Raw genomic sequence first — 144,179 nt, forward strand, 5'->3', positions numbered from 1 at the left:
GTCTAGTTCCTTGCACTCAGTATAATCGTTTTGAGATTCACCCATGGTGTCACATGTACCAATAGTTCATTCCTTTTTATTGCTTTTTGTGGATAGACCACGATTTGCTTCTCTATTTACCTATTGATGATTTTTTTAATGTTTCCAGTTTGGGGCTATTGCAAATAAAGCTATCATGGACATTCGTGTACAATTCTTTGTATGGACAAATGCTTTCATTTCTCTTAGATAAATACCTAGGAGAAGAATGACTGAGTGGTATGGGAGATGTATATTTAATTTTTTACAAACTCTCAAAACTTCTTGGCAAACTCTTTTGCAAAGTGGTTGTATCATTTTACATTTTTTAGTTCTAATTTTTTTGTAGATTTCTTTGGATTTTCTACGTGGTCGATAATGTCATCGTGAATAAAGATACTTGGGGCTCTTCCTTTCAAATCTGTATGCATGTTATTTCATTTCCTTCCCTTATTGCACTGGCTAGAACCTCCAAGAAATTGTAACAGCAGACACCCTCACCTTGACTCTTATCTTAGAGGGAAAGCATCTAGTCTTTCAGCATTAAGTGTGATGTTATCTATATGTTTTTCATAGTTGTACTTTATCATATTGGGAAGGTTTCTGTATAGTCCTAATTTGCTGAAAGTTTTTAAGAAGAATGGATGTTTTATTTTGTCAGAATCATTTACATTTTCTCATAAGCACTGTTTTATATGCATCTCACAAATTTTGATATCATGTTGTCACTTTTATTCAGCTCAAAATTCTTTCTAATTTCCCTTTCGGCTTTTTCTTTGACTCACTTTTTTTTTAGAAGTGTGCTATTTAGTTTCCAGGTATTTGGGGATTTTACAGATATCATTTTGTTACAGACTGCTAATTTAATTCCATTGTGATCAGAAAACATACTTTATAGGACTTGAAATTTTTATATTACCCAAGACTTATTTGATGATCCAAAATATGGTCTATCTTGGTAAATATTCTGTGTATTGTGTACTTGTTCAGTAAAGCATCTCTAAATATTATTTAGATCAAGAAGGTCGACAGTATTGTCAAGTATTCTATATCCATTCTTATTTTCTGTTTCCTGTTATATCAATGATTAAGAGTAAGGTATTGAATTTCTGACTATAATTGCAGATTTCTCCTTGCAGTTCTATTGGGTTTAAACAATGCATTTTGAAGCTCTGTTATTAGATATATAAGCATTTAGGATTGTTGTATCTTCTTGATTAATTGATTCCTTTATCATTATGGAATAACCCTCTTTAATCTTTGCTCTATCTACTTTGTCTAATATTAATATAGCTATTATAGATTTTTAAAAACTAGTATTAGAATAGTATATCTTTTTCTGTCCTTTTGCTTTTAACCTATTTGTATCTTTATACTTAAAGTGTTTAAAAAAAAAATTCATAGATACAGAGAACAGATTGGTGGTTGCCAGAAGGGAGGGGAGGTGCGCAAAATGGGTGAAAGGGGTCAAAAGATACAAACTTCCAATTATAAAATAAATAAGTCCTGGAAATATAATATACAACATGGTGACTATGGTTAATAATACTGTATTGTATATTTGAAATTGTCTAAGAAAGTAGATCTTAAAAGTTCTCAACACAAGAAAAAAAAATTTTGTAACTATGTGCGGTGAAGGATGTTAACTAGACTTATTGTGGTGATCATTTTGCAATATATACAAATATCAAATCATTATGCTGTATACCTGAAACTAATATAATGTTATATGTCAATTATCTCTCAATTAAAAAAATAAAATAAAGAAATGAAGTGTTTTTCTTATAGACCCAACATATAGTTGGATCTTGCTTTTCTTTATCCAATGTGACAATGTCTGCTTTTTAATTAATGTGTTTAGACTGTTACACTTAATGTGATTATATGGATGAGTTTATATTTGCCTTGTTGTTAGTTGATGTATAGTTGTCTCATCTGTTCTTTATTCTCTTTTTCCTCTTTCACTGCCTACTTTTCAATTAACTGAGTATTTTTAATTATCCTATTTTATTTCCTTTGTTGACTTATTAGCTAATCTTTGTTTTACTTTTAGTGGTTGCTTTAGGGTTTATAGTTATTTCTTTAACTTCAAGTTATACCTTCAAGTAACAATATTATACCGCTTCATATATTGAATACATCACTTACAACAATATACTTTCATTACCCCTCTCCTGGCCTTAGTGTTATTGATGTCATACTTTTTACTTCTCCATATGGTATAAAACCTACGATACTTTGTTATTCTTTTTGCTTTACATATCAATTATCTTTTAAAGAGAGTTAAAAAGAAAAAAGAAAAAATATTCATTTTCCATAGTACTCATTCATTCCTTTGTGTAGAGATGGATTTCTATTTGGTATCTTTTTTTTTCCTGAAGGACTTTTCCAAATATTTACATTTCCTGTAGTGATGAGTTCTTTTACCTTTTGTATATCTGAAAAAGTATTTTATCTTTGTTTTTGGACTGGGTATAGAATTTATACCCTGTATAGTTTTTAGGTTTTAGGGTATAGTTTTTTAGCTGGGTATAGAATTCTAGTTGGATGGGGTTTTTTCTTTCTGTACAATAAAGATATTGCTTCACTGTCTTCAGGACTACATGCTTCTCACAATAATTATGCTGTCATCCTTATCTTTGTTCATCTATATGTATGACATCTTTTTTCCTCTAGTTGCTTTTAAGAATTTCTCTCTATCGCTGGTTTTCAGCAATTTGATTATGATGTGCTTTAGTGTATTTTTCTTCATTTTTCTTCTGATCAGGGTTTGTTGCATTCATTAAACCTGTAGGTTTATAGTTTTCACCAGTTTTGGACAATTTTTGGTCCATATATCTTCAAATTTTTTATTTTGTCCCTCCCCTCTTCCTTTGGAGACTCTAAATATACATATATTTGTCTCCTTGAAGTTGTCCCACAGCTTACTGATGCTCTCTTAATTTTTTTTTCAGGACTTTATGTCTGTGCCAAACACTGTTAAGCACTTTATATATATTACTTCCTTTTGTCTCACAGCAAACATATAATTTTGGTAATATTATCACCTTATTTAGAATACTAAAAGTTAGGTAACTTGCCAAAGATTACATAGTTAGCATCTGGAAGGTCAGCATTCTAACCGAAGCCATCCACTTCCAGGGCTTGTAATTACTCTTATTTCTAGCAAAGAGAACACAGTAACATCTAGGGATATCTGTGGAAACCAACTGCCACTTTCCTTCTCTTGTTTGCCCCAGAGACATGTCACTCAACACATTGCAGAAGTGAAATCTGGCCACAATTTACAAGCACACTTTCCACAATTTACAAGTACTGCTCTTCCTAAAACATTCAAGATGCCTAATGCTGGATGGCGTAAACTATAAGCTCCAAGCCTTCCCTAGAACCCAGCCACAGGTGTCATCCTAGGTCCCAGGAAGAGCTGAAGGAAGAACTGGAGCTTGGCTCGGTCCATCAACCCATCAGCCAAATCAACCCTAGACCTTTCATCTAGTTCATTAAAACTAGACATTCAGTATTGAAAGATGTGAAGCTTATATATTACAATCCATATCCCCCTTCTCATTTCTTAAGAAGTATTTGACATTTGTCCCACTTTAAAAGTTCACAAAGGAGTTCCTGTCCAGAACAAAAAAGTAATAAGTACTAAAATAGTCTCAAGATGTATAGGAAAGAGTTAAATATGAGCCACTGCATCTGCTATATAAAAACTCATTAACATAATAGCTACACTTAAAATATGCTTCCAAAAGTGGGAATCTGGAGGAGGATATAAAAATTCTTAAAAGAATAGGAAAAAAGTTAGAAACATCAATGTTTCTAGGACTTCAGTCTTCTCAGGTGCATCTTGCCCAGAAGTTATCTCTTCCCACCCAATCAGGATAGGAACAGAATAAAAACATATAAGCCAAGGAAGACAATGGGGGCCATCAACCAAGGACGAATCTGGGTTATGGGAACCAGGAGGGCTCACCAAACCAGAGTGACAGGTTGAATAGAGGATTAATCAAGACAGGACAAGCTAGTTATGTCTACTCATTTCTTTAACAAATATTTATAAGGCAGTCTTCCAGGTTGTGCCTACTTGAAAAGGTATTCAAAGTGGCAGTACTAGGTCACAAAGGAAGGAAGTCCAAAGGAGGGCCAGAAGTTGGGAAGTGAGGCAAAATACAGTGTAACAGAGTTCAGAAGCCATTGTGTTGAAACAGTCAAGCTTTGCCTGAAATGACAGCCACAACTCGCCTCTCTTCAAGTGGCCAGGTTTTGTTATAGGCTTGGGAATGGCTGTCTGGTAAATAGCTTCTGCTGGATATTTTCCATTTCCGCCTCCAGTTCACGCACAATCTTCTCCACTTTGCTATGTGGTCCCAGGAAGTTGCCTAAATGTATTACATCAGTGGGATGCATTGCTCTCTGGCTTCCTATTGGGTTTCACTGAGCAGAAGCACCAGGGGATCAGAGTAAGTGATGGATTATTTACACCTCCACCTTCCTCACTGCAGGTTAGCCACAGGCTAACTGGGCCCCTGGGCTAAAGGTCTCTTATTCCAGAGGGCAGCCCTCTCCATGCTGCCTCTCTGCCTTCAGTTCTGGTAATGCTCCTTCCTTTGCTTCTTTAGACCTAGGGGTGGCAAAAGTGCCTGCTGTTTCCAGCCACTGATATTGCCCTCTCCTCTGTGGTTTTCTCAAGCCCTGCCTACACCTCTGTAAATAGTCTCTTTATGCAACTCAACTTGAGTTATCCTAATGTGAGTGCTTCCTGCTGGGGCGCTAACCATACAGTTGGCTTGGACCCAGCACATAATGACGAGAAAATAGAAATCCCTGATACACAAAGATAAATAAATAAGTAAAAGAAAAATGAGGTACTATATTGACAAAAAGAAAGAAAGAAAGAAATCCCTGAGATTTGAAGGGAAGAAAAGACAGCAAAGAAGCAGTGCCCATGATGGGGCTGGCACATGTGGTCAGACCAGATTATTCTGTATGGTTAGCCGTTTGTATAGCCATGCTAATCAGGAACCTAGAAAAATGTGACTGATGAGATCACTGTGGGGTCAGAGGGGATTTGAAATTCCTTAGACACCCAGAATAGTGTCCATTTCAAAAGATATTGTGATTAGAGTGGACAGGGCCCCTCATCAGAAATCCACTCTGGATCTATCCTTAGGTTCTTAGAAGCCATCAAAATAGAACAACATTCGAATGTGCATACCAGGAGGAATACTTAACTCCAGGAAAGAGACCATATTTTATGAATAAAAACACACGTGCAGAAGTTTGAGTGGATTAGTTTAATTAAACATATCTCTAGTGCCCCTAAGCTCTTGGAATTTACCAAATCTGAATTGCTATAGAATGTTACATTCCACAACCTCTGTTTCTCTTAGATGGATTTTGTTCTATTAGAGTTGATTTTATCTATAGGTATGTTTTTAATTTTATAGATATTTAACTGTGTAAATTTTTCAGGTGCGTTGTGGTGGAAAGAGTACTAGGCTGTGAATGAGGAGACTGGGTCAGGTTTGGGGTCACCTGTGTGACCTATGCACGACCTCCCCAAGCTCTGGGTTATTTATTGGTCAATTAGGGAGGAATGGTAGCAATCAATCTCATTTTGAGCATTCTTGCAATCGATGTCCTCCTGCTCTGCTTAAAATAGGATACTACATAAATATAAAGTCTAGTATTCTGATAAGGAGGAAGCGCCTTTGTAAATTTTATTAAAGTAGGTCAGATGTACGTTTCTATTGTCAACTAAAAATAATTCTTGAAAGTGAGTTTTATTTAATTCTCTGCTACCACTATTAGTTCAGTCTAACTAGTTTGAGCAAAATGTATTTGTTACAGTTAACCTTGTGCCTATTATACTGTAAGAATTTCAAAATGACTTGTGCAATTATGAATATTTCACAACAGGCCAAAATATTGGTCCTTCTATCTAGTTTTCTATGCCACCGTATTAGCAAGTGCTGTTTCTTCATGTTTGGCTTCATCTGACTCTTGAACTTTAATCTGATTTGTTAAACTTATGGCAAAAGACCAAATAACTTCAAAAGATCCAACACTGTCCTAGAATTCCATTTCAGAATCATGGGACATATTTCAGTAAATTCCAGAAGGTAAAAGGAAACCACATCTACACATACTAAACTTTTCTTTAAGTATCAGAAACCCGCAAAGTGTTTATCTTTAAATCTACTGTCACTTTTCCTCAATTTGACAACAAGAATTAGGTTTTATGTGTTTTATGGATGACATAAATCCTGATTAGCTCATTAATCAATTAATAAATAGCTATTGTATACCTATCATATGAAAAATGCTTCAGGATAACAAAGGGTATAAATCTTACTAGGAAGATATATTTTAGATGATCACTGATTACACTGCATTTTTCCTTTGTCACATATAATTGAAATGAAATATTTTTGCTCAATTAGTTGTTTTCTATTTGTCTTCCACTAAACTTCTAAAAAAAAATAATCCTTGGTGCTTTGTCATAGCTGTGCCCCGGGAGCCTCGCATACAGGTCTCAACAAAACAGGTATCTGAAAATATTTGTTGAATAAATGAATGGCTTGCACATTAGTTGGAAGACAATGCACATTTTTTATTTAGAGTTAATTACCAATACAAGGGAAAAATGATGGGATCAGACAATAATTCAGAAAAAGAGGTGTCACTGTGCACTGTATGGAGGAGACGGAATTGGAGCTGTGACTGGACAGAGGACTCCCATCCCAGGAGGTGGCCTGGGGGCAGGATGGAAGGGGGTGCTAGGGAGGGAATCTGGCCTGGGCCTCACATAACTAGGTCTTACATATATTCAGTCATACAAGTCCATTCAGGGTTCTGGAAGAAGATCATGCTCATTACAGGACACATCACCTGAACAGCACCATGAATTAATATTTTTTAAATAAATCCAGTAGTTGTGCCATTAGCAAAATTATACTTCAGTGTGTCTTCTGGGTTACAAATGTGACTCATTAAATGCAATTTTAAAGCCACACTTTTGGTTCAGGTATGAGATGGCACATGGACTTCACCCCAGTTGTCAAGTGTGATTAATACTTAGTGAGGGTTGACAAGGATCTGGACCATGTCAGGCTTCAGTACATACCAGACAGCATTATCTGTCACGGGTGTGGGATGGAGAACGGCTGCAAGTGATCCCTGATTTAGGTCAGAGGCGTGCCTTCACAGGACTGTTGGTAAATCATCCAATCTAATGGGAAAGCACAGAAGGCAGGAACAGGGCAAGAATGCCCACTATTACCAGTACTATTGAACATTGCTCTGAAGGCATCAGTCGATGCATTTGACAAGTCACAAGTATAAGGATTGAAAAGGAAGAGCTAAAACTACGCCCATTTACAGATGATATAAACGCAGGAACATCAACTGAAAAGCTACAGTCAGAAAATTCACTAAGATAATAGGACACAAAATTAATGCAGAGAAATTGACACCATAATATACATGTAAAGAACTAGTTAGAGGATATAAGTAAAAGAACACACTGCTCACCTAAATCTGTGGCTCACCTCTTTCCATGGCACACAGAACAACTCAACACCTAGCCCTCCCACGTGCAGGCAGGGCCATGTAACTAATACTAGTCAACTAACCGTGAGGTGAGCTTGCTGACGGTGGCGCCATAACTTGAAGCAGCTTGGACTGCTGAGTCGCCGCTCAGAGTCTCCAGACCCACAACAGTCATTGCATGAGCGAGAGATAAGCCTTAGCTGTATTTTGTGACTGAGCTGAAGGGCTTTATTTTTTACCATAGCGCAGCCTAATTTTTTACATGAGTAGTAAAAAAGGTTAAAATGTGAGAAATCTATACTAGGAAACTTACATATATTGCTAAGGGACACAAAATTAGACCTGAACATCAAAAAACAAGTAGCAGATTTCTGGATAAGAAGGTCTAACATCATCAGGTGCCCGTCCTTCCTCCTATGTTAATGTAAACATTTGATCACAATAAAAATATCAACAGTTTTTCTTCCTGGAACTAAACAAGTTGATTATAAATTTTGTAAGAAAATAGTGGAAAAGAAGAGCAAATATTGAGGAGTGGCCCTACCAGATAGTAAAACAAAAACATAAAGCCTCAACATTCAAAGCAGTGTGGCCCGTGAATAAATGGACAAACCAAGCAACATAATAGAAAGTTACAAACAGACACAAATACACATGACAATTTAGCATACAAGAAAGCATAGTTTCAACTCAGTGTGTTAAAAATGAACTTTTTAAAGAAATGATTTCAATATAACTGGTAATCATTTAAAAAGGTAAAATTGAACCCACAATTCACATCATAAATATCTAATTTGGAGATTGTTGAGTGAAAGGGAAAATGCATCTCTAGTAACGCTATCTCTAGATATTGCTGAGTTCTCTGCTATAGGGTTGATATCACTTGATCCAAATGATCAAAGATATAAAAGTCAAAAATAAAACTATACAAGTGTCAGAAAAAAATATGTGTGAATTCCTTTACTTTTAAGGTTGGACTGTGGTAGGTCTTTCTAACTATGACTCAAAATTCAGGAACCATAAAGAAAACATTGATAAATTCAATTACTTAAAAAAAATTTATGCATGGCAAAAAAAAACCCTAAAGAATCAAAAGACAAAAAACAGACTGAGAAAAAATATGTAGTACACTTGTCACAGTTGCAAAGTTAATATGACTAATATATATATAAGTGCTAATAGAAATCAAGAAGAAAAATCGATATCCTGTAGAAAAATAAGTGAAGAGTATAAATAACAATTCACAAAAAGAGAATTATAAATGGCCCTTAAACAAATGAAAAAATACCCAACTCATAATTAGAAAAAGGAAGATCAAAACTACTTTCGGACACTAGTTTTCATTCACCAGGTTGTTAAAAATCCAAAAAGTTAACATAGAGTGTTGGCAACACTGGGGAAGCAGCATCTTCACACATGGGCAAGAAGGAGTACAAACCCTAGAGGCAAGAGTTTGACAATAATGAACAATAATAAATGCATTTACCCCTTGACACACCAAGCCTACATCTAGTGATCTCTCCCACAGGTATGCCTGCCAAAGCACAGACTGAAATTGATTCAAAGCTATTGGTTCCAGCATTGTTTGAAACAGCAAAAGATTGGAAAGTAGCCGCCGGAATACCATGCAGATGTAAAAAAAAAAAAAAAAAAAAGAGCAAGGTCTCTGTGCACTAATATGTAAATATCACCAGGATATATTTCTAAGGGAAAAAAATCAAAGCACCCAACAATATATACAGTGCTATCTCTGTGTGAACAACAAGTGAGAACTAAGAATATGAATATATAAATACACACATGCAAACGCAAGTGTTTGTATTGTGAAAATAAGCACAAGAATGAGAAAGAAGAAAATACTAATAATTTTATGTATAGGTGTATATATGTGTGTGTATATATATGTATGTATATGTGTCTGTGTGTATGTGCGTGTGTGGAGGGGGAAGGGGAGCAGAAAAAAATGGGTGGGAATAGGTATGGCTTGAGTAGAAGGAGGACCTTTCTGCACATAGCTTTCTGTATAGTTTTGCCCTTTGAATAACGAAGATAAATTACCTATTCCAAAAAATAAGTAAAACCAAACTTTTTCAAAATGTTTTTACTTTTAAACAAGCTGAAACAAATGAACCGATCTGTATGTCAAATTGATAACACAAACCACACAGGAAAAGACTGATCTCAATTGACTTTAGAACATAGTACTTTACGTACTCATAGCAGAATAGTTTCTACAGATAAGAAGAAATTCAAAGATATTTTAAATTTCCTCATTCTCTTGCCTCCCTCTTCCACATTTAAGGACCCTTGTGATCACACTGGGCCCACCTAAGTAATGCAGAAAAATCTATTTTAAGGCCAGCTGATTAGCGCTCTTAATTCTATCTGCAACCTTAATTCCCCTTTGCCATATGACATGACATACTCAGAGGTTCTAGGAAAGAGTATGAACCCCTTCTGGGGCCATTCTTCTGCCTATCAGAGTTGCCTAGCTCCCTCTTTCAATTATCTATTTATATAAAATGTCATGTGGGTTTATCACAGGGAGACAAGGAGTTAACTACATACTTTGCTGTCTGTATATGAACTGAATAATAAACATATGGTGACCCATCAAGGACGACTATGAAAGAAGTGGCATGATTGGTCACAAATCACGATGCACATCTGTTATTTGTGTAATGATTTTCAGACTGAAGAGCTAGCAGCAAAGTTTGCACTTGATGCAATTACTCACAGTTAACATACCATGGTAACTGAAATTCGAACCATGTTTTTGGGGGACTGATGTGACAACTAAACTGTGGTGACTAAAATCCACATATATCAAAACCATACAAAGAGAGGACTGCCTGTATTTACCAGATTGACCACAGGTCAGGTTGTGGGGCAGCTGGACCTCTCATACACTGCTGGCAGATGTCTAAGTTGGTAAACTTTCTTTGTAAACTGTTTGGCGATATTTCCCAAAGTGCAATATACACATACTCTGTGATCCAGCAATTCCATTTCTAAGTTCTTACCCAACAGACATTCATATCTATGTGCAACTAAAGACATGTATAAGAAAGTTCACAGCATTATTTGTAGTAACTCAAACATTCATCAATAGCAGAATGGTACATCAAAACAATTGAATATTATACAGCAATGAAAATGAGCAAACTCCCGCTATGTGAAACAACATGAATCTCATGAACATAATGTTGAGCAAAAGAAAATAGGAACAACAAAAAAATATATGCTATAAAACTCCACTTACATCCAGTTCAAAAACAGCCAAAACTCATCTATGGTGTCAGGACAGTGGGGTGAGCGGGAATAGTGACTGGGAGGGGCATGAAAGGACTTTAGAGTGCTGGTAATTCTCTTTTTCTTGATCTTAACTTTGCATCTTTTTGAAAATCCATTGAGAGGAGAGAAGTCAAGATGGCAGCGTAAGCAGGCTCTGAACTCACCTCGTCCCACGGACACAGCCAATTTACAACTACTCGTGGAAAAATTACCCCTGAGAGAGAACTGAAAACTGGATAAGAGGAACTCCTGCAACAAATGACAATCCTAATTGAGATGGAAGACGCAGAAATTCCCTTCCGGAGAGAAAAAACACCACCTTCACAGGCCGCAGCACCTCACGGCCGGCCGGGGGGCAGCCCAAAGGTCTGCAGCACCCCCTGGAGGAGCCGGGCCCTGAGCCAGGGAGCGCCCCGCTGTGGGCATTTTTTGGACCCAGCACAATGGAGATGAGCAGCCTAATATCTGACTTTGCTCACTACTCAAACATTGGGGAGTACCCCCAGAAAAGCTGGTTCACAAAGAAATTAAAACCAGCTCTTAAAGGGCCCAAGCACAAATTCACCCATTTCAGAAAGCAACCTAAAATCACCAGAAAGAAAGGTGCACAGCCCTTTGGTGAAAAGAGACTCACCTGATAGGCTCTGAGTGCATCTTGGAGAGAGGTGAGACCTCTCCAGGGACTGGGACATTGACAGCGGCCATTGTTGAGGCCTGGTGTGGGCGTGCTGACACAGACACAGGCAGTTTATATCATCTGCAAATGGGTGTAGTTTTAGCTCTTCCTTTTCAATGCTTATACTTGTGACTTGTCAAATGCATCGACTGATGCCTCCAGGGCAATGTTCAATAGTACTGGTAATAGTGGGCATTCTTGCTCTGTTCCTGCCTTCTGTGCTTTCCCATTAGATTGGATGATTTACCCCCTATGTGGTTCTTTCAGAAGCACAAGTCTTTTGCAGCTGACAAGCTCCACTGCCCACAGGTCCACACACACAGTCAACACAGTTCTGCCCTGTGTGCATGCCCCGACCTCCTGAAATGGATCCAGTCTTTCCAAGACGGGAGCCCCACACACTCCACTACTGCCCTACACTCTCCACCTGCTCCTTGCACATGCCCTGCCCCAAAGAGGTGGGCCCAGTCACCAGGCTGCCGAGAATCCAGACAGCTCACTTAGCAGGCCCACAAGTTGCCCAAGGGCTTGTTGTTGGGTGGGGCCAGTCCCTAGGGTGGGCTGCCTACCCAGGCTGAGCTGGACTAAATCGGTGCTCTAGTGGGTGGGGCAGACTGTGGGCTAGCAGGCCCCAGGTATGCAGGGATGGTTCAACATCCGCAAATCAATCACATGATACACCACATTAATAAAATGAAGAATAAAAATCACATGATCATCTCAATAGATGCAGAGAAAGCATTTGGCAAGATACAGCATCCATTTATGATTAAAACTCTGAATAAAATATATATAGAAGGAAAGTACCTTCACATAATAAAGGCCATATACAACAAACCCACAGCTAATATCATCCTCAATGGTGAAAAACTGAAAGCTATCCCTCTAAGAACAGGAACCAGACAAGGATGCCTACTGTCACCACTCCTATTTAACATAGTATTGGAAGTCCTAGCCAGAGAAATCAGAGAAGAAAAAGAAATAAAACGGATCCAAACTGTAAAGGAAGAAGTGAAACTGTTATTATTTAAAGATGACATGATTTTATATATAGAAAACACTAAAGAATCCACCAACAAACTTTTAGAAGTAATAAACGAATACGGTAAAGTTGCAGGATACAAAATCAACATACAAAAATCAGTTACATTTCTATACACTAACAACAAAGTAGCAGAAAGAGAAATTAAGAATACAGTCCCATTTACAATTGCAACAAAAGGAATAAAATACCTAGGAATAAACTTAACCAAAGAGGTGAAAGATCTGTACGCTGAAAACTATAAAACATTGTTGAAAGAAATGGAAGAAGACACAAAGAAATGGAAAGATATTCCGTGCTCCTGAGTTGGAAGAACTAACATAGTTAAGATGTCCATACTTCCTAAAGCACTCTATAGATCCAATGCAATCCCTATCAAAGTTCCAACAACATTTTTCATAGAAATAGAACAAAGAATCCTAAAATTTATATGGAACAAAAAAGGAATCCTGAGAAAAAAGAACAAAGCTGGAGGTATCACTCTCCCTGATCTCAAAATATACTACAAAACTGTAGTAAAAAACCAGCATGGTACTGACACAAAAACATACACACAGATCAATGGAATAGAATCGAAAGCCCAGAAATAAACCCACACATCTATTGACAGCTAATCTTTGACAAAGGAGCCAAGAACATACAATGAGAAAGGAAAGTCTCTTCAACAAAAGGTATTGGGAAAACTGGACAGCCACATGCAAAAAAATGAAACTAGACCATTACCTTACACCACACACAAAAGTTAACTCAAAATGGATTAAAGACTTGAATGTAAGACCTGAAACCATGAAACTGTTAGAAGAAAACATAGGCGGTACGCTCTTTGACATTGGTCCTAGCAACGTATTTTCAAGCACCATGTCTGACTGGGCTAGAGAAACAATAGAAAAAATAAACAAATGGGACTACATCAAACTAAAAAGCTTCTGCACAGCAAAGGAAACCATCAACAAAACAAAAAGACAACCTAACAATTGGGAGAAGATATTTGCAAACCATACATCTGATAAGGGCTTAATCTCCAAAATATATAAAGAACTCATGCATCTCAACAACAAAAAAACTAACAACCCAATTAAAAAATGGGCAAAAGACCTGAACAGACATTTCTCCAAAGAAGATATACAGATGGCCAACAGGCATATGAAAAGATGTTCAACATCATTAACTATCAGGGAAATGCAAATCAAAACTACAGTGAGATATCACCTCACGCCCATCAGAATGGCTATAATTAACAAGAAAGGAAACAACAAGTGTTGGAGAGGATGTGGAGAGACGGCAACTCTCATACACTGCTGGTGGGAGTGCCAACTGGTGCAGCCACTATGGAAAACAGTATGGAGATTTCTCAAAAAATTAAAGCTAGAACTACCATATGATCCAGCTATTCCACTGCTGGGTATTTATCCAAAGAACTTGAAAACACCAATGCATAAAGATACATGCACCCCTGTGTTCATTGCAGCGTTATTCACAATAGCCAAGACTTGGAAGCAACTTAAGCGCCCATCAAGGGACGAATGGATAAAGAAGATGTGGTATATATACACAATGGAATACTACTCAGCCATAAGAAACGATGAAATCCAGCCATTTGTGACAACATGGATGGACATTGAGGGTACTATACAAAGTGAAATAAGTCAGAGGGAGAAGGTCAAATACCATATGATCTCACTCATTAAGTAGTAGATAATAACAACAACAAACAAACACATAGAGACAGAGATTGGATTGATGGTTACCAGAGGGGACGTGGGGAGGGAGGAGGGTGAAAAGGACAATTAGGCACATGTGTATGGTGATGGATTGTAATTAGTATTTGGGTGGTGAACATGAGAACATGATGTAATCCATGCAGAAATAAAAGTATAATGATGTACACCTGAAATTTATACAATGTGATAAACCAATGTTACCACAATAGACAAAAAATAAAAAAATAAAATAAAATAAAAAAATGAAAATCCATTGAGCTATACATTTATGACATGCACTTTTTGGTAACAGCATAATTCAATAAATATATTCATTGTTTTAAAATGATGGGGCCATATAAAAAATATTCAGACACCAGTTAGAAGGCGATCCCACATGTCAAAGTTGTGACAATTTCAGCATCAAAAATACTGAGTTTAATTGATATAAGTGCATTTAATCAATGAAAAATTATGAGTTTATAATAATCCCCCAAAATAAGATAATTTGAACTATTGATACATGAGACAACTTGGATGAATTGCTAGGGAATTATGCTAAGTGAAAAAAATGATAGTCCCAAAAGGTTACATATTGTGTGATTCCATTTATATAACATTTTTGAAATGATGACATTCTAGAAATAGAGAACAGATTACTGATTGTCAGGGGTTAGAGATGAGGAGGAGGTGATAGGGTGTGGGATTTTGGTGGATGTGGTTACAAAAGGGCAATTCAAGAGATCTTTGGAGTGATGGAACTATTCAGTATCTTGACTGTGGTGGTAAATACACATACCTACCCACGTGAGAAAATTGTGTAGAACTAAATACACACACACACAAATGAGTACAAGTAAAATGGAGGGCGTCTAAATAAGATAAGGTGGATTGTATCAATGTCAATATCTCAGCTATGATATCGTACTATAGTTTTGCAAAATGTTACTAGTGTAAGAAACTGGGTAAAGAGTACACAGGAATCTCCGTATTATTTATTACAACTGTATGTGAATCTATGATTATCTCAAGTTTTTAAAAACATAAAGAACTCAAAAACAGCTACTATTTGAGTCATCTATTAAACCAGCTCCTTACTTAGAAAATCAGTAACTAAAGAGAAATAACCAAGCATTTCCAGTAGGCACTTTATTTCAAGGAAACCAAATGAAGACAGATTTTTTACAGAAGAAAGCTAGCTAGTAATGTAGAAAGGATGATCAAATTAGAAAATCATCATTCTGTAATACCTCATAAGATTATTGATGATATGAGGATTATGTTAATATTAAACGTATTGGGTGCACATTTACTACTCATAAATGGGAAAGTATAACTCTCTAATGAGATAACCAGATGCTCATTACACTAATCTAGCAGACAATCTCAGCATTACAATCTAAATTAATCAGATATTTAAATTTCCTGATGTGATGCAATACAAATTACAAACTACCTATCATTTGTCTGGATAAAAATGTTTAACCTGTATCCTGTGAGATAATAGAAAATATATATAGTGGTCTCTGCCCCCAGTTCCTGGCACAGAGCTCCTAAAACCCTTGTAATTTCCTAAGTGATAAGAGTACTAGGAGCATCTCTTGTTCTAATAGTCATCTTTGACCTCTGTTCCTGACAGAGGGCTCCTGAAACCCTTGTAATTTCCTGGGTGATCAGAGTGTCTTTTGTTCTAATGAGTCAACTGTTGGTGGGCTCCTGAATGGGAGCTGGTCACCAGAAAGACTAAGCCAGGATTAGAAGCTTAGAATTTTCAGCCCCACCCCCAACCTCCAGAAAGGAGAGAGGGGCTGGAAATGGAGTTAATAATTGATCATGCCTACATGAAGAGGCCTCCATAAAATCCCAAAATTATGGGATTCAGAGAGCTTCCAGGTTAGTGAACACATCCACACCAGGAGGGTGATGCACCCCAACTCCACAGGGACAGAATCTCCTGCACTCAGGTCCCTCCCAGCCCTCACCCTATGTATCTCTTCATCTGGCTATTCATCTGTATCCTTTGTCATATCCTTTAATAAATTGATAAACATTAGTAAGTGTTTCCTTGAGTTCTGTGAGCTGCTCTAGCAAACTAATCAAAACCAAAGAGGAGATCATTGGAACCTCTGATACAATAGCTGGTTGGTCAGAAGCACAGGTGACAACCCAGGCTTGCAATTGGTGTCTGAAGTGGGGACAGAGGAGAGCAGTCTTGCAGGCCTGAGCCTTTAACCTGTGGGATCTGACACTATCTATGGGTAGAATTTGGAATCGAGTTAAGTTGTAGGACACCTAGCTGGTGTCACAGAGAATTGCTTGGTGTGGGGGAAAACCCCCACACATTTGGTGACCAGAAGTGAACTGTTTTATGTGAGTAGTAAAGGAGACTCATAGGAAAGAAACTCATAATAGGGAAGAACTAGGTTTTTCCTTACTCAGGAGGTAGAAGACTCAGTTTTTCCCTTTACAAACCTTAAGCTTTTGTATCTAACTTCTAGTTTATAGCAAATGCAGGAGATAGAAGAATAACTTAAATTGCACCATGAGGAAGCAACCAAAAAAATGTAAAGATGTGACAACCCACAGGATAACACCTGAGCGTCTTCAACATGCAGTGTTGGGGGCTTAGAAAGGGAGATGCTCATGGCAGGGATATGCTCACTACAGTTCCAGGCACTCTCCTGCATTTTTCAACTTCCCTTGCTGTTAGGTTGGGACCGAGCCGCCGGTTCTGGCCAAAGAACTGTGAGTGTGTCAATTCTGGGCCAAAGCAGTTAATGCCCAGTGGCCCTCCTCCATTCCTCTCTTGGAGGCCACCATCCAGATCAAGATGGCCAAATGCAAGGTGAGAGAGGGCCACCCAACCTTTGTTGAATTAAGTAAGTGAAACGTCAGGCTTTGTCAGCGGCAATATCTAGCATTAATTATTCTTCACTAGTACGGGGCCTGTGCTAAATTAAAAGGGACTCAAGCACAAAGCATCAGATGCACTGGATGCTTCTAGATTGGATCTCAATCTGGATAAGCAGCTGAAAAAGTTATTTGGGAGTCAATTGGAGAATTTCAAATACAGACTGGGTTTGCAACAGGATGTATAATTTTGACATGTAAAGTTGGAGGTTGTTAACTTAAAAAAACAAGCTACAAAACAACTTTGTGGTATGATATTATTTATGTGTGTAGAGTGTATGTGTGTCTGTGTCTGTGAATATATACACATCTACACTTATAATATATGGAAGTGTTAATAGTGGCAAACTTTGGGTGTTAGGGATATAGTTGTTTTATTTTATTTTTCCTAACCCACAATGAATAAACAACTGCTTTCAGAATAGTTTACACAAAAGGTTATTTTTTAATTTTGAAAGAAGGTTACTGGCAAGACTGAAGCATTATGCTTGGTCATGTTAAAAAACGAAATTTAACTGAGTAAATTTTAAGGATCTTATTGGCTTTATTCAGTGATTCATGAATCCGGCAGCATCCAATCTAGCAGACAGAAAGCAGCTCCAAGAAGCTGTACGAAATGAAAGACTTTTATAGGTAGAAGGAAGCAGGAACAAGGAAGTCACACCAGGCAAAAAGCAGATTGGTCGAGGCAAGGTCACTGTCCCATAGGGGATGGCAGGGCTCTCAGGCAGATGACCTCACTAGTGCTGATCAGGCAACTCCTGATGGACTGGTGTAAGACTCCATTTCTGGGAGAGTCGAGACTGTAATTAAGTCTTGGTTTAGTGACGTGGGCCTTAGCGTAAGTGACATTATTTGGGGCCTATTTTTTTAAAGATTTTATTTATTTTATTTTTTCCCCCCAAAGCCCCAGTAGATAGTTGTATGTCATAGCTGCACATCCTTCTAGTTGCTGTATGTGGGACTCGGCCTCAGGATGGACGGAGAAGTGGTGCCTCGATGCGCACCCGGGATCCGAACCCGGGCCACCAGCATTGCAGCGCGCGCACTTAACCACCAAGCCACAGGGCCGGCCCAGGGGCCTATTTTTTTAACAGTCACAAATAGGGGTAGGTTCCAGGTAAACCAAGTTTTGATCAAGGAACAAATGTGGGAACAGAACAGAGTTGAGTCCTGAGAAAAACACCAGGAAAAAAAGTCCCAGGGAGCCTTGCTGTTGCTAAAGTTGCTTGATTTCAGAAGCAGCCTTTTATCAAAGGCAATTAAAATCTTCCCCAATAGCCTGCCCTATTCCGGTCAGGCAGGTCTTCCTCGGCTTTACAAGCCCCTAAAATGGTGGTGTCTAACAGGACTCACTCCAATGAGGGCAACATTCTAAATCTCTGTTATCTAATATGTTGGCCGTGAGCCACATGCAGCAACTGAGCATTTTAAAAGCAGCTGGTGTGACTGAGAACTGAATTTTTGATTTTTTACTTGGTTTGATTCTAATTAAAATTTAAATGTAAATAGCCATAGATGCAGATGCCAACCCCTGATCAAGGATGCTGGACCCCAACCCAGCCACTGAAAGCCCACTCTGACGGGGGGAAAGGCAGCACGTGTCCTCAGGGCCATTGGCTCCTCCAGAGGTGGACTCCGCTGAGTTTGGAATCCTCTCCTCGCTGAACTTTTCTGCCTTCCATGTTTAGTCTCCTGCATCCCTATGCCTGAGGATTTGGTGATGTTGCTTCTGTTTTTTCTCACCTGCAATCCCTCCTCCTAAGGCATTGCTTCTGTAATGTCACTTCCAATCAACAATTGAAAGGTAGCAGTAAATCTGAGAGGGGTTGTCCCTGATGCCCTCAGGGTCACCAACGAAGGTCCACTGACTCTCCTGGATCATGAAGTGGACTAAAACATTGCCCAAGGTAGCATTTCTAGTAGGAAGTTCCCTGCCCCCAGGTTTACTGCCCAAGCAAAAGGAGGAGAAAAAATTATTTAACCAGAAGGAAGAGTCAAATTCAGAGCTTTGAGTTGCAAAACAGGCCTGTGATGGCTGCTATTGAGACATGAACTTGGAGAGCTAAAACGTATTTTGAGCTTCCCAAAGTGGAGCCAGGAGGACTCTGCGGAGGAAAGGAAGGAGTATTGGATGATGCCAGGACAATGGGCCCCCTACATGGAGAAGACAGGACAGCTGCTTGTTGAGGGAAAGGACTACAGGCAACTCAGAGAGGAGAGCGAGGGAACCCCTGATGGGCAACAGGAGCAGAGTGACATGCGTGAGCTGGCCCCTGGGGAGCAGAACTTAGCAGGAGACACCAGGGGGTAGAAGCTCACAAGAATAAAAAGGAGAGTTACATTGGTGGGAAAACCCATGGAGAAACTCACCCACAAGAGGGTCCAGGGCTCCCTGCAGGGCCCCAGTGCCACCCAACAGGCGGGGCAGCTGTAGTGTTCTGAATCAACTATCTATCCAAAAAAGACTAAGCTTTAACCTAGAAGAAATAGGAAATCACTTTGAATTGGAAAGGTTAATTATCTGCCATCAGTAGAAATGGAGGCTTGAGAGCTAAGATAATTTGTTTCCCGGGAAATAAAGTGCTGTTTCTGCCCCTGCGTCTTGTGGCTCATGGAGACTGCGTGGAACTTACGTTTGCTGGGGGTAGTTGATGATTAAGATGTCAGCAGCAAGGGGAAAGTTTCTTTGAGGAAATGGGGTTTTGAGGATAGACTTCCCTGGATGAAAGTAGGAAAGGTAGAAAGAGGAGTGCAGACAACCCACCCATTTGTGCTTTCCCTCTCTGGTCAGCAGCGTCTAGAGGCACAAAGAAGACACCCCCTCTAAACTCAGTCCTCCTCTGGAGCTGGGCAGTGGGCTCCCAGAGGGCTCCTCGTCCCATGGTGGGAGCAGAGGCCCTGCCCCACCTCACACAAACCAGAGGGGTGGACACAGGGCCCTTTGATGACGCCAATTACAGCAGAAAGCAAAATGATGATTTGGACTATCTGCTCATAGTGTGAATTCAGTAAAGACTGAATAAACAAGCAAACACCAGAGTAAGAACACCTAGTACCGCACTGATCAGAACTGCTCCTGGACATTGGAGAAGAGAGTGCTGTCTAATCAATAGCTCTGCATTCATTGGTTCTGATCCTTCACGCATTCTCCTCAACATCAATCCCAGATGATGGCAAAGAACCATCAGAAAGCCATGACAAAAATATACAAATATATGTGAGTGTGTGGTATATAATGGATATAAATACATATATATGGTTTATGTACATAGGCAGGTATATATCTATGTGCGTGCTTACATATATGCATTTGTGTACATGTATATGTCTGTATACATCTGTTTATATACGTATACGTATATAGATATGTGTATATGTGTATATCAAAGTACTGTCTCCACAAAATCATATCAGAAGAGAAATTAGAAGGATGAATTCAACTAGAGGCAAGACCACTCCACAAAGGATTTCAAGATAGAAAATTAGTAAATTTTGCCCAAAATTGAATGTGCCAGAATACTATCCCCTTCTTACCTGGTAACAGAATGCTAATTTTATTGGAGGGGCAATACACCCAGCTAAAAGACGACATTTCCCAACTTCCTTTGCAGCTAGGAGTTGCCAAGAAAATGTAAGCAGAAGTAGCAGAAACAGGCCCCAGGGCAGAATGCCCTTTTGCCTCACTTTCCCCTTCTCCCTGGGTAGAACTCAACTGTGACGGTTGAAGCACCAGCAGCTACATTATGAACCTGAGGAAGGAAGCCAGGGGCTACAGAAACAGACTGAAAGGACAGAAGGAGCCTGGAATCCTGATGACTTCGGGGAGCGGTCACACTAGTCCAGGAACACTTAGCCAATATATGTGTATTTAAATTTAAATAGCAGTGCCTACTTCAAAGCAATAGCTCAACAGTCAATCAATATTGCACCTTTATTTCATAGATTCATCAAATAATTATGGAGAACTGACTATGAGTTATACCTCTTGTTGGGTGCTGGGTAAACAGAGTGAATTGGGCCAGTCCTTTCCCTTAAGAAATTTCTAGTCTGGTGAAGGTGAGAGACATGTAAATCAGTAATTACGGAATGATAATCTAAAAGATGATGTGGCAAACTCAAAGCTTGTATAGTTTATTGTATTTCCAAATATTTCTCTTCTGCCATAATATATTTAATTCATATCATTGTCTATTTTCCAAGACCTTGAAAATACATTGAGAGTTTATTGACTATATCCATAATTGCATTTGAAGCTTATTATTCAATTCAATTCAATTCAACAAATAATTACTGAGTACTTGTTATATGCAAGGCACTGGGCTAGGTTTTATGGGCAACACAAATGATGAAGTAAGAGTCAATCTTCATGTAGTTTTCTGGGGTCCCAGAGGGGCACAAAGCATGGTAAATCTACATGGCCAAGACAGTCATTCTTTTCTTTAAAATTCCACATTGTGAGAGAGAATTCAAAAAAAAAGAGAAACACAGCAAAGTGTTTTATATTACAGAAGAAGGCCAATTAATAAATGTAGAAAGAACACTAAATTGGAAAATCACCATTTTGCAAACCCAGTGTAATCATCAATTCAGGCAAGGGTCATGAGTGGATGTTAAAATCATTGGGTGTACTACAACCTATTAGAACAACTAAAATGCAAAGCACAGACAACACTCAGTGCTGGAGAGGATGTTGTGCAACAGGAACTTTCATTTATCGCTGATGGGAATGAAAAATGGTACAGCCAATTTGGAAGAGAGTCTGGCAGTTTCTCACAAAACCTACGTACTCTTACCATATGATCCTTCAGACATGCTCCTTGGTATTTACCCAACGGAGTTGAAAATTTATGTCCACAGAAAAATCTGCACACAGTTGTTTTTAGCAGCTTCATTCATAGTTGCCAACTAAGATTCAACTAAGATGTCCTTCAGTAGGTGAATGGATAATTAAACTGTGGTACATCCAGACAATGGAATATCACTTAGCTGTAAAAAGAAATGAGCTCTCAAGCCATAAAAAGACATGGAAGAAACTTAAATGCATATTACTAAGTGAAAGAAGCCAATCTGAAAAGGCTGTATGATTCCAACTATACAACATTCTGGAAAAGGCAAAACTATGGAGACAGTAAAAAGATCAGTGGTTGCCAGGGGTTGGGAAAGGGAGGGATGAATAGGGGGAGCACAGAGGATTTTTAGGGCAGTGAAACTACTCTGTATAATACTATAATAGTAGATACATGCCATTGTACGTCTGTCAAAACCCAAGAATAGAATGAACCTTAATGTAAACTATGGACTTGGGGTGATAATGATGTGTCAATGTAGGCTCATCAGCTATAACAAATGTACCACTGTGGTGTGGATGTTGATAATGGGAGAGGCTGTGCATATGCTAGGGCAGGGGGTATATGGGAATTTTCTGTGCTTTCTGCTCAGTTTTACTGTGAACCTAAAACTGCTGTAAAAAATAAAGTCTATGTAACTGTATTTTTAAAAATCATTAGACGAAAGATTGTGAGAAGAAATATAGTTCCATAGTGCCCAAGTACCATCCCTTAGACTACTAGTAATTGTGAATGGGAAATTTGCCTTTAGAATGGAGAACACTTGTGGTTGCTGCCTTCTCCTAGAGACTGAATTTAGCATCTCCAATAGTGGAACAGCGTGACACTAGACATTACAACAGGTTGCAATATGAAGTATTCAACAGTATGTATGATATCTTCTTGCCAAAAATGTTTAATCTGAATATAATCAAGGCTCTAAATCTAACTTGAAGTTTGCAGAAGATACAGGGGATGGAGGTCCAGTTAAATGACACCATGAGAAAAGTCAGATAAATAGAGAATACAGGATGTTCTATAAGACACTTGCCCTGTGCTTTTCAAAGTCAATGGCATATATATATATATATTTTAAAATTTGAGATAGACTTATTCTAGGCAGGAAATTGTTAAAGAGATATACCAACCAAATGCAATGCATGAAACATGATTGAATCTTTAGGATAACTGGGGAAATCTGGATATGAATTAATATTAGATGGTATTCTAGAATCAGTGTTAATTTTATTAAGTACGATCATTTTATCGTGGTTATGTATGATAACTTCCTTCTTTGGAGTTGAGTGCTGGGTACTTGCAACTGTGTCATACCTGCAACTTTTTTTTTTATTCCGACCTAAAAGTTTATTAACTTTTATACATTTTAGAGACTCAATTAGTTAATATCTACATAGGTTAAAATATTTAATAGATATGTATGTGAATATAGAACAATTGAAAAAAGTAGAACAATTGGAAAGGAATCACATATCACATGTAATTTTTTCATATTTATTTTTTAATTTTTATTTTTTTATTGAGGTGACATTCGTTTATAACATTATATAAGTTTCAGGTGTACATCATTATATTTCAATTTCTGTGGAGGCTACATCATGTTCACCACCCAAAGACTAATTATCATCCATCACCGTACACATGTGCCCTGACACCCCTTTTTCCCTCCCCCCTCCCCCCTTTCCCTCTGGTAACCTCCAATCTAACCTCTGTATCTATGTGTTTGGTGGTGGTGGTTGTTTTTATCTTCTACTTAGAGTGAGATCATATGGTATTTGACTTTCTCCAGCTGACTTATTTCATTTAGCATAATACCCTCAATGTCCATTGTTGCAAACAGCAAGATTTCATCTTTTTCTAATAGTTGAGTAGTATTCCATTGTATATATATATACCACGTCTTCTTTATCTATTCATCCATTGACAGGCACTTAGGTTGTTTCCAAGTCTTGGCTATTGTGAATAATGCTTCAATAAATATAGGGGTGCGTGTATCTTTATGAATTCATTTTTCCTTAGGATAAATAACCAGAAGTGGAATAGCTGGATCATATGATATTTCTATTGATAATTTTTTGAGGCATCTCCATACTGTTTTCCATAATGGGTGCACCAGTTTGCATGCCAACCAGCAGTATATGAGGGTTCCCTTTGCTCCACATCCTCTTCAACATTTCTTATTTCTTGTTGTTTTAATTATAGCCATTCTGACAGGCAGGAGGTGATACCTCATTGTAGTTTTCATTTGCATTTCCCTAATAATTACTGATGTTGAACATCTTTTCATGTGCCTGTTGGCCACCTGTATATCTTCTTTGGAAAAATGTCTGTTCATATCCTCTGCCCTTTTTAAAATTGGCTTGTTTGTCTTTTTGTTGTTGAGTTGTATGAGTTCTTTATATATTTTGGATATTAATCCCTTTTCAGATATATGATTTGCAAATATCTCCTTCCAATTGTTAGACTGTCTTTTTCACTTGTTGATGGTTTCCTATGCTGTGCAGAAGCATTTTAGTTTGATGTTGTCCCATTTGTTTATTTTTTTCTTTTGTTTCCTTTGCCTGGTAAGACACGGTATTCAAAAAGATGCTGCAAAGACCGATGTCGAAGATTGCACTGCCAAGGTCTTCTTCTAGAAGTTTTATGGTTTTAGGTCTTACATTCAAGTCTTAAATCCATTTTGAGTTAATTTTTGTGTATGGAATAAGATAATGGTCTACTTTCATTCTTTTGCATGCAGCTGTCCAGTTTTCCCAACATCATTTATTGAAGAGACTTTCCTTTCTCCATTGTATAATTCTTGGTTCCCTCATCAAAAATTAGCTGTCTGTTGATGTGTGGGTTTATTTCTGGGCTCTTAATTCTGTTCCATTGATCTCTGTGTCTGGTTTTGTGCCAGCACCATGCTGTTTTGGTTGCTATATCTTTGTAGTATATTTTCTACTCAGGGAGTGTGATACCTCCAGCTTTGTTCTTTTTTCTCAGGATTCCTTTGGCTATTCAGGATCTTTTGTTGTTCCACATAAATTTTAGGATTCTTTGTTCTATTTCTGTGAAAAATGTCATTGGAACTTTGAAAAGGATTGCACTGAATCTGTAGATTATTTTAGAAGTATGGACATCTTAACTACGTTAGTTCTTCCAACCCAAGAGCACAGAATATCTTTCCATTTCTTTGTTTCTTCTTCCATTTCTTTCAACAATGTTTTATAGTTTTCAGTGTACAGATCTTTCACCTCTTTGGTTAAGTTTATTCCTAGGTATTTTATTCCTTTTGTTGCAATTTTAAATAGGACTATATTCTTAATTTCTCTTTCTGCTACTGCATTGTTAGTGTATAGAAATGCAACTGATTTTTGTATGTAGATTTCATATCCTGCAACTTTACTGTATTCGTTTATTATTTCTAATAGATTTTGGTGGATTTGTTAGAGTTTTTTACATAAAAATCATATCATCTGCAAATAGTGACAGTTTTACTTCTTCCTTTCTAATTTAGATCCCTTTTATTTCCTTTTCTTACCTGATTGCTCTGGCTAGGACTTCCCATACTATGTTAAATAAGAGTAGTGAAAGTAGGCATCCTTGTCTGGCTCGTGTTCTTAAAGGAATAGCTTTCAGTTTTTCATCGTTGAGTATGATATTAGCTGTGGGTTTTTCATATATGGTCTTTATTATGTTGAGGTACTTTCCTTCTATACCCATTTTATCCAGAGTTTTTATCATAAGTGGATGCTGAATCTTGCCAAATGCTTTCTCTGCATCTATTGAGATGATCATGTGATTTTTATTCTCCATTTTGTTAATGTGGTGTATCGCATTGATTTATTTGCAGATGTTGAACCATCTCTGCATCCCTGGAATAAATCCCACTTGATCATGGTGTATGATCCTTTTAGTGTATTGATATATTGGATTTGCTAGTATTTTGTTGAGGATTTTTGCATCTATGTTCATTAGTGATATTGGCCTGTAATTTTCTTTTTTTGTGTTGTCCTTGTCTGGTTTTGATATCAGGGTAGTGTTTGCCTCGTAGAATGAGTTAGGAAGCTTCCCCTCCTCTTCAATATTTTGGAAGAATTTGAGAAGGATAGCTATTAAGTCTTCTTTGAATGTTTCATAGAATTCACCAGGGAGGCTGTCGGATCCTGGGCTTTTGTTTTGGGGGAGATTTTTGATTACTATTTCAATCTCCTTGCTCGTAATTGGCCCATATTCAAATTCTCTATTTCTTCTTGATTCAGTTTTGAAAGGTTGTATGAGTCTAAGAATTTATCCATTTCTTCTAGATTATCCAACTTGTTGGTGTATAGCTTTTCATAGTATTCTCTTATAATCCTTTGTATTTCTGTGGTGTCTGTTGTAATTTCTCCTCTTTTGTTCCTCATATTATTTATCTGAGACTTCTCTCTTTTTTTCTTGGTTAGTCTAGCTAAAAGTTTGTCAATTTTGTTTACCTTTTCAAAGAACCAGCTCTTAGATTTTTTCCTATTGTTTTTTATTTTCTATTTTACTTATTTCCACTCTCATTTTTATTATTTCTCTCCTTCTACTGACTTTGGGCTTTGTTCTTCTTTTTCTAGTTCCTTTAGATGCGCTGTTAAGATTGTTTATTTGAGATTTTTCTTGTTTTTTGATGTACGCCTTATTGCTATAAACTTCCCTCTTGGTACCTCTTTTGCTGTATCCCATAAATTTTGCATGTCATATTTTCATTTTCATTTGTCTCCAGGTATTTTTGGATTTCTCCTTTGATTTCTTCATTGACCCAATAGTTGTTCAGTAGCATTTTGTTTAATCTCCACATATTTGTGGATTTTCTGATTTTATTCCTATAGTTGATTTCTAGTTTAATACCATTGTGATCAGAAAAGATGCTTCATATTATTTCAATTTCTTAAATTTATTGAGACTTTTTTTGTGGCCTAAAATGTGATCTATCCTGGAGAATATTCCACATACATTCCAAAAGAATGCGTATTCTGTAGTTTTTCGATGGAATGTTCTGTATATATCTATTAAGTCCACCTGATCTAATGTGTCATTTAAGGTCATTGTTTCCTTATAGACCTTCCATTTGGAGGACCTATCCATTGATCTAAGTGGAGTGTTAAAGTCCTCCACTATTATTGTGTTACTGTCAATTTCTCCTCTTATGTATGTTAATAATTTCTTTATATATTTAGGCGCTCCTATGTTGGGTGCATACACATTTACAAGTGTTATATCCTCTTGTTGGATTGTTCTCTTTATCATTATGTAATGCCCTTCTTTGTCTCTTGTTACACTTGTTGTTTTAAAGTCTATTTTGTCTGACATATGTATTACTACTCCAGCTTTCTTTTCTTTTCCATCTGCATGGAGTATCTTATTCCATCCCTTCACTTTCAGTTTGTGAGTGTCTTTATGTCTGAAGTGTGTCTCTTGTATGCAGCATATATAGGGGTCTTGCTTTTTATCCATTCAGCCATCTATGTCTTTTGATTGGAGCATTTAGTCCATTGATATTTAAAGTAGCTATTGATAAGTATGTACTTATTGCCATTTTGTTACTTTTTTTCTGAGTGTTTTTGTAGTTCTCTGTTCCTTTCTTCTTCTCTTGCTCTCTTCCCTTATGATTTGATGGCTTTCTTTAGTATTATGTTTGCTTTCCTTTCTCTTAATTTTTTGTGTATTTATTACAGGTTTCTGATTTGTGATTACCATGAGGTTCACATATAATAAACTATGTAAATTGAAATCTATATTAAGTTGATGGTCTCTTCAGTTTGACCTCTTACTGAAAGCCCTACTCCTTTACTCCTTTCCCCCAACATTTTATGTTTTTGATATCATATTTAACCTCTTCTTTTGTGTGGGTTTATCCCTTAACCTCTTATCATGGAAATAGATAATTTTAGTATTTATGTATTTTTTCCTTCATATTAGCTTCACAGGTGGTTAATCTGATACCTTTATTGTATATTTGCCTTTACCAGTGATTTTTTTTTCTTTGATAATTTTCTTATTCCTATTCGTGGTCTTTTCTTTTCCACTTAAATAAGCCCCTTTAACATTTCTTGTAAGTCCAGTTTATTGGTGATAAACTCCTTTAGTATTTGTTTCTCTGGAAAACTCTTTATCTCTCCTTCCATTCTGAATGATAACCTTGATGGGTAGAATATTCTTGGCTGTAGTTGTTTTCCTTTCAGCACTTCAAATATATCATGCCACTCCTTTCCAGCCTGTAAGGCTTCTGCTGAGAAGTCATTTGACAGCATTATGGGGTTTCTCTTGTATGTAATGTGTTTCCTTTCTCTTGCAGCTTTTAGGATCCTTCTTTCAGGTGTTGGAAGGTAGGGCAGATCCTCTGTGTTGCTGTTTGAGAAGGCTAGTTGCACAAGACCACTGCAGTTGACAAGCCCCACCACCCACAGGCCCACATACCCATCAATGCAAGCCTGCCCTGTGGTCAAATGCCCCATGGAAGCAGACCCACTCCTCCAGCTGCAGAGGTCCCCACCCTGCCTATGCTGGTCTGCCCTTTGCACATGCCCTGGCCTGTAGAGGCAGACCCACTTGCCCCACAGCAGAAGTCCCATACACCCTGCCGACATGGGTGCACAAGTTCCCTGCTGGCTTGCTGGTGGCAGGGCCAGTCCCTAGGGCAGGCTACCTCCCCTGGCTGAGCTGGATTAAATCAGTGGCTCTAGTGGGTGGGGCAAACCCCTGCACTAACAGGCCAGGGAAAGAAATCCAATGGCATCTGCCAGCATCTGTGTCAGCACGCCTGTACTATGTCACAACAATGGCTGCCACCAATGTCTCAGTCCCTGGGGTGGTGGTTGCAGCTGGCTCCTGCCTCTCTGAGACATGTGCAGAGCTTATCAAGTGATTCTCTTTTACCGAAGGACTGTGCACCTTTCTTTCTGGTGATTTTGTGTTGGTTTCCAGAATAGGTGGATTTGTAGGTGGGCCCTTTAAGAGCAGACTTTTCTTTCTCTTATGTTTGGCAGCTTTTCTGGGGATATTCCCTGCTGGTTTTAATAGCCAGCAAAGCCAAGTATTATGACACTCATCTTGGTTGTGCTGAATTCAAAAGCTGCTTATTATGGTGTAGCTCTGCCACTCAGCTCCCCCGCTTCCCTAGGACAAGCTTCATACCTTAAGATTGCTCCCGGCCATGAAGCACCACAGCTAGAATGTGTTTTTTTCCTCAGCAGAGGGGTATTTCTGCCTCTTACACCTCAGTCAGTGTTATCCCTTGTTGTGGGGGTTCTTTTTATCCAGTTTCTGGTTCTTGCTCAGAGAGAATTATTCCACAGGTAGTTGTAGATTTGTTGTGTCCATGGGAGGAGGTGAGTTCACAGTCTTCCTACACTGCCATCTTCCCAGCAATCCAGTAACTTACCTTTAAACAGTTCACCAAAAGAGAGGAGGAGAGAGCAAGCAAACAGGGTGAAATGTTAACAATTGTTTGGTCTAAGTATAGGTTCTTGGAACACTTATGTACTATTTTTTTTCAAGTTTTATGTGTGTTGGAAAACTTTCATAATAAAAATTGGGGGAAAATAAAGTACCCTGATCATCAAGTTGTTCAGATGAGTCAGCAACTGAGTTTCATGTTTTCCTAAGCTAAGGAAGTATTTCTGTTATCCTAACATAGAAGTAAAGATTTCCTTATACCCATGGTAGGGCTGACAGTGATGGCAGCATTATGCCTGTAAATTACCTCACAGGACACACCTTTGCTCCAGGCCATTGTGAGAATTGAAAGTCCAGGATTGCTGTAATATAAATGTGGTTGAAACACAGGTAAGTTCTCACGGTTGGCTCTCCTTTATCCGGCACCCACAGAGATAGCAAATGTGTGGGAAGAGATACAAAACCAGAATAATTTAAGAGTTGCTAGCTGCTGACATGAGCTCTGTTTGCCTCATCCTCTAGACAGACTCTTGTGCCACTGGAGTGCAACATTCTCCTACAGGTAAGGCCTAGGTCCCTTGGCCACTCAGCAGAAAATATTAGGTGCCTGCTGCTGAGAGCCAGTTTCTCTGGGCACAGTTTAGTGCAGTTCCCAAATAGGGGAATGAGGTAATTCTATTATCATCTCCAATGTCTCTTATTCTTCTTTTATAACTGTTTTTGCTCATTTTGCTGACTTTTGGCAGCTGAGGGGAAGAGGTGGTGAAAAGGGAGAAAGCCAAGAATGAGCGGAGGGAACCGTGCTTGGGGGGACCACTGTGCACTACAGGGCCCTACATTTACCAAGAGCTAACGTGGAGAATGTGACTCAGATGAACCCCTGTGCAAACCCCTCTCCCAAGCCCTCCTCAGCAGTTTCATAGCTGACGCACACTCTACAAAATACAGAAAAGCTTTCTAGGCCTCGGTGATGGGTATGTTTATGGATGGCTAGCTGCAAACTCAGTGTCATTATCAAAGGGTCTCTTGCAAATGATAAAAATCAATATTTGCAAGGCATTTTACAATTTACAAAATGCTTTGTTATATTTATTTCAACATTTTTAACATTCCTGAGAGTTGGATATTTGTACAAATACTTATTCCATTCTCACAGTCGTTTCTTTAAACCAAAGAACTCAGTTAGTGCCTGAAAAATGAAAGGTCATTGTGATTAACAGCCCAGTTTACTGAAAGTTATTTAAGGAAGTTAGATGCATAGTGGTCAAAGTGTCAGGAGGTCTGGAATCATAGTCTGGGCTGAAATCCCATTTCTACTTATACATGTTTGCCTCCTGGTGAGTTAGGTACCTACCTGAAGGTCATACTTACCCCTCTGGGCTATTCTGAGTTAAATAAAACAAGGCATGGAAAACACTAGTGCAGTTTAGACTTGATCAACGTTTGCTCATCATCATGCTTAATGATGTTTTTTTTAACTGCCTGGTTGCCACAACTAAGCAAGGACCCACCCGGGAGCAATCATCTTTTCTGGGCAGCACTTGCTACATCCAGGGCTTACATGTACTCTTCTTTCTTTGTTTCAAAGTTGAACACTTTCAGTGGCCTGAGAGTGCCATCTCTTAGTTCAGGGAACATTTAAACAATGAACGATTGAAGAAATGTCAAAACTCTTGTCCTCAGAATGCTCCTAAAGCATAACTATTTGTTGCTGAAATTTAGTAATTTTTATGGAAAGCTACTTGAATTTCTTTCAAGATAAATCATATACTGTGAGAATAAACTTTCTCCAACAGAAAAATTATGAGGAAAGTTGCAATCTTTTCTTGTTCCTTTGACCCAGAATGCCTTCTCCATCACACTTGTAATTGTTTTTAATAGATGATAAGATATTGTTTCCTTTCACAATTTCAATACACTACTTGTTGCCAGGATTGTGCTTCAGCCAGAAAAGTCTATAAAACTTAGAGAAGAGAGTGAGTTTTCTATAGCTTGATCTCTTTCCCGACTGTAAATTTGAAATCCCCATTAACTCTTAGTGAACATTAAGGCAAGTGGAAGTTCCTAAATTTTCCAAGGATAAGACCGTTAGGAAGATAGTTAATATTCTTAATAAATCCAAGTAAGTTAATGAGAGAGATCTATAATGCCATTTCTCCTTGCTCTGTCTCAAAGGCAGCCTTCTAGATAAAACTCAAATGCACTGCCTATTTTCTTCATTTCCCCTGCCAGGCGCCACAGTGTCCCCCAACCCCAACCCCCAGCCCTCTGTCCAGATTTGACCTGCCGCACTTTTCACTCTGCAGCCGTGTGTTTACTTATCAAGCTCCAGAACCACATGCCATGCTCCTCAAGGCCAGGGACTGTCATTCATCATCTTTAAAACTCAACACCTAATGTTTTGAACCTAATTCCTGTTCCATAAATGCTCAGTGAATGCAACGAAGGCTCAAATGCTCTCCTGGGGATTTTTCTTCCCTTCTGGAATCCCCATACATTTTTATACTGGTGCTCTGGCAATAATGCTCTTTTTCTACCTTATCTCAGTGAGAATTTCTGGCAGGTCAGGGCTGACAGCAAGACGAAGGCAGCCTGGGGCCTTTGGCATCCTCACTTGGGTCCCAGGGACATCTCAAAATTAATTCCTGCCTGACTTAAAATGAAGTAGATGTAAAGCAAAGACAATTCTTTTTACTAGTCTCAACGTTTGCCCTTTGTGTGGGGGGAGAGAAGGTGGCTCTATCTCTTAGCATTTGAGAGCTTGGACAGTGAAGTCACTGTGCTGGTTCAAATTCCATCCTCACTATTATTGACTGTGTGACCACGGGCTACTTTGCTTAGCCTCTTAGTACCTCTGTTCTCCAACTCTTTCAACTGTAAGACAGGGCAACCCTTGCAAGAGTTAAATGAATTGATACATGCAGAGCACTTAGAACTTGCCTGGTAGGTAGGAAGATTCCAAATGTATTGCTGCCGTTATTATTATTATTGTGGTGCCAGTGGTTGTTATTTCCTCCAGCAGCTGTGGTCTGTTTTAATGTGGATTTTGTAGATGCTCACATCTAATTTCTTCGTGAAATGATTATATAAGAATGTTCAAGTGTAGAAGAATGTGATTATCAAAAATCAAGGAAGTGTCAGGGGCCAGCCCGGTGGCGAAAGCGGTTAAGTGCGCGCACTCCGCTTCAGCGGCCCAGGGTTCGCAGGTTCGGATCCCGGGCGCGCACCGACGCACCGCTTGTTAAGCCATGCGTGGCGGCGTCCCATATAAAGTAGAGGAAGGTGGGCATGGATATTAGCTCAGGGCCAATCTTCCTCAAGAAAAAAAACAGGGGAGAATTGGCATCAGATGTTTGCTCAGGGCTAGTCCTCCTCACACACACAAAAAAAATCAAGGAAGTGTCACCAAAAACAAAAAATGCTCTATTAATTTTTTTAAAAAGGTGGGTCTGGGAAAAGGGCACATTAGCTCCAAGAAAAGCTTATTCTAATGGTAAAGGCCTGGACTACAATTCAGGAGACCTCTGTCCTTGATCCCGATGTTGCCTATTTTATTAGCTAGTTATGTGACCTTGAATAAAGCTACTCAATCTTTTTTGCCTCGGGTCCTCAGTATAAAATAGTAATAACTGAACTTGGCTTGACTCTCTCAGAGGGATATTGTAAGGATCAGGTGAAAATGTATAAAGACTTTGTTTATATCACAATGTAATTTCTATATTATTGAACAACTGCCTAATGAAAAGCAAATTTCTGTTAGATATGAGATCATCAAGCGAGTTCATATAATAGAAAAATGACTGGACTGAGAATCCAAAGTCTTGGTTTACTAGTCACATAACACTGGGCAAGTCAAGATTCAAAGACCTTATGTCTTCAACTGTAAAGCTGTCCTAGTAATCTGTGACCTACCTGTAGCTCAAATTAGATTATGTGTAAGAAAGTGTCCTGTAAATTGGAAAGATTCTTATTAACATAAAATATTTTCATACTTATTATTTATACTATAATTTAAGAATTCAATGATTTCAGCAGTTGTTAAAATATGTATTTTGTTGAATTAATGTCTCAAAGGTAAATTCCTTTGTACTAAATGCTTTATGTGTATTGCAATTGTTATGATAATGTAATGAATTTATCAATTACCTTTTTCCTTATTAGCACATTTATTTCTTCAGTGAATCAACATGAATGTAATTTTGGACACTGGCATATTATTGGGAAGATTTCTATATTATCTTTTAGAATCTGTAGTTTACAAGATAATTCCCAAGGGAAAAAAGAGTATTGTTGGAGAGATTGTACTTATAACAGGAGCTGGAAGTGGACTTGGGAGGCTAATGGCCATAAAATTTGCCAGCCTTGGAGCCAATTTAGTTCTATGGGACATTAATCAAGACGGCAATATGGAAACGTGTAGACTGGCCAAAGAAAAGGGTGATGTGAAAGTATTTGCCTATAAGTGCGACTGTAGCAACAGGCAAGAGGTCTACAGAGTTGCTGATGAGGTAAGCCGATTGGTGTTCTTCTTCATTTCTCTGCCCAAGAAAAATATTGCATCTAGTATGTGCTTTTACAAAGAGAGGAGGAGAAAAGATTGTCATAAACTTCCCCCAAGATCTCTATGCACCTCTTGCTTGACTCTGTGTGTCAGAAATCCGACTTCATAGCCTCCAAAAAAGGGTACAGAATAAAATAATGCACATGGGAATTTGATGAGCCTTCTGAGTTGTTGCCCAACTGTTTTTCTTGATGACTCATTTACCATCACAGGTCAGTAGAAACTAGGACTAGTCCCGGCTCTGCTGCTCATTGCTTGTGCAATTTTACCTGATTCTTTATCTATAAAATGAAAAGATCAGACTAGATGATCTTCAAGATCACATCCAGCTTTAATTTGTCTATATTTTTTGACTCTAATGCATATCCGTTATCATCATGGACTAAGGATAGAAAAGGTATGGAGTATAGGATAGAAGCATTTAGCATATTTATAGACTAAATTTCCTCTTAGATTTAGCCTATTGATATTATTCTAACTTCACACTAAATATTGATAAATACTCTAAAAATAACAGCTAACATTTATTGTGTAGTTACCAGTTACTCTAACAACAATGGTGACGCTTTTGAGTAGTGTTTTACCCATTTTACCTTGAGTGAGGTGTGGTGAAGCCAGACACACAAATTAAGAGAGAGAGAGTGGAAAGAGTTTTACAGTTTTGTTATACTCACAGTTCTCTGGGGATAACACAGCATGCCACGCAGGGCCACCAAGTAAAACACTGGGTCGGTCAGGAGGGGGTCGGGGGAGGACATGGACAAGAGCCTTTATTCTGATTTCTGCAGGCAGGAACAGGAGAGGCAGGGTCAGCAGGTTTAGGATTGACTAATTTGAATCACATCAGTGGGCTCTGGGGCATAGGGGCTGCCCCTGGTTGTCTGGTACCCGGCCCTGGGGCAAGTAGGGCAGGTGTATAGTAGCCTACAGTGTGAGAACCTGATAAGGAAAGTGATCGGGTGTGCACTTGATCAGCTGCTCATGAAGGGGAACTGATTGGCCTCTAGCCAACGTCTCAAAACTGGGTGAAGATGGAACAAAACAAAAACCAAAAAAAACTATATTGCAAGTAGCTACTACTTTAAGCACTTTGTACACATAATAACTCATTTAATCCATGCAACACAGCCCTCTTGGGAGTATATCGTTACTATCATCCCCATTTACAAATGAGGAAAGTGAGGAACTGGGAGAATATGCAACTTGCCCAAGATCATAAAACTAGTGACAGGCAGAGCCAAAATTCAACCCAGGTAGCTTGGAATCAAAGTCCACTCTCTTATCCACTGCCCCATGATTGGAAACGGTGAGTACAACTCAGTTTGAATACAGAATCCCCAAGAGATTTTCCTTCCCTTTGGCAATCCAAGTTCCATGTATAGAATTCACTTACTTATTCATTCAAAAAATATTTATTGCATCTCTACTCTGTGACACTTACCTTCCGAACCATCCTCACCACTCTTCTCCTTCATTTTCTATTGCCCTCTTCTTTGTTTGGGACCCCATAGGATTTGTTCTTTATAATTCATCACCAGCTAATGAAAATCTGTGTATTATAGATCCCTAGGTGTATTTTAGAACAGAACAAGTGGAATCAAAGTTAGTTCTTATTTTGCAAAAGGAGAAGAAATGTGGCAAGAAAGGTTCACAGATAAACGTCTTTGGGGCGAGCTCCAGGAAGTAGTCTGTCCAGCAGGGGATCCAGTCCCAGTGCCGCCACTAACCAGCCAGAGCAGGACTCCTGAAAAAGGCTGAAGTGTTACCACAGATAATCTTCATAATGAAGTAGGTACCAGGACTTTGTCCATTTTACTGATGATGAAACAGAGGCAGAGAGAAGTTAAGGAACTTGCCCAGGTCATAGAGCAGATAAGTGATGGAGCTGAGTTATGACTCCATCTGCCTGGCATCAGAGCCCATGCTGCATCCCCAAATGGTCATCAACAAATGTGTGAGCAATGAAATCCTCTTCCTTTGATCAAAAGTACTGTAACCTCCTGTACGCCCCTCCCCAATAAATCTTTTCTACTCATTTAAAATATTCTTGCTGTCGAGTAGAAAACCAGGCTGAAAACTTTAACCAAAAATTGTCTTTTCACCATTTGAATATATCTTAAGCTGTTTTTCTTTTCTCACAGTCCTATAAATAGAATTCTTCTAAGCCAACTACTGTATCTGCTTTTCTCTTTAATTTCAATTACTTATCAGCTCCCAAGAAATCCAAATACTAGAATTAGACTTCACCAGAATTTTAACAAACCATGGGCCTTACCCAAACCCCTGAAATTTATGGGAGAGTTGAATAGCAATAACAACATTCTACAGGGGCACAGTAATTAACTTCCCAAAATTAGACTGAGGTGACATTCTCATCTCTACCATAGAAACCCAGTATATAAATAAATTGTTTTTGTTAGAATAACCAGGTTCATGCTTAATTCCCAAATGTCCAGGTCCAATCAATCATTAATATTTATTACTGTGAGTGTGTGCACGTACATAGGCCCGGGATTGGTTTGTTACAGCAATAACCATTTCGGCTACAGAGTAGTAAATTCGGGTGAAAGAGCTTTTGCTCTTTTGCGTGTGAATCCAAATTGGGTGTGAATCATTGTTATTCCTGTCAAAAGCTGTGGATCTTTTGGCAAAATCTTGATTTCTCAGAACCTCTGTTTCCTCATTTATAAACTGGGATAATCATGCTTTCCTCAACTCTCCGAGTTGCAGTGAAAATTAAACCCCATTACCTCAATAACATTTCTCTTGGCTCTGGGGTCCCGAAGGCTCAAGGCTCTCCTTGGACAGGAAGACAGTGACCATTAGGTTTTTCTTGAGTATTCAAGAATGTCTTACTCCAAAGATTCCACCACCTTCTCAGGCCAGCGTTCCTCCCCCTGAACTGGTCTAAGATGGAGCAGTTGCTCACACTGGGTCCCTCATCAAGCCAACGGGATGTTCGTCTTTAAAAGTTAGCCTCTCCTAGATGTTTTCCTCTGTCTTACCTCTCTCCAAAGTACAGGAGTCGAATCCCTCAGCCCAACCCCAGCTCACTAATACCAACCACTCCTTTCAGAGCTTGTTCGACTTGACTACATCAGGAGCAATACTGACCTAACATCTCCCAACTGTATGCTCTGGAAGGCTCAATGCAGAGCAGTGCCTGGATCAGGAATTAGAAAATCAGCCAAGGCAGGCAGTACTTAGCACTTCCTGTGCAGAAGCAAAGAAACAGATTGTTGTATCAGTGCAAAAAATTCAGTTCAGGGCAAAAAAAAAGTCTCCAAATCGTTGTTTAAACATACATCATGCTTTGCCCCTGGATCAGCTTTATCAATGTCACCTACAAAGCCATAATTTGAGACAAAACGGTAAAAGAGAGAAAAACAATGTTTTCCTGGAGCATGCTTTCCTGTGAGGATGCCTGGTGGTATGCTGTGGATTACACAAGCAGGCAAGGGGGCCAATTCAGAAGGGAAGTGGAGGAGAACACTGAGGACACGTTAGTGCTGCCCAGCTGGGAACCTCAGGGAAGCAGGAGCCACAGACAGTAGTTACATCTGGGGAGGTCTTTTGGACAGAAGTGCACAGGCTCACAGAGGCCTCTGGGCAGTGGGTCTAATACATATGTGTTTGGGCTGTCTTCGTGCCAAGCACTGGCCAGGCTCTCAGGGGTGGGATGTGCTCGTGCCACCCAGCTCACATAAGAGTCAGCAAGAAGACACCTATAGAAGTAACTGTGCTGAGGGGAGACCTAACCACCATCTGAAGGAAGGTGTCCGGAGACCTGCAGGGAGACACAATCGGACATCACGCCTACAACACCCCTGGCGCTCCCAGCTGGTGGGAAAGGGTAGTTGCATAACAGAAATAGGAGGTATGGAAAATATGTTGCAATAGTAGGTCCTCTCTACACAAAAAAAATCAAGATTCTGTAAGTAAAATTGGTAAATCAAAGTGTTTTTTATTTTAATATAATCGATCATGAAATTATTTTTATTTTTTATTTTTTTTTGTGAGGGAAGATCAGCCCTGAGCTAACATCTGCCAATCCTCCTCTTTTTGCTGAGGAAGACTGGCCCTGGGCTAACATCCGTGCCCATCTTCCTCTACTTTATATGGGACGCCGCCACAGCATGGCTTGACAAGTGGTGCGTCCACGCATGCCCGGGATCCGAACCGGCGAACCCCGGGCCACCGCAGCAGAGCACATGCACTTAACCGCTTGCGCCACCAGGCCAGCCCCATGATGTTACTTTTAAATTGCTGAATTTCTATGTGCAAGATAAAGTATCTAGTGTTAAAGAAACTACCGGAATAAAATGAGAAAAGAAAATGACGACCTGGAAAAATAAATATCAAATGTAACACCTCCAGTGAGTTAATGTCTGCCTCACTTCTGTCCAGGTTAAAAAAGAAGTCGGTGATGTGACCATCCTCATTAACAACGCTGGAGTTGTCACAGGGGAGCAGTTTCTTAACACTCCGGATCACATGGTGGAAAGATCATTTCTTTTAAATGTCCTGTCTCATTTCTGGGTAAATCTTTCTTTTTCATTTTCTTTTGCTGATGAATATGAAAATTCCATGTATTTCTGCAAACAGCCGTTCAGCCACTTCTGGGTCAATGGACCATTTGTGAGTTTTCCATTGATAAACGAACGGCCTGTCCTCCTCTCCAGGTTTCACCTTGCCACACACTCAGCTTTGTTTTTCCTATTCTTGCCCTATTCCAAATTCTCAGGGTAGGGCCCTGCCCTCTACCCTCTCTAGTTTGGTCCCAAGACTTATTAGGCTGTTTGGAATTCTTCCTACCAAAATACAAACAGAATGTGACAGCCATTATACAAGAGAGATTTAATTTGTTCACGAGCAAAACAGGAGCTTGTGCAGAGAGAAAGGGGCTATTTTTAGAGTGGTGGTTTGTATGTATGCATGACTGGGCTTCATAACAAAGGAAACAACAGCAGGAGGACTAATAATCTCAACAATTATTGAGCTCTTACTGTATACCAGGCACTGCTCTAAGTTCTTTTCCTGCACATAGTAGCCATGGTGTGATTTTCATTTTTATTTTACAAATAGGGAAACTGAGGCTCAAAGGGTTTAAATGACTTACCCAAGATCCTACAACTGTTAAGTGATGGCCTAGGCTTGCAGAAGGAAGAAGTGAGAGAGAAGGGAAAAACTCTTTACAGAAAGAGAATTAGTAAATTTATAAGACAAAGGTGTCTTCTGGAGTGTCTAGACCAATGCTGCCTAGTAGAATTATCCATGATGATGGAAATGTTCTTTTCTGTGCTTGCCAGTGTGGTAGCCATTAATCATCCAGGGCCACTGACCACTTGAATGTGGTTGGTGAGGCTGAGGAACTAAACTTTTAATTTTATGTAATTTAATTCATTTAAATGTATATTTAAATAGCCACATATGCCTAGAGGCTACAATCTTGGACAACACAACTCTAGAAAATAGATAGCAGGCTGAAGGAGACTTGAGTTACCATGGGAGTTTCCACCAAGAGGGCTTAAACTTGAAGCTATAATGGAATTAACAGGTACCAGCAGTGATGGGGCATGCAGGAGGCACAAGTGGCTTGAACCAGGGCCTCAGGAGCCACGAGGAAGGGAGGGAGGCAGGGCCTCAGTCTTCTGTGGCTCCAAGGATAGGGCCTTGGAATGGGTTTGCTTTAGGTGTCCCAGGCTCCTCCTTTCTACCCAATGCTCCTAAACCCACTCCCAGAGGCCCTTGGAACTATTTCCTTGATTTTCTTTGTTGGTCACTGGAAAGCCAATGAGAACCCCCAATGGAGCCCAACAAACCTTTTTCAACCAATATTTAGTGAGCACCTAGCACAGTGCTTAACATACAATAGATATTCCATAAACATTTGCAAATATCACTGATTTCTTTCCCTCTCCAACCCCACCCCACCCCAAACCTCCCTGGGGAAAAGGAAATATCATCTTGGCAAACAGAGCTATGGTGCGCCCATTTCTAATCACACCACTAATCTAGAAGCCTCTTGACTAAACTCGACTACTCTCTTTCCCTTAAGACCAATACCCTTGGCTCTCCCTACAAAACACACTCAAGTGCAATCATTTCTCTCCTTCTCTGCTGCCAGCCCTGGGTCCAAGCCATTATTACCTCTCACCAGCAGCTCAACAGGGCCTTCCCTCCTCAACCCTGATGCCTTCTAACCTGTCTTCAGACAGGAACAAAGCGATCTTTAAATACATTAACCAAATCATCTCACTCCCCTACTCAAAAACGTTCAGAGGATTCCAAATGCACTTAGAATAACATACAGTTATGCATCACAGCCTGTAAGCCCCTACGTGATGTGGCAATATCCTCTTTCATCTGTCGCCCGTCTCTCATTTTTTCTACTTTCTGTTCACTTTCTGTACTCCAAGGATCCTGATAAGACCCCAGAGCACATCGGGTTCTTTCCTGTAGGAGGCCAGCTCTCTGATAAGAATATCCTTTCTCCTGACTCTCACACAGTGGCTCCTTCTCATCCTTCAGGTCTCATGTAGTCTCTGAACTTGTACATTCATATTGTGTGTTTTATTCTGTTTGGCTTGATTCATTTACATAGTTACAGTAAAAGATATTAATAAACACACATAATCCTCTTGTTGAACATCATCAAATCTTGAGAAAGATGATGCTGAGCAACCCACAACCAGAGAATCAACTTCTATCTGAAGGAATCTTCATTCACCTCTATAAAATTCCAAAGTTTATTTTTTATTTATTTATTTATTTAGTGAGGAAGATTAGCCCTGAGCTAACATCTGTTGCCAATCCTCCTCTTTTTGCTGAGGAAGATTGGCCCTGGGCTAACATCCGTTGCCCATCTTCCTCTATTTTACATGGGACGCCGCCACAGCATGGCTTGATAAGTGGTGCGTAGGTCCGCACCCACGATCTGAACCTGTGAACCCTGGGCCACCGAAGCAGAGTGCAGGAACCTAACCACCACGCCACTGGGCTGGCCTCCAAAGTTTTTTTTCATTTTTTACTGCTCTTATTAGGTCACATATTCCAAGGCTAGGGAGCCAAAACCAAGAAATGTCTCCACCAAGTTTTGCCCATAGTATTTTTAATTATGACAGATTTCCTTTCTCTTGAGGCCCCTCAATCTCCCCAAGGTTCCTGGCCTGCCAGGAAATGACCTTCCTTAATACCTGTAAGGCTGGGAGGGGACCTGTGAGCCACAGAACAGGTATCAGTCCACCTTCCTGAGAAGGCAGCTTGGTAGGCATGGGAACCACATATGTTACCCCTAAAAAGTGAGCTTGTCATACATGATTAAAAGAAATTTATTCTTAAATAGGACACATCTGTGCTCTGGTTGCACTATCAACCTCTTCAATTATATCCTGGGAACAAAAACACCTGGCTCTTACTGGACCTATGAGAATAAGTACACGGCCATGAAAGAGGAGGGATCACAGTACCCGTCATTGTAATACAGTCATGTGCCACATAACGACGTTTCAGTCAACTACAGCTCACATATACGACAGTGGTCCCATAAGATTAGTACCATATAGCCTAGGTGTGTAGTAGGCTACACCATCCGGGTTTGTGTAAGTACACTCTATGATGTTTGCACAACGAGGAAATCACCTAATGACGCATTTCCCAAAATCTATCCCCGATGTTAGGTGACACATGACTGTAGAATCTGCCTACTGCCCTAAGTAGGTTTGTGGACAAGGGCAATTAATATCTTTCACATTATCTATAAAATGGCTTGATTGTTTATGGATATACGGTGGTTAGAATAAATAAATTTCATTCTATATATTTGTCTAAGCTTAAGCCATTATGAAGACATTCATCTGAAATCAGGTTCAGAACTAGAATTATCATCCTCAGGTTCCTCTGAGGACTTATTAGTTTATAATCTACACTAAGATTCCCCATAAGATATTTTTCCAGAATTCTGAAGGTAATGGTTGAATGAGATACATTTCAAAAAGAGTTTCATTGCAGCTTGCATAAGTATAGGTTCCTTAACTGAGGATTGGAAATAGATCAAGAAGAAAGGAAAAGGATTTCATATGCCCATCAGAACATAGATCATTGACCACATTTAAATTTCCCTCATTGATTCCATAACCCAGCCCTATCTAATTATTTCTGTTTTGCTGGGTCTTGGTCAGAGTCTGCTTTCCTATTGTCAGCTGCTTCGGGACTAAAAAGGCCCTAGGGACCTGATTCAGCCCCTGGTGTGGCCTTCAAGGGTCACCTCACAGTGGCAATGTCAGCTCACACTGAGAAGCCTGCATCAACGGTCGACTCCTAGGTGCAGGCCTTTCCAGTGCAGCTTTTAGTGTGTCCTGCTGTACTGCGTCTTCCTCAAGATGAAATTTCTGGCTTGTAGCACCACAGCCTTCAGGCAAGATGAAGGGAGCCTGGAAACTTCCTGTTGATGACAAAACTGAATGGATCTGATTAATTTATTTCTTCTCAATTGGAGAAAGTACAAACCTCTATTGGGGTGTAATACAAAACTATTTCATACAGATTTGGTTAATTATTACAGTGAGAGCACTGACAAATCCTTAGAGCCCTTCTCTCCATCCTCACAAGTGTACAATTGTTGATGAAACATCTTTGTATTCATAAATTTACTCGGGAAAGGTTGTTTCTCTCTTTGACTTGACAGCTTTCCCCCACATTTCCTCAGGGCAGATCCTAAAATAGGGCTAAGCTAATGAAGAAATGTGGGGCATACCAAATATACCTCATGGTTCCTAGCATACCTGTTGCTGCTGATTCTCTGTCATGGATTTCAGCTACAGGAACAGGCCTTGAGTGCTTTGGTCACCTACAAAGTGCCAAAGATGACTCTGAATGCAGTAACATCTCCACAGTTTTATTTCTCTAAACAAAAACATAGGTGAATAGTTGTATTGATATCTTAATAGCTAGAGTGACAATACAGTTTTTTTTTAAACAAACCTAACAGAAGGTAACAGCATAATTAATAAGGAACTTAAGAGCTCTCAGATGTGACAAATTTTTGTTCTTTGTTTTAACAATTCAATAGCACAACAAAAGTTAGCTAAAGGGCTCAGAGGATTCTGACCAGATAGGAATCTCCACTCTCTGGGCAGATTACACAAAGCTAAAAAATAGCCTTTTAATACCTCCTTTACAGCAGACTGAATATTCTAGGGCCAATTTTAGGCTACCAGGTCCTTTACCTTTATCATACATACATTTATTTTGCTTGTTAACTTTAATATGCCTTTTATACATGTATAATCTTAAACATATAAAATTTATTTAGCTATATAACAATATCATTTTTAACCATAACTTTAAAATATAATTACCTTTATTATAATATTAGAAGATAAGGTATATGCCACACAGAACTCACCTTCTCAATTCAAGCTTTACAAAAACAAAAAACTAGCCAAAACTGGGCTAGTGACTCCATACCTTTGCTCTATGAATTTTAATTTCTTTTAAAATTTTATGGCTAACCAAAGATTTCTTATAAATTTACCCAACTTAATATTATCCTAAAGTCTTCAAGTCATTTACGTTGACACTACAGAGTAATACAACCACTGGTGATATTAAAAGGTTGTCAAAAAGATGACATCAAAAAGTTGTCAAAGACAGTACAACTGGAGTGACTAAGTCCAAACAATTGCAAAAACTGTCAGAAGTTCAAAAACACCAATCCTTTTCTTTACAATAATGTCATCATTTGTTGTAATTCAATTTAACTGAACACAAATATTTGTATTCTTCATAACCCGAAATACTTCGTGGAAACAATAACTTATCTGATCCATAATCAGGGTGAAAAAATTTAAGTTCATTAATGAGGATTTTCCATAAGAAAAACCAAGTCTTAAATCAAATGCAATAAAATAAAATCAAGCAAATCTGATCCTTGTTTGCATTACATCCCACACATGATAAAATCAGGGAAAAACAGATACAGCTGTTTTTCAAACGAGTTTCATTAGTTCACAGATTTCCCTTGATTATGAGTAATGTGTAAACCTGGATCCACATATAATTCTCTGAGTTGCCTGGTTAAAAATTCTTTACAAGTTTCATTAATACATTTTTGACGACTAATTGTTCACTCAACACTTATTTGCATTCCTTTTTCTTCCCTTTAACGGTGGACATCTATATAGTGGGAACAAATGATGGTTTCTGTGATAAATTCATCTTCTAGAATGTCCCGAAAAAGCCCTCCACTGATACATAGTGCTACAAACACAAACAGATCCTTGAAATACTTAGTCCCTTTCCCTCTGTGAAGGAAAACCTTCCTCAATTGGAAACACAGAAAACTGGTAGCAAATACCCATACAGATACATTTGAAAACAAAAACAAAAACCCTTGTGGAGAAAAATGAACTAAACTGAACCCCTGCAAGTGGTTAGCTCCCTGTGAGTAGATAACGGCTTACCCTGATCATATTTTAAATTCCTTCAGCGTTCAGCCATATGACAGACTGCTATGCCATAGGCCACTACTTTCCCTTTCATCTGGGGAGTTTTGCTACCTCGACCTGTGGAATTCCTTATCAAAACAACACCGACACACTTTCAACTCCATTACTTGGCTTCACCTTCCTGAAAACTTTACAAACTTGCAGACATCCATAGTGATGGACCTCCATACCCAGGCGTCCAGCACCTAAATTCCATGAAGTCTACCAGAGGGTCACCCTGGAGATGCCCTCTGGGACCCTGCCAGATTCTTCACATACTTGTGTTGAAAGACAATAACCAGCTCTTGCCATTTCCAACTAGCCTGTAGTTATGACTGACTGATGCAACAGCATTTTTTAACTTTTATATTTGAAAAACAAAGATATCATAACCACAAGAGACAGACATATAAAACGCCACCCCACTTGGACATGAAATGTCAAAAGAGGCCAACTGTCTGCATCTAAGCAATGTCTCACCAATCAACTCATCAGTTCTGGAACAAGGTTAGCGAGACCCAAAAGATCTTGGAAGCAAAGCTGACATTCTTTGATCCAGTAGCTGCTCTCTGCTCTACTGGGCCTTGTGGGTAAGCTCATCTCACAGACTCCCTAAGACTCAATACAGAATTCTGACATTGTCAAAATCGTAAATCTTATAGAAATAGATGGTGAGCATTGTCTGTCAAGGTTTTATTTAACTCATTTATGGGAGAACCAGCAGAATAACACAGCTGATAAATTGATAATATGAGGAATTTGAATTTATACAGTCAATGAAAAAGAATGCTGAAATACGATCTCTAAACTCCTACCTCTGGGATTATCTTTTCTACTAGACCAAAAGAAAAAAAAAAATGACATCTATTAGTTTTCTACATGTTAACTTCTAATGTTACAGGATTGTAAAACATCTGGGTCCTAATAATTATCAGTCAAAGTTATATTGCCAAGAGAGTTAGACAAACCTCAGGCAACATTATTAAAAAATGCTCTAGCATGTTGCAAGTCACGGAATCATCTCTTTGCCTTATTTCAAGTTTTGGATAATTATTTCTGAACAGAGGTTAGATAAAAAAGTCCAGTGTTGGGGGAAGAAAGAATGGAAAAGTTTCCTGAGAAAAGCTAAGAAGTGCAGAGGTAAGGGAACTGGGACTTTTTCATGGCATGGAGACTTAGAACACTGAATTAATATCTTGCTTGAGGATGAATGAGTGAATTTTGCCAAAATAGCTAAGAATATATCTAAATTATGATATAGCAAATTCCAAAGCACTTTATTTTCCAGCGTGTTTCCTTCGCATTGAAATTCCCCTTTCCTGGAGCAGGTTTTCCCATTCTGCCGATCCATTAGAGTGAGAGGGAATCTTGTTTACGGTAAAGCCAGCAAGGTGAATGCGATTAAATTTTAACACAAAATGCTGAACACTACATGAAAGAGCTCAGCATACTGGAAAAACTAGGTTTTAAGTTTTTTAGCAAACTATAAATGTAAAGTGTTGATTTAAGTCAATTACTCTAGTTTACTTAAAAGGAAAAACAAGTCAAATAATATCGCTTATAGATTAACACACAGTAAATTTTAAGATCCTTGAGAACAGTGACTACATGGTACCAGTGACTATTCTGTACCGCCACAGGATTTAACACGTTATAAGTGATAGAGAAATATTAAATGAATCTGTAAAGTCATCAAATACTTATTGAGCAATAAAGATGAATGAAATATTGACACAGTGTATTTATATCTTCTAGACTTACAAGGCCTTCCTTCCTGCCATGATTAAAGCTAACCATGGTCACCTAGTCTGTATTTCAAGTGCAGCAGGAGTCGCTGGTATTAATGGACTATCAGGTGGGTACTTCGCTTCCCCATGTACCTTTGTATTCCCCAGTCCACAGCACCCAGAAATTAGGACCCTTCCAACGTACAGAGAACTCTTCCTGAGCCAAGGGAAAATCTCTGGAACATCTGGCTCAATTTATAATGCTGGCATTCCTTTCCATTTCCCTCCTTAAAATGGCAATGATAACAGGAGATAGTCTCTTCTTTCTGAAAAACAAAGAGAAGGGCCGGCTCCGTGGCTTAGCGGTTAAGTGCACGCACTCCGCTGCTGGTGGCCCAGGTTCGGATCCCGGGCACGCACCGACGCACTGCTCCTCTGGCCATGCTGAGGCCGCATCCCATGTACAGTAACTAGAAGGATGTGCATCTATGACATACAACTATCTACTGGGGCTTTGGGGAAAAAATAAAATAAAATTTACAAAAAAGAAAAACAAAGAGAAGAATGTGCCCATTCGCTCATTAGTCTTCTTGGGTTAAGAGAAATTGAAATAATTTCCGTCTTGTTGGATATACAGTATGGAGATATAGCAGTAGAGTAGCCACAAAAATTACTTTAACAGTGATGCTTTGTCCCCAACGATAGGCCAGAGAAAGGGGAGGGAATTTTAATTTTTAAAATAATTCCAAAAATTAGCTTGTCAAATTCTATTTCTAACAGCCCTTCACTTTGTTTCAGATTATTGTGCAAGCAAATTCGCAGCTTTTGGCTTTGCAGAGTCTCTCTACCTTGAATTAAAAGTACAAAAGAAAACTAAAATTAAAACCACCATCGTTTGCCCATATTTCATCAAAACTGGGCTGTTTGAAGGCTGTACAACTAAGTAAGTGAACTCTTACAGTAATCGTTGCTATTATAATAATCTTCCAATATGTCACTTATCATCTTTTCATTTTAAAGTTTTGAAATATGGACAGTAAAACAAAAGAAATAATTTGAATGCCTAATTTAGTAAAAGAAAAAGTTCAGTATGTATTGAATTAATGAATTTATTCAACTTAGAATAAAATTTGGCTATGAAGTTTATGGGATGGTGAAAACTAAATTGCTAATCAGAATATTACAATATAACAGAAAAATTGGTAGTGAGAAGTTACTAAAATATTTAGCATTGTAGTGTTGAGAAGATAATTTCTTTCCTAAAAAGAATACTGTGGGAAAAATAATCCAAAAAATAAAATATTTTGTAAGATTCATTAATACATGTGGGGAAGTATTGGGGGGTGATATTTTGCTATAAAAGTTATATTTGATAAAACAGTCCAAATGAGGATGCAAATGAAATATGAGGGATTTACACAAAGGAGCCAATCAGTAGAGTATATTGAAAAGTATAAGAATGATTTAGGGCAAGTGTACTCATTTCAATTACCAAAAAGACGACTGATATGATCCAAATGACCCAGATCAGCTATATTTGTAGGAAAGAGAGAGAGGCAATGAAAAAGGCTGGCTAAAAAGCAATGAGGCTATTTAGAGTCTAGTGAAACTATAAATTTAAATATAAAGTGCCACAACGGGTGGTGAAGAGCTGACAGAGCATAGAGGGAGAAAATCTCTCACAAAGAGACATCCATTAAAGTGGCCAAAATTAGCAAAGACAATGGTCTACTTTCATTCTTTTCCATGTGGCTGTCCAGTTTTCCCAACAACATTTAGTGGAAAGACATTCCTTTCTCCACTGTATGTTCTTGGCTCCCTTGTCAAAAATTAGCTGTCCACAGATGTGTGGGTTTATTTCTGGGCTTTCGATTCTATTCCATTGATCTGTGTGTCTGTTTTTGTGCCAGTACCATGCTGTTTTGGTTACTGTAGCTTTGTAGTATATTTTGAAATCAGGGAGTGTGATACCTCCAGCTTTGTTCTTTTTTCTCAGGATTCCATTGGCCACTCTGGGTCTTTTGTTATTCCATATAAATTTTAGGATTCTTTGTTCTATTTCTGTGAAAAATGTCATTGGAACTTTGAAAAGGATTGCACTGAATCTGTAGATTGCTTTAGGATGTATGGACATTTTTTTTTTTTTTTTTGCTGAGGAAGACTAGCTCTGAGCTAACATCTATTGCCAATCCTCCTCATTTTTTTTCCCTTAAGCCTCAGTACATAGTTGTATGTCATAGTTGCACATCCTTCTACTTGCTGTACATGGGACGCGGCCTCAGCATGGCCCGAGAAGCGGTGCGTCAGTGCGTGCCCGGGATCTGAACCCGGGCCGCCAGTAGCAGAGCGTGCGCACTTAACCGCTAAGCCACGGGGCCAGCCCCGGATGTATGGACATTTTAACTATGTTAATTCTTCCAATCCAAGAGCACGGAATATCTTTCCATTTTTTTGTGTCTTCTTCGATTTCTTTCAACGATGTTTTATAGTTTTCAGTGTTCAGGTATTTCACCTCTTCGGTTAAATTTATTCCTAGGTATTTTCTTTTTGTTGTGATTATAAATGGGATGGTATTCTTAACTTCTCCTTTTGCTATTTTGTTGTTAGTGTATAGGAATGCAAGTTACTTTTGCATGTTGATTTTGTACCCTGCAACTTTACTGTATTCATTAATTATTTCTAGTAGTTTTTTGGTGAATTTGTTAGAGTTTTCTATATATAAAATCATGTCATCTGCAAATAGTGACAGTTTTACTTCTTCCTTTCCAATTTAGATCCCTTTTATTTCTCTTTCTTTTCTGATTGCTCTGGCTAGGACTTCCTATTACTTTGTTAAATAAGAGTGGCAAAAGTGGGCATCTTTGTCTTATTTCTGTTCTCAGAGGAATAGCTTTCAGTTTTTCACCATTGAGTATGATGTTAGCTGTGGGTTTGTCATATATGGCCTTTACTATGTTGAGGTACTTTCCTTCTATACCCATTTTATTCAGAGTTTTTATCATAAATGGATGCTGTATCTTGTTGAATGTTTTTCTGCACCTATTACATGATCATGTGATTTTTATTCTGTTTTGTTAATGTGGTGTATCATGTTGATTGGTTAGCAGATGTTGAACCATCCTTGCATCCCTGGAATATATCCCACTTGATCATGGTTTATGATCCTTTTAACGTATCATTGTATTCGATTTGCCAGTATTTTGTTGAGGACTTTTGCATCCACGTTCATCAGTGATATTGGCCTGTAATTTTATTTTTTTGTGTTGTCCTTGTCTGGTTTTGATATCATGGTAATGTTGGCCTCGTAGAATGAGTTAGGAAGCTTCCCCTCCTCTTCAATATTTTGGAAGAGTCTGAGAAGGATAGGTATTAAGTCTTCTTTGAATGTTTCATAGAATTCACCAAGGAAGCTGTCTGGTCCTGGGCTTTTGTTGTGGGGGAGGTTTCTGATTACTGTTTCAATCTACTTACTAGTGATTGGTCTATTTGTATTCTCTATTTCTTCTTGACTCAGTTTTGGAAGGTTGTATGATTCTAAGAATTTATCCATTTCTTCTAGATTATCCAATTTGTAGGTGTATAGCTTTTTCTAGTATCCTCTTATAATCCTTTATATTTCTGAGGTGTCCATTGTGATTTCTTCTCTTTCATTTCTGATACTATTTATCTGAGCCTACTCCCTTTTTTTCTTGGTTAGTCTAGCTAAAGGTTTGTAAATTTTTTTATCTTTTCAAAGAACAAGCTCTTTGTTTCCTTGATTTTTTCTATTGATTTTTTCGTCTCTATTTCATTTATTTCTGCTCCCATTTTTATTATTTCCTTCCTTCTCCTGATTTTGGGCTTTGTTGTTCTTCTTTTTCCTGTTCCGTTAGGTGTATTGTTAGATAGTTTATTTGAGATTTTTCTCGTTTTTTGAGGTAGGCCTGTATTGCTATAAATTTCCCTCTTAGTACCGCTTTTGCTGCATCTCGTAAATTTTGGCATGTCATATTTTCATTTTCATTTGTCTCTAGGAATTTTTGGATTTCTCTTTTGATTTCTTCATTGACCCAATAGATGTTCAGTAGTATTTTGTTTAATCTCCACATTTTTATGGCTTTTCCAGTTTTCTTCTTGCAGATGATCTTGTTTCATACCATTGTGGTCAGAAAAGATGCTTGGTGTTATTTCAATCTTCTTATATTTATTGAGACTTGTTTTGTGCCCTAAAATGTGATTTATCCTGGAGAATGTTACATGTGCATTTGAAAAGAATGTATTCTGCAGTTTTTGGATGGAATATTCTATATGTATCTACTAAGTCCCTCTGGTCTAATGTGTCATTTACGGCCAGTGTTTCCTTATTGATCTTCTGTTTGGATGACGTATACATTGATGTAAGTGGAGTAGTGAAGTCCCCCCTAGTATTATTGTGTTACTTTCAATTTCTCCTTTTTTTTTTTTTTTTTGAGTTTTCTGGATTTTTTATTTGTATTTCAGCACACAGAAGTATAAGGAAGAATGAACTTTATTTTTTTTTTTTAATTTTTTGTTTATTGCAGTAACATTGGTTTATAACATTGTAAAAATTTCAGTTGTACATCATTGTACTTCTATTTCTGCATAGATTACATCATGTTCACCACCAAAATACTAATTACAACCCATCACCACACACATGTACCGAATTATCCCTTTCACCCTCCTCCCTCCCCCCTTCCCCTCTGGTAACCACCAATCCAATCTCTGTCCCTATGTGTTTGTTTATTGTTGTTATTATCTACTACTTAATGAAGGAAATCATATGGTATTTGACCTTCTCCCTCTGACTTATTTCACTTTGCATTATACCCTCAATGTCCATCCATGTTGTCACAAATGGCTGGATTTCATCGTTTCTTATGGCTGAGTAGTATTCCATTGTGTATACATACCACATCTTCTTTATCCATTCGTCCCGTGATGGGCACTTAGGTTGCTTCCAAGTCTTGGCTATTGTGAATAACGCTGCAATGAACACAGGCGTGCATGTACCTTTGCAAATTGGTGTTTTCAAGTTCTTTGGATAAATACCCAACAGTGGAATAGCTGGATCATATGGTAGTTCTATCCTTGATTTTTTGAGGAATCTCCATACTGTTTTCCATAGTGGCTGCACCAGTTTGCACTCCCACCAGCAGTGTATGAGATTTCCCTTCTCTCCACATCCTCTCCAACATATGTTGTTTCCTGTCTTGTTAATTATAGCCATTCTGACGGGCGTGAGGTGATATCTCATTGTAGTTTTGATTTGCATTTCCCTGATAGTTAGTGATTTTGAACATCTTTTCATGTGTCTGTTGGCCATCTGTATATCTTCTTTGGAGAAATGTCTGTTCAGGTCTTTTGCCCATTTTTTAATTGGGTTGTTAGTTTTTTTGTTGTTGAGATGCATGAGTTCTTTATATATTTTGGAGATTAAGCCCTTATCAGATGTATGGTTTGCAAATATCTTCTCCCAATTATTAGGTTGTCTTTTTGTTTTGTTGATGGTTTCCTTTGCTGTGCAGAAGCTTTTTAGTTTGATGTAGTCCCATTTGTTTATTTTTTCTATTGTTTCTCTTTCCTGGTCAGACATGGTGTTTGAAAACATGTTGCTAAGACCGATGTCAAAGAGCGTACTGCCTATGTTTTCTTCTAGAAGTTTCATAGTTTCAGGTCTTACATTCAAGTCTTTAATCCATTTGCAGTTAATTTTTGTGCATGGTGTAAGGTAAGGGTCTACTTTCATTTTTTTGCATGTGGCTATCCAGTTTTCCCAACACCATTTGTTGAAGAGACTTTCTTTTCCCCATTGTATGTTCTTGGCTCCTTTGTCAAAGATTAGCTGTCCATAGATGTGTGGGTTTATTTCTGGGCTTTCGATTCTATTCCATTGATCTGTGTGTCTGTTTTTGTGCCAGTACCATGCTGTTTTGGTTACTAAAGCTTTGTAGTATATTTTGAAATCAGGGAGTGTGATACCTCCAGCTTTGTTCTTTTTTCTCAGGATTCCTTTAGCTATTCGGGGTCTTTTGTTGTTCCATATAAATTTTAGGATTCTTTGTTCTATTTCTGTGAAAAATGTTGTTGGAACTTTGATAGGGATTGCATTGAATCTATAGATGGCTTTAGGAAGTATGGACATCTTAACTATGTTAATTCTTCCAATCCAAGAGCACGGAATATCTTTCCATTTCTTTGTGTCTTCTTCAATTTCTTTCAGAAATGTTTTATAGTTTTCGGTGTACAGATCTTTCACCTCTTTGGTTAAGTTTATTCCTAGGTATTTTATTCTTTTTCTTGCAATTGTAAATGGGATGGTATTCTTAATTGCTCTTTCTGCTACTTCGTTGTTAGTGTACAGAAATGCAACTGATTTTTGTATGTTGATTATGTATCCTGCAACTTTACCATATTCGTTTATTACTTCTAAAAGTTTTCTGGTGGATTCTTTAGGGTTTTCTATATATTAAATCATGTCATCTGCAAATAGTGACAGTTTCACTTCTTCCTTTCCAATTTGGATCCCTTTTATTTCTTTCTCTTGCCTGATTGCTCTGGCTAGGACTTCCAGTACTATGTTAAATAGGAGTGGTGACAGTGGGCATCCTTGTCTGGTTCCTGTTCTTAGAGGGATAGCTTTCAGTTTTTCACCACTGAGGATGATATTAGCTGTGGGTTTCTCATATATGGTCTTTATTATGTTGAGGTACTTTCCTTCTATACCCATGTTATTCAGAGTTTTTATCATAAATGGATGCTGGATCTTGTCAAATGCTTTCTCTGCATCTATTGAGACGATCATGTGATTTTTGTTCTTCATTTTATTAATGTGGTGTATTACGTTGATTGATTTGCGAATGTTAAACCACCCCTGCATACCTGGAATAAATCCCACTTGATCATGGTGTATAATCTTTTTAACATATTGTTGTATGCGATTTGCTAGTATTTTGTTGAGGATTTTCGCATTGATGTTCATCAGTGATATTGGCCTGTAATTTTCTTTTTTTGTGTTGTCCTTGTCTGGTTTTGGTATCAGGGTAATGTCAGCTTCATAGAATGAGTTAGGGAGCTTCCCCTCCTCCTCAATTTTTTGGAAGAGTTTGAGAAGGATAGGTATTAAGTCTTCTTTGAATGTTTGGTAGAATTCACAAGGGAAGCCGTCTGGTCCTGGACTTTTATTTTTGGGGAGGTTTTGGATTACTGTTTCGATCTCCTTACTGGTGATTGGTCTATTCAAATTCTCTACTTCTTCTTGATCCAGTTTTGGAAGGTTGTATGATTCTAAGAATTTATCCATTTCTTCCAGATTGTCGAATTGGTTGGCATATAGCTTTTCATAGTATTCTCTTATAATCTTTTCTATTTCTGAGGTGTCTGTTGTAACCTCTCCTCTTTCATTTCTGATTTTACTTATTTGTGCCTTCTCTCTTTTTTTCTGGGTGAATCTAGCTAAAGGTTTGTCAATTTTGTTGATCTTTTCAAAGAAGTTTTATTAATTTTTCTATTGTTTTTTTGGTCTCTATTTCATTAATTTCTGCTCTGATTTTTATTATTTCCCTTCTTCTACTGATTTTGGGCTTGGTTTGTTCTTCTTTTTCCAGTTCCTTTAGGTGCATTGTTAGATTGTTTATTTGAGATTTTTCTTTTTTGTTGAGATAGGCCTGTATCGCTATAAACTTCCCTCTTAGAACCGCTTTTGCTGTATCCCATAAATTCTGGCATGTCGTATTTTCATTTTCATTTGTCTCCAGGTATTTTTTGATTTCTTCTTTGATTTCTTCGTTAACCCAGTCGTTGTTCAGTAGCATTTTGTTTAATGTCCATGTATTTGTGGCTTTTCTGATTTTCTTCCTATAGTTGATTTCTAGTTTCATACCGTTGTGGTCAGAAAAGATGCTTGGTATTATTTCAATCTTCTTAAATTTATGGAGACTTGTTTTGTGGCCTAATATGTGATCAATCCTGGAGAATGTTCCATGTGCATTTGAAAAGAACGTGTATTCTTCGGTTTTTGGATGGAATGCTCTGTATATATCTGCTAGGTCCATCTGTTCTAGTGTGTCGTTTAAGGCAAATGTTTCCTTATTGATCTTCTGTTTGGATGATCTATCCGTTGGTGTAAGTGGAGTGTTAAAGTCCCCTACTATTATTGTGTTACTGTCTATTTCTGTTTTTATGTCTGTTAATAATTGCTTTATATATTTAGGTGCACCTACATTGGGTGCGTAGATATTTACAAGTGTTATATCCTCTTGTTGGATTGTTCCCTTGATCATTATGTAATGCCCTTCTTTGTTTCTTTTTACAGTTTTTGTTTTAAAGTCTATTTTGTCTGATATGAGTACTGCTACCCCAGCTTTCTTTTCATTGCCATTTGCGTGGAGTATCTTTTTCCATCCCTTCACTTTCAGTTTGTGAGTGTCTTTAGGTCTGAAGTGTGTCTCTTGTATGCAGCATATATATGGGTCTTGTTTTTTTATCCAGTCAGCCACCCTATGCCTTTTAATTGGAGCATGTAGTCCACTGACGTTTAAAGTAGCTATTGATAAGTATGTACTTACTGCCATTTTTTAACTTTTTTTTTTTTTCTCAGTGTTTTGGTAGTCCTTCTCTGTTCCTTACTTCTTCTATACAGAATTGATGGTCACTTTAGTTTGACCTCTGTCTGAAAGCTGTACTCTTTAACTCCCCTCCTCCCTCCTTTTATGTTTTTTTTTTTTTTTTTTTAGATTTTATTTTATTTTATTTTTTCCCCCCAAAGCCCCAGTGGATAGTTGTGTGTCGTAGCTGCACATCCTTCTAGTTGCTGTATGTGGGACTCGGCCTCAGGATAAACGGAGAAGTGGTGCCTCGATGCGCACCCGGGATCCGAACCCGGGCCACCAGCATCGCAGCGCGCGCACTTAACCACCAAGCCACAGGGCCGGCCCTTTTATGTTTTTGATATCATATCTAACCTCTTTTTTGTGCATTTGTACCATTACGTTCTAACCATGGAAATAGATAATTTTTCCTATTTGTGGTCTTCTCTTTTCCCCTTAAAACAGTCCCTTTAACATTTCTTGTAGCACTGGTTTCTTGGTGACAAACTCCTTTAATTTTTGCTTATCTGGGAAAATTTTGATCTCTCCTTCCATTTTGAACGATAACCTTGCTGGGTAGAGTATTCTTGGCTGTAAGTTTTTTCCTTTTAGCACTTTAAATATATCGTGCCATTCTCTTCTAGCCTGTAAGGTTTCTGCTGAGAAGTCAGCTGATAGCCTTATGGGGTTTCCTTTGTATGTAACTTGACATTCTCTTGTGGCTTTTAGGATTCTCTCTTTATCTTTGATTCTGGACATTTTGATTATGATGTGTCTTGGTGTGGGCCTCTTTGGGTTTATCTTGTTTGGGGCTCTCTGTGCTTCCTGTACCTGGATGTCTGTTTCCTTCCTTAGGTTAGGGAAGTTTTCATCTATTATTTCTTGAAATAGATTCTCTGCCCCCTTGTCTCGCTCTTCTCCTTCCGGGACACCTGTGAGCTGCTCCCGGCGGCCGTGAAGCTGGCGGCTTGTGAAGGCAGCGTTTTTCCTCTCCGGAAGGGAGTCTCTGCCTCTTCTACCCCAGTTAGGATTGTCCGTTGTTGCAGGAGTTCCTCTTATCCAGTTTTCAGTTCTGTCTCAGGGGTAATTTTTCCACGAGTAGTTGTAAATTGGCTGTGTCCACGGGAGGAGCTGAGTTCAGAGTCTGCCTATGCCGCCATCTTGACTCCCTCTCTCAATTTCTCCTTTTATGTCTGTTAATAATTGCTTTATATATTAGGTGCTCCTATGTTGAGTACAAAACTATTTACAAATGTTATGTCCTCTTATTGGATTGTTCTCTTTATCGTTATGTAATGCCCTTCTTTGTCTCTTATTACAGTTTTTGCTTTAAAGTCTATTTTGTCTGATATAAGTATTGCTACCCCAGCTTTCTTTTCATTTCCATTTGCCCAGAGTATTTTTTCCATCCCTTCACTTTCAGTTTGTGAGTGTCTTAGGTCTGAAGTGTGTCTCTTGTATGCAGTATATATACAGGTCTTGCTGTTTTATCTGTTCAGCCTATGTCTTTTGATTGGAGCTTTTAGTCCCTTGACATTTAAAGTAGCTATTGATAAGTATGTACTTATTGCCACTTTGTTTCCTTTTTTCTCAGTGTTTTTGTAGTTCTTCTCTGTTTCTTTCTTCTTCTCCCGCTTTCTTCACTTATGATTTGATGGCTTTCTTTAGTATTATTTTTGGGTTCCTTTCTCAATTTTTTGTGTATTTATTATAGTTTCTGATTTGCAATTACCATGAGGTTCACATATAATAAACCACATAAAGAGCAATCTATATTAAGTTGATGGTCTCTAAAGTTTGACCTCTTACTAAAAGCCCTACACTTTTACTCCTGCACCCACATTTATATATTTTTGATATCATATTATACTTCTTTTATTTTTGTGTATTCTTTAACGTCTTATCATGGAAGTATATATTTTTAGTACTTTTCTCTTTGACCTTTGACCTAGCCACCTACTAGCTTTACTGGTGGTTGATCTACTACCTTTCCTGTATATTTCCCTTTACCAGTGATATTTTTTCTTTGATAATTTTCTTATTCCTATTTGCGGTCTTCTCTTAAATAAGTCCCTTTAACATTTCTTTTAAGGCCAGTTTAGTGGTGATGAACTCCATTAGTTTTTGCTTGTCTGGAAAACTCTTTATCTCTCTTTCCATTCTGAGTGATAACTTTGCTGGGTAGAGTGTTCTTCTTGTAGGTTTTTTCCTTTTAGCAATTTGAATATATCATGCCACTTCCTTCTAGCCTGTAAGGTTTCTGCTGAGAAGTCAGCTACTAACATTATGAGGTTTCCTTTGTAAGTAATTTGTTGCTTTTCTCTTGCTTTTCTCTTTTTAGGATTCTCTCTTTATCTTTCATTCTTGACATTTTAATTATAATGTGTCTTGGTGTGGGCTTCTTTGGGTTCATCTTGTTTGGTGCTCTCTGTACAGGTACTGCCTGTACCTGGATGTCTATTTCCTTCCCCAGGTTAGGGAATTTTTCAGCTATTATTTTTTCAAATAGGTTCTCTTCCCCTTTGTCTCTCTCTTCTCCTTCTGGGACACCTAGAATATGGATGTTAGTACACTTGATGTTGTCCCAAAGGTCCCTTAGACCATCCTCATTCTTTTTAATTCTTTTTTCTATTCAGCTTGGGTGATTTCCCCTACTCTTTTGTCCAACTCACTGATCCATTCTTCTGTGTCATCTGCTCTGCTGTTGATTCCTTCTAGTGAATTTTTCATTTCCATTATTGTATTCTTCATTTCTTTTTTTTTTTTTTTTTAAAGATTTTATTTATTTTATTTTTTCCCCCCAAAGCCCCAGTGGATAGCCGTGTGTCGTAGCTGCACATCCTTCTAGTTGCTGCTTGTGGGACTCGGCCTCAGGATGAACGGAGAAGTGGTGCCTCGATGCGCACCCGGGATCCGAACCCGGGCCGCCAGCATCGCAGCACGTGCACTTAACCACCAAGCCACAGGGCCGGCCCCTGTATTCTTCATTTCTGATTGGTTCTTTTTTATATTTTCCAGTTCTTTGTTGACATTCTCACTGTATTCATCTATTCTTCTCCCAATATCAGTAAGCATCCTTATGACTATTAGTTTGTACTCTTTACCAGGTAAACTGTTTATCCCTGGTTTGTTTAGTTCTTTTTCTGGATTTGTCCTGTTCCTTTATTTGGAACATATTCCTTTATCTCCTCATTTTTCCTACTTCTCTGTGCTTATATCTATGTATTAGGTAGATCAGCTACATCTCTTGATCTTGGAAATGTGGTCTTATGTAAGAGATGCCTTATGGGGCCCAGCAAAGTGCTCCCCTCTCAACACCTGTGCCAAATGTTCCAGGAATCTCCCCTGTCTGGGCTATGTGTGGGTGGTAGTCTGTTGTGGTGGGGTTGCTCTTCCTGCTGGTGCACAGGTAGGCTAGGCTCGCCCCCAGGCCAGCTGGTTGTAAGCCTCAGACATGTGTGTCTGCTACAGTAGCTTTATTGGGTGAGGCAAGCCCTGGCACAGCTGGCTGTGAGGTCTAATAGCACACAACTACTGCTGTTTTGCTGTTAAGCAAGTCAGGCCACCAATGTGTCTGGTTTCTAGGCTCAAGGGCTCATAATTGCTGCAGACCTCTGGTGGGGCTCTCTGCAGCTATTGTCAGGCTCTCTCAGGAGCACAAATGGGTTGGGCTGGTCCCAGGCACAGCAGCACACAATCATTTCAGGTGTTGGAAGGTGAGGCATATCCTGTGTGTGGCTGTTTGAGATGGCCAGCAGCCCAAATCTGCTGTGGCCGACAGGCCCCAACGCCAGCAGGCCCATACTCCCTGCCAACACAGGCCCACAAGTTCGAGGAGGGCTTGCTGGTATGTAGGGCCACTCCCTGGGGCAGGCTGCCTGTCCTGGCTGCACTCAATTTCATTGGTACTCTAGTGGATGGGGCAAACCCTTTGCACTAACAGGCTACAGGAAAGAATCCAATGGCAGCTGCCAGTGTCTGTGTCAATAAGACTGAACTAGGTCACAATAATGGCTGCCACCAGTGTCTTAGTCCCTGGGGTGGAGGGGAGCCAGCCACTTCCTGCCTCTCTGAGATGTGCTCCAAGCTTAGTAAGTGAGTCTCTTTTACCAATGGACTATGCACATTCCTTTCTGGTGTTTTTGTGTTAGTTTCTGGAATGGGTGAATTTGTGCATGGGTCCTTTAAGAGCAGGTTTTTCTTTCTCTGAAGTTTGATAGTTTTTCTGGGCATATTCTCCACTGGTTTTCAAAGCCAGCAAAGCCAGGTTTATGGGATCTCATCTCAGTTGTGCTGAATCTAAAGCCTGGGATACCTACTGTGGCACAGATCCCCCACTCAGATCCCCCAGCTCCTCCAAGAAAAGCTTTGTACCTTTGAGATTGTTCCTGGCTGTGAAGCGTCACAACTAGGATGTAGCTTTTTCCTCAGCAGAGGTGTATTTCTGCCTCTTCCACCCCTGGCAGTGTTGTCCCTTGTTGTGGGGGTTCTTTTTATCCAGTTTCCAGATCTCTCTCAGAGGAAATTGTTCCACACGTAGCTGTAGATTTGCTGTGTCCATGGAAAGAGTTCAGAGTCTTCCTATGCCGCCATCTTCCAAACTCTTCACAATGAAGAATTTTGTATATATCAAAACAATCTTTCAAAAAATGAAGTCAAAAATTAAAGCAAAACAAAAACTGAAAGAATTTGTTGCTAGCACCGCACTTTACAGAAAATACTAAAGGAAGTTCCTTAGGCTGAAAGTAAGTAACACCAGGGAATAATTTGAATCCACATGGAAAAAAACAAAGAGTACCAGTAAAAGTAATAAAGTAGGCAATTTTCAAAAGACAGCATAAATGCACATTTCTTCTCTTTTCTTTTCTTAACTGATTTGAATAACAAATGTATAAACAATATGGATATAGCAGTATTGTTGGTCCTATATCACATAGAAATGTTATATTTTGGGGGGCCGGCCTCATGGCTTAGCGGTTAAGTGCGTGCGCTCCGTTACTGGTGGCCCGGGTTCGGATCCCGGGCACACACCAACACACCGCTTCTCCAGACATGCAGAGGCCGCGTCCCACATACAGCAACTAGAAGTATGTGCAACTATGACATACAACTATCTACTGGGGCTTTGGGGGAAAAAAGGAGGAGGATTGGCAATAGATGTTAGCTCAGAGCTGGTCTTCCTCAGCAAAAAGAGGAGGAATAGCAGGGATGTTAGCTCAGGGCTGATCTTCCTCACACACAAAAAAATAAAAAATAAAAAAAAAGAAATGTTACATTTTTGTAATAAGAGCACAGAGGAGGTGGATGAAGACAAGCTTCTTTAAAACATAAAATTTATAAAGTAATAATTACAACAATGTGTTGTTGGGTTTATAATGTATATAAACATAATATGTATAATAATAGCACAAAAGTGGGAGAGATAATATAGCTATACAGGAGTAAAGTTTCTATATCTCACTGGAATTAAAGTAGTATAAACCTGAAGTAGATTCTGATAGGTTAAGATGTACACTGTATGTATAAGAAAAACCTCTAAGAAAATAACTCAAAAAATACAGTTTAAAAATTATTAAAGGCCACCCATACGATCAAAAGGGCATAGAACACTAGAAAAGTGTAAACTAAGTAGACCTAATAGACATCTATAGAACACTTCACCAAACAACAGCAGAATTTACCTTCTTCTCACATATGTGTAGAATATACTCCAGGACAGACCATATGCCAGGTCATAAAACAACCATCAATAAACTTGAAAAGAATGAAATCATACAAAGTATGTTCTCTGACCAAATGGAATGAAACTAGAAATGAACACCAGAAGAAATTTTGAGAAATGTATAATTATGTGGAAATACAAGATACAAAACTTATGGGATGTAGGTAAAGCAGTGCTTACAGGGAAATTTATAACTGTAAATGACTACATTAAAAAAGAAGAAAGATCTTAAATGAATAACTAATCTTCCACCTTAAGAAACTATAAAAAATAAGAGCACATTAAATCCAAAGCAAGCAGAAATAATCAAAATTGTAGCAGAAATAAATGAAATAGAGAATAGGAAACTAGAGAAAAATCAATGAAAACAAAAGTTTGTTCTTTGAAAAGATCAACAAAATTGATATAACTTGAACTAGACTAATCAACTAAGAAAAAAAGAGAGAAGACTCAAAGCATTAAAATCAGGAATAAAAGAAGGGGCATCACTACTGACAGAGAGAAAAAAGATCACCAAGAAATACTATGAACAACCACATACCAACAAATTAGATAGTTTAGATGAAATAGACAAATTCCTAAAGAGACACAAACTAACAAACCCGACTCAAGAAGAAATAAGATAACTGAATATACTTAAATAAGACATTGAATTAGTAATCTAAAAGACTTCCCACAAGAAAAAGCCCAGGTCTAGATGGCTTCACTGGTGAATTGTATCAAACTTTTAAAGAAGAATTAATTAATACCAATCTTTTAAAAATTCTTCGAAAAAACAGAAGAGGACTGAAAACTTCCCAACTCACTCTATAATACTATTATCCTGATACCAAAACTAGACAAAGACATCACAAGAAAATAAAACTAAAGATCAATACACCTTATAAACATAAATACAAAAATCCTCGATAAAATACTAGCAAACCAAATCCAGCAATATATAATAATGACAATACACCATGACCAAGTGGAATTTATCCTGAGAATGCAAGGTTGGGTTAACATGGGAAAATAATTCAATGTAACACATCATATCAATAGAATAAGCGACAAATGCCACATGATCATCTCAATAGACACAGAAAAAGCATATGACAGAATCTAACACTCTTTCATGATACAAACACTCAAGAAACTAGAAATAGAAGGGAATTTCTACAACCTGATGTTGACTGAGAAAGAAAATCTACTACAATTTAAATAGCAGATATTTATTTAGGCAATTGGAATTGAAATTCGGGGGACACAGATTCAGATAGAAACTCAAAATGTGCTCTGAGGAAGACAAAGGAGGCAAAGGTTTATAAAGGCAAAAAGAGATAAATTACACAAGTTTTTTGCAAGATTTGTAATTGGCGCCAGCAACAACTGTTACTTCCTGGCTATATGTGATTGGTTGCTAAGGCCATCTCTAAGGCAAAAAGTTCTTATCTATGGGAGTAAGCAAATTTCTTGAAAGGAGGTCAAGGTGACAGCAGTGAAGCACAGCTTGAAAGTTACATTCCATTTGGATAGAGATGTGCATAGGCCCCAGTTCTTTAATGGCCTCCCAGCTCCACTTTAGAAACCTTGACATATGTTACTCCATTTTGTTATTGCTGTCCACGTTTTCCTTTTTGATCAAGGTCTTTCGGCAGAAAGCATCACAGATCAACCATTTGATATATTGATATTTTCCTCATTGCCAGGAAGGCTCATTCCCAGAAAGGCATGTCCCTCGTAGGGGGGAAAGCAAGGTGCTCAATCATCCGTAGAAATAACGTAGTCAGAGGCTTTGGCCACATCTGAGCAATAAGGAGGCAATCAGGAAAAGAATCTTAGGTATAGTCTCTATCTGGAAAAAGTGTCAAGTCCTTTGTTTGTTTGGAGTTGTAAGATTGGTCGATCACCTCAACTCGGTGAGCAATCATTATTCTAGCAGTCAAGACAGACGTGCATCATCATGAAATGCAAATCATTTGCAGTTTAAAGATGGCAAAGATTGAACAAGCCAGAACAATGATCATTAGTACGGCTTGGAACCCAGATCTCAAAATAGCTCCAAGCCCAGAGGGTAACCAACCAGTCAAACAGGTCTAGGAGGCCAGTAGTATGACCTGTATCACTGAGGAGATTTATATTATCTCTTATGACTGTTCGCTCTTGTTTTATATGACCAGATTCATTTATATAGAAGCAACAGTCTTCACGCAAGAGTGCCAAGTACCCCCTCCTTGAGCAGTTAGGATGTCAGGAGCCCTTCAATTATCTAATACAATCCTCCTTAGGGAACCCAGGGATCGTTGTTGTCGAGCCAAGGTTCAAGCAATAGAATTTGCCAGTTTAACTATGGTTAGGGATAAAATTTTTACCAACAGTCATTGTGGACAATATCAATCCAAGGGACAAAGCCTTTGGCGATGGTAATCAATGGAGAGTACATGGGGTGTAAAAAGACGTCTCCAAGTTTTGCCTAGACCTATGAGATTGCAGTTGGGTTTTTTCCTTTAACAAGAACTTGAAATGGAATATTATGATATCTAAAAAGCATTCTCCTGTCATATGCCAGCTGTCTAGACATTCGTAAGCCCATGGTTCCCCATAGTAATCACATATAAAGGTATACCCAAAAGGGGGAACATAGTATGCAATGCCTTCTAGTTCTGTAGCAGTGTCAGTGGTTAGGAGCACTTGGTAAGGTCCTTGCCAATGGGGCTTGAGGGCTGTCTTCCTCTGATGATGCTTCCAGAATACTCAGTCATCAGGCTTTAGACTGCAACCAAGGGGATCCTTTAAATTGGAATCCAGGAATGCTTCTTTAACCTGTTGATGACAGGCTTGAGCATAAGACATTAGAGACTTATAGTAGCTGGTCATACTAGCATAAGACAACAAGGGATCAGCAGAAGGTTGTATATACCACAGACACTGATCTGCCCATGTGGAGTCAGTTCATGTTTTCCAAAGAAGATACTGCAGACAATCAGTGAGACCAAAAGTAATACCCTAGGCCAGGGGAGTCCAGTCCACAGATATATAACAAAACCTCAAAGACAATCAACAGGACTAGAATCTACAAAGGTGCAAACATAATTCTTCGCTCCACAATTACCTTCGATTTTTTTTTAGCAAAAATAATCACAGTAAAACTAATTTGTTTATATTAAAAACTTGGCTTGATTATTTATATAAGTTAACATAAGAATACTCATGGAGAGTTTCTGAATTCTGGAGAGATCAGGGAAGGAGAAAAAGTAAATGTTTCATCTTTGTTCACAAAGGTATATCTTACAAATTGCTGATAGCTTAAGAGAAAAGATTTCTTTAAATCTGGAAAAACAAAACATTAAAGAGTCTTCCTCAGTTCATGTAGTCCTTTGTAATTTAACATTTCTTCCAGTTGAATCCAGTTTTTCTGTTAGTTTTCTCGACTTTGCCTGATGATTGAGGGTGATAGGAACAGTGATAATTCCAAGAAGTGTGAAAGGTTTTTGTTAAGGTTTGTATGATTTGCCCAGTGCAGTGGATGCCTCTATCACTGGAGACTGTGGAAGGTATACCTCAAGTAGGAAATGCATTTTCTAAGTTTCTTTGCCATCAGCCTTGCAGCAAGGGAGGGCTTTAATTTATCTGGAAAACATATATACAATGAGAACATAATGATAACCCATGCTAAGTAACAGTTGAACAAAATCCAGCTGCAGGTGCTCAAAGGATCCAGAGGGAGGACTTCTGAGGCCTCTGGGGACAGAAATAGTTTTTCTTAATGCAGTATGGTGGGTGAAGGAATGTAAAACCAAAAAATGGGGTTTGCCAGGGAGCTGGGAAGAGCCAAGTGGCCATCTTGGGTTTCCCACATCTCCGACTGTTTGTTTAATTTACAGCCATTGTTTACCCATCTTAATTTCTCTGATCCAGGAGCAGACCGTTGCCATGTTACAAGGACATTGGCATGGCAAAAGTCCGGCAAAGAGGGGTCAATTTTTTTCTTTTTTTTTGCAGAGGCACAGTGGACTTCATCCACATGTGTCCTAAACTTTATAGATTCTGTCGTTGCCACCTTCACATGAAGGCCAGCTAAGGCACTTTCCTGATATTTAGTGTGAGCCTCTATTTTGATGACAGACAATATTTTATATCAGAACACATTAGATTTCCAAGAATTTCACATAATTTCTGGAAATTCTTATAACATATATTTATAAAGACATAATATAAAGAAGGCTTAATGTTATTTCTTATTCAACAACGCTTTCCATGTAATTTAATATATCAGATAAGCCTAGTGAGTTTAGTATCCCTCTTTTTATAAGGAGAGAGAACAAACCTTTTGGGTGTTTCAGGGATCCTCTGAAAAATCCCAAAGTTAGCTAGAGGTCAAAAAAGACTTCATTTAGAATCTGACTTTGGGAAGTTTGTCGAAAATATCAAAGAAGTTTCATAACAATTGCCTAAATGGAATCACAGATCATTATGAAACAATACTTAATTATCCATGAACCAAAGTGACAAAGAGATTTTAAAGGCAAACTCAGAAAGTTACACAGTTCTGAGCAAAATTCAGCTTTTCTAAGTAAGCAAAGAATTGATAAAGACAAGCACAGAATCTCTGTTTCCTAGGCAGATTACATTAAAGGTAAAGAAACTTGGTTTACAATTTCTTATTAAGAGCAGACCAATAATCTGAGAAGACTTTGTCCTTTAATAGAGAGAAAAACCAAATTCTAATTTTGTAACAGGGTACTTTTATATTAAAATTCATTTTCAAATAAATTCATTTTAATCTTAGCCAGCTTGACCATACATCAAAATTTATTTTTAAAAGATTCCTTTTTCACAAACCTACTACAACTTTCTATTTCTACTTAGGTTTTGTCCTGTCTTTTTGTTTCCCATGAGAATCCATTGCTTCTCATCTTTCATAGGGGCGCCTGCTGCTCTGCCTGTATTCTCTCAGCATCAACGCACCCAGTTTGCATAGAGTTAAGTTACATTTATTACTCTAAGCATTCTGACTTTTTCTCTTTGGGTCATTTTGTATTTTCAGCTCTTATTCCAACTTTGTTTTTTTCTTTAACTATTTCTAATCTTTGCATTCCAGTGAAAACCAGGAAGCAGGCAATTACAAACTGTCTATGATATATTAGCATCCTGTAGTAGATTAGCAAACCCATAAACACATTTCATAATTTCTGAAAATGTATTTCTCTTTACAGCAAACTTTTTCAATGTGACACAAAACATATCTATTGATAACCCAAATATTCTTTGTCTCTCTGTAAAAAAAATTAGAAAGCCAAAATGATAAACTCATGTTTAGCAATTAATGTCTCTTTATACCATCCTATCCGGAAATGATTTAGATATTTAATGAATATCTATTATTTAGTTTAACTTAGTATAAACTTTTATCTTATTTAGATTTATTTAAACACTTGTTTTAACAATTATGTTTACATTAGACATTAAATATTTAACCATCATCCCAAGTCATTGCCCCTGCCAACAAATTCCAAAACAGAAACAGCAGGAGCATATCCGACCAGTAAACCCAGGTAGAAGTTTTATGTGTGCATTACATTCAATATTGATAACTCTGAAGACATGCCTGTTCTTATTAAACCAACAAACTCAAATTATCTTTTATCAAAGATTATCTCAGATCATGTGACCTTGAAAAACATTTAGGTTAGTATTTATTATATTTAGAAATAATTTATATAACCAAAATGAAATTAATAAAACAATTCCATTTACAATAGCATCAAAAATAATAAAATACTTAGTAATAAATTTAACAAGAGAAGTACAAAACGTACTCTGAAAGTTACAAAGCATCTTTGAAAGAGATTAAAGAAGATTTAAACAAATGGAAAGACATTCCATGTTCATAGATTAGAAAACTTACTGTTGTTAAAATGCCAATACTCTCCAAATTGATCTACAGATTCAGTGGAATTCCTATCAGAATCCCAGCTGCCACTTTTGCAGGAATTGACGAGCTGATTCTAAAATTTATATGTAAATGCAAAGGACCTAGAAAGCCAAATCTATCTTGAAAAAGAAAAATAAAGTTGGAGTGAATCATACTTCCCAATATCAAACTTACTACAAAGCTACACTAATCAAGACGGTGTGATACTGGCCTAAGGATAGACATATAGGTCAATGGAATAGCATTGAGAGTCCAGAAATAAACCCTTATGATTATGCTCAATTGATTTTCAACAGAGATGCCAAGACAATTCAATGAGGAAATGATAGTCTTTTCAACAAATGGTGCTGGGACAACTGGACAGCCATATGAAAAAGAATGAAGTTGGTCCCCATATACAAAAATTAACTCAAAATGGATCAAAGTCCTACATGTAAGAGATAAAAACCATAAAATTCTTAGAAGAAATGGTATAAATCTTTGTGACCTTGGATTAGCCAATGGTTTATTAGCTATGACACCAAAATACAAGCAACAATAACAGAAGTTAAATGAATTGGACTTCATCAAAATTTAAAAATTTGTGCTTCAAAGGACATCAAGAAAGTGAAAATACAATTCACAGAGTGATAGAAAATTTTTGTAAATCGTGGCTGAAAAAGGGCTCGTATCCAGAACATATAAAGAAGTCTTCACAGCTCAACAACAGAAAAAGACAAATAACCCAATTTAAAAATTGGCAAAAGATCTTAGTAGACATTTCTCCAAAGAAGATACACAAGTGGTCAATATACACATAAAAAGATGTTCAATATCATTAGTCATTAGAGAAATGCAAATCAAAGCCACAATGAAAAACCACTTCACATCCACTAGGATGGCGATACTCAAACAGACAGATGATGAGTGTTGGTGAGGATGTGGAGAAAGTGGAACCCTCATGCATTGCTGGTGGGAGTGTAAAACGGTGCAGCTACTTTGGGAAACAGTTTGACCGTTCTTCAAAAATACAGAGTTACCATATTTCCATTCCCAGATCTATATCCAAGAGAAATGAAAACATACATCCCTACAAAAACTTATATAAAAATGTTCATACAGCATTATTCATAACAGCTAAAAAGTGGAAGCAATCTAAATGTCCATAACATAATGAATGAATAACCAACATGTGGCATATCCATACAGTGAAATATTGTATGTGATGCAATAACGCAGCAAAAAATCAACAAAAGCATTCTATGAGAAGCAATTGACCACAGCTCTCCCTTGGTATCCACAGGGGGGATTGGTTCCAGGATCCCTGTGGATACCAAAATCCATGGATGCTCAAATGCGTTATATAAAATGGCGTGGTATTTGCATATAACCTACGCACATCCTCCATATACTTTACATCATCTCTAGATCACTTAGAATACCTAGGACAATGTAAATAATATGTAAATAGTTGTTATACTATATTGTTTAGGGAATAATGACAAGAAAAAAAGCCTGTACATGTTCAGTACAGACGAAACCATCGTAGGCCCTTCCTTCTGTGGTTGGTTGAATCTGTAGATGTGAAACCTGCATATACAGAAGGTTGATTGTGTATGGAATTCACAATATTTTATTATTATTTGTAAATCATATATTATACATTCTTTATATAAGTAAAATTTATAATAAATTTATATATATACACATAATGTATATGTATATACATTCATAATGTAAGTATATACGTACATTTTTTTCAGTCTGAGTTGTGCTGATTCCCTCATTTACAGAATTGGTGTGCCTTTGACTTGACATCTCTGCATCAATGTCTCTGACTGGCCAGGCCAACTGTTTAGACCATTTATTGTGTTATTGCTAATCCATTTTCCTCTTTTAACTGTCGCAATAATTTCCAAATCTTGGCCAACTGCCTCTCCACCCAGCGTCAATATCTTTCATCATAAAACATGCAGAGTGATTAAGCCTCAACACGTGGCAGCACGGAAGTCAAAGGACTTGGAGGTTCATCTGCTTGTCCAGGTCCTTGCCTCACAGCCTGTCTGAACTCTTCTCCATCATGGCCTTTTGTAGTAACACGTGCCGAGTCTGTCTTCAGCACCGACTCAAGGCTAAGAAGGATACAAACACAGCTTTCTGAACTGTCTGGGAATACACACCCATTCTCCCACCCACCCGTGATCTCCAACCTCAACGTAAGCCCAAGCAGGCCAGAAGGTGAAGTTTCCGTCCCATTTTGCACCCTCCTGACTAACCAGTAACATAAATATAGCTAATGACAATGCTTTTCTCATAGTTTTTGAGTATTTACGACTTTCCAGAGATTGTGCTCAGCGCTTTTCAAGTGTCATCCCATTTAATTCTCACAGCCATATAAAGGACATACTACTATTTCTTCCATTTTGTAGGTGAGTGAACTGAGGTATGGACTTATTTGGTAACTCACTCAAGGCCGCATAGCCAAAAGAGCTGGATTCTAGATTTGCACCCAGGCAATCTGAATAGAGAATCTGTGCTTAAATACTATGCTAAATATATAATATGTAAAAATAAAAGGCAAATAACAAATTGGGAGACAATGCTTTCAATATATATAACAGAATTATCAACCTTAGTATACAAAGAGAAAGGAGGGATAGGAAGAGGCAATTTACCACAGAATTATAAAAGCTAATAAGCACACAAGAAATCTGTACCTAAATGAGTAAAGAGACTTTAATATAAAAATAGAAAGTTTTACCAAGCATACTGGCAAAAGTTTTTAAAACAGTAATATATAGTTTGCCCAGAGTATAAGGAAAATTTCCACATTTGTAAATAATGAGAATGTAAAGTGTTCCTCATTTTTGGAAGAGACTTGGCCTTAGAAATTGCCTATCTTTTGGCCCAACAACATTACACTTAAGATTTTATCCCAAGGAAATAATTGCGGATGTGAACTGAGACTTATCTACAGAGGTGATCATTGCAATACTGCTTTTTCCCCCAGTTTTACTGAGATATAGTTGACATATATTATTTTAAGGTGTACAGTTTATATTGCAAAATGATTACCACAATAAGGTTAGTGAACATCCCTCACCTCACATAGTTTCAATTTTCTTTTCTTGTGATGAGAACATTTAAGAACTACTCTTTTAGCAACTTGCAAATATACAATACTATATTGTTAACTGTAGCCACCATGCCATACATTGCATCCCCAGAACTTATCTTACAACTGAAAGTTTGTACATTTGACCACCTTCACCCAGTTCTCCTGTCCCCAACCCCACTTCTGGCAACCCCAATCTGTTCTCTGTTTCTATGAGTTTGGTTTTTTTAGATTTCACATATGAGTGAGATCATACACTATTTCTCCTTCTCTGTCTGACTTATTTCATTTAGCATAATGCCCTAAAGGTCCACCATGTTGTTGCAAATGGCAAGATTTCCTTCTTTTTACGGCTGAATAACATTCCATTGCATGTGGCTGCACAAATTTACATTCCCGCCAACAATGCACAAGAATGCCCTTTTCTCCACATCCTCACCAAGACTTGTCATCTCTTGTCTTTTTGATAATAGACATTCCAACAGGTGTGAAGAGACATCTCATTGTGGTTTTGCTTTGCATTTCCCTAATTAGTGATGCTGAGCCCCTTTTCATGTGTTTGTTGGCCACTTGAATATCTTCTTTGAAAAAATGTCTATTCAGTTCCTCTGCCCATTTTTTAATCAGATTTTCTTTTACTATTGAGTTATGAGTACTTTATATATTTCAGATATTAACCCCTTATCAGATATATATGATTTGTAAATATTTTCTCCCATCCATCCCATAGGTTACTTTTTCATTCTGTTCATGGTTTCCTTTGCTGGGCAGAAGCTTTTTAGTTTGATGTAGTCTCACACACGTTTTTTGTTTTTTGTTTTTGTTTTTTGCTTTTATTCTTTGCCTTTGGTGTCAAATCCAAAAAACCACTGCCAAGACTGATGTCAAGGAGCTTACGTCTATGTGTTCTTCTGGGAGTTTTATGGTTTTAGGTCTTACGTTCAAGTCTTTGATCCATTTTGAGGTAATTTTTGTGTATGGTATAAGATCTTGGTCCAGTTTTCCCAACACCATTTGTTGAAGAGACCATTCTTTCTCCATTGTATGTTCTTGGCTCCTTTGTGGTAAATTAATTGACCACATACACATGGGTGTATTTCTGGTCTCTCTATTCTGTTCCATTGTCTGTGTGCCTGTTTTTATGCCAATACCATACTATGTTAATTACTACAGCATTGTAATATAGTTTGAAATCAGGAAGTGTGATGCCTTCAGCTTTGTTTCTCTTTCTCAAGATTGCTTTGGCTATTCCAGGTCTTTTGTGGTTCCATACAAATTTTAGGATTATTTGTTCTATTTCTGTGAAAAATGCCACTACAATTTTGATAGGGATTGCACTGAATCTGTAGATGGCTTTTGGTAGAATGAACATTTTAACAATATTAAATATTTAACAATATTAAATATTCCATGAGCATGGAATACCTTTCCATTTATTTGTGTCTTCAATTTCTTTCATCATTGTTTTATAGTTTTCAGTGTACAGATCTTTCACCTCCTTGGTTACATTTATTCCTAGGTATTTTATTCTTTTTGATGCAATTGTAAATAGGATTGTTTTCTTAATTTCTCTTCTGATAGATCATTATTAAGTATAGAAACACAACTGATTTTTGTATACTAATTTTGTATCCTGCAACTCTGCTGAATTTGTTTATTAATTCAGACAGTTTTTGATGGAGACTTTAGTGTTTATATATACAATACCACGTCACCCATAAATAGAGACAGTTTTACTTCTTTCTTTCCAATTTGGATGCCTTTTATTTCTTTTTCTTGCCTGATTGCTCTGGCTAGGACTTCCAGTGCTATATTAAATAAATATGGTGACAGTGGGCATCCTTGTCTTGTTCCTGGTCTTAGAGGAAAAGCTATCAGCTTTTCACTGTTGAATATGATATTAGCTGTGGGCTTGTCATATATGGCCTTTATTATGTTAAGGTAAGTTCCCTCTTTAAAATTATTTGCTTCACTGCTTTGTTTCTAACATTATTATTAAAATAACAATATAAGTAAGAATTGATAATACTGTGTGATTAAGTGCTGTAAAAGAAAAAAGGTGTTATGAGAGAGAATAAGGGCATATACAGTCATGCGCTGCATAACCACATTTTGATCAAGAACAGACGGCATAGACAATGGTGGTCCCATAAGATTACTATCATACAGCCTCGGTGTGTAGTAGGCTATGCCATCCAGGTTTGTGTAAGTACACTCTCTGATGTTCACACAACCACGAAATTGCCTAATGATGCATTTCTCAGAACGTATCCCCGTCATTAAGTGGTGCATGACTGTAATTTAGAATAGGGTAGGGCAGTCAGTGATAGACTCTCAGAGACAGTGACATTGAAACTGAGACCCCAAAGACAAGTAGCAACTAACCTGGTAAAGAGAAAATGGGAAGAGCGTCTAGGTGTCCTGCAGAAAGCCCCTGGGATCAGAAAGAACTGAGGATACTTAAGAACCTGAAAGAGGATCACTGTGTCTGAGTAGAGTGAACAAAGTGGAGAGCGAAGTCAGATGAGGTTGAAAACTATATATACATTTTTTCTTTCTGGAGGAACCATGGTTAACCATTTACCAGCACACCTCTGTTCATTATACTCTTCTACTTTTGTTTCTTTGAAATTCTTCATGATAAATATTTGTAAATAAAAAATCCATATAAGCTAAGGGAATGGTCATAAAGGAAAAATGCAGTATTACTGGGAATAAACTTCTAGAAAATTTGGAAGAAGTCAATCTACAAAAGACATATAAACAGGAGAGTTAGGGAGACTGGCCCAGCGGCGCAAGCAGTTAAGTGCGTGCGCTCCTCTGGGGCGGCCCGGGGTTCGCCGGTTCTGATCCCAGGCGCGCACCAACGCACCGCTTGTCAGGCCATGCTGTGGCAGCGTCCCATATAAAGTGGAGGAAGATGGTCACAGATGTTACCCCAGGGCCTGTCTTCCTCAGCAAAAAAAAAAAAAAAAGAGGAGGATTGGCAGATGTTAGCACAAGGCTGATCTCACACACACACACACACACAAAAAAAATCCAGGGCAGTTAGAAAGCTCTGGAGTTAAGAAGTCAGTAAAGCAGATAAAAAAGTGTTCCTGGTTAGAGAGGACAGCCGTGAATGGGAGGAAGAGTTTCAAATGATGAAAGCAGAAGTGAGACCTTTGCATTGGCTAAGAAACCTTTTCTGACAACTTAACATTAGTCTCTCCAGAACGGTGAGGACAAAAGCTAGACTGTCAAGATCATAGAATGAATGTGACCAGCTGAGAGGAGATGGCACGATAGCCGAGGAAGGCAGTGAGGTTAAATGATGGCTTTTGTAAACTTGGAGTCCTTATGCACATAAAAGCCAAAAGCTAAAAACAAAGTCTCCAGAAAAAGAAAGATTAATAATGCTAAAATGGTAGGCTATGAAAGAAACAATGATGTGTAGATTATATTTTTTCCAGCTTTATTGAGATATAATTGACATACAGCATTGTGTAAGATGTACAAATGTGTTGATTTGATACATTTATTTGCTGCAAAACAATTACTACCATAGCATTAGCTAACACTTCCATCCCATCAACTCATTGCCATTTATTCTTTGTGGTAAGAACATTTAAGATCTACTCTCTTAGCAACATTCAGGTATATAACACAGTATTATTATTATTAGCTGTAATTGCATGCTGTACATTAGATCCCCACAACTTCTTAACTTTATAACTGGAAGTTTGTACCCTTTGATCAACATCTCTCCATTTCCTTCACTCCCCAGGCCCTGGTAACCACCACTCTACTCTCTGTTTCTCTGAGTTTGGCTTTCTTAGATTCCACATATAAGTGAGATCATACAGTATTTGTCTTTCTCTGTCTGATTATTTCACTTCACATAATGCCCTCAAGCTTCATCCAAGTTGTCACAAATGGCAGAATTTCCTTCTTTGTCGTAGCTGAATGATATTCCATTGTGTGAGTGTGTATATATACATATATATATATATACACACACATACATACACCACAATTTTCTTTATCTGTTCATCTGTTGATGGACACTTAGGCTCTTTCCATATCTTAGCTATTGTGAATAATACTGCAATGAACATGGGAGTGCAGATATCTCTATGAGATCCTGATTTCGATTCCTTTGGATATCCAGAAGTGGATTGCTGGATAGTTCTATTTTTAATTTTTTGAGGAACCTCCATATGGTTTTCCACAGTGGCTGCATTACTCTACATTCTCATTAACAGTGCATAAAAGTTTCCTTTCCCCACACCCTCACCAACACTAGTTATTGCTTGTCTTTTTGATGCTAGCCATTCTAACAGGTGTGAGGTGATATGTCACTGCGGTTTTGATCTGCATTTCCCTGATGATTAGTGATGTTGAGCACCTTTTCGTGTACATGTTGGCCATCTGTATGTCTCCTTTCGAAAACTGGCTTTTAATAAATGTTGGAGCCCTTTAGGATATAGTTCTAATGAACTTTTAGGAGAATAAACTATAACAACTAATTATCAACATTTAATTATGGGAAATCAATCAGATTTCAAGAATCAGCTGAGATAAACAGAATTTTTTTGAGGAGGTATGGTTCAAATAATAGAGAATCATAATATAAAAGTATAAAATATCAAAGTAATGCCTTATGGGACCTTTATTTATACACTCTCTCATTTCAACTCCAATTGATTTCACAAACATAATTCTGCTTAACGTTGTAACGATGGTCTGCCTAAAATAAAGACACATTACACATGCTCAAGAGATTTTTTTTTTTTTTGGTAAGACAATTTTTGCAATTTTGCTTCTTAATAGTATATAGTAACTTGATGTTTGGGGTGAAGAAGAGGGAAGAAGAGATATTGAAAAAACTAAAAGCAATTCCTTCCATATGTCCAGACTATCACATAGCAGAAAATCAGTAAAGGCAGGGGTTCACTCTAGGGAATGAAATATATTAGGACTGGTCCCAATATTGGTCATGAGAGAAAACACAAGGTAGTTCCTAATATTTACATTTTGTTTGAATATTTACAACTATACTTTGTAACCCCCTATCTAAAATTTAATAATTAGCGCTCATGATGACAGAAAAAAAGACTACTCTGACAATATAACTTTTTCTTATTTTTATTCCAGGTATCCACTTCTGTTGCCTATCCTGGAGCCGGAGTATGTGGCCCAAAAAATTGTAAATGCTATTTTAGAGGAACAAGTTTATTTAATAATGCCCAAATTTTTAAATGTTGCATTGCTCCTTAAACAGTAAGTTAACAATGACCTCTCTATTGTTTTGGTTATTTGTGAACAACTTGTCCCATCATTGCTATTTCTTTTGCCAGAAAGCGACTTCATATTTTTTTAAATGATAAGAGAAAGAACTTTAATAGCACAAGGACAATTTATAGACTATTGCTAGCTGTGTTGGTTACTGCAGACACTGAGAAAATTGAGCAACTATTAGGCCTTACAGAGTACAAATTATTTACCTCAGTAGAAACAAATAGCATCCAATTTTTTTTTTTTTTTGGTGAATTCTTTTAGTTCAACTAATGTGGAATTCTATCTTGAAAACAAAGGACAAAAAACCTGAGTGTGTTGCCAGAAAAATATTAAGGATATTTGGCAAATTCCTCATTTCATTTAGTGAAAGAGCACCTACAACTTCACGCAGGGCGATGTTATAAATTCCAGAGCATTCGTGGACGGATTCGGCCCAGGCCCACTGTCTTCTCTGGAGAGAATAGAGAACAACATCTAACACTCATTAAGTGCCTACATGTGCCAGATCTGCGTCACAGCTTTGCATGCATTTTATCACACTTAGGGAATCTGAGGCTTAAAGAGAGTAAGTGATTTTTGTACGGTTAAACAGTTAATGCGTGCTGGAACAAAGTTCCCAACCAAAGTTTCAAATCTGATTACCGATCTTAAGCTCTTACATCAGGATATATTCCTCCCCCGCTGTAAGTTATAAGCAGAGTAGAGAACACAACCAGTGATTCACTATTATAAAATTATGTTATTAATAAATCTAGTACTTTCTGTACTATTTATACCTTATTCAACATATTTTTGTGACACGTTGGGTTTATTCCTGCATTCACTGAGCATGTATAGACACAGGAAGTTCTAAGATGGCACCTTCTCTTCATCCTTACTTAAGAGCTGCCCTGACTGCTGAGCTTGGTCAAAGTTCCTGATGTTCCATCCCGTCACACCTGTCCCTGCCTTTTGTAGCACTCATCGCGCCTATGGTTGCTTGTCTGACATCTGTCCTCCTGGCTAGACTGCATGTTCCACGAGGACAGGACGCATTTTCTGAATTCTTTCCTGCTCCATGCTCTGGGCTTAACACAGCACCTAACCCAGAATGTGCATGCAATAAACATGTGCTAAGTTGGGTTGAGAAGAGTGCACCTGAGCTGTTCTAAGCACAAGTAAGCCTAGATCTAAGGTGATCTAAGCAGAACTAAGCTGAAGGGAAAGTTCCTCTAGCTTCAAGGAACTAAAGCAACTGTTCTCCACCTCGGGTACACACTGGAATCACCCGGGGCACATCTAAAACTGCCGGTGCCTGGCCTGAGAAACTCGGCTGTAATCAGTCTGATTTTCTTTCTAGTTTTTGCTGCCATTTGTTAGTCTAGTAAATAAGGATGTGCAGTCTATCCACAGTACTCAGTGAGTGTAATATATGGAGAAATTGTGGCCTGAGCACTGGGATTTTTCAAAGCTCCCTGGATGTCAGATGGCACTCAGTGTGTGTGACACAGCATTTCTTTGTTCATCCCTCTCCTGTAGTGACACACACAGCATGAATCACGACAACTCACACTTCGTGTAATTCGAAAGTAATCTTTGCAAAGAAGTCTCTTTGACTCCTCTTAAAGGATTGTGATTTTTTTCCCTGCTTTTCTCTAGAATACTGTCTACTGACATGATGATTGCCCTTGTTGAATACCTTGGAGTGGACACTTGCATGGCTTCCTTCAGAGGGAGAAAGAAAGCAGACGAAGGTCAGACTGAAACCGAGAGGAAACATCTATAGGTGAAGCCTCAAATGTGGTAATAAAGTGTTAGAAGGACCAAGGATTCCTGAGGCTTTCAGAAGTGCCAACCTGATTTCCAGCAAACGGTTTACGCACCGATCGTTTTTCTTGGCATTCAAGTTATGTATGCACTTTTTGCTGTCATTTTTTAGTTTGGCAAATAAGGACATCACAGCCATTCCAATGAACTCAGTGAATATAATGTATTTCTAAAAACATATTAATGTCAATTGATCCTAATTTTTTAAATAGACAATACGTAATACTTTTAGAAAAGGGGTAATTATAAATAATGACCTTGTAAATCAGTGTTTTAGGGTTGATAATTTTTCAACATCAGATTTAAAGAAACATATTAGTTTTGTAATTAAGAAAAATAATGGTTATCTCACAATATGAAGGCTTATTTGGGTTGCCTATTAATTCCTACTAGAGTTGAATGATCAATTCTTGAAATATCAATTCTTTAGTGGGATTGAATCTGCTTATTCAATAAAATAAATCTGTAACTAATCATGTTTGTTTGCATCTGAATGTGCCAAACAATTCCTAACTTCTTTCCTCCATAAGAAAAAAAACGTACACATTAGACTTTTATATACTACTGGTTTGAGAGGAAACTTATTTTCATAATTAAGTCAATAAAATGTTCTTAACATTGGTATATTTGAATACGCAATATAAACTCTCCCCTTTAAAAAAGTGTATTCTCATTTGAATGCACACCACACATGCCAGCCATTTGGCAAACATTCTCAACAACGACACCTTCTGGGTTTGGAATGGCTCTTGAGCTGTAATCACTAAACATCAGTCTAGCTTTGCCTCCATCAGGTTCAAGAGCTAGAGAGTAACGGTAAACCAAAAAACGAAATTTCAAGTAAATTAAAGTATATATTTTGTTAACCAAAGCATGAGCACTCAATACATAAGATCTATCCCATTATTTGGGACACATTATTTCTATATTCACGCAAAGAAAGCATAGTTTAACTTGAGATTAACAAATTCGAGAAAAACTTTTGAACTAATAGAAGAATAAAACATTCCAAAATGCAATATTTTTAAGGAAATGAGTTATCTTTTAACAGTTTTGTTAGTAAAAACTTTGGAAAATGTTGACACCTCTCTGCCTTCTTTTCAACCAAGTATTCAAAGAACGATTTAACTTTTCTTTAATGCCTCAGGAGCATTAACATATTTTTGTCTAACCGGGTTGATACCCAGCAGTGGTTTCTGAGGGGTCATGTATCTCTAAGTAAACTGGTCCATACCCCTCCCTTGGGTATCAGAAGACTTGTCCTGTTAGCTTTCACTTCACTCAGCCAAGAAGGTACTGCTACTTCTAAGTTGGGCCTGTCTTATTTGCAATTGTCCAGCCTAAAAACCTTCTGCTTTTCCACAAGAGAATTTTCTCTTAGGTTGACTTCCTAGCTCTGTTCCCCCTAGTAACCTGGAAAGAGGCAAATGTCCATGCTGTGGCAACATCCCACATATAAAGTAGAGGAAGATGGGCACAGACGTTAGCTCAGGGCTAATCTTCCTCAGCAAAAAGAGGAAGATTGGCAACGGATATTAGCTTAGGGCTAATCTTCCTCAGCAAAAAAAAAAAAAAGGTACAAGATAAAGCTCTTCCTTTAAAAATATTTTATTACTTATAAAACATAATAGGGATGATTTCTGATACATGGGTAACGAAACTTACAAATTACAAAAAAAATAAAATTTTTGGTTTCACCATTTTATAAAATACAATAAATAATACTTTATCAATATGATAACTTGATTGGTCATAAGCTTTTTCTGATTTATTTATTTGCAAATTCACTTATTAGATCAAAGGCTATACTTTTAATAACTTCATTTTCAATGAATATAATTAATTGAAAGTGACACCTATCACTCTAGACAAATAAAAGATTGAAGATAATTTTTAACAATATTTTCAATGTTGAGAAGGAACTTTCTGCTGATGCAATTGTTACTGGAGCTGTTAAGAATATGTTATGGACTATGACAACATTAGGATAAATTTCTGATAAATTATTTTAAAAACATAAATGTTAGTATATTTACAGTTGATGAATCTCATGGAGCAATTTTTCTAAAAATATGTAACTCTTCATACAAATCAGACGCATGTAGGTCTATGTAGGTCTATAATTTTAAATGCAAAAGTATACAGTGGCATTTTAATGTTTTCTCTGACATTTCCTATAACTTGTAGACATCATACAAGGAACCAAAATGTACTTCATGATTTGTACATAATTCAAAATGCCTGTTTATGCATTGTCACTGTATCTCCAATAACAAGGAAAAAATTAATTTTTATATTGTCTTTCTCACTAATACTTGGTTCACGTGAAACTTCAAATGAAAAGCATTTTTTCCATCCCATCAATGATCCTTAAATTTAATTTCTATTTCTAGGCCCGTGAATGTTTACTTTGCAATGTAATGTAACAGCAGTTTTCACAACCAGAAATTCTAAATCTTTGAAAGATTCTAATAACTCTTTGATACACTTTATTACAATGTCCAAGTGTGCACTTTTATTTTGCAATGATTTACTAACAAAATTTACAGGCTGAGTACTGGGAATTCTTGTTCTGGTGCTCAGACAGGAGAGTTAATACTTGTGCAAATGCCTTGGAGATAGGCTGCGGGGACAGTGGGCAAGCCAGCCTTCCACCTCAGGTCTTAGCATTGCCCCCATGTGGAACCCCTCCTTCTCCTGCGGCCGCAACCACTGCCACTCCACTTCCGCTGCTGCTGCCACCGATACCACCACCAATCCAGGCAGTTCCAGGCCCAGCTGCCTTCTTGGGGCCCTGTGGGACCCAAAACTGCCCCACACCGGCACATGTAGGCAGAGCCAACTGCTTTGTGTGCACTGTCCCCCGTGTGCACGGGCAGCTGCTAGACCACAACCCCAAGTGCACACTGCCACCCAGCTTACTGTCTGTGTTCATGCACACGCTCCATTGTCCTATCTAACTCAACTTACAACGCACGAGTTCAAAAATAAATGATGACGAACTTTAAGACAGCAAAGGCAGAGCATTACACTAAGTACAGTGTCCTTCTGAGCACAGGACCCTGTGCGGCCTCACAGGTCACAGGTCCTTGAAGCTGGCCCTGCCACTATGTGTCACACACTGTGCTGGATCACCTGCAAGAGAGGCCACGTGATGGCTCATTCAAATTCAACTCCTGACTTACCAACTAGCTGACCTGCACAAAGGTCGCTAAGCCCCGGTTTTCTTATCTATAAAATGCGAGTAATAACATGCCACAACTCAAAGAACTGCTGCAGGAATCACGTTCCAATAACCCACGTAAAGCTCCTAGCACAGTGCCTGGCACACAGCAAATGCCCGATAAATTACAGCTCTTGATATTTTATTACCCAGGATGAGAGGCGGGAGAGCACTGAGGTCAAGATGGTGGCCCTGTTTGGAATCCAGTTCAGGTGCCACCAACTGCCAACTGTAACTGGGCAGGTCAACCTCTCTGTGCTTCAGGTTTCTCATCTGTAATAAAACTCATTGATTAACATATGTAAACAACTTAAAAAAGTGCCTCGCACATTGCAAGCACTCAGTGTTAGCTATTAGAATTTTTAATTACCATAATTTATTCCTCACAACTAGAGTAGGTATACATTGTGATGCTCACTTTACAGGTTAAAAAAAATGAAACTCCAAGGGGTCAAGTGGCAGCTTACCCAGCGTTACACAGCCAATCAGGGTAGAAATAGATCTCAAACACAGACTACTCCACTCAGTCCAGTCCCAGCTGATTCCAGAGCCTGAACTCATAACCCGGTGCTATTCCCCAGTATGGAAGACACTCAAAGCAGACCTGATCTAGTTGACTGGGTGGTGAGGGTCCCATATCGCCTACATTACTTCCGCAAAACCAGAGGCAGAAAATTTCCGGATTTAAGTGATTTCCAAAATCCTTCCCAGCTCCAACATCCTATAAACCCAAGCCAAAATTGTATTACATCACTTTTTGACTTTTCTACATTTGAACTCCACTCACCTGCAGTTTCCACAGTAAACACTGACATACCCGAACTACCCTTGACAGATCAACAGACAAATGATCATATGATAACAGCACCTCAGCCCCTACCACAAGCCAGCCATTCAGTTTTCTCCTCCGTTTTGCTGAGCCAGAGTCAGTGTAATTATTTTTTGGGAGGGGTGGCCAGGAAGACTGGCTCTGAGCTAACATCCATTGCCAATCTTCCTCTTTTCGCTGAGGAAGATTGGCTCTGAGTTAACATCTGTGCCCATCTTCTTCCATTTTATGTGGGACACCTGCCACAGCATGGCTTGATGAGCGGCATGTCCGCACCCAGGATTCAAACCTGCAAACCCTGGGCCGAGGAAGCGGGAGCACGCCAACTTAACCTCTACACCACTGGCTGGCCCCAAGGGTCCAGTGTAATTTTTACCAGCTGCTCTCTCTTCCTCTTCTTCCCCACCCACCCCTGGAACCCCTCTTCTCTAGAACAGGCATATTTCAGCAGAGCTCAGGTTAGGATCCAAACTCACCCAGCAGTGGCCCGTGGGTGGGCGCGGAGAGACAGCAAAGGAAAGCCCCACAAGAGCTGGCGAAAAGTTAGGTACACTGGCTGGTGGTCCCCCCAGGGGGCAGGTGTTGGTCCAATTCTGGGACAGACAGTGCTCCCCACACGGCTAACCTAAAGAGATGCTTCTCCAGAAGGTTTTACTACTGTCATTTTTCAAACTGCAAAGATAAGATTGTGGCATGATATACACAAAAACCATAATTATGGGGGCCAGCCCGGTGGCAGAGCCATTAAGTGGGCACGCTCCGCTTCGGCCTGGGGTTCCCAGGTTTGGAACCGGGCACACAATGAAACATCACTTGCCAAGCTATGCTGTGGCGGCGTCCCATATAAAGTTGAGGAAGAAGGGCACGGATGTTAGCCCAGGGCCAATCTTCCTTAGCAAAAAGAGGACGACTGGCATTGCATGTTAGCTCACGGGCTGATCTTCCTCACCAAAAAAAAAAAACCATAATTATGAATTTGATAATATGGAAGCTCTCTGTCAGTCAATCTCTTAACATATAAGTCTACCGCTAAACTTTTGCACAATCAATTAAGTCTAAAAGCAAAGAGATTGCCTGTCTTGGCACAAAAGGCTCTGGCTGCATGTGAGGAGTTGGCCTGGGAGGGCCTCGGGGCTGGCTGTGGCGGGCGGGCGGACGGAGGTGGGGTCGGAGGTGCTAGAAGACTCGCGGTGGAGTGGGGTGTACAAACCTGGGCGTGTGCCACGGGTGTGGGCATGGGAAAAGGCATTGCCGTGCTTGGGCCGGGAGGCCCCCCTGTGCCTCCGCCTGGGGGCGTGTCCTCTGCGCCCACGGGTGCCTCTGGAAGCCGGTGGTGGGTGCCGCAGGGAAGGTTCACAGGGTCCTCGCCAAGCACCGGGCTTTGCAGTTCCACAAGAAAATCCTCCTGCGGACCTGGCATTTCGGATCCCCGCTCGGTCCTACCAGAAGTGAGAGATGCTGCAAGAAACCAGCGCAAGTGTAAGCTCGTTACGCGTGATAGGACTCACAATTACACCGGCTGCACAGGGACTGCACCAGCCAAAAGTGCTGGAGAAGAACACGGATCCTTAACAAGGTGGAATCTGGCCAAGAACACTCAGTGGCGGAGGAAGCTGCATCATCTGTACAGGCGAAGGCTAAAAGATATTCTAAGTGACAAAAGAGTCACCTGAATATCATCGCCATTATCAGCAACAATGAAAGATAGGTAAAACACAGAATATTTAACCAAAAATGATTGCCATAGTTTTAATTTGGTGAAAGAAGCACAATGTCTTTTTTCTTTTAAGTAAACTTTTTATTGAAATAGTGATATCGGACCTGAAGTGAGTTCACTCACCCGTCGTGTAGTAAGCCTCTCTCTGACACTGGGTGTAGTGGAAGAAAGTAGGAATTTTATTGCAAAGCGCTGAGCAAGGAGAATGGGCAGCTAATGCTGAAATCGCAAACTCCCGAAAAACTACAAGCAACGGTTTTTATTCGAGGTTTTAGGTAGGGGAGGGGGAGCATGTGGCTAAAGGTTAAAACTGGTCATTGTAGCTTCTCAATGCTCCTGCAAGATGCTTAGTCAGGCGGGGCTGTCAGCAAGCTACTCTTATCATCCTCCTGCTGTTCTGCAAGGCAAACTCAGAACCTTTGGTTACTTTGTTTCACCCTAACCCAGGGAAATTTTAACCCCTTCATGCTCAATTTCAATACAACCTACATTCAGGAAAGTACACCAACCATAGGCAGCTTGATAGACTTTTTCTTTGGCATATGGTTATTTTCCCCAACAAGAGGGCAGCACAGATGTCCCCTGCCTTGGTCAATCTTGGATTCATCTTTCACTATGTATTGTTCGTCCCACTCCTTCGCATGAGTCAAATGGATTTGTTTCCTGCTTCTGTCTCAGCTAACATTGCTTTCCTCTCGTCATGGAACAAACAAATCTACCTGTAAGCTAATTCTGTTCTATGAGGATTTTATCATCTCCTATCGAAATCAAGACAGCATCCCAAAATAATACGTTTTGGTAAAACTAATATATTTTGCATATGTCATCTGGTGACTAGATTTCTTTCACTATTTTGCAAAATAGTCCCCAAAGACAATATGTTCTTAAAATGAGCCTTTTTTAAACAGAAAGTATGTACATTTTAATCATTATTTTGGATTTTAACATTAGAAACTAATGCATGACATTTGTTAAAAGTCTAATAATACAGTGATAACAGAAAGAGAAAAGAACGAAGCCAGAGTCAACGTGACAGTTACCATGACCACCTCAAGGCTGAGCTATAGAAAGAAATAAAAAATTACATTTTAACCTTGACTATCCAGATGGCCAGAGAGCAATGTGGTAGTTTTTCCCCCTGCAGTTGGGACATTTGGAAAGCCCCAGGCACAAGATACACTGTAGCTGGAAAGGGCAACCAATTAGAACTGGACTCAGCATTAACCTTGCATACTCTGCACTTTTTGCCTTTAAAATCCCCCAAGACCAAGTAGGGGGGTCACCTATCAACTTGCCAGTTGAGGTGTACTTTTCTGGTTTGCAAACCTTTAATAAAGCCTCTCTTTTCTTTAAAACTTATCTTTGCCTCGTAAAGCTGCTCAATTCAGTTAACATTTCTGGTGAGGAGGATGGGATATGAGGCAGGTGCCTGACCTCCTCCTGGGGGTCGACTGGACACTGTATGCTGGCACAATGCAAAGCCCCCCCTTTTTTTTGTGAGGAAGATAAGTGCTGAGCTAACATCCATGCTAATCCTCCTCTCTTTTTGCTGAGGAAGACCGGCTCTGAGCTAACATCTATTGCCAATCCTCCTCCTTTTTTTTTTTTCTCCCCCCCAAAGCCCCAGTAGATAGTTGTATGTCATAGTTGCACATCCTTCTAGTTGCTGTATGTGGGACGCGGCCTCAGCATGGCCGGAGAAGCGGTGTGTTGGTGCACGCCTGGGATCCGAACCTGGGCTGCCAGTAGTGGGGCGCGAGTACTTAACCGCTAAGCCACGGGGCCGGCCCCAATGCAGAGCCCCATGACTGCTCCTCCACATCTCCAACAGCCTCAGGACCACGATCAAGGTAAGGCCCTCTGACATCCTCAACCTCCCGCTTTGGTAGACGTCAAGAGGCTCTTTAAAGAGGGGAATCCCTCAATTTCTAAGGAGGGGAAATCCCTCAGGTTCAGCTGCAGCTGATTTACAGAGCGGTTTCTCCATACAGGGAGCTTTCTCCAATACAGGGAGCTGTCTCCATTCAGGAAGGGCACCTTTCGTTCTGAAGACTGCTCTAGAGAAACAGCAAATGGCCAGCCGCCTGCCACCACTCCTTCAGCCTTTATGTACAAAAATTATGGACCAAATACTTGCAAGTTCCTTATTACGTGGGTCCACATTACTAGAGATGATCTAAAATAACATTGGCCACAATGGGGCTCCTTTGATAGTCCAAATTGGTTTATTTGCACGCTCAATTGGGGAAAAAAAAGGGGGGATATCACACTTCTCATAGACTTTGTGAAGCCTATTTTAACTTTTTGAGGCTTCTTAAGAAGACAAGGGATCCCTTACTGCCTCTTCAAAATAGTTAAATAAAACATATGCCAAATTTCAGGGTGTCACCTGCACCAGCAACCTCGCCAGCAAAATGGAACCAAATCTACTGCTCCTCTCTCCTCTCTCGCTGCACTCCCCGACTTCAATGTCTCCAGAATTCCTGATCTAAAACTAAGCAAGTGAACATGGGTAAACTTGTGAGATAATTTGAAATTATAATGGCCACTCTAGGAAACCTCTGTTTCAGATAAGTTCCCCTCAAGGGTCACCCTTAAAAGAGAGGATTCAAAACCTCTCATAATGGAATGCATTCTTTCATTAACATGCAGACGCTTCTAGAGACGAAATGACTTCAAAAACAACTCTCAAAAGGATCCTTACAGCAAAAAGAAAAAAAATCTTTAGTAAAAGTCGTTGGCCATCTGAACAGGTCCATCTGCCAGGGAACAACTTAGATCCAACTGTTCTTTTGAGTTTTGTGCCTGAGACATGGCTAAAATTTTAAAGATCTCTGTTTATGTCTATCCGTGGATGTACGTCCATGTATGTAAGTCTCTCTATATATGTATTTGTCTGCCTCCAGATGATATAATTTCTAAAAGAGTTCTATTTAATTAGCTTGAAGTGAGCACTTATATAAACTATTTCTAAATGTAATAGAAACTAGCTCAGATGTCTTTCAAGTTAACATGATAAAAAAATGATCTTTGGTAAGGGCTGGCTGGTGGTGTAGTGGTTAAGCTCACACGTTCCACTTCGGTGGCCTCATGGGTGGCCTCATTGTGGTTCATGGGTTTGGATCCCAGGTGTGGACATACACACCACTCATCAACCCATGCTGTGGCGGCATCCCATATACAAAATAGTAGAACACTGGCACAGATGTTAGCTCAGGGCCAATCTTCTTCACCAAAAAAAAAAAAGATCTTTGGTATATAAAAGCTTGTTTAAGTTTGTTGGTTTAATAAAAACAGGCATGTCTTCAGAGTTATAAATATTGAATATAAACCAAACAACCAACTTTTTCTACCTGGGTTTACTGGTCAGGTGGGCTCATGCTGTTTCTGTTGTGCAATCTGTCAGCAGCCAGAAGGACTTGGGATGATGGTTAACTATTTAATGTCTAATCCAAACATAATTATTAAAAACAAATGTTTAAATAAATGTAAATATGATAAAAGCTTATACTAAGTAAAACTATGTAATGGATATTCATTGAATATCTAAGTCATTTCTGGATAGACTGAGACATTGCTAAAGGTAAGTTTGTCTAGTTCTGGCTTTCTAAATTTTTTATTACACAGACAAACAATATTTGGGTCTATCAGTAGACATGTTTTGTGCCACACTGAAAAGTTTGCTGTAAAGATAAATATGCTTCTAAAAATTATGAAATGTTGGGGCCGGCCCGGTGGTGTAGTGGTTAAGTTCACGCGCTCTGCTTTGACGGCCCAGGGTTCGCAGGTTTGGATCCCAGGCGCATACCTTTGCACTGCTCATCAAGCCATGCTGTGGTCACGTCCCACACACAAAACAGAGGAAGATGGGCACAGACATTAGCTCAGGGCCAATCTTCCTCAGCAAAAAGAGGAAGATTGGCAACGGATGTTAGCTTGTGGCCAATCTTCCTCGCCAAAAAAAAAAAAAATTATGAAATGTGTTTATGGGTTTGCTAATCTACTACAGGATGCTAATATATGATAGACAGTTCACAATTGCCTGCTTCCTAGTTTTCACTGGAAAACAAAGATTACAAATAGTTTTTAAAAGATGGAAAAGGAGCTAAAAATATGAAATGAATCAAAGAGAAAATGTCAGAACACTTAGAATAACAAATGTAAATTAACTCTATGCAAACTGGGTGCATTGATGCTGAGAGAGTGCAGGCAAAGCAGTAGGAGCCCATTTGAAAGATGAGAAGCAATGGCACTCTCATGGGAGCTTTCTCCTACTATGGAAGGATTTAGTGTAACTTGTTATTTTTTGGACTATAGTCACAGACCATTGATAAATTATGAATAAGATTTATTTAAATAGAAAATGTACGTGACATCTACATTTATTCAATATAGATAAATGGATAATATATATATCTTCAATTTTATCTATAATACATAAATTTATTATAAAATTTATATATGTAAATAAAAGAAAATAATTTCATAAAATGCATGTATGGCATATACTAAAAATAGGAAATACATGTCAGTTTATAAAAGTTTCACTTCAGTTACTTATATGATTTTATATATATATATAGGTATATGCTGGACCATAATATACAGTATATTTCTTGCTATGGAATGATCCAACATGTTTGAAAGCCACTACTCTTACACCACAGTAAACTGAGCAACAGAAGGGTCTATGCGGCCAGATGGAGAAGCCAATACAAGGACAACCACCCTTTCTGTCCTATACACACACGGTGATAACTCAAGGCCAGGCTGTAATCACTCTGACAGGCTCAAACTCTGTTGCTTTGTCTTTTCAGATTTACAGCCAAACAATAGTCTTTGTTTAAAAGAACTTCCTCCATTTCTTATAACTACTTGCAGAGTTGAAAATTCCAGTGGTGGCTTCCCAGGCATTTATAGCTCTGCCATCAGTTTGGAAGTTGTCCCATCTTTCAAATCTTTATTCTGCCTACTCAACTTAGAGCAACCTCCTTCAGCAATAAAGTGGGGATCTTCTTGCCTCTGCCTGTTCTATCATTCCCAGTTTGGCAGAGCAATGTCAGGATGAAGCTATAGATACAAGTGAATCTCATACTGTAATTTCCAAAAAGCGTATGCTTTAACTATGTTATGTAAAAGGAGTTTATGTTCATTCAATGTAATGCATAGGCAATTATGCTATCCTCTAAGAGTAAAATCTGTAGTTATTCTGTAACAACTGCCTTGTATTATTTCTTTTCTAGATAAACTTTGTAAGGTTTAACATTGAGAAAATGACCATTTATGAAAAGCAGACGATAGGATATGTGTTTTCAGTAAGAAGATATAAAGAATGGAAATATTTTTGTTTATTTTGTTAAGAAAGATAAACTCATCCTCAAGCACTAGGGAAGAAAAAAAGAAAAGAAGGCATGGGACAAATTCTAATGTAAAAAACAAGTGACAAAAGGTTTGCGGAAGTAAAACCCTGAGGAAAGAGTTTTGTACAAGGTCAAGTTGGCTCAGATTAAAACAAATTCAATTAAGTAAATAAGATTTAATATCCAAAGTAAGCTGGTACAAAATTAGAATTTGGCTTTCTCTCTTAAAAGGATAATTTTCTTGAACTTGTAATCTGCTCTTAATAAAGATTATAAAAGGTTTTCTTTACCTTTTAGTAAGGCTACCTAAAAGACAGAAAATCTATGTTTTGTTAAAATAATTTCCTATGTTCAAAGAGGCTGAGGTCTCTCTATTAGGGTTTTTTTTTTTTAACTGTTTAACCCTGTATGTTTGCCTTTAACATCTTCTGTTGTCACCTTGGTAAAACAGATAAGTAAGCATTATTTCCTATTTGATCAAATATTTTAAAACATTTTGATATTTTTGACAAATTTCCCCTAGGGTTCAAATCCTGAGTGAAATCTTTCTTTTGGCTTAAAAAGGAACCTTGGGAGTTTCCAATGGGCCTTGGGACTTCTCAAAGAATTTGTTCTCTCTTTCTATAAAGAGGGAGATATTCAACTAATTAGACTTATTTGGTATGTTAAATTTCATGGGAAGCATTATCAAATAAGAAATAATATTAACCCTTCTTTATGTTCTGTCTTTATAAGTATGTATTATAAGTTCCAGAAATTACATGAAATTCCTAGGAATCTAATACGTCCTGATATAAAATGTTGTCTGTCATCAAAATTGAGGCTCCCACTAAATATCAGGAAAGTGCCCTTAGCTGACTTTCATGCAAAGGAAGCAACAACAAAATCTATAAAGTTTATGACACTTGTGGATGAAGTCCATTCTGCTTCTCTTGCCAAAAAAAAAAAAAAAAAAGTGACCCCTCATTGCCAGACTTTCACCATCCTGATGTCCTTGTAACATGGCAACAAGTCTGCTCCTGGATCAGAGAAATTAATATGAGTGAACAATGGCTGTAAATTAAACAAACAGCACTATGGGAAAGCCAAGATGGCCACTTGGCTCTTCCCAGCTCCCTGGCAAACCCCATTTTTTCATTCTTACATGACTTCACCCACCATGGTGCATTAATAAAAACTATTTCTGTCCCCAGAGGCCTCAGAACTCCTCCCTCTGCATGCTTTGAGCACCTGCAGCTGGATTTCATTTAGATGCTACTTAGTATGGGTTATCATTATGTTCCTTTATTGTATATATGTTTTCCAGATAGGTGAAAGCCACAAGCTGATAACCTCACAATGGCAAAAAATTATTAAAAAATGTATTTCCCACTTGGGGTATACCCTCTACAGTCTCCAGTGATTGAGGCACCCATGTCACTGGGCAAATCATATGAACCTTAACGAAAACCTTTTAAACTTCTTGGACTTTTAAACTCTTAAACTTCTTTTAAACTTCTTGGTTCCTATCATCCTCAATCATCAGGCAAAGTTTAAAAAACTAATGGAAAAACTGGATTCAAGCAGAAGAAATATTAAATTATGTGGGACTACATGAACTGAAGAAGATGCTCCAATGTTTTGTTTCTCCAGATTTAAAGAAATCTTTTCTCTTAAGATAACTATCACTTATAGCCATTTGGTAAATTATACTTTTGTAAGCAGAATTAAAGCATTTATCTTTTTTACCCTACACACAAACTTTTGATAAATGAGTATTCTTGTTTTCATGGCAATATAGTTGTCTGCATAAGTTCAATAAGAATCTGTTCTCCTCATAGCAGGACACAATTGGAAACACTGGTTATGTTACCAAGGCTTTGACTGAAATGTCATATTTGAGAAAAACATGCATAAACTCAGATATGACCAAACAACTTTGATAAATAAGGATTGACTTTATAAAACAAATAAAGCCATTTGGAAATACTGGCCTGGTACCTTGCTTATAGTGTTCCCAGCAACCTTACCAGGTGAGTAAAGACAGTCACTTCCCTGGCAGGTGCAAGAATCTCAGGAAATTTTGGGAACCTCGAAAAGAGAGGAATTCATCCAAATCTGTAGGTATTATAGGCAGCATCTAATGACAAGTCGTTGGCTTGGCTTTCCTGGCTTCAAGAGATTTTTAAAGTTCAATCTGAGATGGCTTATAAAAAAAAATTGCAGCAAAGCAGATTTAAAAGAGCCCATATGATCAATTGCTATTCTTGCTGTACTTACGTAAATAACTGGGCCAAGTTTACTAAAACTAGACTTACTTTGCAAACCAATGAGTCTTAATTTGGCTATCTTTGGTAAAAAGGAGGGTGATTATAAAGAGAAAAACTATGTTTCAGTAAAAATGATAATACACATTTGTGGATAATGGATTCTAGTTCTGTTAATTGTCTTTGAGGTTTTTGTTTTCTATCTGTAAACTGGACTGGATCCTGAATTCTTCTAGTTTCTTCAAATATCTGGTACAGATCTCCAAACTAATGTTTTTAATTTTTCCTATCCTTTTCATTTGGAATCATTGAGAACTGAAACCACCCTTTTTTCCTGAGGCCCTGCAAACTGAAACTGGACGGCTTGGTATAAACTTAAGGGAGATCAACACGATGGCCCATGTTTAGACAATCTTCATGCCTGTTGCTGTATAAGCCACTCAAAAAGTTTACCTGAACACCCCATGACAACATCAAAGACATTTCAAACTGCAAAAGGTGCTTTGACTTTGACACCTAGAAATCGTCTTTGTTACCGAACCAAGTGGGCTTACCTCCTGGTGAGTTAAATAAGACTCTACACCAGTGGAAGTTGTCTCACAAAGTAAAGTGTATTTGCAACAAATAGGAGGCCATGAGGAATCATTTCCAAAGTCATCGCGTCCCAAACAAAGGGAAGCAGGAACTTTTATTTGGTTGGGGAATGAACATTCAAAAGGGGGAGGCAGGTATTCTCTTGCACAGGCTCAGTTGGAGAACATGCTTCCACATAATGAGGCCTAAGCTCCTCCTGGAGAGATCTTTGCATTAAAAATAAGGCAAAGGTCATGGGCATAGCTCTTGTGGTGAGGCTTGGTTAGTTTCAGGATGGCTAAAGGTGACATCTCCTTAACATACAAAAGGAAAAGAAACAATTTGGAAAAACAGTTAATTGCTTCCAAACCCACCTTTGAGTTTCTGGAGGCACCTAGTTGGTGACATCTTGACTGGCTGTCCCTGGGCTCAGGAATTAATTTATAAATTGCTCCAACCATTAACCTTGTTTTTCTTTCTGTTTCATCAGATTTCATGTGAGTTTCCAGGCCCTAATTTTGATTGGTTTACAGGGCTCTTCTCCTAAGGTCCATTATGGAGGGGATACTAAAATTTGGGCTGTCTATTTTGCTAATATGTGCAATTGTCTATGTAATTATGAAATATGGACTTAAGCGTTGTTCCAAAGACATTGATCAGACTACTAAAGTATTAGTCATGTAAACCATTCCTCACTCTCCCCACCTGGGACCCAAAAATATTTTAAAGTAAAGGTAGAATAATTTCATTCCTCTGACCTTGATCTTTGACCTTTCACAGCAGTAAGTAACTAGAACAGTCTTTGCCCCCAATCTCCAAGTTTGAGGAATGATCATAAGACAGTGGGATTGAAACTGAGAATGAAGAAGTTAAAATTTTCCCTGGATTAGGGTGAAACCATGCCTGTACCCACAGGTTGGTGTGGGAAACAAAGTAACCCAAGTTTCTGAGCTTGTTTTGCAGAATAACAGGAGAACCACTGATAAGACAGCAACTTGCTGACAGCCCTCCCTCACCTGACTAAACGTTGTGCAGCAGTGTCTGGACACCACCCTGCCACTGGTAACCCACATGATGCTGGTTCAACTCACCACCTACGTTCAGCCCATGCCACTCTCTGATGCCTACTACGTGGGACTAGATGGTACCTAGGCAGCCGAGGGGACACTTAGGCATCAAGGGACCTGAATATTCCCTTAATTGATCAAAGGTGTTGCCCTGGTGAACCTATGATCAGGAGAGAGAATTGATAAAAGAGATAAGAACAAAGCCAGAGTCAACGTGAGGATTACCATGACCACCTCAAGGCTGAACTATAGAAAGAAATAAAAAATTACATTTTAACCTTGACTGTTGCCAGATGGCTGGAGAACAATGTGGTAGTCTTTCCCTGCAGTTGGGACATTTGGAAAGCCCCAGGCACAAGATACACTGTAGCTAGAAAGGGCAACCAATCAGAACTGGACTCAGCCTTAACCTTGTATACTCTGCACTTTTTGCCTTTAAAACCCACCCACCCTGTTGAGGCCAGCCTGGTGGCTTAGCAGTTAAGTGCGCACACTCCGCTGCAGCGGCCTGGGGTTCGCAGGTTTGGATCCCCAATGTGCACCGATGCACCGCTTGTCAAGCCATGCTGTGGCAGCGTCCCATATAACGTAGAGGAAGATGAGCACGGATGTTAGCCGAGGGCCAATCTTCCTCAGCAAAAAGAGGAGGATTGGCAATGGATGTTAGCTCAGGGCTAATCTTCCTCACACATACACAAAAAAAACCCAGCCACCCCAAGACCCAGGGGGGTCACCTATCAACTTGCCAGTTGAGGTGTACTCTTGCGGTCTGCAAACCTTTAATAACGACTCTCCTTTCTTTAAAATTTATCTTTACCTCGTAAAGCAGCTGCTCATTTCAGTTAACAGAAATATATGTCATAACACAGGAAGCCTCCCTTCATGCCCCTCACCCCCTCTAGGGGTAACCGCTGTGAACAGTATGGTGTGTGTCCATCAGACCCATTCTTCCATGCATTTTTATCTATATCACACACACACACTCACAATGTAATCATAAATTTAACTTCAATGGAGTAATTCTGTCCTTTTTTATCACTTAACATACCCTAGAGATCTCTCTCTGCCAGTAAATATACTTCTAACTTCATTTTTTTGTCAGCTTCATAGAATTCTATGACTACACCATGATAAGGGAATAGATGTGCATTTAAGTAATTTCTAATTTTTTGCTATTGCAAACAAGCTTCAATGAGAATTCTCTCTGCACAAGTGTCAATATTCCTATGTGATCAATTCCTAGATGTGAAAGAGCAGAGTCAATAGGCATGATAGCTACAGCCCAATTGCCTTCCGTAAAGGATATGCCAACTTATACTCTTACACACAACGCATGAGAAAGCCTGTATTTCCATACTCTCACCACTTCTGGATTTTTATCTAATTTTTTAATATCTCAATATCAAGGAATGAAAAGAAGGATATTCCTTTTCAATTCACATTTTTCTGAATACCAGTGAAATTTAGCATCTTTTCAGATGTTTTCAGTCATACGTATTTATTTGCCTATGAATTGCCTGAGCATATGTGTTTATATATTATTTTCCTCCAAAATCCCATTGAAATGAAAATGTGAATAAAAACATAATAGTGCTAGAAAAAAAGAAATGGGTATTTCTTTACTCATTTTTCCTACTGCCTTACTCAAATTGGTTTATAGAAATGCTATAAATTATGGCTAATTATCAATTGTCAATTCTTTATGTGAAAATATTTTCTCCTAGTCTGTTCCTTGTCATTTTACTTTGTTTTTGACATTTTTGCTGTAGAGAAGCGTACATTTTTTATGTAGTCAATAATTGATGGTTTCCGAGGGGAGTTCCTTGCCTAGTCCCAAACTCCAAAATAATCTTCCTAGATTTTATTTCAATACTTTGATAGTTTTGTTTTTTATATAAAGACTCTTTTTCCACTTGGATGCCCCATGTCCTATTTCCACTCTCTGTACTTGTTTACTGGATAGGAGTTCCTCAAGGTTGCTCTTGGAAAGAATGACTCATTTCTGTGGTGCGTCCTGGGTGTGTTTTAAGTTAAGATATCTTTTGCTCTGGTTTCTGGAAATGGGATCCATCTGCTTACCAATCTCTAATCAGTCTTCACTGGTAGTCTCTTTCTTTCTAGTACTGTTATATTTTTATTCACATTTTTATATCTTCCCTTTCAATGGGATTTTGGAAGAAAATAGGATATAAATGCATATGTTCAGTCTGCCATCTTGAGTGAAAATGTCTGTGTATGTATGCTCTAAGAAACATTTTTATCATGAAATAAAAATATGTACATAGGGCCGGCCCGGTGGCTTAGCAGTTAAGTGCGCACGCTCCGCTACTGGCGGCCCAGGTTCGGATCCCGGGCACACACTGACGCACCGCTTCTCCAGCCATGCTGAGGCCGCATCCCACATAAAGCAACTAGAAGGATGCGCAACTATGACATACAACTATCTACTGGGGCTTTGGGTGGAAAAAAAAATATATGTACATAATGGAAAATACAAAAAAAACAGAGAAAAAATGAAATAAACCAAAATTCCACTTTGCAATAATAAAAAATGTCAAGATGTTGGTGAATTCACTTCCAGTGCTTCTAATGCATATAAATAAAATTTTCATAGGAAAGTAGGATCATATCATATATTTGGTCTTGTACTAAGCTTTTTAAACTCACATAATGCGAAGAGTATTTTCCAATACCCTTGAAAAACATGATTTTATTTAAAAAGTCTGCAGAGTACTCCATGTGCACATATTTCTTAGAAATTAATGATCAATTTATTTTTTATTAATATACTTATTTCCAGAAAGAGGCATATATTCCCATGATCCAATACAGTCAAAAGTCTCCTTTCCGGCCCCTGACTGTCAGTCCTCAGTTTCCCTTCCTGGAGTCAACGAAGGATACCTGATTATTTCGTAAAGATAAAGGCCCACAGGTGGAATTGGGTGACAGGGTGTACACCTTTCTCTCCTGACACATACTTACTGTCCAGAAATATATAATTTACATCACCACCCCCATATGAAGACATTCTCTTTTTTTTTAATGTTTGTCCATTTGGAAGGCAAGAAACATTTTAAAATGCATTTCTCTGACTAACAATGAAGCTACAGCATTTCTTCATATGTTCATTAGCCCATTCTACATCTTCCATCATAAATTGTCTGTTCCTAGCCTTTACTACAAAGAAGCCTTTAAAAATACTTTCCTTGTTTTCAGGATTATGGTCAATCCACTGAGTTTCTCCCACATCAAGTCAAAGCAGGGCCTTCTCCAGACAGCAGGGCCTCCAGTTCCCTCAATTACATCACCAGCGAAGCCCTCACTGCTGTACATTCATATCTTGTTTTAAGGAGATTTCTAATAATGCTCGAGATTTCTTTCTTGAAGTCTACTCTGAACTTCTGAGCAGAAAGAAGAGTGACCGCCAGGATTTTACTCAGACAAACCTTGAGGATTACGTAAGGCTGGTGTTTTCCAGTGTCCAACCAACTCACTCTTGCAGGCAGGCTGTATGACCCGGAGTCCATCAGCCAACCTTTCTGTGCCTTAGTCCCCCCTCCTCCACACGCTTCCAGCCCAGCTACCTCTTCCTATCCAGGTGGCTAGGTGCCCCTCTTCTATGCACCCAGGGCTGTTCCCCAGAGCCTTGCCCAGCACATGGCCCTGGATGATGACGGCTGACCTGAAACCAATGCACACGCACCCGCCCCATTCACCTGAGGGATCAGCTACTGGCAGGCTTTCCACAGCTCACCACTGCCTACAGCACTGAAATGACAGTCAAGAATCTCCCCTGCACCTACTTTTCCAGGCTTATACACCCTAACTGTTTCTTCTCACAGCCAAATAGAGAACAAACGTGCACTTCCTCACACACCCGGGTCTGTCCCAGGTACACGTTGGCGAAGATGCTCTCCTCTGAGCCTTCACCACTTGTGTGCCGCCTACTCAATCCCGGGTGAATTCCAAACGCAATCTTGTCCTGACTCCCTGTTTTTCCTTCAACGCCTCACAATTTATTGATATTTCTGCTCCTTACACCACCCATCAAACTCCACCCTCTATGATAAGCAGTTCAGTGGTGACTTACGCTTACACGAATTAGATGATTGGCTAATGTTTTCATCTTTTTTTTTTTGACAGATGTAGCATTGCTGTATCTTCTCGATCTTGGTACACAGACAAGATGTTTAATAAATACTGGTTGGATCAGAGTGCACTATTGACTTTTCTCTTTTTTCTCAACCTCATCTTATTAGAAGAAACTTCTCCCTCACCCACTTCCTCCTCCTCGGCCTCTGCCAGCGCTGCACGCACTCCCACCCGCACCCCACCCGCTTCCCCGCGAGTTTCGCCCGCCCACACTCCTTACCTCCACTGGGCCAGGGAAGCAGTTGACCTAGATGCCAAGTGCAGGAATCAGAAGCTGCTGCAGAGCTCCGCATGTGTGCTGTGCGCTGCAGGCCGCACAGGCGTGCCCCGGCTCCCCCTTGCCGTCGACTCCTGCACCTGCTTCCCCTTTGTTCTCTTACACAAGGCTTCCCAACCTCAAGACTGTGCTTTGGAAACAGCTGGGGAACTTTTTAAATGCTGATACCTGGGCCCCCTTCCAACCCATAAATTCTGATTTAATAATCCAGAGTGCAGCCTGGGCATCGGAATTTTTAAACGTCCCCGGGTGATTCTTATGTTGGAAATCCCGGCGTTCACATCCGGTCACCGCGACCGAATTGCCAGCTTCTGAATCTGGCCGCCAGGGGAAAAGGGAAATGAGCGAGGGCCCACGTGGCGCGCGGGGCCCCAGGCGGCCCCACCCCCCTCGCGGGCGCGGCCGTCCTGCCCGGGGACTCGGTGTGGAGCGGGCGCGGGGATAAATCCCGGGCCTCGCCCAGCCGCGAGCCAGTGACGCGGCGCCCTGGGCGGACGAGGCCGGCTTCTCGGCAGGCAGCGGGGGCAGCGTGTCGGGGTGAGTGGCTGGGGTCCCCGCCGGCGGCTGCGCAGGACTTCCGGGAGGAGGTGGCGCCGGCGGGTCCGCGCCCCGCCAGCCCGCAGCGGCCCGGGTGGTGCGGGCCGAGGGAGCGCGGGCGGCGAGCCCGAGAGGGCGCCGCGCCGGGCTGCAGCGTCGCGGCGGCCGCCGAGCCCGAGCCGCCCAGGGGTGACCTGCTAGCCTCCCTCCCCAGCCCGGAGCAGAGCTGGAGCCTCCCTGGTCCCCTCTTCTTCTTTGGTCCCTTCTGCCCAGGCGCCCTGCTCTCTGCTGCTCACTGCTGCTCAATGCATCTACTTCTCCCTTCCCACCGCCCCCAATGCACCCCGTGCCCCATACCTGCCCCCCCAGCAGGGTAAACTTGCTGCCACGCGCTGGCCTGGGAAGCTGACGTCACCTGTTTACATTGCACCAAGTTAGTTCAGCTTGTGGATTAAGTGGCTAGGCCGTGGGATGGAGACACCAAAGAAGTCTTCAGCCTGATTAAATTTAATATGCTCCATAACTTCCTAAGGAAGAGTCTATACAGTAAGACTGAGCCTTACATTTATTTTTGTTTGTAAGGATACTTGAACCGTCTTTCATTGGTTTAGCCACGGATTATTAATTCATATGCTAGCAGGAGCACCAGCCCTAGCTCTAGCTAATATTTATTTTGCTGTCGTTATGTGCCTGGCACTGTTCTGGCAAGGCCTCCACGTTATGGGAATTGGGAGCGCAGGGGGAGATGATGTGTAACCTGGCAGGCGCTGAAATCCAACCCATCTCTTCTTGCCCCACCCCCACCCCAAGCATCCTGGAGAGGGCTGTGTGCAGAGCAATGAGGACCTTTTTCTTCCAGTTTTCTCAGTAGTTTCATATGTGGTAATAGTGACCATATAACACTCCTTAATACTTGACCTGTGTTAACTCATTTAACTTCCACTGCTCCCCGATTCTGTAAGTACTGGTACATACTAGTAGAACCCCCCTATTTAGAGGAGGAAACTGAGGCACAAGAGATGAAATAATTTTTACCAAGAGTGTGGAAAAGTCAGTGGCAGATCCAAAATTCCATCTCAAACTTTAATGTCTAGGTCTCATTACCTGTGCAGGTACCCAGCAGACACCCTAAACCCCAAACCAGGGAGACCTCAGGATGCCAAGTTCTTAAGAACCTAGTAAGCATTTGCCGAGACAAGGATAAACAACATACTTGTTCTAGGTCTTGCATCATGACAACGTTGAGACAGTGGAGTACTAAAGTCTAGAATCCCTGGCATTAAGAATTTCATGTTAGGGCCGGCTCCGTGGCATAGCGGTTAAGTGCGCGCGCTCTGATGCTGGCGGCCTGGGTTCGGATCCCGGGAGCGCCCCGAGGCACCACTTCTCCGTCCAACGTGAGGCCGAGTCCCACGTACAGCAACTAAAAGGATGTGAACCTATGACATACAACTGTCTGCCGGGGCTTTGGGGGGAAAAAAACTGAATAAATAAAAAAAATCTTTAAAAAAAAAAAAAAAAAGAATTTCATGTTACCCAGGTCAGTGGTGAGACTTCCAGCCACCCACATGGTGCTGGAAGGAGAGGAGAGAAGAAGGTCTCTGTCCTTCTGGCATAGACTGACACAGTGGTGTGCCTGAAAAGGGGTCTGGATGGCCTGGTCTGGGTTTTCTCATGGAAGGAGTGCAGGCAGTGCCCAAGCTGCTGCCCAAGGAGGGCGCCCAGGGTGTCACATCACTGTGGGAAGTCTGACCCTCATCCTTGCGGGTCTGCAGGTACATACCCCATGACGGTGTGTTTAAAATGATAGTCTGAATACCCCCATTTGCCCTTCAGAGCGCCTTCTTTCCAAGTTCTGCGGGGCCTGGAGGCCCCATCAATCATCCAAAAGCTACTCTGTGAAAATAAATCCGAGCAAAGGTGGCAGAGTTTGAGGCCCATTTCATCCAAAGCATGGGGAAACCCAGTGCTGCACAGCAGAAGACACTCTTTGTTTGACCAGAACGTCCATGCCCCCCTTAGCATTCTTATTCCCTGGACAGTCCTGGACACACAGGTCAAACCTACCTCAAAGCTCAAACTCTGCTGTCCCTCTGCTGGGCAAGCTCCTCCCAGACCTCTCTACTTCTCACCATTCATCCTTTGGATTTCCACTCAAATGTCGCTTCCCGGCAAATCTCTCCTGTTGCTTCCTCCCCGACCCCAATCTCAATCAGATCTCCTGTCTACTCTTTATAGCACTCTGCACTTTTCTTTATAATACTACGGTTTGTAATGTTGTGTTGATTCATTTAATGTCTGTCTCCTCAACTAGATCCTTAGCTCACCAGGCAGAGATTGTGGGAGGCCACCCACCCCCTCAGCCCCCGGTGCCCAGCCTCACACCTGCACAGCACCGGTGCTCAATAAATATAATAAATGAACTCACCTGGCCCTGCACTAACTAGCATAGGTACCTTGGAGAAACCACATACATTTTCTTTCTGATCCTCAGTCCCATCTCTAAAATGAACCAAGAAACAACAATTTAGGTCACAACTGTTTCCTAAGAGTTTGCCCATGCTCCAAGCCCTCCTGTAGATGATCTATCCACCCGTAGGCATTAATACTAACTAGTCTGTCCTCAGCAAACTGCACAGTAAGTGAAGACCTGCTGCTCTTTAATGAAGAACATTTCCTGCCCTTGTCTGTGCCTCTCAATTGCACACCCCATTCAGGGAAGCCCCCCATCCCCAGCACAGTATGCCCTCTGCTAAACATGTTTTCTCTTCTCATCCTGGAGGAAATAAGACCTTCCCTTCTTTCTCGACTGGTTGTTAGTAAAGCATCTTATACATTCTTTCTCACTAAAGTGTGAGTAACTGATAGCAGGACGTAAGCATTGAGCCCTGTATAAGTTTGTCAAGGGGAAGCCTTTTATTCATCCAGCAAAACTATTGGGTGTCTTGTTGGTGAGCAGCAGTATGAATCTGAGAAACGTAATGTTTGTAAAGCACTTACTGTGAGCCAGTATTGTGGTCAAGCATGGAACACGCGTTCTTATTTCATCTGCAGAACCATCCTGTGCCACAGGACCAGTAGAGACTCATCTCCTCAGAGACCGAGGCTCAGAGAGGCCACACAGCCTGCCCCAGGTTTCACAGCTAGGCAGGGCCAGGGCAGGACAGGAATCCAGGTCTATCTCTAACAGACGTGCTACAATCACAAGGCCGAGTGGTAAGTGATGTGGCATGGGGACAACAGAGCCTGGGGGAGGGGTATCCCGTGCTGACAGCTAATGCGTCAGAAAAGGTTTAGAACGTCTAATTACTCCTCTTCAAGTACGTTATACAAACAGGATTTTACATTTTCCTTTTAAATCTCAGATTTTAAATAGTGACACAAAATTAAAGAATAACAGTGCAAGTTAGAAAACACAAACCTGAAAGGAGACAAAAATAAAACCAGAAAGGTAGCAGTTATATCATAAACATTATGATATGGTCAAGACTTTGAACATAAAACCAACCAACAGGACTTGTGAGTGTTATGAAGAAGGGTTAACTGTGAAAAATAATGAACTTCTCCTTTGGGTTAAATTTGGATGTGGTTACAGTTCCGGGTTAATGGACATTTCTGTCACATACAATGCTCAGCAGGTGTGCAGATGTGTGTCGAGCTTGGTGCTGTGAATGAAAGTTGGCCGAGATACATTCCCTGTGAGTTCCCCCTCGCCTCTACGTTCGAGTCTGCAACGAGGAGAGATGTTTAAATCATGCTTCTCAGTTTCTTTCACTATTTCAGAAAGTATGAGCTTCATGCAGAAGGTAAACTCAGAAGAATGGACACCTAGGTCTTTATATGAGTTTATCTTTCTTTATAGGTGTCAGCCAGAATATGGCTCCTGACCTGAACTCAGCAAAGAAGTTGTTCATTTTCTTAGGAAAATCAGTGTTTGCTCTTCTGGAGGCTATGGTTTTTGCCTTAATCCCAAAGCCACGGAAGGACGTAGCTGGTGAGATCGTACTCGTAACAGGCGCTGGGAGCGGACTCGGAAGGCTCTTAGCCCTCAGCTTTGCCCACCTTGGATCTGTGCTCGTTCTCTGGGATATCAGCAAGGAGGGGAATGAGGAGACGTGCAAGATGGCTCGGGAAGCTGGAGCCACAAGAGTTTATGCCTATACCTGTGATTGCAGTCGAAGAGAGGAAGTGTATAGAGTGGCCGATCAGGTAAATCTTGGGCGCTTACTGGGTGGCAAGAACTCCATGTAAATCCTTTGACATATATCAGTTTCTTTGTCTATTTCCCTTTCTCAGTGCCAATTTGCATGTCTCCAACATGTCTTTAATTTAAAAAATCTTGGGGAGTAGGAATTAGGATTCTTGAGTTCTCACTGTATGCAATACACCATGCTAAGCACCCTGTATTATATCATAATCCTGTAAAGAATAGCCCATTATTATCTCCACTTCACAAAGAAGGAAACTGAGACTTAGGGCAGGTAGGTCACTTACCTAAGAAACGTAGCTAATAAGTAGCCCAGCTGCAGCTGGACTTGAGTCTGTTGACTCCGAGTACATGCTCTAACCACCACGCTCTGCTGGCTGTGCTGGCCCCTAGTACCGTACAAGAGGTAGGTGGTAGCACCCTTCTTCGAGGATAAAGAAACTGACACACAGAGATGTTAAATAACCTGCTCAGGGTCACAGAGCCAGTGCATGACTGAGGATTTGAACCCATATTTAGTCTGACTTTAAATCCGGCTATTTCCACCCCACCACAATGCCTTTCATTTGAATGTGTATTTCTCTTAAGCATTCATAAGAAAATCAGAATATTTTATTCATCCTAAGGACTCTTAACTGCAGTTGCTCCTTGGGTGATGAGATGCACGTGTAAAGAACACTTGCAGGAAACCACAGCTCCAATATGCCAATAGTAGGGATTTTCTTTGTTCGTAGAGGCACATGCTTGTTTGATGGCCGTCTCCTGTCCTTCATAAGGATTTCTCTGTCCTCATGTTGGCGTGACTACTCCACACGTCACTCTCCTGGGCCACTTTTTCTGTGGCACCCAGAATTCCCCAGTTTGGTGAGAAGGAAGGAACCAGACCAGCCTCCAACAAGCAGCCGAGTCACCTTGGAAAGTTCTTGCACAAACAGCTTCTAGGCTCTAACTCAAATCCCCTTGCTACTTCCCACCTCACTTTCTAGTGGAAAGGTTTGCAGGTCACTGGCGGTTGAGTGTGTAACTTTTGTTGAAGTTTGTCTTTACATTTTACACATCTCTTACTACCGTCTCCAATCACAGGCTGCCTGGTACAGTCGGGAGACCCAAACCTGACAAGCTAGCATGGGCTTACGTGGGACCACCCTTCAAAGTGCGGTTGTGTCTGCTGTAGCCGACCTCACAAACTCAGCTCTTTGCACTTGAAGCACTTATTCCCTGGCACGTTGACTTCCCTGACTACAAACCACTGCTCTGGCCACTCTTAAGCAGTCACTCATTCGTGTTCAAACACTAAAGACCCTCAGATATTGAGCAAGCTAATATAAGGCGCTCTATAAATTGCCTCCCTCTTCCCCATAGCTGTGATTTAGTTCTGCCCAAGATGCTTAGCTTCAGAAATGGTCAAACATAGCATATTACTAGCTTATTCAGCCTTTCTTACTTTTGGGTCTTGGAGAGAATTAATTATATGCTCTTCAGGGGAAGCTAACTACTCTCCACCCTTATAAACCAACCATTTCCGCTTCTTATTCTGGAGAGAGGGAAGGGACCAGAGGATTTTAAGCAGCTCCCATAGTGGAGTGATCAAGGTGAAAATTTTCAGGGTGGTGTGACATGGTTTTATCTCCACAGACCCCAAGTACTTTGAAAGCTTGTGTCCGTAGATCATAGCACTAAGTTGAGAAAGGCCAGCCTTGCCACTTGGTATCCTGGATGAGAGGTTATTTTGAACAACAAACACAAGAGCAGATGGAGTTATCTAGTTGTCACTCATCCTTGATGTGGCATGTAGAAGTGTCCCAACTATACATTTAATGACTGTGATCCCTTAGACAAGCCAAATCAGAACTGATTTTGCTTAGCATACCTCTAATTGACGGCAGTGGTTCAACAGCAAAAAAAAAGAAAATGAAAAAAGATAAACAACACTTTCATTTGTAGTATCTGTGAAAATTTCTTAAGGTTTTTTGCTGGTTCCTGATGTCCAAGGTCTAATTTCAGGATTTTTTCATCTTTTAAACCACGTGGTCACTGGTAGAAGTGACCTTCCTCTGTTGCCTACTAATAAGTAGTGGTTGGGCAATTCACATCAGCCATCCTGGGCTGTTCAGGGCCAGACGCTGACATGCATGGCCTTCCTGCAGATTCTCGTTTTCATAGCGTGGATGTTCATGGAGAAATCCCTGCTGGCAGGCGGGCACGGCTTATATGTGAGTCTTTCTAGAGTTGTCATCTGGCCTTGAACAGACTGTTGTCACATTCTTACAATAAGGATAATAATGAACGCTAGAAAGGAAAATTAGTTCAAAACTAGAATCTGTTGCATTCTCCCTCAGAGATTACCCTTGGGCCCCTTATAAAACAGCACAATACCAACAAGCTTACTCTCATCTCAAGGATGAACGTTTTATTGTGTTATTATTGGTCAGCAATAGTTAAAGATATAGTTAAGTCACATACAGTTAAACCTAATCCCTTTTCTCCCTAATGTAGCAGAGGCTGAACGCTCTTGATACCTTTCCATGCTTAATTTAAAGGAAAAAAGTAGACTTTGGAGCAAGATAAGCCTTTGAAAAAGATAACCCTATTTACAAAATAGATACTACGAGGGAAGACTATTCACGTGAAAAATCCTGAATTTTTGTATTCTGCAAAGATGCATGGATAATAAAACCCTAGGTGCCTACTTTGAAATTAAAGTCTGATGCTCACATTATGGAGTGCATGATAACATGCTTTCTTTATTCATATGAGAGGTGGTGGTCGAATACATGTACCTGGTGATTTCTCTTAGATGTAACTTCTAGCCTTGCCATCCCTGGCTCTGACCTAGGACAGCAGCCTCTAATGCTGGTGCTGGCTTCCAGCCCACATCCTTATCTGGCTTTTGATTTTGCCTCAGGTAGGGCTTACCTGCTTGTTTGTAGCCTTGACCTTTGTTCAATTTGGATTTGACTAAATATTTTAGCCACTCTTCAAATCAGACTTTAAGTTGGATTGTTTCCAGTGCTTTTATCTGAAAACTCTAACATAAAATGTGAAGTCTCCTTAGTCTCTATTTCATCCTCGATTTTCTCAAGGCTACAGATCTAATTGGCTAGTAAATACTTAACACATGTCAGCTTCGTTGATGGGACCCAGGCGTTCCACAACAGCAGATGAGAAAAGTGGAAGCTTTCACCTGACTTCAGTAATATGTCCTCTACTGTACCAAACTGCGCCATCCATACAGGCAGGTGCACACACACACACACACATACCATGCAGACATGTACACACGTACACACACAGCTAGAGATGTAAGTGGTACTGCTGTGAGCCTCCTGTGCAGTATATGGCAACTGCAACTAGTGGTTCCCTATTATTTTGGGGACAGGGCCCCTGCTGTGTGATAGGTTACTGTAATGAAATTCAAAACACAAAGAGGAACAAAGGGACAGCACTGTCTCCTGTCGTCGGTCCTGGAAAATCTGTGCTCATTTCTGACATAGCCTGGGTTACACGCTAAAGATTTGATAGAAGGGAAGGCTCCAATGTCACATCCAGAATTTTTATTTCTTAAATAAAAGTTACTGAGTACCTACTCTGGCCAGTGTTACAGCAGCAAACAGGGCCTACTCTGATTCTCCCTTCACTCCCTCATGTTATGCCTAAAAGTGTGTGGTACAGAGGAGAAAACGAGTGTTGCCCATAAACAAATAGACAGTTATTTCTCTAGCAAAAAACAGGTTCATTCAGGATCAGCAAAGAATTGCACTTCAGGGTCTGCAACCATGGTGAGCCACGTGCAAGCCCAGAGCAGCAAGGGAGGAGAAACTCTTCTATAGAGGGGAGGAGGAAGTTGGGAGGGCTGTTGTAAACAAAGAGTTCGAGGCATAGTGGCTCTTCATTGGCTGAGCTGTGACAGTCTCTCATTGGCTGAGCTTCTTGCTGGTCAAGAAGAGGAAGTCTTTCTTCTTCCTGTTGGGCTCTGCTATTGACTTGAGAGCTCCCCCTTTTGGCTTCCCAACTCCAATTTAATGAGCTTTCTGTTTATTAATTTCCCCATTTTCCCCTTTTGATCAAGATCTTTCTCTGAAAGCATTACTAATCAAGAGTCAGGTTTTTCCAGTTTCAGGAGCCTTTTGTCTCTCAATGCCAGGAAGGACCTTTCCTAGCTGTTGTGTCCCACATCGGAGGGAAAGTCCACAGATTGGAAACCTATTGTGTCCAAATTTGAACAACGAGGAGTGGTAGGAGGGAGAACTCTCAGGCATTTTTCTTTTCTAAAGTCCGTATGTTATCAAGATCATAGGAATTAGAGATCATCTAAAGCGTTATGTTATCGTCAAGGGTTTAGCAGACCAACTTCCAACAAGCCCGGTCTGGACATCTTGGGAAAGCTGTTTCATCAGATGTCATCTGCTTCAATTGCAGAACATCTTTACTTTCAGGTCACCAGATGGTGTGCAGGTCCAGTCAGGATTTGGTGCTTGCTTTAGGTGTGTCATGTGAATTCAAGAATCTATTTCCTGGAGTTTTGTGGCCCATGGGTTAGTTAGCAGTACCTGATAGGGGCCTCTCCAGCGAGGTTCAGGAGAGTTCTTCTGGAGGTGTCTTTTCCAATAGATGAAATCTGTGGGTTGCAAAGTGTGTTGCTTAACATCTTCGTCTTCCTGGAGCACACTGTGAAAAGATTGCTCTACTAAAACATGGTTATTTTTAATAGAAGCAATTGGGCCTTTGCAATATTGGAGTACAGTTCCTTTTATCAGCTGTGGATCAAAAGAGGCAGGAGCCAAGTGCATTGGGTGTCCTGTGACTATCTCAAAGGGTAAGAATTTATGAGTTCCAAAGGGGGTGGATCTGAGACTTAGAAGGACCAACAGCAATGCTTTTGGCCAAGGTATTTGGAGGGTCACTACAAATTTTGCCATTGAGTCTTAATAATGTCATCAGTGTGTTTGGCTAAACCAGATGATTAAGGGTGGTAAGTTCAGTCAAAGTGTAAAACCGGCCAACCAGCACAGACTTATTGAAGTAAAATGTGTTCCTAGATTACTATGAAGTTTGAGAGGAGTTCGCCAGGCAAGGATAATACTTTCCAAAAGGACTTTAGCCACAGAAGAGGCAGTAGCCTGTCTTCAATGGAAGGTTTCAGTCCAGTGACAAAACATACAAACCATGATTAAAACATATTTATATCCATGAGACAGGGGAAGTTGTATGAAATCCATTTGCCAAACATTGAATGGTCCATTAGGCAGTTTAAAATCTCTGGGAGCAGTATGAACAGGCTTCCCTGGGTTGTATTTTGGACGGGTGGGACTAGTGAGGTAGGCACTTTTTGTGGCCTTGTTAATATTTCCCAACCAATATTGATTCATGAATGCTATCATTCTGTCAGTAGACCAATGGTTTAATGCAGGTACAGTGGTTAGGAGTGGGAAGTTTAGGGTCTCCAGTAGGCCTGCCTTGTTATTTGGTCCAAACCAGAGTTTTCTCTGTTTATCAAACCAACAGTTGTTGAATTTCCAATCTTGTCTCTCCTTTTATGAGGCCAGTTGTCAGGCTACTTTAGCCAGTTTTTCTAATTTTTAGCCAGTTTTTATCATTTCAGGAAATATCCCTTTGGACCATGTCAGAGATTTGACTATTGTTGGTTCCTTTAAGAGCTGCATTCCTTGCAGAAGTGTCAGCAAGGCGATTTCCCTTAGCTTCTAGAGAGTCAAGTTTAGAATGCCCCAGATCTTAATAATAGCTAAAGCAGCAGGTACAAGTATAGCATCCAATAATTCCTGAACATAGGAGCCACTTTTATTTCCACTGGAAGTAAGGAAACCACATTGCTCTCAGAACATTCCAAAATCATGAGCTACTCTAAATATATATCTACTATTGGTCTGAATGTTGACAGTTTTGCCCTTGGCTAAAGTACAAGCCCACGTAAGAGCATATAATTCAGCCTGTTGGGCTGAAGTAGCCATAGGTGAAGGTGCTGCCTCAGCGATATCAAAAGGATATGCAAGAGCACACCCAGGACAGTATTTGCCATCGGCACCTTTTAAATAAGAACCATCAGTAAACCATGAGAAGTGAGCGTTACCCAAAGGAGTTTCCTGCAGATCATCGTTAGGAGGTGATCCATCAGCGTTAAGCAGTCATGAGGGACTTCATGGGTAATGGAGGGGAAAAGAGTAGCAGGGTTAAGGTTATTACAATGTAAAAGAGTTATGTAAGGAGCAATTAACAAAAGGATTTCATAGGAGGTGAGGCAGCTGGCTGAAATATGTTGAGTGTGATGAGAATTCAGGAGGGCTTCTACTGCATGAGGCACAATAATGGTTAAAGAGGATCCCACAACAATTTTCTTGGTGGCCTTAACCAAAAGAGCCATGGCAGTAATGGCTCTAAGGCATGGGGGTATCCCTGTGCCACAGAGTCCAGTTGCTGGTGTAATACCCTATATGCCGATGGTGGTCCCTGTGTTTTTGAATGAGTACCCCAAGGACATTCCCTTCCTTTTCATACACAAAAAGGAAAAAGGGAATCTGATTATTGGGATGTCCAAGAGCAGGTGGGTTCATCAAACTCTCCTTTAAGGCCTTAAAAGCTATGTCTTCCTGTTCTTCCCATAAAATTGAATCAGGGCTGTTGTTCTTTAATAAAACATACAGAGGATTGACCATAAGAGAGAAATTTGGAATCCAATTTCGGCAAATAACCAACTAGCCCAAGAAAACCTTGCAGCTGGCACTTGGTTTTTGGTTTGGGGAAACTTAGGACACCATAAAGCCTATCTGGATCTAGATGTAGCCCTTGTTATGATATCAGATGCCTTAAACATTGAACCTGAGTTTGGGCAAACTGCAGTTTCTCCTTGGTGACTTTATGTCCCTTTAAGGCTAAAAGCTTTAGCAAGTGGACGCTGTCTTCCTATGAGGAGAGTTGGGAGGGAGAGCAAAGAAGCAAATCATCCACACATTGCAGCAAAGTAGAACCCCTAGGGAATTTATATCATCCAGATCAGCCTTCAGGATTTGTGAGAACTAAGAAAAGCTCTCAGTAAAACCTTGAGTCATGACTGTCCAGGTGAATTGTTTTCCTTCCCAAGTGAAGGCAGAAAGGTATTGACACTAGCCTCATCAACTGGAATGCTCAAGAATGCACTACATAAGTCAATTACCATAAAGAATTTACTCCCAGTGGGAATGGATGTTAGTAGTGTATGAGGGTTAGGAACAACGGGAGGGAGGGATAACAATGTTGTTTATTGCTGGGAGGTCCTGGACAAACCTCTGCCTTTGGCCCTTGGGTTTTCTCACAGGTAAAATAGCAGTGTTACAGGGGCTAGTACAAGGGATAATAAGGCCTTGAGCCTTGTAATCCTCTATTATGGGCTTTATATCTTGAAGGGCTTCTTTACTTATAGGGTACTGATTAATTCCAGGGGGAGGTTTTGAGGAATTGATTTGAATCTTGTTGGGAGGAGCACTGTGAATTTTGCCAATATATCAGTTGCAGATTTTGCCCATAAGGAGGGTGGTAGCTGATTCAATAGGGACGAATGATCAGTGTCTCCAGAATCAGCTCTAGTACCGTCAGTGGCGGAGCAAATAAAAGATGTCAAAGGATCATTTAATTCACCTGGTTGGCCATTTTGATAACTACTGTCAAGTTCTAGAATTATTTCTTCCTTTCGGGAGAAAGAAATTCCGGCATGATACTTTTCCAAGAAGTCTCAGCCTAATAAATGAATAGGGGGTGAAGGGACCTAGGAGATAAAGGTCTGTGTTCTCAAAGGGCCTAAACAAAAGGGAATAGGTTCAGAGACAGGAACCTGTTGAGGTTTATTAGAGATCCCCACTACTTGAACTGTTTTAGAACTCGAAGGCAGGGGCTGCTTTATAGTAGTGGGGTTGAGCACTGAGAATGTGGCTCCAGTGTCACTTAGGACAGAAAGAGACTCATCTTCAATCTGGAGAAATGTTTCTCCAAGCGGATTCAGAGGGAGGATTGGGAAGAGCCCCTGTAGTTCCTCAGAGCCCTGTCATTGGGAATTTGTAGGACATTGGAAAGGTTAGAGGGCTGAAGGCACCTGAAGTATTTAAATTTGTAACAATCTCTTTTTCAATATCCTGGTTCTTTGCAGTAATAGCAGAAACTAGGAGAATTTTAGATTGGTTTAGGGGCCTTCATTTGCTGGAGTTGAAGATTGAGAATTTTAGCCGTCTTTCCTTAGGTGACTGCTCTAGAGTGTGAGAGTTGGTTTCCCAGATTAACTAAATCTGGAGTGGAAGTAGTTTGCCATTCCATCCTGGTCCTTTTTACTAGAAGGAAAATGTCCTGGTTCAGCCCATTAATGAACACAGAGTTAGAAGCTACCTGGGTAGAATCAACATCTGAAGGAAGACCAGAATTTTCTTTGAAAACAGTCTGGAGTTGATTATAACAGTCATAAACAGGTTCATCAGGTTTTTGTGCACAAGCCTCAATTTTGTTCCCAATCAACAGGCTTTGAGAAAGCCCTAGGAATTGCCCAGTGAAGTTGTCTGGCGATTCCCTGAGCCTGATCATACAACAGGTGCGAGGGTTGGTCTCCTGGCTGTAATTCTAGAGACCTTTTAGGATTTTCTCAATTAGCAGTTTTCATCCAGTGGGCCTGGCCTTCACTGACAAGCATATGAACTAGCTGATATAAGTCAGAGAAACCAGGTTGATAAGAAACCAGGTTCAATGACTATACTAAATTGTTCAGCAAATTGATGAGGATCTTCAAGGGTCTTTGGGAAAATCTTTGACTGTGGCTTGCAGTTCAGCTTTAGTCCAGGGAGTATAAGAAATAAAGAGTTTATTTAACCTTTGGATCCTCAGAAGTCTTAATTTTAAAGGGACAGGTTCTGATAGGTTTGGAGGAAGAGGTAGTGCGAGAGGTTCAGGGAAAAGAGGAAGTTCAGTGAGAGAGTTAGTCTGGGGTGACTGAGGATATAGAGGAAGTGTAAACTGTATAGAAAGGAAGGAGGAAGATGGCCCCAGAGGTGGAGCCTGAGATGAAGAAACCGAGGAAGGGGAACATGAGGCTTCAGAAGCCATTTTATCTTTCTTTAATCATTTGTTTGCCTCAGTTAATCTTAAAATTTAAGGGGCAATTTTAGACTCCTAATAATGTTTGGAAGCCTCAAAATAACAATAGATATAGGCGTTCCATTCAGTTTTGGAAATTACAGAGCTAGGGTTGTCCAATTGAGTTTTAACAAAAATACGTTTGGGGAGTTGAGAAGTTTCCCGTATTGGCCGTTGTTATTCCAAATTACTTTTGCTTAAGTCAGTCCATTTAGTTAGAAATGCGTTTGAGGAATGACCACAGTTTTTCAACATAAAATTGGCTTGGATCTCTGTAGGGGCAGGGGGTACCCTCAAAATATTTAGATAACTGGGATCTCATTTCTTAGGGTGTTTTTTTAGACCAAAGGAATAATTCTCAAACAGCCTAAACAGCTTGAACAGTTCACACCTGCGGGCTTAACACCAGCCAGTTCCAATAGAACAGTCTGATTTCAGTAAGGTAGACTGAAGGTCAAATCAACGCGGTTCCCAAGAACAGTCTGGTTCCAAATGGAATCGGACCCAAGATGGATCACCGCATCTTCAAGGAACAGTCTGCTCCCAAGGGAGTCAGGCCAAAGGCTGGACCGGCATGGTTCCAACGAACCATCCCACAGTTGGATTGAAGGCCAGCACAGTTATAGTAGCAACAGTCCAGTTCCAAAAGGAATCAGACCGAAGGCTACCACAGTGCCAAGGAACAGCCTGATTAACAGGGTCAGGCTGAAGTGCCACCTGAGTACTCACAGACAAACAAGGCCTTAACCAGAAAAGGAAGAAGCCTTAAAATAGATAACAAAACCTGGAGAGCTTCAAACCCACACAAGGCAGAGGGTCGGATCCAGGAGAAAGACTTACCCTCAAAGTTTAAGGTCAGTAAGAAAAGCAGAGAGGTCAATGGGCCCTGTTGTGGGTACCACACCTGTTTGCTCACCAGCCTCAGAGTCTTCAGGAGTCTTCTCTTGAGCCCCTTACAGGCCACCTAAGTGTTGACCTTAGACAAATAGACAGCTAGTTATTTCTCCAGCAAAAATGGATTCATTTGAGATCAGCAAAAAAGTACAGTTCGGAGTCTGCAACCATGGCAAGCCACCTGCAAGTCCTGAAGCAGCAGGGGAGGAGAAGCTCTTTTACAGAGGGGAAGAGGAAGTTACGAGGGCTGTTGTCAACGAAGACAATAGTAGTGTAGTGTAGTGTAGTGACTTTTCATTGGCTGAGCTGTGACAGCCTCTCATTGGCTGAGCTTCTTGCTGGTCAAGAAGAGGAAGTCTTTCTTCTTCCTGTTGGGCTCTGCTATCAACCTAGGGCATGAGAGCTCCCCTTTTGGCCTCCCGACTCCAATTTAGTGAGGTTTCTGTTCATTAATTTCCACACCAGACAGTTGATGAAAACAGGACGGACGGGTTCTGAGCTACGCTGTGTGTTTAAAACATGTATATGAATATCATAGTTCCTGCGTTCACTCCCTACTCCACCCTCATCTCAGTGTGTGCCAGGTCTCAATTTATGACGCGGATATAATCTCTTATATCCAATTGCAATTATTAAAATGATGCACTAGTTATACAGCATAGAACAAAATTACTAATCGCTGAGTGTCAGAATAGCTCTCACTGCAGAAGGAAAGCAGCACTGCAGTGTCGGCACCATCATAAGAGGGGAAGAAATGAGATGAAAAGCATCAGACGTGGATCACTGGTGCACTGTAATCTCAGCAAAGGAAATAAAACATACTTTGTTTTTAGAGTGCGTAAACTCAACCTAAGTTAACAAGGATAAAAACTATGGCAAAATCAAACCTAGATCATATAAGGAATAACTCCATTGGTGATGCTGTTCTTATTATTCAATTCAGGTTAAAAAAGAAGTTGGCGATGTTTCCATCCTCATCAACAATGCCGGAATCGTAACTGGCAAAAACTTCCTCGACTGCCCAGATGAGCTTATGGAAAAGTCTTTCGATGTGAATTTCAAAGCACATTTATGGGTAATTATTTTTTCTTCTCATAATAAATATAAAGTTACTCTGACATTTAGAAGGACCTTCCTCTTGTTCTCTTGCAATGGTATTAGCCTCTAAATAAAGCACAGACTTCTCGAGTTTAGACTTGTCCTGGTCTACCTAGTCATCCTCTCCTGATCCAACTTAACCTACACCTCCCAGGGCCTCTGCTCAGGGAATCCTACAAAGACATAACTGTCCTCGTGGTCATACTGTCATTTATTGATGGCCAGCCTATGTCGGGTACTATCCTAAGCACCTCATGTATAATCCTTAAAACAGCTCAGTGAGATAAGGGATCATATAAGTTAAAAGATTTGCTCAAGGCTGCACAGCAAGTGGCCACACTTAGACACGACCAGGGTGACCTTATCATTTGCCTAAGCTGGGACTCTTTTGAAGGTGAAAGGAGGCATTGTTAATAAGCAAGCATTCATCAGGTCTGTTCTGGGCAAACCAAGATGTCCAGTCACCCTACTCAGTACCTAACCGGGGAAAGGAGGGTTTCTACTAGTCGCCCTGGTGACTATGTGCTACAGACATTCGGGGCACAGCCCCTGACTTCCAAGGTGATGTGCCCACTTTCAGACGTTGCATTTTCCCGGCCTTTGCTGGGACCTGTCGTGCCAGGCCTCCCCACGCCATGCCCCTGCCCCCGTTCTGCCTCTCCCTGCTCTTGGGCCCTTTTCATTCCACCCTGCTCACAGCTCGTCCCTCCCTGGGCAAGCTCTCTCTTTCTGGGAGTGAGTATTTGCTGGAGATTTCTGAGATCCCCCTCCATTCTCCTCACACCTCTCTAGATGGATGCCCCACCCAGCTCTCCTTTGGCAGCTTTTAAATGTTATTTGGAGTTTGTAGATTTTCTGTCCCCTAGTTTCACCAAAAGTGTAATGGTGCCAGTGGCATTCTTGGTATTCTGTCTAGTTTTCAGGAAAAAGATGGAAAGATTCAGAACTATGTGGCCACCATGTTCCTTTAGGAACTACTGCAAGTGATTTCTATTGTCTTGTCCCAAATGTCTGTCTCCTTCATTAGCATATATGGTCAGGATGAAGACATGGTCTCCTTAAAGGTCTCCACACCCGTAGCTTTTGTGTTCTTTTCCCACCTCTATTTTTCTGCGTTCTCCATGGTCTCCTCATTCTCCTTTTCCTCTCTTCTAGTTGTTCCTGAACTGCTGGCATTTCCCTGGCCCCTGTCATCCCCTCGCCTCCTCTCATCCTATATGCTCCTTCTGGGCAAGTTCACATACATTTTTTGAGCCCCTGCATGGACTAGGCACTTAATTGCTAGTGGATCAGAGAGCTCATAGTGACCGGGCTCCCAAGAGGAGTATCCACACAGAGAAGGGAGGCGACTCACCACAGGCCGTGGAAACTCAGGGTGTTTTTATTATACTGCACTATTTGCTAGCTTTGATTTTCTACCTCTCTCTATATGCTAGTTTCTCTTTGAAACTTATTGCAATGCAGACAAACAGGTTATTTGAGTTTTATAAGAGATCCCTTTTCTCATATTTATTCATATTGTCAATGCAAATAATCAATTATCATTCTATAGCAAAGAGGTTTATTCCAGCCAAGCTGAAGACTATCGCCTGGGAATGCAGCCTTTGCAAAGGAACAAAGTACTCCAAAAAAGAGTGGTTTTCAGCACCATTATATACCATTTCCAAACAAAAAGACATACATCAAGCACAACAGGGATGCATTCTTTCAAGGATTCAAGGAGATGTTTTGTTACAGATTAGCACATACACAGCAGATCAACATGACCCTGGCATCATGGGAAGGGCAACTTACCTTCAAAAAGTACTGGTGTCATAAGAAGGGAGACATCAATTCTTATCTTCAAAGAGGACATTCTTTTCTTGGGGATAATGATTAAAACAAATGTACAGTGAATGTTTGACAGACTATAAGTCAGGCTTCTTTGATTTAAATAAAATTTAGGCCAAATCAGGTTTAAAAAAGAATGGCTTGGGTCTGGCCCCGTGGCCTAGTGGTTAAGTTCGGCACTCTCTGCTTCAGCAGCCCGGGTTTGGTTCCTGGGCACAGGCCTACACCACTCATCCACTGTGCTGTGGCGGTGACCCACATACAACATAGGAGAAGATGAGCACAGATGTTAGCTCAGGGCCAGTCTTCCTCAAGCAAAAAGAGGAAGATTAGCAACAGATATTAGCTCAGGGCTAATCTTCCTCAACAAAAAAAGAATGGCTTCCCCATACACCTCAATATATAAAATTTTATTACATCATTATTATTCATATTTCAGAATAAATACGAAATATAAATTTATGTCATATAAGTATGCAGTTATTCATATTTGATTAATTATTTCTTTGTTGCAGAATACATCTTCTCCCAAAGCTCATTTCTCTCTCCTTTACCTTCTTTCTCCAGATCCCACATCGAAGGTGAAGGTGTTCTATAGACTGAGACCCAGTATATGTCTGCTTTGTCTAACAGATACTCTTTTTTATGACAAGGAATAAAAATAAACCGTTACTCAAAGAAGTAGACATGAGTTTAAAAACAAACTAATATTTTTAAACTGAAGCCAACAGCAACATGTCCTGTGAGCAATGTTCAGAAAAATGTGAAATCCAAATGTGATCCAAGGAGGAAAAAAAGGCAATATAAATCTAAATGATCATATCCTTGATTATAGTCTAAATAATCATATCCTTTCCTTTCTGGATTGTGAGTGCCACAACTAAGATTTTCCTATACTGCTTCAATTATTGTCTTAATATTGTGTTTTTTAAAGTCAAATATGAGCAAAATATGTCTGAATAAATTATTTTTAATACTACTGGAATTGTTATCAGGAAAATATTGATTTAACAAGTTAAACAAGTTAAGATGATTACTTCCAGATGTTTAAGTTTTTATATCCCGGTGCCTTCAGGTATTTTTCTGAGCTTAAAAAATGGTTTTTTGTTTTTTTTTTTTTTTGCTGAGGAAGATTCACCCTGAGCTAACATCTGTTGCCAACCTTCCTCTTCTTGCTTGAGGAAGATGGTCCCTGAGCTAACATCTGTGCCAGTCTTCCTCTATTTTGTATGTTGGTTGCCACCACAGCGTGGCTGCCAACAAGTGGTGTAGGTCCATGCCTGGGATCCAAACCTGGGCCACCAAAGCAGAGCACACCGAACTTAAACACTACGCTGCTGGGCTGGCCCCCCCACCCCCAAATTTTTTTAATCACAATGGTCATGTAAACATCTGAGAAAAGTATGAAATATGGTATAAAATGTTAAAAATTTTACTTTGCTCTTCTTAGACTTATAAAGCCTTTCTACCTGCTATGATTGCTAGTAACCATGGACATTTGGTTTGCATTTCAAGTTTGGCTGGATTAATTGGAGCAAATGGACTGGCAGGTAAGAGAAATGTAATATTTTACAATTGCAAAATGTCTTATAACTTTAACTTATGTTATAGCTCTGAATAATCAGCATTGACTTGATGTACTAATGGTAAAGGGTAATAAATTAAGAAGTATATTTAATGAGGTAAGTGATTGAAAACTTCATTGTGCAGCAAAACTGCCTATCAGATATACATAGATGAAGTTGCAGTATGCACTTTGGAATCATTAGGTCTTATGCAATCCCCTGGGTTTAAAAAAAGAGAAAGAGAGAAACTTTACTGATAAATTTTTTACACAAGAGATTAGCACAGTCACCATCCTCCACAATTCACCTGGCACTGTTATCAGGATTGTAAGAAGGACTACTGTGCCTTCTGAATTTTCAGGTAAGTGGTCTCCCTGTTTTGTGAGTTTGGAGAAAGTTTCTCTACCCCAAGAAACCTAAAATTAACTTCTTTGCTTTTCCACTGGTTAAAGACTTACAGGAAGTGGTTGTCATTTCCATCTCCCTTGCAACTGACTTGACGTTAGCAGTGGGGAGGGGGCAAAGAGATACACCAAGATCCTTGGTGAAGGCAGCCCAACTCAGGAGCTGGCCCTAGGCAGAGCAGAAATCTTGTCCTTACCTACCAGGGTGTCCCTTGGAGCAAACGCCCTGTGTCCTGGCTTACACAGACCCCTGACATTCATCCATCAGAAACCCTAGCTGCAGCACTCGGATAACAGATGGGCCGGCTTGCCGATTCAGTACTTCGCAATGCTTTTGAGCTGAGCAGCATAGTTCAAGATTCATAACACTGATCTAAACACAGTTCATCTCAGTTTCATGGTTAGGTTTTTCAAAACCACCAGTCACCCAAAATATGACCAGTCTGTACACGTCTCCCTGTATCCTGGACTTCCCTGCCTCTATCCTTCTTAGAATTCATCAGGTCTTACTATTACCTCTTTCTTATATGTCTGATAAATCATGGAAATTTGAAATGATACAGGTGTATTTACAGCTCCTATTAATCCTTTTTCTGACATAATATCTCTATCTTCAGATACAAGACTCTCTCACCCCCAGCTCACCTAAGTGAAAAAAACCTTAGTAAAATGTAAACCTTTTGTAATTCCCACCGTGTAGGTCTCGGCTCCTCTGCATCAGAACCACTAGGGATGCTATTTAGAATGCAGATTCCTTGGGTCCTGGGCCATATCTGCTCATCTGAATCTCAGGGGTTGAGGGGCTCAGGACCCCCTCTCCCCCCTTGCCTCCCTCTAACATCTTACCCACTGTCTTGGGCAGAGCAGGGCCCAACAACCCCATGCCTGGCACTTGTAGCCTGGTTCTTGCCAGTTGTAGTAGCTGCTTCTCAACAGAGAAGTAAGTATGCCTCTTTGATTGTGTGAGGTGAAGGAAAGAATAAGTCTACCTTAATGCCTTTTCTTCTCCAAACTTGTCCATTCGGCAAATTGGCTATTCAGGTGTTTACTTGAAATGAGTGGGATTGAAGACAGAAATCTCAAAACTGACATAAATGCCACTTTCCAGGCCCCTGCATTTGCAAGATATTTCAGATGTTGAGTTGAAGCTACTGAGTCCTTTGTTTTTCTTCTGGAAGTGGAAGAAAGGCTTAGAGTTGGAAGAAAACTTGATAGGAGTGTCACAACCCACACTGACCTCTCCTGCCGAGATTCCTCCATCACTTATTATTTTATTTCTTCTTTTGTGTGTCTTCCTGCCCTGATTGGGTTGAAGTTCTTTGGGACAGGGACTGGACATCTTGTGCCCCATGTAATAGCTAGCACAGTGTCTGGCCATTCATTAACGTGGACATAGGGTCTAGCAGTGTGACCCGCAGGAGGCTCCCCACAGCCCCGCTTCTCCTGAGTCCACTTGGTCATTATCGACTGATCATGTTCCTCCCACTGGCTCCTCACTTCTTGCAGTGGGAGCAGCCCAAGATCATACAAATAAGAACCTGAGATTGTTGGCCCATTCCCTGTTGGTATGAGTGTTTTGAAGAAAACTTCATGTAATGCCATTTAAAGGCTTTAGAATATACATTAGCATTGTTTGTCTTTTTCAGATTATTGTGCAAGTAAATTTGCAGCCTTTGGATTTGCTGAATCTGTATTCGTAGAAACATTTGTCCGGAAACAAACGGGGATCAAAACCACTATTGTGTGCCCATTTTTAATAAAAACTGGAATGTTTGAAGGTTGTACTACTGGGTAAGTATGTCCTTTGATTTCGAAGAAACTACATTTTTAAAAGTGATTGGCCATCTATTTTATTTTGTTCTTTATCTGTTTTTTAAAGTTGCTTAAAAAGACATTTTTCTAGGATTCAGCCTGATTTATAAATGGTTTCAGAATTTCTTTTGTCCTCAAATGTGTTTGTGTTTAAGATACTGAGTTTAATGTGAATGGTTAATCAAGGCTGTGTCCACCCGTACCCACACTGCAGCCCGGATCTGCTTATCTGTCTCCTCGGCGCTCCTGGTCACATCCTTTCTCTGCCACCCAGCTCCACTCTGCCCTCTTCCCTGATTCCACAGAAGGACTGGAAATCATTGAAGGGGCACAAATGCCCAAGTCTGCATCTCAGAGAGATGACAGGCAGTTAGTTTTCAAAGACTTGCTTTACGTTATTTAGACCATTTGTTTAATATGGTTTCACATATATGTATATTGTAACATCACTGTATTAATTAGAATCATCACTCTCCATTTCAAATTCTAGTTATGTTATTACCATGTTGATAAGGGAATAAATATAGAAATCGGTCAAATCTGGAAGGGAAGGAAGCGAATAAATGATAATCTCTTACAACCGTCTTATCCCTAGTTTGTAAGAATTGTTTTTACTAATTTGTTAATTGGGGGTTTTTTGTCCCCAGGTGTCCTACTCTGTTACCGATTCTGGAACCAGAATATGCCGTCAGAAAGATAGTAGATGCCATCCTGCAAGAAAAACTGTACTTGTATATCCCGAGGTTTTTGTATTTCATGATGTTTTTAAAAAGGTAAGAATATCAGCTTCTATTCTTTCTCTAATGTGCCAATCAACAACTTATTCTAGATCCTACCAGGAGGAACCACTTAAAAAATATCCGTTAAATGAATGAATTTTGCTCTCTTCATTGTGCGCATTTGCTGACACAATCTCAAATTTGCATCATTGCAGCGCCTCCCATGAGTGTAGGAAATGGAGTTGGATCCTTCCAGTCTTCTTAGTATTGCATTATTGTCAAAAAGAAGTGGCTTTACTGAATGATCTGTGGACAGATTGAAATGATTTTTTTTTTTTAGGAGAGGCAATTTTTCTTGTGCTCAGAATAGAATAGTCATATTGAAACAGATATGTGTCCATGGTTCCTCGAGTACAGGGCCCAAAGTCAACGCCAGACAGTAAGCCAAATGTTTCAGGAATTTGTGGTACAGGTAAAACTGGTAATAGGTAATGGTAATGATAAATTTGAACTATAAGATGGTTAAAGAACTACGGGGAAAAAAAACTGAAAAGATAACCACCTCTTAAAAGCACAAGAGAGTGTCTTTGCCCATCCTTCTCCGCTCTCCATTGGGTTTCACTGCTGCGACTCATCGGCTGCAGTTTGTGAACATTTGACCCAGGTTCAGAAATTCTGAATTGCTGACGCACCTGCTGACCCCACTGTGTCAGTTCATTCCCTAGACTGTGACAGGTCACCTAATACTTCCCCCTCGTCTAATACTTCCCCAAGCAGGTTTTCTGCCTTGCAAGGAAGCATATTTAATTATTAAACCACTCCCCTCTGTTGAGTTGAAACCTGTTTCATTTTAACTTCCACTGGTGCTAGCTTTGCCCTCTAACACTGTGAGTAATTCCATTCCTCTTGACAACAACAATTCTTCAGTTATTTGAAACAGGTATCAGGCCTCAAGTCCACCGTGTGGCTAGCAGCCATTGCCCTTCCTGCATAAGGAAATAGCTTCTTTCTTTAGCTAATTGTATCTCCTCTGTATGGTGAACCAAAATCATTCTTACATCCTTTCACTTCGCCAGGCTTCACCTAGCACAGCAGTGATATGGCTGACTGAGGCTGTGTGGGGCAGGGCAAAGGGTCTTGACAAGCAGTTTGAAATCTGGGGTTGTAATCCTGCTGTTACTAAGTCTGTGGCTCTGAGCACACCCTCTACTCTCGCCCAGTTTCCTCATTTACCACATAGAAGCTAATGCTTGTTACAGCTTGTAGATTAGTGAGTGTCATGCACTATTTATTGGGCAGTGTGTGTGCTCACTACCTCTTGCCTAATAGATAAAGGTTTGCAGTATAGTAATGCCAATTGTAAAGAACATGGGACTTAGTTTTTCTAGTATTTTTGAATAATTATTGAGGTTATATTTACTTTTACAGGATATTAGTTCCAGGCCCTGGTTTAAGAGAGATCTACGTAGCTCCTGAGAAGGATTTGGAAACATGAAGAAGTTCAGTGAAGGGGATTACATTACACACTCCTTCAAATATTCATTCAATAAGCATTAGAGAGCACCTACTGTGTGCATGCATTGCTGACTGTCCTAGGATCTGAGGTTACAGGAAAGAATGAGAGAGACAGCAGTCCCTGCCCTCGTGGACATTATCTTCTTGGTGGTGGGGGGTGGAGATGGCAAAGAACAAACAAAAAAGTGCAGAAACAGAAAAGGTATGCTGGGTGGTCAGCAGTGCTGTGGAGAAAGATACAGCAGGAAAAGGAAGTCCCAGAGGGGGAGGTAGAGGGCTGCGAGCTGAGACTTAATTTTCAGTCTGGTGCTCAGGGCAGGTCTCAAACAGAAGGTAACGTTTGACCGGAGACCTGAAGCTGCAGAGGGCAGGAGCCACCTGGATATCTTGGGGTGCCCCCAGAGGGACGGCGAGCACAGGGTCCTTTTCTTTACCCCACGCTCAGCACAAGTCTCAGGTTGACTGTGCTGTTTCTTGCTCTGCAGTGTGGACGTCAGGATCTATGGAGCCAGAGTGCTCTGTCAGGAGGGGCGAGTGGGCTGGAGAAGATGAACAGTCTTAGTTGGGTCTTGCCAAAGGTCTGAGGAGCTACTGCATCTAATCCTCCCAGTAGTCCCAGAAAGAAAGAGTGATGATCTCTTTTTATACTGGAAGAAACTGAGGCTCGTGAGCTAAGTAACTTGCTTGAGATGGCATTGTAAATGACAGAGCTAGGATTCACGCCAGACTCACCTGACCCCACAAGACTTCACTGCTTCCTATCAGTCATTACAGAGTATCGAAGCTTTGGAAATTAACATGAGAAGTGCATTGAATAATGGAAATAAAGCAAGGAGAGATATATAGAGACCCTGGGCCAGTGTCCTCCCCCGTAGTGGACAAGCCCGGGTGACCCTAAGGCATACACGCTAATGTGTGCACGTGTGAATGACTTCATCTGAGACAACTCAGTGACGCTGCGTTCCGGCTGAGCTGGTAGAGATGCTTTCACGAATGATAACCAAGAAAGTTTGCTCTTGTGTTCTCTTTAGTTTCATGCCCCTCAAGGCGGCACTGCTGTTGACTGAATATTTGGGCGGCTTTACTCTAATGGATGGCTTCCTTGGCCACAAGAAGCAAGACTAAAGATCAGCTCTGTGCCTGACGTCGTGTGATACCCAGTATCACATAATGCTTATTTCAATGAAGAAACCTATTTTTGTCCAAAAGAATATATCTGGAGACTACAAGTACCATTCTTATTATGCTGTCTGGACTAGTATTTTCAACCAATGCCTTTAAAAATAATGTTGCTATCTGCTTTCTTGCTGAGTTTTTTTTAAATAAAAAAACAGCCCATTTTCGTTGTTTCTGCTTGCAACAGGTATGGAAGATCACCTGCTTTCTCATGAACCGCCCTTCACATTGGTTACTGGAGAGGTGGCTCCAATGGAGCAGGTGTCTGTGCTTGAGCCTGCGCTGGGGAACCGGGGTTAGGGATGAAGAGCTGGGTGAGTGTCTGGTTGGAATACCCTCTCTCCAGAGGACTCTGAGCTCTGAACTTCCCATCACCTTGCTCTCAGCTCAGCCTTGGCCTTTTTCAACTTGTGCCATCCAGTGTATAAAAGGTCAGCCTCGCTTCTCCTTCTTTCCAAAGCAGCCACACGAACGCTTACTTCTACGTGCCCTGGGTACTCACAGACAAAGTGCCAATCCTGCAGAAAGTACATCAGGTGCCACCATGTTAGGGAGCCTTACTGTACCTTTCCTGAATGACCTTAGTAGGCAGTGATCCTAGACCAAACTCTAAATAGAATCACATTTTTTTCTTAGAAGATATCAAAGAATGGTTGCTTCTTCTCTGAAAATGACATTCTACTAAGTTAGATGAACTCTACTTATTAATCCAGAAAACATATTAATGTGGTTAATTTCAGGTTTTTAAGTTGGTATTTCAAGTTGGGATTCATGTTGGGGTATTTTTCTATAGAATGGACAGTTCTATGCATTTGTACTCATCAGTGCTGCCTTCATTTCAGATCTGTTGTATTCTTATGGTGTAATTAACTGGCCAACTGCTGTCATGCTTTGGAGATTAACTATAAATGCATGATTAAGAAAAATACATTAATTACCGTATCCCTGGGACTCCTTCCCAGGCTGTGGGGGCACCTGCCTTAAGAAAAAAAACAGCAGCCTTTGTCTCCTACCTTCTTTTGTGTGGGGAACAGGGAGGGATGAGAGGTACCTTGGAGGACCCTGTGAAAGTCAAAAGAAATGAAAGCTTGAATATCTTGGGGTAAGATGCTCTTAGAAGGGCAACAGTCTCAGGGAATGTGGAGTCTGGAATCCACTGTGGACTGATTATCTTGAGCTGCCTGCCTGATTCTGACAACTTTGCCCCTGTATTTCCTTTACATTCAGAAAGCCTTTAAAAAAAAAAAAACTTGTTTTATGATATTAAAAACGAAAGCAAGTATTTATTGTGCCTGGCATGAAACTAAGCGCTTTACACACATTATTTCGTTAAACAACAATATCACATAATTACTCAAAGAATAATAAAGGTATTTGGTGTATGCCAAAGAATAAAAGTGTTTTATTTTGCAAGAGTGACATCCTACTCAACTGTAGATGTGTACTGAGAGAATCAAAAGGCCCTCTTAGACTAACCAACTGATGTGCCAAATCCTTGGTTAACCAGGTTAATTAAGAGAGAGGCACAATATTGCTCCTATATTACAATTCCAAAAGCGTATATTCCAGGGGCCTATTTAGTAGAAGAATAAAGAAGAACTCTTAGGGGATTTAGTAGAACAAAGATCTGGGGTGTAGTGGGCATCCACCACATCATAACAGCATTAACAGCAATTATTTCTAATTGGAGTGCATCTTGGCTGGACGACTACAAAGGCCTGAAACCCAATTGTGGTTTTATAATACCCATAAAATTGTCTAAACAAATTCAGATTTACTTGAAGCACTCATATGAGAAAAGACCACATGTAAATTAGAGGATTCTAGAAGGCAATAAATAACAAGGTGATTTAATACCACTAGGGAGCAAGTGTTCTCAGCACTGGTGTTTCATAACCAGTTTCCATCTGAAATTTAATCCTAATGAAGCCATGATCAAAAGCCCAACACCTAAGCAAGGCCTGTGAAATGGAAGGCTAATGGACAGGGCTGCCCCCCAAGACTGGGCACTCTGCCCTCCAGGATGGCATCATCTAGCACCCTGGAGTTACCATGCTGCTCAGGAACTAAGAAGAATTTGTCATAACAAAATACTACAGACTGAGTGGCTTAAACAACAGAAATTTATTTTCTCTCAGTTGTTGAGGCTAAGAAGTCCAAGATCAAGGTGCTAGCTGATTATTCTTCTGGTGAGAGCTCTCTTCGTGATTCAAGATGGCTCTTCTCTCACTGTGTCCTCACATGGCCTTTCCTTGGCATGGGGAGGGAGATCTTGCTCTCCCTCTTCCTATAAAGTCACTAATCCCATTATGAGGGCCCCACCCTCATGACCTAATCTGACCCTAATTACTTCCCCAAGGCTCCATCTCCAAATGCCATCACACTGGGGGTTAGGGCTTCAATGTATGAATGTGGGGGGATACAAACATTCAGTCCCTACAGACGCCAAGATAGAAAAGGAAAGCCAGGCCACAGATGATCTTTACGCTCCTAGTGTCCTAATTCTGAGGTGGTCACAGTTTGTCAATTAAAATCATTTAGAATCTTGGAAGTAGAGTGAATTGAAGATGCTTGGAAAAAACCTAATTCAAACCTCTGAGAGTCAGCACTTGAGAGAAACATGACTGAGAATTTGGGCCACCAGACGAAAGCTGATGTGAGGCAATCCCTGCCGTGCTGAATGGTCCTGTGAAGAGATCACATGGCAGTCGAGGTACCTTCAACATTTCCAGACTAGTGACCTGTTTGGGGTTTATCCATGCATCCCCAGCTCACCTCCCTTCTAAGCTGCTGAACACTTTCCCTTTGCTGCCAGTGGATAGGCCACGACTGGGCCATTGAGGAGAGCCTGTGGCCTAGATTCCCTTTTTTTTTTTTTCATAAGCTTGCTATCAAATTGGAAACGAAACCAATAACAGGTGCACGAGTCATTGGTGCTCATCCCTTGGGGAATCTGCTTGTAGAGTGGTAATGGAGAAGGCTCTGTCATCTGTACCCATGCAGTACCCATGCACCTGGATATCCTTACTGTGGATCAGCACTAACTGAAGCAGTGATGATTCAGATAAGACAGCTCAGCTCAATGTCATTAGTTATTGTTTCAAGGCCTAGGACACCATTGATTTGCCTCATGTTGGTCTTTATCATTGCATTTTACAAAAGCTAGCACTGAAATCACACTGGTCCTCCATACAAAGCCAGGTAGACCTGTCACCTCTTGGCTCTTTCTCCTCTTCCCCATGGTGGTCTTTCAGACCTTTCTTTTCAAGCCCACCACAATTCTGTCACCTACTCTTTCCCAAGGATAACCGTTCTCTCCTACCCCACCAAGAAAACTGAAGCTGGAAAGTATAAATTCCCTCAGGTCCCCAAACCAATATCTTCAAAGGCATTTATTTCTGCCTCCATCTCCCTTCTTTTTCTCAGCCTCAGAAAGCAGTGAACTTGCTCAGGCTGAGCCTGCAGCCTGTGCCCTCCACTGAGGGCCTTCCAGGGCTTCCTTGGAGGTCCCTCTCCCACATCTCAACCTCTCCACCACAAGCTGCTCCCTTGTGTCCTATAAGCACACTAAAGACCATGCAAAACTTAAAAATAATAAAAATAAACTTTACAAAACCTCCATCCCAGTATGGCAGAAATTATCTCTCCTCTCCATTAGTTACATCATTTAAAATGCAGCCTAGAGTAATTTGTCCATCCCCACACCTCACATTGGTTCCTTAAGCCATCGGGCTTTCACATTCATCAACTCTTTTTATGAAAAAGACCCCTGGGGATTTCATCCCTCATCTTATTTTACTTCTCACGACTGATATTATTAACCTCTCTGTCCTTGGTCCTGGTGTCATCTGCCTACTGGCCTCTTCCACTGCTCACTCCTTAAATTATTAGTGTTCTTCAAGGTTCTCTCCTTGGATTTCTCACTTTGTAGATTCCCCTGGGGGCTCCTAACCATGCCCATCACTCTTCCTCCCATGCTCCCTCCAAGCCGTCCAAGCCAGAAACCCAGGTGTAATGCTCTACTTTTGCTTTCACTTCATCTCTCACCTCCCCATCCAATTAGCAATCAAATCCAGCCTACTCTGCCTCTTGACCATCACTAGCAGGTTTCTTCACCCCACTGCTACCGCCTTAGTTCAGGCTCTTATAATCCATTGCAATAGTTTCCCAGCTGGTCTTTCTGCGTTAAGACTCACTCTATTAGTGAGGATTACATTCAGCTAAGATAACTGAAAACCCCAAAGTAACAAGGACTTAAAGAAAGTAGAAGTGTTTTTCTCCCTGATGTTTATAAAGCCTGGAGGTAGCTGTTCAGGCTGGAAGGGTGCTTCACAGGATCAGGGACCCAAGCTCCTCTGTGTACTTGCTATGCATGGCTTACAGGCCAAACATCATTTGTGAGCACAGTCTACAATGACCACTGAAACCTCAGCCCTTATGCCCACATTCCAGCCTGCAAGAATCCAGAAGGCAGAAGGCATTCTATGTCCTTTAAGGAGAATCCATGGACGTTACACACTCCACAAACACCACATTCTATTAGCCAAAATTAGTTACGTGACTAAACCGACCTGCAAAAGATGCTGAGTATGGTCCCTATTTTGCAGTGCCATGAGCGAGTGAAAGGTCAGGGGTTCCATTACTGTGGAGAAAGGGAAGAACAAATGTTGGGTGTCAACTTACAGCTTCTGCCACAGTCTACTTCCCCAAATATCTATGTATCCTCTTATTATCAGATAGAACCCACAGACCCACTGCACGTCAAAGCCCTGCCCAGTCCCTGCATGCCTCACGAGGTTCAGAATTCCTGGTGCAGGGCAGCACTCTCCATCAGATCCAGAAATGGCTCTTTATGGCCTGATGACCAAGAAGATAAAAGGTAAATGATTTACCCCCATCACACTCAACATACAATGGTGCATGGGAAGCAGGATAGCCATAATTGGACAGAGAGAGAGAGAAAGAAAAGAGAAAAAAGAACCTTCTGTTCAAAAACAGGAGGTGGGCAGAGGAAACACAGTGATGGTCCATAGTGATGGAATCATGCTGAGGAAGAAGCACAAGGAATCAATTTCTCAGGTGGTCCTGTCTGGTTCCGCTCTGTGAACTGTCCCCTCGCCCTTGCCTTCCGTAGCCCTGGAGGCTCTGTGTTGTTTACTTTTTTCCAAGGCCACATCTGTGGTAAGCTTTGCAGACTATATCCTTCCTCAAGACTGCACAGATTGTACACCTCAAACTAGAGGTGTGAAGAATTACAGACTGTTTTGAGCCTGGCTTCTGTTTGCTTTGACAATATAATTCCTTCAATAACTCAGCAGGCTTCTGGTATATTTATTTCATCCAACCCATTGGGCATTTAAACCACTGCCAAAGATCTTGCCTAGATAATGCTTTAAGCCTGAATACTGTGCTCTGTTACTGGCATCTGTGCTCTGCCCTTGCCTACCTCTTTCCCTCTCTCTCTTTCCATTTAGTGGAGATTCTCTTGGGGCCATCTGAAGCAGAGGTTTAGGAGAAAGGCCACACCCATCATTTGATGTTTGCTGCTCTGCTGGATTCTATGTCTGGCAGACAACCCTTGATGGAAGGAAGTGGAAAAAGGCTTAGGACCACAGTCTTACTTCTGCTAAGGCCATTGTCTGTAATCCACACTTCCAAGGGCTTCCAATCGGGCACAGAGGGTATTGGCTGTTTGAACCATCCAAGGCTCCAGATTGCCACCCTCTCAATCAATCAAGCTTGCAGGTAGAGAGGGCCTCTTGGAATACAGTTGTATTCCCTTCTGCTTGCACATGGGTGCTCTCCAGCGTGAGTTCAACTCTGTGAGACTCTGCTTAAAGCAGCAGAATAATCCAAGCCACAGCAAAATTCTGAATTTTTCTTACCTTTTCCCCTCATGCTACAATCTTACTCAGTGGGTGATATAGCTTTCAAGGTAAAGTAAGGTCAGTTTGAACCAAATGTTTCCACTGCCAAAAAGTATCACCAGACTTCTAGACTGTAAGATTCTGAGCACTTGCCACTTCCCACCTGAGAACTTAAACTTTTAGTTATACCACGTATTTCCATTTCTGCTATGTGCAGCCCTCCTCTACAAGGTATTGAGCTCTGTATTAGTTTGAAAAAGAGGTTCAGCTGTAACAATGATCCTAAATAACAGCAATTTAAGATGTGTACTCTCTGTCGTGTGAAAGTCCAGAGGTAGGTGAACCATGTCTTCTTTGTTGATTCTGCTCTATGAAGTTCCAGGGACCTGGGCTACTGACAGTGCTTCACTCAGCTATCCCAAGAGTATGGCCACCATCATTATTATCATCAAGATGGCAGCCATTCTAGCCACCTTTCAGGCAGCAGATGTAGGAAGGGATAAAGACAAAAAGGACAAAGTCATCAATTTGCCTTTTAAGAATATTTCTAGAAGCAGCCACACAACACTCTCCTCAAACATTATTAGTCAGATGCAAGTGAGACTGGGGATTGTAGTTTTTATCACAGCAGCCATGATTCCATCTAATAACTGCAGAGGTTTCTAGAAGTGGGAAAAGGGGGCATTAGTAATCTTGGCCATAGGCTCTCTCAAGTCACAGATGGGGATTCAAATCAGTTTAGCTATGCAACTTAGGTCAAGTGACTTGAACTTTCCAAAACCCTTTTCCAATTCTGCAAATGACTGTAATTCCTCATATGACTGTTGCAAGGATTAAGTGAGTTGACAGTTACAAAATGCCTAATTTAGGGTTTGATACATACTATGCTCAATAAACATCAGTCTCTACTATGTCCCCTATCTAAATTCTGACATTGAATTTCTAGTTTGTGGCAATGTGTCTGGTACCACTTGAAACCTCTTTGTATCAGATTTATATTGACATTTTTTAACCTGTATGTTAAGAGTATTTTAGTATTTCACTGTGGGGAAGTGGAATTATTTAGAGCTATGGATTTTTATAGAATGAATATTCTTTTAATTCTTTGTAATCTAAAATCTTTTGAGAGTATACTAAGAAAGAGAAAATATAATGCTCTACTTTGAGTTTCTACTTATGTTACTATTCAGTATACTCTATGTAGGCCATTTATGTTGATCTAATTTTGGACAAACTTTGGATCTTGGCACTCTTTCTACTTATGATTTCTATTTATTCTCCCTTTCCTCCTCATTTTCTCCTTTATAACTTCTCTGTCTCCCTATCTCTTCCTTTATTCCTTTCAAAAATATGTACTGAATGTCTGTTAAGTTTCAGTCACTTTGCAAAGTACTACGTACCAGGTATGCAAATTTATGTTATAGGCTGTTAAATGGAACATTTTCTTGATGTCTTGAAATTTTGGCTGATGCCAAATTAGAACGTGGGTGATAAAATAAGTACTTTTATGTGCTTAAAACAAAAGTGTGCTAAACTTATCCATGTAGGACTGGTTCATAGATAGCAACTTCAGGTTTCAGGTTTTATCTTCCAGCCTTCAGGTTTTATCTCTGGCATGGAAGTGGTCATTCCCATCTTTAACAACAAAATCAAGATAAACTGAAAATAAATTACTTTTATTTGACCCACCAGAGAACTGAAGGCAAACTGCCATCCCAAAATCTGGAGAAACAAGATCATTCAGAGAGACACAGCCAAGATCTACTTACCTGAAGCTATAAACTGGGAGGAACACTTAAATGGCAATTTTAACGAATTGCTGTAGGCTGAGTATGAATTAGCGCGAAAGTGAGAAACTATTGGGGATCAAAGTCTTTGAAGGGCCCCACACCTAAGTTGGGTTTACCGCCAGGAATTCCAGCATGTTCTCACAGTGAAGCTCTGAGAAAGATCCCCTCCTGGCTCTGGGGAAGAGGAATCATTGTGAAATAAGCCCAGAGCCTTCCCCATATAAAGGCCCACTCTCCAGGGGAAAGGACTTTGCCAGAGCCTTATCCCAGATGGAGGAAGGGCATTCCTCCACACTCTACCCACTTCCAGCCCTACTGTCTCACCTAAGGGGGAAAAATAGTCAACATAGGCCAGGGCTTCGAGGAAGTGGGGCAGTCTTGTGGGACTGAGCACTTAACCTGTGGGATTTGATGCTATCTCCAGGTAGATAGTGTCAGAATTTAGTTAAATTGTAGGACACCTAGTCAGTGTCCACACAGAATTGGAAAATTTCTTGGTGTAGGGGAAAAAACCATACATCTGGTGTCAGGAGTATTGTGAGCATGATAGCAGTGTGAGAGTAAAGGAGAAACACAGGAGGAGTGTGTCTTTCCAATTCAGTTGGTGGTGTTGGAAAACACACATCAGAGTAAGGTAAACAGAGAGGTGAAAAGTCTAAGAATAAAAAAGAAATACTATAAATCAAAAACACCATAACAGCTTATTGCCTTCAATAAGCTAGTCAGTAGACTAGAGACAGCCAAGGAAAGAATCAATGAGATTGAAGATAGATCAATAGAAACCTCCCAAGTTGGAAAACAAAGAATGGGAGAAAAGAAAAAAAAGGAACAGAATAGCCAAGAACTGTGGGGCAATTTCAAAAGGTGTATCATATGCATAATTGGAATACCAGAAGGTGAAGAAAGAGAGTAGGAAGCAGAAGAAATATTTGAGAACTTTCCAAAATTAATGACACCAAACCACACATTCAGGAAGCTCAGAGAACAAGCAGGATAAATACCAAACACACCCACACACACGTCATATTCAAATTGCAAAAAATCAAATACGAAAATAAAACCTTTAAAAAAGCTGAAGAATGAAAAACCTTATACATGGAGGAACAAAGATAAGAATTTCAGGGGGCCTTTCATCAGAAACATGTCAGAAAGAAGAGAATGGATGTTACATATTTAAAGTGTTGAAGGAAAAAACTACCAACCTAGAACTCTATATCCAGCAAAATTATCCCTCAAAAGTAAAGGAGAGATAAAGACTGTCTCAGGCAAACAAAAACTGAAGGAATTCATCACCAGTAAACCTACCCTGCAAGCAAGAAATGTTAAAAGAAATTCTTCAGAGAAATGAAAAATGATATACAGGTCTGAAATTTGGATCTACATAAAGAAACAAAGAGTATTAGGAATAAATGAAGGTAAAATAAAATCTTTTATTTTTATTCTTCTTAATTGATCTAAAGAAGAACTGTGTTTAAAGCAATAATAGCAACAACTTATTGTGTGATTATAGCATAGAGATAAGTGAAATGAATAATAGCAATGTCACAAAGAATGGAAGGAAGGAATTGGTAATACTCTGTTATAAGGTACCTGCATGCCACATGAAACTGTATGTTATTTAAAAGTGTACTTAGATTAGTTGAAACTATATATTGTAAACTCTAGATCAACCATTAAAAAAATTTTTTTAAGAAGTATGCTTGATATACTAAGAAACAAAATAGAATCATAAAATTCTTAATTAAAACCAGAGAAGGCAGAAAAAGAGGGAGGAAAAGAGACAAAGAACAAATGCAACAAGCAGAAAATGTTTAATTCATCTATATAAATAATCACTTTAAATGTGAATGGTTTAATACACTAATTAAAAGACAGAGATTGTCAAAGTGGAGTAAAAAAATAGGAGTCAACCATATATTATAAGGAACTCACTTTACATATAAAGACTAAAGTTAAGAGTAAAAGGATGGAGAAAGATATACCGTGCTAACACTAACCAAAAGAAAGCTAGAGTAGCTATACTAATTTTAGACAAAGTAGGCTTCAGAACAAAGAGGTTTATCAGGGATAAAGAGAAACATTAATGATAAAGTGGTCAATTCTCTTTGAAGACGTAATAATCTTAAATGTGTATGCCTCTAACAACAGAGTCAAAATAGATAAGGCAAAAACTGATAGAACTGAAAGGAAAAATAGAGAAACCCACTATTATAGTTAGAGGTTCACTATCCCTCCATCAGTAATGCGTAAATACAGCAGGTAGAAAATTAGTAAGGACATAGATCATCGGGACAGCACTATCAATTGATCTAATTGACACATATAAAATACACCACCCAACAATGGCAGAATATACACTTTTCTCAAGCTTGTCTGGAATATCCACCACATACTGGGCCATAAAACACCCCATAACAGTTTTACAAGAATGGAAATCATCAGAAGTGTATACTCTGAGCAAAATAGAATTAAACTAGAAATCAATAATAGAAAAATATCTGAAAAGCTCCTGAATATTTGGAAATTACACACCATGTTTCTAAATAACCCATGAGTCAGAGAAGAAGTCTCAAGAGAAACTTAAAAATACTTTCAACTAAATGCAAATGAAAATACAACTTACCAAAATGTATAGACTGCAGCAAAAAAAAAAAATGCTTAGAGGAAAATTTATATCCTTAAATGTATCCTTTAGAAAAAAAGAAAGCTCTCAAGTCAATAACCTAAGCTTCCACGTTAGGAAACCAGAAAAGAGAAGAGCAGTTTAAACCTAAAGCAAGCAGAAGAAAAGAAATAGTAAAAACTAAAGCAGAAATCAATAAGGGCTGGCCAGTGGCGTAGTGGCTAAGTGCGTGTGCTCTGCTGCTGGCTGCCCGGGGTTCGTATCCCGGGCGTGCACCAATGCACTGCTTGTCAGGCCATGCTATGGCAGCGTCCCATATAAAGAAGAGGAAGATGAGCACGGATGTTAGCCCAGGGCCAGTCTTCCTCAGCAAAAAGAGGAGGATTGGCATGGATGTTAGCTCAGAGCTGATCTTCCCCACACGCACACACAAAAATCAATAAAATTGAAGACAGGGAAACAATAGAGAAAATCAATGAAATGCTAAGAAAGGAGATAAAATGGAATCATATAAAATGTTGAAAACCAGAGAAGGCAGAAAAGAAACCAACAAAATTGAGAAGCCTCTAGTTTTCTTAATGTCTGGTAGAGTAGTCCTGAACGCATTCTTTATAAGGTTGACTTAGATTATCATGGCCCTTAGTCTTTAATTCATCCAATAAGTTTTTAGAGCCAGTGTATTAAACTTTATTTTACTAAGATCATAAATAAGTATGATTTTTTCAATTTTCTGATATAACATGTAAAACTAGAATTAGCTTTTCCTTGAAAATTTGATAAACTGTACTCATAAAATTGCATGGGTTTGCAAGTTTTGAGAGGGAGGATCTTTGATCATCATTTTCATATGTTTAATTCTTATTGGTTGATTCAAGTTCTCTATTTTCCTGTTGCATTGATTTTGAAATTTTATCTCTTTCTAGGAATTTAGCCATTTCATTCAGGTTTTATCATGTAGCTATTTATAATACTCTTCCTTTAATTAGAAATCTCTGTTTCTCTGTAATTGTTTCCCCTCTTCTGTATTATAAATGATACCAAATCCACCTCTGTCTTCTACAGCCATATTACTTTATTGGAAGTTGAGGCTTATGTATTTATTTTAACATCTACATATTTTTTTTCTGGAAAAAAATTCATAGAGCTTGGGATTTGCCATACAGGCTGCCTTTTTAATAGAGATGCTCACTGTTAGACCTCCCAAGGCAAACACCTTGGCCAGGCTCTGGGACATGTTTGAAGCTACAGTGAGAAAGATTTGAAATTCAGAAAGAAGGACTAAGATTAAGAGATTAGGGAGCTGGAGGCTGTTATTGTACAATTTTGTTTCTTAATGTGTCAACTGCAGCCTATGAGACCTCAGAGCATGAGGACAGCATTCTGTCTCTGACTGCTCCCAAGCAGCACAAAGCTTAGTGCAAATGTCACAAACAGAAGCCACCACTCACTGTTGAATTTAACTTAAATTTTGTCTGCAGAAAATGGGCCAATCTTTAAAACTCAGAAGATTTAACAACACACACACACAATAATTCTGGATTCCAGGTAAAATAATCAGAAGGTGTGTCATGACAATGTGCTTTAGCAATTTCTCCCTTTGGGCATGCACCCTTTCTCTTGGCCTGATGCTCATCTGTTTGTGTTATCTGCCTTCCCGTGTAGACATTTGAATTTTTGGATCCTAGTGTAATATTGCCTGTGAATATGGTCTCTTCACAGTAATTCTGGACTCACCACCCGGGAATGTAAGGTTCTCTATGCACAGACCCTCCATGTTCTGCAGTTTATGGGCCTACCAACCCAGCACACATGCTATCTGCTCATACCTGACCAGTGACAGTTAGCAACCTGGATACATATATGAGCCCTATACAGACCTTTATTTTTGAAAATATCATATGAAATCAGAGGTTGCTACTTGCTCTTTTCTTTTCATTGGGATTAGAAGTGTTTAATTGTTTGTATTGCATTAAAAAGTATGTTTCTAAAACTCTTATGGTGATTGGGAAATGCTTCTGACAATTGATACAAGGCTTTAAAAACTTGGATAACAAATTGTGTCTAATCGCAACTATATAAAAAAAATTTTTAACAATTTAAAATTATTTGGGGAAAACCTTATGGACAGGCCCCCAAAATATCTCAGGTGTTGCTTCAATGGGTAATGTGACTAAGGGTGATTTTGTTTACTTCTCTTTCCTGTGTCTTTCAAATTGCAATGAGGATGTCATAGATGCTGATGGTGCCTCACCCAGAACTCCTTTACCTCCTGACACACCCACCCCAGCTACTGCAAGTGATTGCTAACAGCTTACACCTGTGACCGTCTCTCCAGACTCTTCCTTGCCTAACCAGAGCCAATCACCCACCTCAGGGCCTGTGTTTGCTTATTTCAGGACACAAGGGAGACAACTCAGTGATACAACTTAAGCTCCAGAGTGCCCCCTCCACCCTGTGGAGCCAGTCAATGTAAGACTTTACTTGCCCATACCCTGCTTAGCTCTTTCCTCTTCCCTATAAAGCTTTCCTCACAGTCCTACAGGTTTTTAGCAACCAACCCATTTATTGAGTGGTGTGGAAGGCTGGGAGTTTTAAGTGGCCCAGAATAAGAAAGGGATCTGCACCTGAGCTGTACAAGCTGTGGTATAAGTAGCACTACTACTTGGGCCATATGACCCAGAAGATCCCACGATACTAGAAATCCAATAGGAAAGATGCAAGCATACTTTTAGATTTCTGGAGCAAGATGACACTATCTGCAGTGGGAAATCAGCTACTGACATCCAACTGGGCCCTGAGAGAGCTGGAGCATCTGGCTGTTGAACATTGAGTAACTGTGTAGCAAGAATTTCCCATGAGATGAGAACTGTCTGATTCACCAAGACATAAGATCAGGCAAATCCAGCTTCAATCCATCACAAGATAGGTGGGGTATATCCAGGATCAAGCTTAAACAGGCTCAGAAAGCACAAGTAAGGTGCACATACAGGTCGCTCAGGCTCCCAAGTCACCTTCCACTGTTGCATTGGTTCTACTCCTTTGGCTCACACCTATGGAAAGTCCCCCATGACCAAGTGATGGAGGGAAAAACCTGGGCTGTGTTCACACTCCGGTAGGTTTTGTCTGTTGGTACAAGTCAAAAAAGGACTGCTTCTGCACTTCAACCCCAGTGGGGTGAGGGAGCTACAAGACAGTGGGGAATGGAAATTGTCCTAATGGGCAGGACTTCAAGCAGTATACCTGGTTATCACCCCCTTGTGAGAGAGAAGTGGTTCCAGGTAAGGATATACACAGAAGCATGTGCAGTGGCTCGTGGGTGATTGGAGCCTAAAAGGAGCAGATTTGGACGATCAGAGAGAAGGAGGTCTGGGGAAGGGGCAGGTAGATGGACAAATGGGAGTGGCCATAACATCCGAGGATCTTTTTTGTGTGTGTGTGTGTGAAGAAGACTGGCTCTGAGCTAACATCCATTGCTAATCCTCCTCTTTTTGCTGAGGCAGATTAGCCCTGAGCTAACATCTGTGATCATCTTCCTTTATTTTGTATATGGGGCACCACCACAGCATGGCTTGATGAGCAGTTCGTATGTCCGAGCCCGGGATCCAAACCTGCGAACCCCAGGCGGCCAAAGCAGAGCGCGGAAACTTAACCACTATGCCACCAGGCCGGCCCCGTCTGAGGATCTTTTTATCACATGTTAATGCCCACTAGAGAGCATTCCTTTACAAAAGGCATTAAACCGAATAGACAGGATGACTTGGCTGGTAGATGTCAGCCAGCCTCTCCTCAACTACCTCCATCTTTGCACAATGGCCATAAACAGAATAGGCAGTAACTTTCTATGGTGACAGATAGTTACTAGACTTATCGTGGTGACCATTTTATAATGTATATAAATGTTGACTCACTAGGTTTTACACCTGACAAAAAATTTTAAATGAGATCCTCTTTTCACCTATTAGATTAGCAAAGATAAACATTTGATCTTATTCTCTGTTAATAATGGTATAGGGAAAGAGGCACTCCCATCCATTGTTAGTGGAGTGCAACTTGGGACAATCTCGCTGGAGGACAATTTGACAATAATAATTGTTACAAAAATTGGTAATAGTCATTTGACCCAGAAATTTCCTCACAGGAAAAATTTAGACTGCAGACATATTTACATGCTCAGGCAACTACTGTACAAGATCATTTATTGCAGAATTACTGTTGTAGCTAAAGGCAAGAAACAAATAACCTTTAATAAACGACAAGTTAAACAAATTACAGTCCTTCCACACAAAGAAATAATATGCAATTGTTAAAAAGAATGACATATCTGTATCTGCACTGATATGGGCATTTTTCAGGATATATTCTAAATGGAAAAATTGGGGTACAAACAATACACTACCACTTCCCCTTAAAAAGGTATGTGTGGGAGAGTGAGTGGGTATGGGTAAGGACGCTTTTATATACAGAAAATACCTCTGGAAATTTTCACCAAAAAAAAAAAAGACTGGTAACAGATGAATTTTGGAGATTGGAAAAAAATATTTTTACTTTTGTATCGTTTAATATTTTTAATATGATATGAGCAAATTTTTAAGGAATGAGAAAGTTTGTTCAGTTTTTCAGGCTCGTTTCTCTGCCTGGCCTGATCAATGACAACCACGAGAAATGCTCAAAAAGTTTTTCAAAATATCTTATAGATAAGCTGACCAAAACAGGAGGATTCCTAATAAGCCAAAAACCAAGTGAAAATGGGAATCCAAACAGGTACATTGGCGTTTTCTCTGATAACATTTGCTGAACCCAGTGACAGAGAGCTCAGGTTTTTCAGGAGTAAAGTCCCTAAGGTCTTCCTAAGTTGGGGAGTCAAATAGAAGACACCTCTCTTAAAGCTACTCTCGGCTTAAGGGTAACTTTCAAATCACTCTTACTCCTCCCGCCCCACACTTGGCATCTGCCAGGGGACAGGAAGTTTCTTTTCCTGTTATGAAGCTTGGTTTATGGAGAAGAAAAAATTACCCCTGAGAACTAGTAACCACAAACTAACCCTCACACAATTTTGTTGTCCAAATGCATCCGATGTATGAGATCTTCAAAAATATTAAGCCAAGAATTTAGCTGAAAATACTCCAAATTCTAAGTGCTCCCAGTGCAAAGGCAAAAACTTTTTTGGAGAAATCCACCTTTGAACCAAGCCTCATCTAAGTCCCACAGCTAAAGTTCCAAGGAGCTGGACCTCACAGTTAGAAATTTTAACACTCAAGGAAACAAAGCACTATGAATAAAAGATAAACAGAAGAAATAGACCTATAAATACGTGAGATTTTTGGAATTTTCAGATACAAAATATAAAATAAGAGGGGGTTGAAAATACTCTTGCAAGGAGCAAGAGACATTAAAACATACTTTTTTAAATGAAGCTGATTTGAAAAATAACTAAATAAAACTTCTAGACATTTTAGAAAGAATTTAAAAAATTAAGAAATCAATGAATGGATTTAGCCAAATAAAGATTTAGTGAATTAGAGAATAGAATTGAAGAAATTTTTCGGAATGTAGCACAAAGAAAAGTACAATAGGAAGGAGAGGAATGTAGGACAGAGTATCAAGTTCTAGTGTAAATGCCATATTAGGATTCCAGAAAATGAGAGAAAATGGAAGATATGCAATATTTGAACAGGTAATGGCTGAAAATGTTCTAGAATTGATGAACTGATGAAAGAATACTAATCCTTAGATTCCGGAGGTTCAAATAACTTCAAGCAGAATAAATATAAACAAATCCACACCTAGATATGTTACCTAAACAGAAATGACCATTAGGGTTACTGCTGAACTCTCAAAAGCAATCATTACAGTCAGAACAGAATGAAGTAATATCTTCAACAAGAGAAAAATTAACTGTCACCGTAAAACTGTACAAAGTATCTTTTAGAAGATATTTTTTAGAAATGAGTGAACTAAAATATATTTTTATTTTATTAAAAACACCTATTTAACAATGTATTTATTAGAAATGAGAATGAAATAAAACAATTTCAGACACATAAAAACTGGGAAAGTTGCCACCAGCAAACCCTCACTAATTTAAACTCTAAAGGATCATGCCATAGGTGGAAAAAAAAAATGATCCCAGAGAGAATGATGAGCAGAGAAAGTAGTAAATTGTGAATTAATCTAAACAAATATTACCTATATAAAACAATAATAAATGTATTGTTTTGAAAAGTTAAAAAAGGTAGGATAAACATCTAAAATTACTCAGAGAGAAGTCAGGGGAGAGATGATCAGGTTTGAAGTGTTCTGAGGTGCTTTCACTACTTGAGAGGAGATATTGATTTCAGATTTTAAAGAACTAAACGTTTATGCTAACATTGCTTGGGTTATAAACTTTTTTAAAGTAGAAAATATAAAACTTTCAAATTAATAGAAGGAAAATCTATGACATGAGAAAATATATTCTATAATTCTAAAAGAGAGAAGTTATAGGAAAGAAAGAAAAATTATCACAGAAAAGGCAGAATCGGGATTGTGGGAGCAACCATGCCTACGTGGTGGAGCCCCAGTAGGAACTCTGGACACCGAGGCTTATGTGAGCTTCCTTGGTTGCCAAACTCCATATATATTGTCACACATTGAACCCAGGAAAGTAACACATCCTGACTCCACGGAGAAAGGACAATGGGAGCTCTGCATTTGTTACTTGCCCAGACTCCACCCTATGTCTTCTTCCTTGGCTGATTTTAATCTGTATCCCTTCCCTATAATAAACCACCACCATGAGTATAATAGCTTCCAGTGAGTTCTGTGAATCCTTCTAGCACATTATTGAACATTAGGGTGATTTGGGGAACTCACCCAAACTTGCAGTTGGTGTCAGAAGGGAGGGCGGTTTAGTGTGTACTGTATACCCTCTAACATTTGTAGTTGGCTAAGCCCTTGCAGACATCAACATAAGAATTGGCAGTGAGCACTACAACATATAATTACTAGTAGAACTAAGGTTAAGTAGGGGCTAAAAGGGAGGGAGCCTGACATGTAATGTCTGTTTGCTCAATTTAGATATTGTACAACTATAGAAATGGGGGAGTGGGAAAAGCATATACAAAAAAAGTTCAGTCTTCTCAGTAAATACATTGATCAATAAATATATTGATTGCTAGTATTAGTATTGTTATTCTGAAATTTATGTATGATAAAATAAATGGATAATAATTGGACATTCTAATTCTATAACCTCCTGTGTCCCTAAGAACAGTATTCTTAGTGTGGAAGAAAGGAGATAAAGATGTAACAGAGAAGAAATTACTAAAATTATCTTCTAGTACTGATTTGAGTGTGTTGTGTGTGTTTCCTAGGCTTTACATACCACATGCCATATGGTATAGGAGGTCTAGAAAAAGTAACTCAGTAGCAACAAATATCACAATTGCCCAGAATGTGGTCTTGAAATATCATTAACCACTAAAAGAAACTAGAGCTTCTTGGAGCTGATTGCAAGACTGGGGCATGAAATATACAAGATGTGTCTGGAAAAGTTATCACACCAGACAGCAAGGAAGCTATCAAAGACTGCAAAGATCATGTCAAAAAGACTTGGGAGTCAACCAGAAGAGGCTCCCACTGGCCAAAGATTGGACAATTTGAGCTTCATAAAGCTCAAATTCATCAATTAATAATTCATCAATATGTTTAAACACATGAGTTCATAATGGCATATTTTTTAAAAAAGGAATCATCCTTAGAGGGATGATAGGGAAGAGATAATATCTTGAAAACTAGTACAGAAAGGGAAAGAATCAATATTTTATCCTGCCTTTCCACTATGAACTACTATACACTGGGAAACCAGCAATAAATGAGGTGATCCATCTCGTAATAAAGTGGGTCACTACAGGATGATAAAGTGTCCAATATACCAATACTTGTATTTACCTAATAATGTATCCTCAAAATATGTAGAGCTAATATATAAAGCTACAGTTGAAGAACTAAAAGAGTCATATACAAATTCATAATCATAGTAGGAGATTTTAATACACGCCATTCTATAATTTATTGGTCAAGGAAACAAAAATCATTAAGAACATAGCAGTCCTGAACAGCAAATAAGCAAACTCAAAAGATGTTTCTAGAACACTGCAATCAACCAAGTGGTATATTAGTTGTCGATTGCTGTGTAACAAATTACTCCAACATTTAGCAGCTTAAAATAACCAACATTTATTATCTCACAGTTTCTATGGGTCAAGAAGCCAGAAGCATCTTAGGTTGGTGGTTCTGATTCAAGTCTCTCATGAAGTTGCAATCAAGCTGTCTGCCAAGACTGTAGTCTCCACTGAGGGCTGGGCTAGGAGAGAATCTGTTCACTCATGTGGTTCTTGGAAGAACTTAGTTCCTTGCTGGCTGTAGGCCAGAGATTTCAGTTCCTCACCACATGGGCCTCTCAAACCTAGCAGCTTGCTTCCCCCCATAGCAAGGGATCTGACAGAGAGAGAAAGCAAGTGAAATGGCAGTGAGCACTACACAAACATCAAAGAAAAAGGAATGTGAGGATCCAAAGATGCTCAAGTGGAGAAAAAAGAAAAAGAAGATGCTCAGAGTAGACTGCCACCTGTGCACAGGGAAGTGGGTAGAAGTTTGGGCACTAGAGCCAGATGGCAAACTCAAACCTAGGCTCCACCACTTAAGAGCTTTGTGCCCATGAGAAGTTACTTTTTTACTTCATCTGTAATATGTAGATAATGATAGTATTTACCCTAAAGTTTCTGTGACAATTAAATAAGTTAATATGTGTTAAACAGTGCCTAGCATATAAGAAGCACTCAACAAAGATTAGTTCACAAGGTTCTAGACTATTACTCCTCCATCTTTGAGTGAGAAAAATGTTTCCCCGTAAGTGATGTCTTCTATTTAAACCACTTTTTATCTCTCTGATATCTAACAATTCTCCCAATTTCTCCCTCACGCATAGAATTTGAACCTGGTTCCCTAGTTCAAGGCTGTATCCCGCCCCTCATCTTACCACCATTTTGGTAGCTCGGATGGTGCTGTCAATGCACCCATGACTAATCCAATACTCTAGCATCACCATTCCTTGAGGGCCCCCCTTGTCTGTGGGCTTCCCTATAGCTTGCTGTTATGGATGGAATGTTTATGTCCCTCCAAAATTCATGTGCTGAAATCCTAAATCCCCAGTGTGGTGGTATTCAGAGGTGGGGGCACCCAGTCTATGGTATATTTTTTACAGCAGCCCAAGCTGGCTATGACATTTGCCCACCAGGTTGTCTTATTCCTGATGTCTTAGATTTCAGCATCCCATTGTGATGCCCCAGTCCCTCTACCTCTCTCGTATTCACACCTTTCTCCCCTACTTCAGCAGGTTCCTTCCATTCGGTCATCCTCGACCTATATTCCTTTATAATGCTGTCTTCAGTGAACATTGTTTCAGTCTGTTACTTAATAAAATTGTCTTTATCACCTGAACTGACATCTGCCCTCCTGTTAAAAACTTCCTTCCACCTCAGTGATATTTCTTTTAGTTCTTCTTCACAACTTTCTTCACTACCTCTGAAGTGCAGGCAATCCCCAGGGTTTCTTCCTTATGTCACTGTGATTTTCACTCTGACACCTTCCTTGGTTCAATGCGCAATCCAGTCTATTTCATAAAATAAAAATAATCATCACCTCTTATTTTTTTAGCAACCACGAATATCCCCATGGCTCCCAAGTCTGCATCTGAGGCCCAGCTCTTGCCCCTAGATGCAGATATCTGGAAGCCTGATGGACATCTGTACCGACCCCTCCCCTTCAAACAAAACAGGACGCTCCTCCCTTGTACTCTCTGTGCCAGCTGGTGGAACCACCATCCACCCAGGTACCCTGGAATTAATCCTTTATTCTCTCTCAGAAATATTGAATTTCAAGGTACCAGCAACTGAGGGACACCAGAAAAAAAATTGGAAAGAATTCAATATTTGAAATTGCACACACACACACAAAACTTACTACAGGAAAACAAATCAAAGAGCAGAACTTGGCTGAATTTCCTTATACTCATTATATGGTCCATTACAGCTTTTTTAAAAAATATATACAATGAGGCAACACAATCTTTTTTTTCCCGGGGGGAACAGGTAAGAGCACTACACCTTCTTTTATTTAGAAATTGTTAACCAGAAAAAATATTAATGTATTTTTATAAAATTTTATTTTATAAATAAAATTACATTTATAAAAAATATAAATATATATTTATAAATTATATAAACACAAAATTTTAAAAATGGATTTTTATAAACATGTAAAAAACTCAGAAATATTAAATTAAAAAGAGAAATTCTACATAATAGCACTAAAGAAAAACAATCACTACCAATATTTTAGTACGGTCTTTTTCAACTCTTCTATATTTTATGATTCTTATGAAAGTGAAATCAAAAACAGCCTTTTTTTTCACTCACCATTCTATCTTACATATTTTCCATATATTAAAAATCTCTGGGCCGGCCCGGTGGCTTAGTGGTTAAGTGCGCGCGCTCCGCTGCTGGCGGCCTGGGTTCGGATCCCGGGCACGCACTGATGCACTGCTTCTCCGGCCATGCTGAGGCCGCGTCCCACATACAGCAACTAGAAGGATGTGCAACTATGACATACAACTATCTACTGGGGCTTTGGGGGAAAATAAATAAATAAATAAAATTATTTAAAAAAAAAAATCTCTAAATCATAGTGTTTAATAGCTATAAACTATTCTGGTAAATATACAGCCCACTGGTTGCAGTCTAATGATTTTAAAATACTAGAGTATTACTATAACTAAAGGGAAAATTTCCCTTTGAAATAAAGTATAAGGTGTAGGTGAGGTGAAGACATTGCTATTTTGAAAATAAAATACCATTTTATCCAGAGTTCCCCACAATAAAATATTCACACTTGGTTTCTAATCTGTGATTTTATCACTTCTATAAAATGAAGCTTATTTTCATAGTCATTTATGTTTTCATAACATACAATCATTACCAAATTTTGTGAAAACAAGAATCAAATGCTAAAAGCTTGTATGTATTATATATGTATATACAGATTTTGATGTTTATGCTATATATATAACAGAAAATAAAGTTATTTATAAAGTTATTCTGAAATATGTTTGCTGTATTTTTATTTTCAAAAAATAAATTTATAAGTAGTATTGAGCAAAAGTATGCACGTGAAAGTTCATAATTCATGATTTTCAAGGAAAAACCATATCTTGTAAATTATATATGCTATTGACTCACCGTATTTTTCCCTGTGGTAAGCTGTGTGCGTGTATGTGCATATATATGCATATGTATACATATATGCATGCATTTATATATGTAGATACATATATAGTAGTAATTGTACTAATTACTATTCTAGTCTTAGAATTGTTCAACTCACTTCTTTTTAAACCAGTTCTTACTACTCTATAGTATGTGATTGAATGGCAAGTCACAGTTTTAGTATAGATTCTCATTTGTGTCAACTAAATTAAATAATTAACTTCTATCAAAAGCAAAACTTAAAAAGGGGGGGCATAGTCTAAAATTTAACCAGGAAAGGAATATGTAGTGTTCCATCAGCATCCATGCTAAATTGTAAAAATATTTAATTGCCTTTAAACATATTATACACGATGCTTGTTTGTTCGTTTTTAAGCTCGCTCCAATACCAGCTCATTTTTAATACTTAGGGTCCCTAAAGATCTTAATCTAGTCCTGTCCTTCTCTTTTAGCCCCTATTAATCACCACGTCCTGACAACTTGGAATTCTAAATATCTCTGGCATCCCCACCATCCCACCATCCCACTCTCATTCTTAGCAGCCACCACCCAAGTTCAGGCTCTCATCCTCTCACCTGGATATCTTCTCAATCATTTCCCTGTCTCCTGTCATATTGTCCTTCCCACAGGACCGCTGGAGTGGCTCCTCTCAAAAGCAATTCCAAAACTATCTCAGTCCCTTGCAAAAAACACAAAAAGCCAAAAACCAAAACCTCTTTAACGGTACCACGCTGACAACAGCACAAAGTCCAAGAACCTTAGCATAACTCTCGAGGTTTCCTCAATGCATTCTGGTGTTTCTCAGATGTGGTTTTCTGACCACTTTTATCAGATTCATTTGGAAACTGTTAGAAATTCATATTCCTAGATCTCACCTCAGGTCTACTAAATCAGAATTGCTGAGAGAGGGGCCCAGATTCTATACAATTACCAGGCTTCTCAAACGTAAAATGTGAAGATTCCTTTCTACCTTCCCGAGCTCATTTGCCATCACTCACTCACTCACCAGCAAAAACAGCATTTTCCAACCCTGGATCCTTGTTATAATCACCTAGGAAATTTTTTTTTAACACCAGTGCCCCAGCATCTCCAGATGAATTAAGGAATGTGGGAATGAAGTCCAGGAAGTGGGCCTGGTTTACAGGTCCCCAGGTGAATCTAATAGGCAGCCCGGAGTGAGAACTACTGCTGGCATTTAAGGTTGAGCTGCTCTGAAAAGCACCTACACCTCTGTGATTATCTCACCTCCATCCCTTCACCCACAATACTCCCTACCTGGAATGTACCTCTGCCCTGATATTTGCAAACTAATTCCTCTTTATCCCTTAAGACTTGGCTTAGGCAATGTTAATTCCAGGGAGCTCTCTCACACTCCCTCCCACAGGCTGGGATTGGTCCACTCTCCGGGCTCCCATAATACCAAGTGCATATCTCTAACATTGTAGTAAGTATTATTGTGTACATAACATAATCGTTTCTCTCTGTCTCCTCCAAATAAGTTTTGAGCTCTTTAAAGGCAAAGACCACAGCTCATGCATCTTTGCATCCTTTGAGCTTAGCAGCATCTGGCATATAGTAACTACTGAATGAATGATTGTTGATTGAATAAATGAAAAAAATGAATGGCTTGATCTTCTTGATAAAATAGTAGGTGAGTCACCTCCTA

The 144,179-nt window shown here is 39.6% G+C and overlaps 3 protein-coding genes across 7 annotated transcripts; 2 read left to right on the forward strand and 1 right to left on the reverse strand.

Annotated features, from left to right (window-relative positions):
• The first annotated feature begins 33,632 nt into the window (after positions 1 to 33,632).
• Positions 33,633 to 76,583, forward strand: LOC101404996 (short-chain dehydrogenase/reductase family 16C member 6-like). Its single transcript, XM_004435758.3, has 6 exons — positions 33,633 to 33,953; positions 38,414 to 38,545; positions 46,249 to 46,348; positions 47,019 to 47,163; positions 74,675 to 74,800; positions 76,457 to 76,583. The coding sequence occupies exons 1-6, from the start codon at positions 33,633 to 33,635 to the stop codon at positions 76,581 to 76,583; spliced, it is 951 nt and encodes a 316-aa protein (XP_004435815.1).
• LOC147913051 (uncharacterized) lies at positions 39,961 to 96,522 on the reverse strand. 3 transcript variants are annotated; one of them, XR_015549253.1, is made up of 4 exons: positions 96,012 to 96,522; positions 81,887 to 82,134; positions 68,176 to 68,555; positions 63,343 to 64,139 (listed from the first exon to the last, which is right to left on the reverse strand). XR_015549253.1 is itself a non-coding variant. In XM_087420547.1 (3 exons), exons 1-3 carry the CDS (start codon positions 96,082 to 96,084, stop codon positions 63,264 to 63,266), a joined length of 390 nt encoding a protein of 129 aa, XP_087276673.1. In that variant the 5' UTR covers positions 96,085 to 96,522; the 3' UTR covers positions 57,792 to 63,263. The 3 variants fall into 3 exon arrangements, 1 of the variants encoding a protein (XP_087276673.1); XR_015549254.1 differs by lacking the exons at positions 63,343 to 64,139; positions 68,176 to 68,555 and adding an exon at positions 39,961 to 42,910; XM_087420547.1 differs by lacking the exons at positions 63,343 to 64,139; positions 68,176 to 68,555 and adding an exon at positions 57,792 to 63,332.
• LOC101393324 (short chain dehydrogenase/reductase family 16C member 5) lies at positions 96,452 to 121,096 on the forward strand. Of its 3 annotated transcripts, XM_087420546.1 has the most exons (8): positions 96,452 to 96,605; positions 99,660 to 99,821; positions 100,468 to 100,814; positions 111,755 to 111,886; positions 115,190 to 115,289; positions 117,355 to 117,499; positions 118,168 to 118,293; positions 120,786 to 121,096. In XM_087420546.1, the coding sequence occupies exons 3-8, from the start codon at positions 100,482 to 100,484 to the stop codon at positions 120,877 to 120,879; spliced, it is 930 nt and encodes a 309-aa protein (XP_087276672.1). In that variant the 5' UTR covers positions 96,452 to 96,605; positions 99,660 to 99,821; positions 100,468 to 100,481; the 3' UTR covers positions 120,880 to 121,096. The 3 variants fall into 3 exon arrangements, with proteins under 3 accessions (XP_087276672.1, XP_087276671.1, XP_087276669.1); XM_087420545.1 differs by lacking the exon at positions 99,660 to 99,821 and having other exon boundaries at positions 96,487 to 96,605; XM_087420543.1 differs by lacking the exons at positions 96,452 to 96,605; positions 99,660 to 99,821 and having other exon boundaries at positions 100,446 to 100,814.
• Positions 121,097 to 144,179: the final 23,083 nt, after the last annotated feature.

The sequence above is a fragment of the Ceratotherium simum genome, chromosome 31 (assembly GCF_057802395.1).
Source record: "Ceratotherium simum simum isolate JZ-2026a chromosome 31, ASM5780239v1, whole genome shotgun sequence".
Lineage (NCBI taxonomy): Eukaryota > Metazoa > Chordata > Mammalia > Perissodactyla > Rhinocerotidae > Ceratotherium > Ceratotherium simum.

Excerpts from the sequence above, each read along its gene's own strand:
- LOC101404996 (XM_004435758.3), top strand. The coding sequence starts at position 33,633 with ATGAATGTAATTTTGGACACTGGCATATTATTGGGAAGATTTCTATAT. Across the intron at positions 33,954-38,413 it reads TCTACAGAGTTGCTGATGAG|GTTAAAAAAGAAGTCGGTGA; the intron begins GTAAGCCGATTG and ends ACTTCTGTCCAG. Across the intron at positions 74,801-76,456 it reads GTTGCATTGCTCCTTAAACA|AATACTGTCTACTGACATGA; the intron begins GTAAGTTAACAA and ends GCTTTTCTCTAG.
- LOC101393324 (XM_087420543.1), top strand. The coding sequence starts at position 100,446 with ATGAGTTTATCTTTCTTTATAGGTGTCAGCCAGAATATGGCTCCTGAC. Across the intron at positions 100,815-111,754 it reads TGTATAGAGTGGCCGATCAG|GTTAAAAAAGAAGTTGGCGA; the intron begins GTAAATCTTGGG and ends TATTCAATTCAG. Across the intron at positions 118,294-120,785 it reads TTCATGATGTTTTTAAAAAG|TTTCATGCCCCTCAAGGCGG; the intron begins GTAAGAATATCA and ends TGTTCTCTTTAG.
- LOC147913051 (XM_087420547.1), bottom strand. The coding sequence starts at position 96,084 with ATGCGGAGCTCTGCAGCAGCTTCTGATTCCTGCACTTGGCATCTAGGT. Across the intron at positions 82,135-96,011 it reads GCTTCCCTGGCCCAGTGGAG|CATCTCTCACTTCTGGTAGG; the intron begins GTAAGGAGTGTG and ends GGTTTCTTGCAG. Across the intron at positions 63,333-81,886 it reads CACCCGTGGCACACGCCCAG|GTTAAAGAAGCATTCCTGGA; the intron begins GTTTGTACACCC and ends TGTCATCAACAG.